Raw genomic sequence first — 138,936 nt, 5'->3', positions numbered from 1 at the left:
TTGGATCCATCGTGTTTCTTCTCAGGCGTTTCTCCTACTGCCGTCAGCCCTGTCACGTTACATGGAGCCGACCTGGCAAAGGAAAATAACACACATCAACAAGCCCTCTGGAATGGAGGTTTGACACAGTGTTAATTTCGTTGACTAAGACTATGTCGAAAAATATTCGTTAACAACCTTTTTCCCATTACTAAGACGAGACGAAGACATAACGAAAACGGATCTTTGAAAATAAAAACTATGACTAAATCTATTTTAACTTTCGTTGACAAGACGACACGAAAATGTTGGTTGTTGACTTGTCACAATCTTTTTTAAAACATCATCGTATCACGCCGTCATGAAGTACCAGGAGCAGGCGAGTCTGTGTGTGTGTGTGTGTGTGTGTGTGTGTGTGTGTGTCTGCTCCCAGATAGCGCACCAATCCCAGGGCTCCCCCCCTGCGCACTCACTCAGGGACACAGTGAGATCACGGTCACTGACTGACCGACTGCTTCTTAACAGTGGAAACACTGTAAACACAGAGTTTCTCTGGTCTCAGCTGCTCAGAGATCAGCGCCGCAGCTTCTTGGTCAGAGCAGAAGCTGAAGCAGACCTCCAGTCTGATCTGCTTTCACTTTTTGTTTTCACATTTCGCCAACTAAAATATATTAGGCTGCAGCTATGTTTTTATTTATTTCAAAATAGGGTACTTCTTATTTCATACATTTCCCACAAATATGGGGAGGACTCAAATAGCCCTACATAGTTCTGTGTTTCATTTATTTAAAGTAGGCCTACACTTGCCTGTGTATTTTCTTCTCTTCATAAGCATTTGGTGTTTCCCTTTGTTGTAACAGGTAAAACTAGCAATAAAATGTCAACAGTTTTCTTTATTGTTGTTCTATAATTTCATAAATGCAACAATCTATAGTTTAGTATAGTATAACTTTATTTAAAACTTTATTAGCTCTGTTATCAAATATGTTTTGTGGCTCCAGACAAATTTTATTTGGGGATGAGGGGGCAAAATGGCTCTTTTGATAGTAAAGGTTGCCGACCCCTGCTATAGACCTATAGGAGGGACATCTAATGAACAACCTAAGTACTGAAAGCTAGACTAGTATGCAGTTGTAGACACAACACAGGGGGTCCCTGGGCCTGAGAAGGGAAGATAAGGAGTTTAATGTGGCTATTGTGACTAAAACTAGACTAAAATGTTCTGAGTTTTCGTCGATGAAAACTAGACTAAAACTAAGAAGGATAAAAATGACTAAATGTGACTAAAACTAATATGCATTTTCATCTAAAGACTAAGACTAAGACTAAATCAAAAATAGCTGCCAAAATTAACACTGGTTTGACATGACGTTGATGAGTGTGTGACGGTACCGTTCAAATGGCTCCGTGTTCACTGCATAGGCTGTGATATTTTGTGAGGCAGCCGGTAACACCGTCTCGTCCACCGCCAAGCTCTGTGACAGCGACGCACTCGGGATTCTGGCTTTCATTTTTGGTGCTGACTCTGAAACATAAACAGAAGATTGAAACTGCAAAAAGTAGAAATGAAACAAAGAAGTCAATACTGAGTGCTTCCCTGTCTGGTCCTTCACCTGAGTCTGGCTGTAGACTGGATGGATTGCAGTACTTGTCACAGGAAGCAAAGATGGCAGCCAATCCGATCTCAGACTCTGTGATGACCCGAAGGCCTTTTCTGTGTCAGCGGAAAAACGAAAAACAACTATTAAAAGAAAGAAACACACACACTTTGAAGTCATTTATTATAGAGGCACATGAACAAACCTTTGAACAATGTTATTTACTGAGGTTGCCCACTCTGTGGCAGAGGAAGACAGCAGGGTTTGGGAGCTGCCTGTTGTTACATCGACAACGCAGCTTTGTGGAGACTCCAGCAGGTCCCGGGGCAGAGCGCCCTCCTCCAGCAAATTAATCTTTCCTTTTCCAAAACCCACGGCTCCACTCAGACGCTTCAGCTGCAAATAACACAGAACAGAAGCAACGCTGTTCTCAGAGCCTAACAACAGTATTAAGATACCACAAAGGAAGAAGTCCACCAACCTGTTTGGCACTGAGGAACACAAAGGTCTTCTCAGTAAAAAGCTGTTTACGAGCTGGAATCACTCCAAGGTTAATATCCTCTTTATTGAGACTGGGCTCATCGATCTCAGGGATGAAGCTAAGCGACAATGAAGAGCACAGATGAGATACTGTTTGTTTCAGGTCTGCAGGTGATGCGATCTCTGATGGACTATGTCGTACCTCTCGGCTTTAGGCGGTGCCAATTTTTGCTGCACAGCTTTGTTGAACTCCAAGAAGAACTCTGGTGTCACGATGGGACAGCAGCACAGCACAGCAGAAATGGTCTAATTGGGGGAAAAACACACAGGTGAGAGGCTATTCAGGGACAAACACATTCACACATTTGTGAACTCGACTGGGTAAAAACTATCCTGTGGTCTTCCTGAACAGAAATGATGTATATTTGCATAGAGAACAGGTAACAGGGCTGAACACACACATAAAAAGCTGTCCACCTGTAATCGATCTCCGAGGACGGACGTTAATACCAGATCGGTACGAGGCCATTAATTCTGGTTCTAACCTTGATGGTGACTTTAACAGTGGGCATAACCAGGTGTGTGCAGTCCTGAGTCCATGTGTTGACCGGCTTTCCACCCAGAGCCAGCAGGGCCTGAGAGAGTGACCTCTTGCCATCACTGTCCAAACATGATGAACACACCACTGGATTCTGATGCTCCACACTGAGAGGGAGACGCAATAGATTCAAACATGAGTTTATTAATAAAACAATCGTGGCTCGGGGATGTAGACAACACAACAGACCAGGTGTCTGTTACATACCTGAACTTGCTGTTAAAAGCCCCAAATGTTACGTAGTCCCCTGACTTCAGGTTCACTGACGTGTTCTCTGTCAATCTCTTGCCGTTGACAGACGTGCCGTACTTGGAGGTGTCTTTCAACGTCAGGGTCTAAAAGTAAAATACACAAGAAAGACGCGTGAAACTGTTCACTCATCAAACAAGCCATCTTAAATCTTTAAGATCAACAATAAATGAGACAGTGAGAAACTCATCCTTTAAAATAAACCTGAGATGGAAAGTTATCCCATCTGCAGACTGTGGTGAAACTCAGGAAAGGTAAATTGATTTCATTATAAACGGAATCAAAATAAATATTAGATACTCTTAATATTTTAATGTATATTGACCTAAATTTGTAATAAAAATGTATCAATAAATAAAAAAAGGCTAGAATGTGTTTTTTAGTGCGTGTTTATTCTTTTTTTTTTTGCTCAGCAATCGTTTTTCTGGTTTTTAAATGACCTATAAATAACAATTGCAATCACATTTAAGACATTTACACCTTTACTGACATAAAAACAGCACAACAGCACCCCCTATTGGCCTCAAACACGTTCATATTTTCCAAACGAAATCCTAACTTTGCTACTTGGAACATTACTAGAGGGGTTGGGGGCTAATTAAAATAAATAAACAAATAAAAATATTGATAACCCTGCAAACTATTCAGTCTAATATCAAACTATTGTCTACTATAAAAAATATGCAATGTCACACTTATATAAGCAAACTAATATATGAGATTAAATCAAATGTCTAACCAGAGCTGCAAATGTTCAGTGGATGTGAAGAATGAGCTATGACTGGTTTCCTGTCTTGCTCTCTCACCTGGTCAGTCAGAGTGAAGTGAGCGTGAGCCCTGCTGATGGACTGGTCGTTGGCAAGAAGGATCTCACAGTTCTTGCGCCCGACCACGTACTCTTTACTGGCCATGAGATAGTGCGTCTCACCTGTGGGGGACAGAGCGTAAGTTATGGACCAGAGCTGTTGGTGACACATGACATTTAAATCAAACTAGGAGTAAGTGCTGTGGTCCTTGATGGGAGAAAACTCAGTGAAGGGAAAACGGTGAGGTGTCTACAATGGACAATGAAAAGTGCAATGCAACTTTCAAAATAGGGGATGCAATGCCATATGATACTACACTTATATTAATAAGTAATTAGTAATACACAGGGCTTCACTTGATGGGATGTTGAAGGAAACGCAATGAAACATGACTGATGTCTACAGATGTTACTGTCCATACAGAGACTGATCTATACAGATGTTACTGTCCATACAGAGACTGATATCTACAGATGTTGTCTGTCCATACAGAGACTGATCTCTACAGATGTTGTCTGTCCATACAGAGACTGATCTCTACAGATGTTATTGTCCATACAGAGTCCTGCTCTATACAGATGTTACTGTCCATACAGAGACTGATCTCTACAGATGTTACTGTCCATACAGAGACCAATCTCTACAGATGTTAATGTCCATACAGAGACCGATCTCTACAGATGTTAATGTCCATACAGAGACTGATCTCTACAGATGTTACTGTCCGTACAGAGACTGATCTCTACAGATGTTACTGTCCATACAGAGTCCTGCTCTCTACAGATGTTACTGTCCATACAGAGTCCTGCTCTATACAGATGTTACTGTCTTTACAGAGACTGATCTCTACAGATGCTGCTGTCCTTACAGAGTCCTGCTCTCTACAGATGTTGCTCTTACTTCTACTCTCACTTCTGCTCTCAACCCATGTTGTGAGCACGTGGAACTTAGGGAACTGGCGGTCAGTGGAGCAGCTGAGGTGAACTTTGAGCAGCTAGCAGCAGTGTTAGCAGTGTTAGCAGAGTTAGCAGTGTAAGCTAACATACGACTGTACCTCCAGGCTGCAGCGGAGTCAGGATCCACATCTTACTGCGGGACGATGCGTTTTCATGCGGTAGAAACCGCGGCAGTTCAGAGGAAAGCTGTTGTTTATGTTTATCACAACCACAACTTTCACGCAGCCATCAACAGGGAGGGCGCGCCAAACGATGACGTAGAAGCCCTGCGCCACCGCCGCCGCCTTTTCACAATAAAAGGTCTCTTCCTTCTCATCCACCTGCTGTCAGTGAACTTTCCCTGTATGAATTTATTTTCTTCTTTATGTGTGTGCGTGTTGGCGTGTGTGTGTGTGAATTGTATAGTCTACATTTATACTCTTCAAGGAGAGACTAATGCAAACCAAAGCAATTCATAAAGTTGAGATTGCAAAAATATATAATAACCCTACATTTTTATTAAAACAAAATAGCACAAGAGAAACAATATTGATAAAAAATAACTACAAGTAATTAAACTATGATAATATAAAGCACTGTGTACTAGCTCCTCTCATATCCTCTGCAAGGTTGTTTCAGCGACTCAACATCAGCACATGCTTCACTAAATATAACAAAATCACTAAAACCAATCCAATGACTGATTTTTTGTCAATGGACCGATGTCAAAATGTGTCACCAGATGGTGCCTGAAGTATAATTCAGCTGTAGTTGTTCTTGTGTGTATGGTCAAAGGTCTCAATGTCTGTTTTGTTTATATGCAAATGATTGTTGATGGGTGTGATCTTATTTGTCCATAGCCAATGGGAAAGTATATGATTAATAAGTTAGTCTGTGTTTAACAGAAGATAACACCCATCAGCCTGCCAGCTTCTTACTACGCTGTGTCCCCCGTCAGTCCAAATCATAAAAGTGTGCTGTCATGAATCATCAAACCATCTCACTTTCCTTTGTTCTGTAGCAAACAGTAAAGTGTGCTCTGTTTTACTCTCTGAACTTGACTGACCTGTGACAACACATCTTAAAAAGAGAAATTACAAAAGCATGACATATGTTACTCCAAAACTGATTCAGCTAAGTACAAATAAATACAAATGCTTTACACGGGGCCACATACTATAAAGCATATAACCATTTAATGTTGGAAATATATTCACTATTATTTATTTCATACACTGTACATACCTGAGATACACTGATAATGCACGATTGGAAACCCCTGTGAGTTTACTGTAGTTCAAACGATTCAAAGTGGATGATCTCCACGTTTGCTCGAAATGTACGAGAGACTCATTCCCCAATGCACAACGTGGAATTCAGCATTGTCAGTTGTGCAGTTTAGATTCTGGAGTATATGAACGTTAGTCAATAGCAGCAACTTTATGACTCTAGATTATGACTCTAGTCTCTGGATTACCTTGATCAATGTTCGTTCCTCAGGTTGGAAGAAGTGATTCTGTGTTGCACTGAATTTCATTGTACATCTTCATTCCATGTAACAACAGCCCAGACATAAGACCCAGACCTACAGCTTTAAACAGCTCAGAAGGACACATACAGACATTGCTCTATAAATTATACCACAAGCCAGCACCTTGTTGCTTGTTTAATAAATGATAATGTTTGTCGTTGTGATTAATAATACGACAAAACCAGAAATTAGGCATATAGTTTTTATTGAAGCTTAAAACATGAACCATAAATAAATCAGACATTTAAATAGACATTTTTTTAAAGTACGAAATGACATAATGATAGTGATATGTAATTGTTGAAGCAATCATTTGCAGATAAAATACAATGACAAATATTTATTGAATTCAAAATAAATATCATGCATTGCATTATTGCTTTTTCTGCATCAATTGCTCAACTCAAAATAAAGGATCATTGTCTGATTTCCACGGTCGACCTGCAGCTGGTCTGAGACGTCCACGTCCCCAGAGACACGGTAGTTTATGATTGGCTCTCATCACTGCAACACTAGTGCAAGAGTCAGGTTTACGGATGATCTCACACCAGTCTGGATAGTCCACAGGTTTAGCCGCCCTGTAGGGAAGATTGGACAGAATTAAGATATGCACATGCTACATTCAATATGTTGAGTGCTGTTTTCAGTGTGTTTAAGTTGTGAAAACCAACTCACTGGTCACAGCATCCGACCCCGAAAGGCTCCATGCAGACACACTGGTAACAGTCACCGGTTTCCCAGGTCTCTCCGATCCCGTACACCACTCCCATGTATTCACAGCTCCCTGGAAATGAAAAACATCGGTTTCTGACTGTGATACTGGTCGAAGTATAAATACTATAATGTTGAGTATACTATCTAAATAAAAGCCATGCATTCAAAATATTAGGCGTCCAAACACAAAGTACAAAGGTGTAATTAGCTAAATGTGTGTTAGACATTAAAAGCAACAATCAAATAGATCAATTAAACAAAAATTGAAATGAAACAAAAATATTACTCATGAAAGCAAAAGGAAAAAATAGAGCTATATAACATTGTTATTTTACAGCAGTTCAAGATGGAGCATTTTGAAAGACTTCCTATACTATGGGTCATATGATGTCATCATATGTTATGTTGCCTGAATCTGGGGAGTACACACACACCTCCACACATGCACACACGCAGTCTCCATTACTTCAGACAATTGACGATTCGATTTCCAGGAGGTTTCCCCCCACCTTAACCATTGTACTTAATTCAAAACCAAACACACAGACACACACAACACACACACACACGCACTGTACCTTTGGTGTTGAAGTAGCACTCCCCGCTGTTATATGCAAGACATGGCACACTAGCACTCAGGAACATGAGTAAAGTCAAGAGTACTCCTGCTGCTGTATTTGCCATTTCTGCAACAACAACAAAAATCATAGGTTTAAAAAAGCAGATGAATTAAGAACAAGAGTCATAAATATCAGATTTGTTTCTTACCTTCTGTGAAGTTTTCCCTATGTTGTATAAATAAACCTCCGTTCTTGTATTTTCTTTCCGTTCTTTTCCTTCTGCTCCTCTTCCTTTCATACACCCTCTTCCTCAGATTGTTTTCCTGTCCCCTCTTCCCCTCCTCTGGCTCTCTGTGTTCCCTCTCTTCCACTGATGCACTTTCTCCCTGTGGTCCCAGATATTTATACCTCACCAGCAAGTCTTAATGGCCATGCTCATATGTACTTTCTATGCTATTTGTCCACCCACCCCCATCCCTCTCATTAGTTCCTATTCCAGGCATTATTATTACTACAATGTTCGTCATGCCCTCTTGTGCAGCTCCACAGAAATTGCCCCAGAGTATACAGTGTGCACCCTTTCAGATAACATTTGTCTCAGCGGGTGCCATTTGACCCTATCACTAGATCCACACTAGCCAAACAACCAGCCGGTGACCTATTGTCCTGCACCGGAGCTGCATGTGTGTGCACAAGTAGACACGTGACCCTTCGACCCCTGCTCACGACACACATTCATGTTACTGTGATATTTAATGGAAAACAATGTTTTAGAGCAAATTTGAAAAACATCAATTTATCTAGTTGATACTGTTAATATTGTTATTTGTTATTTCTATTCTGTTTTCCAATAAAGACGCGAAGTATGTTGAAAAAAATGTCTTGTTAATCATTTAACTCATCGATGCACATCAGATGCTGGATTTAATATCTTGTCATATTGTTAATGAATCATCATGTGTAGGATAAGATTTTGTATATGATGTTACATGATTCAGTGAGTTTAATAACCTATTAAAAGTCCCTTTGACGGGATGTGGTTTTACATCAGTGTGTGTGTGTGTTTGTGTGTGTTTGTGTGTGTGTGTGTGTGTGTGTGTGTGTGTGTGTGTGTGTGTGTGTGTGTGTGTGTGTTTGATTGCTTATTAGTTAATTTTGTGTGTTTTGTGCTTGGGGATGGGTTTCCTTCTCTGAGTAAGGATACGTTTGAATAAACCAACCTGAGCGCTTAGATAACATGCATGTCCACACACACACAGACACACACACACAAACAATCGTGTCTCCGTGACTTCAGAGGACAGCATGTTGACATACATTGATTTCCTGGAGATTTACTCTAATCTTAACCTTGCCTAAAACTAAACCGAACCTTAAATCAGGTCTTTACATTTTTACTCTGTATACTGACTCCTCACAACATGAGTAATACCTGGACCACTGTCACACACGCACACACGCACACACACACACACACAGACACACAAACAGACAGACAGTCACACACGTTTGTCACGTTTGACGAGGTTACACAGCCTGGAGGCCGAGCGAGTGAACACACTGCTTTTTTTTGGTTCACATTGAACGTATTTACTATGAAAAAAAAGTGTGCAAGTGATCTGAAAGTAGGCGATAATCCGTGAAGAACAGATTTGAAATCACATCTTTAACTGCTTTAACGGCCACTACAAAGGGGACGACAGACACACACAGGATCAAACACTCCACACAGTCTCCCTTTTGTGCTGGAGCAACACAGTGTCTCACAGTTGTTCCCATTCAGGCTCCTGTAGTCTATGGTTCAGTATTAACTTAAAGAACTTCGATGCATCCTTTATTGATTTCCCAGTTCCCTTATTGTTGTCAGAACAGTTTTATTAATTGTTATGTACAATTTTTAAACATGATGAATCCCTGCTCAACACTTCAACAATATGGAACCAAATCCCGATCTAGTTCCAACTAGGTAGTGAGAATGTCACTTGGTGATTGTTGGCTGAAAACAGTGGATCCCTTCACATTTTCTATGTTGAATGCAAAGCCTTTTATTTCTCACATCAGTGCCACTCATTTTCCAGCCAGTGCGCTAACTTGTGCAGAACCATTAAATTACAAATGCTCCTTGAAAAGTTAATTGACTGGGATAGAGGAGGTTTCATTAAGAAAGGTCCATACGGATGTACCATATACAAGCTCAGTTAAAGGATGACTATAGCTCCCAGAGTCAGATTTAAAGGATGATTAATCAGGAATATGGAAACAGTAATGAAGCAGTGCAGACAAGGTTAACACAGTTTCAGGCTTTATTTGCGCATTCTAATAAGTTCATCATACAGTGCCACTGGAAAAGGAAACAGAACAGATTTGTTGAGTTTGGCTGGGGAATGAAAAAGGCGTGGTAGTACAAGATTAAAAACACGGTTTGAAACACCTGACTAGTGCCAAGCAGTATAGAGCAGGATGCGCATGCAGGCTTAGGTCCCATTGTCCTGCTGTCTGATTAGAATATTGTTTACTGATAAGGGTGAGTTGCAATTATGCTTTCCTTTATGATGTTTAAGGTAAGGGTGAGGTTCTGGCAAATGAATTATGTCAAGATTGCCCTCATACTTATTGAAAGACAAAAATGTGTGTGTGTGTGTGTGTGTGTGTGTTTGTGTCTGTGTGTGCGTGTGCTTGTGTGTGTGTGTGTGTGTGTGTGTGTGTGTGTGTGTGTGTGTGTCTGTGTGTGCGTGTGTGTGTGTGCGTGTGCGTGTGTGTGTGTGTGTGTGTTTGTGTGTGTGTCAGAGAGAATGAAGAAGCATGCAACTAATCAAGCTAGATATTCAAGTATAGTTTTTAATTATTTTTAATTCATTAAAAATAGACTATTAAGAAAACTGTGAGAGCCGACACATTATTGTTAATTTTTTTACTTTTAAATAGTTTTTCTGACATAAGCACTACCACAACTATTAGTACCACTGCAATGATATTTCATAATAATATATTGTTTGCAAAGTTCACCTTCGAAACCATTTTCCCGAACATCTGACCACCTGTGTCTTGATTCAGTGGTGAAGCGAAAGGATCAGAAGTCAGTGCCAGACTCTGTAGGAATATGTCTGATATTTAGTTGACATGATGAAGCACAAGAACAACCGAATATCAAACATATCACACAGCTTCCAGCTAGTCAGAGCCACAGCCGGTTTGAAGAGCCTGGAGCAGGATGAAAGACACAATACAGTGAGAACAAACATGGGAGGGACAGACACACCGAACACTGACAATATTACACCATTAGTTTGTCTTACACGGAGGGAACGTTGGTTCCAGAGCATGTGTGCAGGAAGTATGACACAACCTGAACAGACCTGAACAACCTGTCCAGCACACAATGGTTATGAGAAAAGGAAAGGCCTTGAGAGGGAGGGAACCAGAGATCCTGTTGGCATCTCAGCTCACCTCTGCATTCACTCCACGGATTCAAGGTAAAAAGTGGATGGGGAAAAGTGGGAAGAGGAGAGGAAAGGCCAGTGCAGCGGAACACTTGACTCTTTCAGCAAATACAACACCACATGCAAATACAAATATGCAGATACTCACCAGTTCTCTGTTGTCAGTCTGCAGTGCAGTTGGTGAGCAAGAGGTTAAAGTAAAGAAATGTGATCAGAGCGATTTACAGCTAACTGTCACACGAGTGCACAAGCCATGATCTGTGTGTGATTCGTTGTGGGACAGCATTTATATTTATACAACCCTATGAGTTTGGGGGGGGACCACTTCCACACACACACACACAGCGCCCCCCATGTAATTAGAGGTATATTGATCAGCTGCTGTGGCCTGCAGCCTTTCCTCCCCACATTAGACTGATCAATAGATGTGATGTTCATCCTGCTGTCAGCTGCCACACACACACACACACACACACACAACCGTAGATTCACAGTCAAATAACTTATTGCCTGTAGGGAGGGCAAACATGAAGGCATGATGGTCACTTCACTTATAGTCACTACTTGCTCCCTGTCACTAATATTCCCGAATACAGCTGCATTTTCCCTCACAACACCCACATGTGATGGTAGCACAATTCTCTATATCTAAGTGTACAGGTCTCACCTCAGTGCATCATTGACATATGAAAGAATATGGCAAAAATACTTTTCACCCACTTACAAGATTAAGCTTGGAAATAGAAAAATATATGATAGGCTTTTTAAATATGATGCACCGCTACAGATTAAACTACCCGTCGTTAAAGGCTCCTGTGCATCATTGATAATAATCTCATATCATTGAAAGTGGTCATCTCTGTCTAATAAGTACTTTTATTTTCAAACGTTAAGTATTTTGCTGCTAAAATGTATTAACTTTTACCTATTTCTTTTCGAACAAAGGGCTTTTAATTGTTGTGGAAATGTGAAGGTGAACTCGAGAGTCAAGGTGACCTCTGGTTGTCAGGAGGACCTCTGCCTGCCAAACTGGCCGGTGACGGTACTGTAACTCTGTGTCTATGCGTTCAGCCGGCGTCGCGTGGGACTCCAACATGTGTTGACTTCACATTGCATATGATGGTTAATGAAGAAGACAACACTTTCACCCGTGGGTGAGTTTGGACTTTTTGTTTCTAATGAGCGAGAAGCAGGTGTAGAAATTATCATTGTGAGAATGAGAGCTTATGTCTCGTTCATGAAGAAATCCAGAAATATCATCATTACGTCAGATTTTCATTTATTAGTCTTCAGTGAGGAACAATGTACTATTTTTAACAAAAAGTTACATTGTTATAAATCTACTCAGATCAGATGCGATGTTGCGTTTAACGAACAACAGTCCTCGTCTGTGACATCAGTCAGACTAACTGATGTCACAGACGAGGACTGTGTGGCGTTAACCTTGTGAGCCTACTGGGGCGGAATGATAGTCCTCTGATTGCCTAATTGTGAGCCTGGGGGAAGTATTTTAATGTCTCCCACATGGAGAGCAGTCAGAATCAAAGCGAGAGATAACAATGTTAATTACAAAGCAATACAAGGAAAATGATTTTAAAAAAGGAAAGATAAATGGTTTTCCGAAAATAACCTGGAACCTTTGCATAACTAAGTTTATTTCTTTCAGGCTAATATTTTACTCCCAAGTTGTCAATCCTCTTCTCCACAAAAGGCAAATAAACTAAGTTTGGTTTGAACTTCAAAGTAATTCTGCATTGCTGCTCAAAATGGAAACAAAACAAAATCTAAAGGTTTAAGTTGAAGATTTTGTAAATGCCCATTTATCTGAAATTACTTAATTTGACTTATGCCTGTAATGGTTCAGCCCTGACAATTTCCATTTACACAAACAATTGAAAGAAAGCAAAACATTTGAATTTCAACTCCCTGTTTATGACCATAGAAAAAGCATGTACCCTCACTCAAAACCCTAGCCCTGACATCACAACAGATAATTATCTGGAAGTGAAGATTACTTCATGCAACAAAATGATCACCTATACAAAAACGCTTTTAGTCACAAAATATAAGAAATTCAACAAAACAAATTAAAAAAAACCACAGTATTTTATATAGCAGATCATGCACACTTATCATTATAGGTAAAGTCATGGACAATATGTATAAGACCATAATGATGTATGTGCAACAGCTTGAATAATCATATTATGATAGGGAGCCGACCATGAACCTGAAATCCCAACTCTCTCTACCAATAAAATCTCTAATAAGGGCAATATATGCAAATTAATAATATAGTACATTTAGAGGGAGTCGAACAAATAAAACAGAAACATATACAGGCAAAACATTTTATTGAAAATTCAGACTGCAGCAGAAATGATAGTTATTTATGATTAGCCGGAACACAGACGAACCGGAGCTCCACCCAGATAACTCACGGAAGTTTATAGTTAGTGACAGAACAAGGCTTTGTGTTGTGATTGGTCAGTCTCTCTCCCTCTCTCTCTCACACACACACCCTGAGGCAGGGTCACTAAGACACAGAGAGGCAGAAAAGGTTAACAACGATTATTCGATACATATACTCTGTTTTCAGCGGCAGAGGTAGAGGAGTTATCTAACAGAGGAAAAAAACAAACAATGGCTGAAAGTGTTACATGCTGCAGAAAACAAAGACCATGTGAAGCAAACGTGCACTTCAGGGTTCTGCAGAAGTGCAACAATGTCTCCCTACACACAGTCACATAGAGGACATCACAGTAGCCCTTAACAAACAAAAGCTGTGGAGTAGAGACAGTTTTTGTTTGTCTGACGTTCTGCATAGATTTTTCATTACCGAAACAACCAGGATAAAGTTTAGTGCGAGTGTTACACAACGTTGTATCTGTCAAACCTCACATCCTGTTTTTTACAGAGAAGTCACAATATATTGTTGAATACAATGAGGTGTGTGTGTGTGTGTGTGTGTGTGTGTTATGTATGGGTAAGCACTTTCCCACCAAGGAGGATGTTGATTTACTATTTTAGTTTTTTTATGTGTGGTTGGGTTTGTTTGCATTGCGCAAGAACTACAGGACGGATTGCCAAGATGCATTATGGGTCAGGGATGAGCTCATTAAATCTGGATCAGGGATGCAGATCCAGGAATTAATTTTTTTAAAGATTGGGAGATTTTGCCGACAGGGATGGGAAACCCTTTAAAGTTGTCAGAAAAACATGCAACCCCAGATTAAAAGCTGCAACAAAACGGACATTGAGGTGACTTTTAAACTGTGTGGTAGAACATGGTAACCTTCATGAAGGTCAGCTCTACTGCTAGACTGCATTAGTTTTAGCTCAGTGCACCAATAACCGGCAGTGCCCACATGTGTATGGAGAGAGAATGTGACCCCTGAGCACAGACACGTTAAACACTGCAATGCTGAGATAATCCAGATATTAGATTTTTTTCGTTTCTTTTAGGTGAAGCTGAATTCCCAAATCTGTTGACAGCGAAAAAAGAAAAAAGGGCTTCTGAACTTTAGTGTTTACTTCACGCAGGAGTAGAAAGGCTGCTGACTTGTCCAACGCTTAATCAATCAAACTAATCGGCTCTTAATGACCATTCGAAGCACTTTAAACAGACTAGTACTTGACTTCAGAGTGTTTGCCAGGGGGTAGAGCAGGCCGCACACGCATCAGGAGGTTGTGGTACGATTCCCGGCTCCTCCGGTCGCCAAGACACTGAACCCCAGATTGTGCTCGAGAGCTTTGCCACTACTGTCTGAATGAAATGTGTGTGTGATAGACAAAGTTTTTATTCAAATAAAAAAATGGGAGTGCATTGTCCACAAGACAACAGAGGTGAAGCAGAAAAGTTTGTCCATCATACAATTTGTTTTTTTTACAGTGATTTTGCAGGTCAAACCACATCACATTACATTTTTTTTACCTTTCACACAGGTAGATGAAGTCTTGATTTTAGCCACCACAAAATCTCATATTTCTCATTCACACACACACCCGCAAAAACCGTCAATAAATTGTGTCATATTCCAAAATGTATATATCTTCATTTCTATTAATTAGTTGGATAAGAATAAATAACAGATTGTAAAGGAATATAGATTCGCATCTGTATCACTGTATGTGTCATCCACTCTATAAAGCTACAGGCTCGAATCTGGTTGGAACGAATCAAAAGGCTTGTGGAGGTGTTATTTCTCATCTCTTCTTGAGGGCCTCCTCCTTTTTGGGGGCCACCTCCTTTGCCTCCTCCTTTTTGGGGGCCTCCTCCTTTGCCTCTTCCTTTTTGGGGGCTTCCTCCTTTGCCTCTTCCTTTTTGGGGGCTTCCTCCTTAGCCTCTTCCTTTTTGGGGGCCTCCACCTTTGCCTCTTCCTGTTTAGGGGCCTCCTTCTTTGCCTCTTCCTGTTTGGGGGCCTCCTTCTTTGCCTCTTCCTGTTTGGGGGCCTCCTTCTTTGCCTCTTCCTGTTTGGGGGCCTCCTTCTTTGCCTCTTCCTGTTTGGGGGCCTCCTTCTTTGCCTCTTCCTTTTTGGGGGCCTCCTTCACTTCTTTGCCACACAATTTTCTTTGAAAGAAAGTTCAGCGATAGAAAATGTAGTGAATGCATTGAAATGATTTTGGAACTTAGAGTGCACTCTGCACTGTGCAGTTGTATACACACTAAACATAGTAACCTTACCTTGCTACATCTGATTCATCTTTTAGGAAGGCACAAACTGCGCTCGGTGCTGCTAGTTGCTGTGTCAGGGTCTCCACTTCTTTTTTCAAGCTGGCCATCTCCTTATCATTTTCCCCTGTATCGTCATACACAACAGATTTTAAGCATTTCACAAATTAAAGGCAAGGTGAGGCCTGTCACTGAACTAGAAGAGAAATCAGTGCAAATTCATTTATCTGCTTAACTGCTTGTCCTTTGATGGGTAGCAGGGAAACTAGAGCCCATCCTAGTTACAAAGAATTTGTATTTTTTTTCTTTCATGTAAAATTAATTTGAAGTCTCAGTTAATGAATGCATGAGTATCACTTACCTCTTAGGTTAGCGACTTCTGTGTCCATGGCTTGCTTTTCGTTTGGACCTTCCTGCAAAATGAAGAGAGACTCTCAGTAACACGTAACAGAATCGCCTTCGGCCAGAGTGAAGCCTGCAGATAGACTTTGTACAGATTGCTCATAAAGGACCGTAACTTTATCAGATTGATCATCATGTTAATTCTCTGTGATTAAATCGAGCAGAGCTACACAGCCAATATATTTCAGCGATATCTGATCCTCCACCGTGCTGCCAGTCGACTGTGTTTTTTAGACCACAGCAAAGGGACATCATGTGAAGCGTTTTAATAGCTGTGTTGCTAACAAAATCAGTGTAGTGTGTAAAATGAGAAAAGATTAGTACAGGGACAAATACATCCAGGTATTATATTTCTTCATTCAAGTTTGTTTGTCATATATCATAAAACATGCATGACCGGGTGGTTAAATGAGCGAATTGGCCTATGATCCATTTACGGCTCAGGCCTATAGTCCGGGACAGTAGATTAAATTAAACAATTTCAACAAAAAAAAATTTGGTAACAAATAATTTACTCATTCATTGGCTATTATGTGCAATCCTATTGGGGGGGCTGTGGGAGGAAGACAGATGCAGGACAACACCCACACAGAAGGAGCCAGCTGGTCTGCAGGTTAGAAACCAGAACAATCCTAGGAATGTTTTCTGTTTCTGTGTTCTGTGTTCTGTTCCAGATGCTGTTTCACTCCATTTACATCCCTACCAGGCCAAACAGGTTAGATGAGACTGTCATGCATCCATTTGATTTGACTGGAGTCACACAGAAAGACATGTTCCAAAAACGTTGCACTGTTGGGACTATCGCCTCATAAAACATATATAATAATAATAATAATAATTTAATTACGCCTCAGGGATTTTGTATCTAACCCTCTAGTTCAGTCCCCTCCTCAATTACTGTTAAATAGTCTTTAGTTTAGTGGTCTGAGGTAAATCAGTTTCACATCATCACCATCCATGACCCCTCTCTCTGCCCACCTTCTCGTCGTTGCAGAGTTTGACTTTCCCCATGGCCTCCTCCTTCTTGCCGTTCAGCGGTTTGATCCCCTCCTCCCGGGTGGTGATCTCCTGTCGGATCTTCTCCAGCTCCTCCTGCCGGTGGCTGATCTCGGTGTAATACTCCGCCAGCACATCGGAGCTCACCCGCAGCTTGATGTCCTGGAACTTGCTGCGCTTCTCCTCCACCTCCTGCGTCCTGCTCCGGACCTTCACCAGGGCGAACAACACCAGAGACACCACTACGGTCACGGGCACCAACACCTGCACTCTCATTTTTTTTCTGTCACGCTCAGGTGGGGGGGGGGTGCGATGTGTAAAGGTGTGGGTACCGCAGGGTGGATGGATCAGACTTCTTCCTTTACGCGCTGTAACCCCGCTTCCATGTGGGATCGAGAGTCGGAAGCTCCTCGGTGTGACGTCCAACTGGGTTTTTCTTTTTTTTTTACCTCCCCCAATTTCAATCGCACAGACAGGTTGACTCACCTGCACCTCCGGGTTGGACAGCTCAGGTGTGTTGGTGCCTGAGCTGCGCAGCGCCCCCTGCAGTCCATGTGCTCGGCGACACGCCTCCTCCGGGTGAATTTAGGTCGGTTCCTCTTCCTGCTCACACCTGCCACGTCCTGATCCGCATGAACACACTTTATCAAGGTGTTAAGGCCTCACGTAGATAAACAGTCCAGCTCTACTTCATTTCCTCATTGTGTGTCTGTCTGTGTTATTATCCCAATTAAACACCTAATGTGACTTCCTCAAAACCAGCCTGACTTCCATTACAATATCTTCGTTAATTTTAAAACAGCCTGCTTCTTAGAAATCCATGTCACACCCTGTTTTGTGGTTTAATACGAAACAGTGCAGTGAGTGAGATAAAATAAGAAAAGATGTATTGATACTCTGTAGAAGAAAGTCATAAATGATACAGCAGCAAAAGTAAGTAGCAGTGCAAAGGGAAAAATATAGTTAGTATACAAATAGTTGTTAAAGATGTGTTAAAAATTGGTTTGAGACTAGTAGGCTAAATTTATTTTATTTAAGGCTTGTGTAAGTCTCCAGGAAGTCAATGTAAGTCCATGTAATGTGTGTGTGTACTTGTACTTATATATGTGAGGACCATTTTGAGCATATACCTTACGGGGTGCGGACATTTTTGGAAAGTGAGGACATTTTTGCAGGTCCTCACTTTTCCAATGGGCTGTTAAGGATTAAGACTTGGTTTTAGTGTTCGAATTAGGTTGAGGTTAGGCATTTAGTGTGGATGGTTCAGGTTAGGGCAAGGTGCTAGGGAATAGATTATTTCAAGGAGAGTCCCAACTAAGGTAGAAGTACCAACACGTGTCTCTGTGTGTTTGCGCATGTCTATATATAGTTACGACGGCCAATCTTAGTTCAATACCATCGTTTGGAGGACATTTTGGCTCGTCCTCAAACATTCAAAGGGCTGTTCGAGGGTTAGGATTTTTTTGTTGTGTTAGGAGGACGTGGACCTGTTGTCACGCCCAGCCCCGGGAGCCTGTGGAGCAGGTGGAGCAGGTTACAGTCCGCGGCTGCAGAGCGCACACCTGTCGTGCTCGTAAAGCTGCACCTCTCTGTGTCTCTTTCTCCCGGACACAACATGAAGCTCGCCGGCACCGTGGTCGTCCTGAGCTTGGCCGTCATGACGGTGCTCATCTACCAGGCCGTGAACCAGGAGCTCCGGCTGCGCAGACTGAAGACCCGCACGTCGGAGAGCCAAGAGACGGTGAAGGCGAAGGAGGAAACGATCATCGAGGTGAAGAAGAAAACCGTGGAGCTGAAGGCGGAGATGGACGCCGCCAACGCCAAGATAGACGAGCTGAGGAACCAGAAGGGAGAGCTCGAAAAGTCCATACAGGGGCTTGACACGAGTCTGGCCACCTGCAACACGGACAAGGCAAGAAGAGACACACACACACACACACACACACACACACACACACACACACACACACACACACACACACACACACACACACACACACACACACACACACACACACACACACACACACACACACACACACACACACACACACACACACACACACACACACACACACACACACACACACACACACACACACACACACACACACACACACACACACACACACACACACACACACACACACACACACACACACACACACACACACACACACACGTACTTGTATTTTGAAGAAGTTGAAGACACTCCTAGTCATTCACCTCGTTAACCTTTAACCTCATCCTTAGACAACTCATACTTAACTGTAACCTTTACCTTTAAAAGCACGTCTTGAACAATGAGGTGTGACCATAATGTCCTCCCTGAAAATGCCCCTCACAGTGATATCCGTACGTGCACTCTCACACCACCTGTTGACAAATGCTTCCACCTGTTCCCTGATCAGGAAGAGGCAGATAAGAAGAAGAAAGAAGTGTCGGAGACCATGGATAAAGTTAAAGGTAAGAGAGACTGAGCCAACAATGAAGTGTCTTTACACTACACGTCTATTTAAAACACATGGGGGGAATTGGATCTGATGAGGTCTGTCACTTGCACAGAGGCCTCTGCTGAACCCAGGTACAATGGATTCCTGGGAAACCTGTCTTGTTGCATTGTTAAGTCTCTTCAGTGTGGATCTGGATATGATGACACTCCTGTAAAACTCGCTGATGTCTCTATTGCTGTGATACTGTTTCCTTTTGAACTTACTCTCAGGAGCTGCTAACATTTTTGGACATTAATAGTAAACAAAAACTGTATTTGTACACGGTCTGGTAGAGGGGGCGATAACGATATTGGCAATGTGAATATATTTGAAAGAATATTGGCATTGGTACGTCAGATGTCTTCACATAAATTAAGAAGATAAACAAATCTTTTTTTTACATAAAATGTAAAATATAATAGTTTGCATGTCTCTAAATTGCCAGTATGTCTGTGAAAGGCTGATATCAGCCAACGGATATTGCTGACTTGAGTGACATTTGTGTCTCTCTGTTACAAACCATTGTCCTCAGCTGATCACGCAGAGGCTAAAAAGAAAGCAGAGGAGGATGTAAAGACCTTGAAACAACAGATCCTGGATAAAGATAAAGCTATTTGTGCCTTTGCCGACATGACAAAAGAAGAAGCAAAGTAAGATATGACACACCTCCTCAATAAGCTTGTCAGACCTGTAAACGATTGAAGAGCAGCACCACTTTTTAAAGCGATGGTTGTAAAAATAGACGTGAATGCAACTTGATTTTGTTTTTCTGGCTTTTGCAGGAATCTGTGTGGAGTCGCCGTGGCTGCAGTGTAAAGTCAACTCAGAACACTCAACATTGACTGAACTTTGCATACAGGGATATTTTGTAATATCACTTTGATTATAGCTCAGATTGTTTGAAACAAGATGTGTACATGCTTTTGTGGGACAAATGGCAGAGACAGGGAGTAGGCAAATGTATATATATTTTTTAAAAATGTGTTTACTTTTTACTTTAAGTCTTCATAAATACATGAATGTGGCTGTTTAGCAGAGTCGTAGCCTCCCCTGATTCGACTGGTAAAACTAGTTGTGTAGCATCTGAATCAGCCTGCCTGAGGCATATACGAGCTGTGAAATGTCCCCTGCCCCCAGTGGCAACCAGAGAAGTACATGATCATCGCTGTGATCTCCTGTGTGTTTGTTAAACTCGCTCAATAGAACAACATGTGTTTGCTTCTTTGAAATACCAAGTCAGGAGGTGGAGGATATGTAATTAAAGTAAAACACTATTAAATGTTTATATAAATGACTACTGACAGGTGTGTTTCCAAACATGTGTATAAAAGCCACAGTACTTTCTATCTATTATCTGATTTATAGACAATAAAGTGTGACCGGGCAGAAGTTTTCTGGTTTTGCATCTATGATTTGACAAACGAAGTTCAATTATGTGTTCCTCTATCTCCCCCTAGTGCCCATCAAGGGATACAGACTGACAGTCTCAGCAAATTTCCATCAGTATAAAAAAAGGCGATGCCTCTGCGCATGTGCAATCAGTGTGTGCTCCTGAACGCATCAGTTAGAGACAGGCACTTGCATTGGATGCATTGCACGGTTACAGACCGGACTGTCACAACCCTGTTCAGCTATCATGAAAACTCCAAAGGTCGTTTATTTTGTCCAGTTGGGCTGCTTAAAAAAAAGAACATGTCGGTTCTGTCAAACGTGTTAGTTTATCCTTAAATATGAGAGAAGCCGATCCAAGGTTTTGGTTCAATCAAGTGTATTATTTAAAGATACAATGAAGAGTTATTCATAGCTATGGACAATTATCACAGCCTATGCTAATTAAGTTAGCAGTAGGAAGTTGACAATGGCCCCGAACAGCAGGGATTTGATATAATTATAACAGTAGATTTGATGTGATTGGTTATAAAATATTGGAGGGGTGTCACCGCAAATCACTTTGGATCTCCCTTATTGGTCCAGCCGCAGTCCCACGCCTCTTGTCCCCGAATCCAGGAAGTGGCACAGCTCTCCGTCATGCTCCTACGCTACTCTGCCGGTTGCTAGGCAACTCTATCTAGCTAGTCTGATGTCTCATAACCTAGCCTTGAGTAGAAAAATGTCATGCTCCTGCCATCTTGGCTGCACCAACCTAACCATAACTCTCTCGTCTCTCCCTTATCAAGACAGCTGTGAGACTGACCATCGTTGTGACGCACACTCATTGCTAGCAAATTCCAAATATTAAATAGATAAAAGAAAGGTTTAAAATAATGATTTGTATAAGGTGTTATACATGACTCAAACTGCTCCTACCCCCACCCTCCTTCCATTGGTTTTGAGTTCAGTTTCCATAATCCCCTTCCCTCACTGACCCCCAGAGAAACCAAGACTTAAGATTATCAACAGTTCTAAGGTAAAAAAAAAAAAAAATTGGTACAATTTAGATTAAACACTAGTGAAAACACCACTAGGAGTATTTTATATTGAATATCTGCCAAGAGATCCCTGTCAACTAAATCTTACACACTGAACCATTTAAAGGAAGTTTCCATCAAACAGTCCTTAAATCCGATCCTCAACAATAGTGTCACTGGTCTTTTTAACTGCAGCTCTGTCTAATGTCATTGCCACTGTTGTTTTGAATTGATCGGTCAACATTTAAATAAAGTTTTAAAAAGAAAAAAACGTGTGCGCTCAACGGGGATCATCCAATCACAACGCGAGGTGTCTAGCACGTGACCCAGATGACGCAGGAAACCAGGAAGTGGACAGCCGCGGGTCCTGATGACAACTGAAAGGTGACACATGTAACATGAACTTAAACTTCAAGTGTTAATGTCGCCACGCAACGATCCTCCACGTCAGCACAAAGCGTAGCCGTGACGTCCTGAGCAGAGGGTGACGTCACACTCATCTGTGTTTATTAATTTTCTCAGTTCATGTGGATGAACTCGATGGGAGTCAAACCGTGTACAGCTCACAAAGTGACACTGCTCCCGGTGTCCGCGGGGTTCCAGTGCGAACACACTGTCAGTCCTGAGCTCTGACAGTCGGTGTCTTCTACCTACTTCTACTTCGACCTCAGCCGCCATCACCCAGAGCAGAGCAGATATGACGAGGAGCCTCGGGGGGTTGTTGTTCAGAGGCGTCCACAGCCTCACCTCCATCCCGGCCGGGAGGACCCAGCTCGGCCACCTGGCTTCTGGCGCCGCGGTCAGGACCGTGATGGTAGGTAGAGTCCGCTGCTCTGATGGAAGAGAACATTTGTGTGTTCATGCGTGTGTGTGCAGTTGTAATGTGCTTAATTCACAGCACACTGGGTCTAATTAACTTGTTATACAAAAACTAGTGATCGTGTGTGTGTGTGTGTGTGTGTGTTGTAATGTGCTACTAAATTCACAGCACACGATCAATAATCAAAATGAGAAAACTATGAAATAAAGACATTTTCTAGAAAAGCAGGGCTGCAAGCAACAAACATGTCTGTGCATAATTAAGCAGCACTTGAAAATGTACAATTTTATGTCATGTATTTTCAGTCTGCTGAATTTCTTTTTACACTGTATATCTTGTAAATGGAACCATGGGTTGGCTCCATACATACATTTGATAGTTTTATACATGTTGAGAGTCTAGATTATCCAAGAAAAGTAGAATCAAGGGGAACTGGACCTGTTTGTAGACGTTTCTCTTCTTATCCAAGAAGCCTCATGGTTCAAAATAGGTGAACATATTTCAGGACTACAGCAAATGTTATCAGGGGGGTTATCAGGTGATAAGACAATACTAAAACATTAAAATACAACATTGATACAAGATGTTATGATCGTCAATCCTCTATTGTCTTTATATATTGTCACGTCACGACCGTATAAGTCCCTGTCCGTCTTTTCGAAGCCACATTTTCATTATTAAGAAACTTCAATAACAGATTATTTGTGTATTTCACTCTTTGGTAGACGCTGCCGTCGTTTCTTTCCCCCAAGCCCCGGGACTTCAGCCTGCCCAACTCCTCTTGGGGCTCAGAAATGTTGAGGTTGCACGAGCATTACAACAGCCAGTGTGAGGGGGAGAATGAGGAAGGAGAGAAAGACGGAGGAGAGAAAGACGGAGGAGAGAAAGACGGAGGGTTTTGGCTGAGACTGCCAAGTTACAATCGCTCCCTCAAGTATGCTACAGGTAGGGCTGCACACTGATGTTTCTCACACCCTCCAATACCTGTTTTTATTACATGTTTTTCCTGATCTGCTCTGTTAGATGTTGACTCACTTGTGCGTCTTGTTCTTCCATTAGGTGGAGTTTACCTCAGTAAGATTGTCCAGGCAAATGCTCGTCTTTTCACCCGTAACATCCGAGAGCAGGGGGCAGGATTTGAATACGTTGTGTTTGTTAACAAAAAGGAGAAGAAGTGCGTGGGCATTTTCCAGGCTGGACACCTTCTAGAGGGGCCACCAGGGTGAGAAAACACAGACAAAACAGATTGCAGTGTTGTTTGTGTATGTGCGCCTGTTGTTGTTATATTTAAAATCCACTTCTACTTAACCGTACTCTTAAAACACCGCAATAATATTATCTTGTATACATTTTCATATGTTGCACCTCCTATACCGTCATCTTTCTAATGAAGGCAAGATCCAAAAAGTGAATCAATACATTTAAGAAAAGACTATTCTTATTTAATGGATCAAGTTTAAATCTTCAAACTTAACAAAACCACACTTTTAAAACTTTGGACTTGATATGTATTGTATATGTGTGTTTCCAGTTGTGTCCACGGGGGGGCGATAGCCACTATGATTGATACCGTGACAGGGACTCATGCCAGTGTAGTGTCCAGACCTGTCATGACCGCCAACCTCAACATCAACTACCGCAGGTACAAGAATGAACAACTTTAACAAGTTTTCTGTGTGTCAGGGTCTGTAAAGTCTCATATGTTAACATGAGTAGGGTTTATAGAAATATGACAATGCTTAGGTGGCGCAGAGTCCCTGCATTAGACTTCATGTGCTCAGGCAGAACAATATCACCAAGAGCTAGCTGGAGTTGGGTCAGTTTACATTCACACTGAATGCACAAAGATTCAGCTTAGTAATGTTTGAAGCTGTAACAACAGCTATCGGTTGTTAGACGTTTGCTTTAAGCCTCTCCTTAACTCAGATGTCAAAATACTGGTATAAATGATAATAGTATATGCATCAGAATGCAAAAAGTACAAACTCTCTTATCCATATTAGTCAATATATGTTCTGACATTTGTCCCTAACAAACCTTTGTCTTGTGTCCAGTCCCATCCCACTTGGAAACACAGTGTTGATTGAATCCTCTCTGGATTCCAGGGAAGGCAGGAAAATGTTTATTTCATGTAAAGTCACCAGCGCTGACGGCTCGAAACTGCACACAGAAGCAACAGGTAAAATGTTTATACATGCACCCTTTTCAGAAATATTCTCAAATATAAAAGATATCTGCTCACTGACCTGCTGTATCATCACTTATTCTATTCTGTTTGTTTTCTGTTGTGACCTTTCGTGCTTCTTGTGCAGCACTGTTCCTGTCAGTCAATTTCAGTCATCTATTGAAGGGAGGATGACACGAAGCAGCAACACCTTCCCAAACCTCAACAGCAGTGTGAGAGAGAGACAGGATGTGTGAGTGTATTACTGATTTGCACTGTTATTGCATTTGCCAGATGATTTAATATATAACTTATTTTTGAAGTTTTACTAATCATTTTTATTGTTATTACCTACTAGTATGTACCTCTACTTGACCTCCACTGCCTCGTGTTGTTATCATATCATATACCTCATATATATCATAAATATTTGAAATGTGTTGATTCAACTAAATGTTATGTATTATTGCATCTTGGTCTGTTGAGAGTGACAATAGATTAAAAAATGTACTGTACCCAAAGCTTTTGTTTATTCTAATAAAGCCTTACCTTAGGGTTTTATACAAATCAGGTTTTTATTTGTTTGTCAAAAAGGGAAATTGCAGGTAATACATATTGAATTGTATCCTGATGAGATTTAGTTTTTAAAAAACTGGGATTGTTCCTCCGTCACATGGATATCTTTACATGAGTATGATAAAAACTTACAAAGAAACATTTGATAACACTCATTTTCCAGTTTTAATCAAATAAAAAAATATTCAGTCAATAACTGAATGGTGTAAAGGGAAGTGGTAAACTGCTCAAGTAAAAAGAGTTAAGGTCACCAAACAGTGAAAAAGTCAAGCCAATTTCATGCATTAGAAAATCTGTGACCTTGTAGCAGCATATTTGTGGAAACAATTTTGGGACAAACTTTTACATCATGTTTCATTTATATTTTTACAAGAACGTTATAAGTTGTTTTTTTTGCTTCAACTTCACACTGAGATTTTAGCTAACTGTAACATAAGTACATTACATGTCCATGAAATGTACTTTTTTTTATCATACTACATAATACAAGGTACTACATCATGTTGTTCATCAGATGGTTTGCTTCACACAGTCTGACACAGAAATGACTGAAGTGTTCCATAATAAGTAACACTGTCCACATCACAGAGATCTGTGCTGCTCTGGCAGCTACTGTAGACCACAGTGTTAAAAAAAGTGCGCCTGTCACAGACACCTGGAAACATACAGAGCTCCAACTTCTTTTTACCACTCCAACTTTATTTTACACACGACTATGACACATCTGAATGTGACTTATGTTGATTTCTCCACCAACATTTTTCTGTTTTTTGTGTAACAAATTCTGTTTGCATTGTGCTTGACATGTTGTCAGAAGGAATAAATAAACCTCACAGATTTGTACAACTGGCTACACAGCCATTCATCAAACAATAAAATGATATAAAATTGAAAATGTGAGTTTAAGTCATTGATTTATCTTAGGCAACAAATTTAACAACGAAATGTGTTATTAATGAATCAGAGCCCCTTTTACACCCTGTCAGAAGACTGAGCTGTTTAAACATTGACATAACATAAATGTTAATTAACAAGGAAATATTTTTTGGATTCACAACATGTAAAAAGGAGTTAAATGTATTAGTTGTCTTATAAACGTGTCCTGTAATGTTTCGATTTTCCGATGAAATCCACTCTGACTAATATAGCTTCTATCACTCTGGCATTTCTCAACACAGGTTTTTGTTTATGCTTTCTGTAAGGTAAAAATAATAAGTAGTAGTTATAGGAATAAGTAAAACAATTTATCTGAGTTTTTGTGTGTAAATATTGGTCCTACGAACCTGGAATGCGTCTAACTGCATTTAACTTCACTTTTCACACAGTCTGGTCTGATATGTGGTTTTTTGAGCGAATGGGCTCATCACAGAAGAGGCCTGGTGGTCTTCTGAGGGCCCCTCACACTTTAACCTCAGAGGACTGCAGATGGAAATGCTCCCTTGATTTTTAACAACATGCGTGAGTTCGCACGTTGGTGTGTCTGTGTGTGTGTGTGTGTGTGCGTGCATGTTTGTGTGTGGGCGACGAATGCAAGTGAACACCAGCAGTTATTTCAGAAGAGTCATGTGGTCAAGTTGGGTTTGAGGAAGCCGGTGGGGGGTGGGTGGGAGGCAGAGTATGGGCAGTTGTTAACTTTCAGTTAAAACCACCTGTAAAACCTCTGCGCTGCTCACTCAGAACAGTTTTTACTGTAGATAATAGATGATAAAGTGCAAATGTGATTTGTTTTCAATAATCTAACAATCGTGATAAAAGTGAAACTGTGAAAAAAATTGTTACCTTGAAAGTCTCAATCTAACATAGGATTGGTGCATTGTGCTGACAGTTATTGATTACTCATATGCCAGGAAATATGTTTTTGTACCTTTTGTAGATAGATAGATGACGTATGAAATTATTGTGTTACAGCAGCATGTCAAAGGCATTGCACATGGAGCAAAGAAAATACTAAAGAGACCTGTGCAAAATTGCAGCAGTTGTTTGAAAAGTAAAGTTAGGAACATGACTAAAATAAATAAATATCTTGTACACAGCGTCAGCGTTGGTTTTCCACTTCAGTCCGTTGTCGATGTGGACGCCCAGGTACTCGTAATCCTCCACTGAGCCAACATCCTCTCCCAGAATACGCAGTGGCTGTGAAACCGTCCTCTTCCTCCTGAAGTCGATCACCATCTCTCTGGTCGTGGCCACATTCAGAAGCAGAGGATTTCTACCTGTACTCACCCTCCCTCCCATCACTTATACACCCATCCACTGTAGAGTCATCAGATAACTTCTGCAAGTGGCATGACTCGGAATCAATAGGCATATTAATAGGAATATTGCCATTTAGATTTTTTTATTTTCTACCAAATAATTAACTAAACAAATCACTGAGTAGTATACATTATATTTTGTGGGTGGGCCCCTATGATGACCCTCACTTATGAATACTATAGATGCTTATCCTGGACATTACAGTCATTTAAATATTACAGTGCTAGAAGTGATGTTTGAGTAAAAGTAGTACAGTGAACATAAACTATGAGAATCCATATTATAAAAGCCAATATTGTGGTTTTTTTTAAAACTTGAGTTTACAGATACATCTGGTGAAGTCAAAAATACTTAATTTTTTCAGTATTTGCATCTACTACTAGCATCTACTGCTCTCTTCCTACCTCAATGAACGCACTTATCGGGTAACTTGGAGAGGATCTGTTTCTGAACCTTGTCCTCTCACTACTGGGGTCCCTCAAGGTTTGGTCCTGGGTCCTCTCCTCTTTTCTTTGTACACCAACACTCTTGGCTCTGTCATTCACTCACATGGCTTTTCCTACCATAGCTATGCTGATGACACCCAACTAATCCTGTCTTTTCCCCGATCAGAAACACAGGTAGCAGCACGAATCTCTGCCTGTCTGACTGACATCTCTCAGTGGATGACCGCTCACCACCTGAAGATTAACCTTGACAAGACTGAACTACTTTTCCTTCCAGGGACAAACTCTCCCACCCATGACCTGACTATTAACTTTGACAACTCCGTGCTGACCCCCACTCTGACTGCTAGGAACCTGGGTGTGACACTCGACTGCCAACTCTCCCTTTCTGCCAACATTACTGCAACAACGCGGACCTGTAGATTCATGCTCTACAACAGGGGTGCCCACACTTTATAGGCTTGTCCCCCTCTGCCCAGCCACAAGCAGTCATATAGATAAAAAGAGAGAGGGGGGGGGGGCTACATATTCTCCACATAGGTTTGAGTGGAGAATACGTAATTTACCCTCCACACCCGACATAGCAAACAGCGGAGAAGTTCTTGAAGATGGATGATATTAAATTAATAATTTAAGTGGAGAAGTACAGTGAGTTGTATGATCCTCAGCACATATGAGACAAAGAAGACACATGTTGGGCTGTGTTGCAGTTAATGTTGGAGCAACAAGTACGTATATGTTTGAAAATAATGATTAAATGCCGTTTTTACTGCAGGCTGATAACAGCAAAAGTATGTGATATTATTAGCGTGGCGCTTCAGCGTCCGGTGTGAACAGCAAAGCGCCGGCGCTCTAGGGATTAGCGCGGCGCGCTTCGGCGTCGCTTCCGCATCCGGTTTGAACCCGGCGTGACGAGCAGTCCGCCGCGTTGACGTTCGCAACATCGTCCAGGGCGGGGGGCGTGGCGGGGGCGGCAGGGACGGCGGCGGCGGCGGCGGCAAAAAAAAAAGTGGGTACGTGCGCCGGAGCGTCCACGTGACTGCCTCTTGTCCAGTCGCGATCGACCCACACTGCCTTCGCGATCGACCGGTCGATCGCGATCGACGTATTGGGCACCCCTGCTCTACAACATCCGGAGAATACGCCCCCTTCTCACTCAGAAGGCGGTGCAGGTTCTGGTCCATGCCCTGGTCATCTCACGCCTCGACTACTGTAACTCCCTCCTGGCAGGTCTACCTGCTACTGCCATCCGACCTTTGCAGCTCATCCAGAATGCAGCAGCTCGACTGGTTTTTAACCAACCTAAATTCACTCGCACTACTCCGCTCCTCCGCTCCTCCGCTCCCTACACTGGCTACCAGTGGCTGCCCGCATCCGGTTCAAAACACTAGTACTCGCATACCATGCTGTAAACAGATCAGGTCCAGTTTACATCCAGGACATGGTCAAACACTACACACCAGCACGTTCACTCCGCTCTGCTTCAGCTAAACGACTCGTTGCTCCTTCACTGCGAGCTAAACACTCATCAAAATCACGACTGTTTGCTGTCCTAGCTCCTAAATGGTGGAATGAGCTCCCACTCGACATCCGGACATCTGAAAGTTTACACATCTTTCGCCGAAAACTAAAAACACACCTCTTCCGACTGTACCTTGAATAAAAAAAAAAATAAAAAAGAACTAACCACTTTTGAAACTAACACTTTGGTAGCACTAAAATGGCACTTACTTATAGCACTTTGTAGTTTTGCTTTATTTCGAAGAAATTTTACTGTCTTGATTCTTGTTGTTCTTGGTTTGTACCAGGGCCGGGTCTAGGCAGGGGCAAGAGGGGGCCTGGCCCCCTCAAATAAATGTTGTGCCCCCTCAAACTAAATCCCAATTTATAATAATAATATAATAAAGCACAATGCCCCCTCAAGTTTTGTGGCTGCCCCCTCATACATGCCTGTCTAGACCCGGCCCTGGTTTGTACCCTCAGGGTTGAATGCACTTATTGTAAGTCGCTTTGGATAAAAGCGTCAGCTAAATGAAATGTAATACTACATATCGGAGTATAGGAATCAGTTACTGTAATAAAGTGCAATACTGTAACTAAATAGCGTACATTTACTCAATTGCTGCACTTACAGATATAGTCTATTCCCATTGTATTTTATTACGAAACATCTACGTTTTTACACATATATTTATACTTGTATACATTGTTTATTTTATACCGATTACTTTACAAAGTATATGAATGCTATGCCTGTCTTTTTAATGCTGCTTCACATAGGCCCATTAGAAGTAAACCAGCCTCTGCATATAGACACGTGCTGAGGGCTGCAGGTCCTGACAAGCTTCTAAATTTACACCAATTTATGAAGAGGGATTTAAACCATGCGCTGGGATCTAATGCGTCCTCTACTCATTGTGTATTCTCTCAATTAGTGTGGCGGACCTTCGTGGCAGCAGCAGCAGCAGCAGCAGCATCATGGGATTATATTTCTCAACTGAGAGCCACAGAGCAAAACCCGATCCGCTGCTGTTACGTAAGAGCCGGTGACATAACTGTCTCCAGCCCGGGATGGTCAGGGCGCGCAGAGGGAGGGAGGGAGCCGGAGAGCACGTCCTGTGTTCGGCCGGACGGTCCAGCTGCCCTCGCTCCTCTCCGCCGCTGCTGCTGCTGCCTCAATTGTCCGGGTTGGAAATTAGATTATTTCACAAAACAAGCGCACACGAGGAGGACGAGAGTGGAGCACAGGGGCCCGGAGAAGTGAGGAAGATGACGGTCGAGTTTTGGAAGCCGCTGTAAAGGACTGGAAGAGGAGGAAGAGGAGGAAGAGGAGGAGATGGCTGTGCATGTATTCAAATGCCTGCGCCGACCTGAGCGCTAGAAACAACCAACAGGTAGTTTCTCTCTCATTCTGCATTCTCTGCAGGTAAAGTGTCAAGTGTGTGGAGTTCACAAACAGCCTGACTTAGCCAGGGTGTGTGTGTGTGTATGTGTGTATGTGTGTGTGTGTCTGTGTGCAGGGCCGTGAAGAGTTTCCACAGGGGAGTTATGGAATATGAGGATCCAGACGTGCCCCCCGCTGACACCCCTTTCAAGAGAGGTAAGAGGCTGCTTCACTGAGGTCTCTCTCTCTCTCTCTCTCTCTCTCTCTCTCTCTCTCTCTCTCTCTCTCTCTCTCTCTCTCTCTCTCTCTCTCTCTCTCTCTCTCTGCTGAGGCATGAGCAGGCCTCACGAAGTGTGGTGACTGCAAAACCAAATCACAATTTAGCACGGAATAATTTATGTCAATAGCAATATAACAAATGTTTATTAGACCTATTGATTATATGATATTACACATTGAGGAGATATGGATGGATGGATGGACTTCATTGATTCCAAATTGGGGAAATCCCCCACAATTACACATTCAACACACAATGGAACTTCCTCACGTATGAATAATGTTTTGCTGTTAATCAACTGTTTTTCAATAATCAGAGTTTAAAAACCAGAACCTTCACTCAGGAGCAAAAATCCGCAAATTTAAAAGAAATAACCATGCCACCGTGTCCACTCCCTCTGCTCACCTTTCCCCTCACGGGCTCCACCACTTTCTCTCGCTCCCAGTTACTGTGTCCACTATTATCTTCTTTCCCTGCACTCTCATCCATCTTTACCTCGTAAACCCTCCTCATCCCTTTCACTGGGGTGTGGTTAAGGTGCTGTGAGTGGGTAAGAATGGCTGTAAATCCGAGTAATCCCTGGGGATTAGGTTTTATTTTTTGCTTCTTTTTTTGGTCAATGCTTTTCTATTCAAAGCCTGGCTGTGGCTAAAATCAAGCTGTTGGCTGTCAGCGGAGATAAGACACTTTGTCCGAGGTGGAACATGTATTTACACCTGTTACTCGAGTCAAAGTTCGAGGATCACAGATGAGTAATGATCCGTTCAGAATCAAAGTCCTGCAATTTAAATTCTATTTAAATGAACAGTTAGTCAACGCCAATGATAAGGAGCCATGGACATATAGTTCTGGGTGTATTTGGGGGAGATCTGACTCTGAGACATCTGTTTCTTCTGTAAAACACAAAAAGAAGATTCGTCTTTAGTAATCTACTTCCATTCTGACTATGTAGGCTATGTTTTATGTCTTTTGTCTTTAATAGAGAGAATTAACTAACACTATATCATAGAAAGAAACAGAATAACAAGTGAAATATTACAGCGGTTTGAATAGTTAACTGGAATATAACCAAGAGAAACAAAAGTACAAACATATATCAGTATTGAAGAATAGTATGTACTGTGGAGGCTTGAATGATATACATCCATTCAAGGATGAAGTCATTCCTCATATTTTTCATATGTGCCTAAAATAATGCCAACTTTTAACTAACTTGCAGCTAAATCAAATGTGAGAACTGGAAGTTACAGGGTTAAAGGATTGTGTAAGAAAAAAACCCCAGCAGGTACTGGAACTGCTGTAATGGTGTTTTAATCTGGTTAACGTGGAGTTTCAGTGTGGTTCCACAGTTTTCATTCTGCTGAGGAGGCTCATCTCACCGTGATGAGTGTGTTGGTTTAGTGGCTGCTGTGGGTGTCTTTTCATTTTTCTTGAGCAACAGGTTTGCGTCTCTGGCACTGCTTCACATTGCTTCACCTCCTGCCTGTGCAGGGTAAATCTCTGCTCCTGTTTATTATTGGATGCAAAGTGTCTGCGTAGTCCCTCAGGGATCTATGGTGGGTCCAATCCTCTCCTTCCCATACTGTAGATTATTCTTATTCTGCAGTATTTTTTTACCCTAATATCAGTGGCTGCTGTTACAGTATCTCTCAACCAAACCAAAGTGATAAAAAAAATCTGGCCTCAATTTACAGTTAATTTTATGCATTTCCAATTAGATAAATTGGCATTAAGTTTTATCAGACAAAAATTGACAACATTTCAAAGTCAACATAAATAATTTGTTCAGTCATTGTAAAAAACAGTTATGCACTGTTTTCTACAATGAGAAGTTCTACCAAGTTTCTTCTTTTAATTTTAATCCCCTTGAAACTATGCTCTTTTTTGGTCACTACTTTATTACTTCAGAGGGAAAAGAGAAAGCAGATGCCTCATTTTTAGCTTCGTCTCACTAACTGCAAGTTTTTTTTAATTTTTATGGCTGATTTAGGAACACAAGATTCTTAAATAGCTTTTATTAGCGCCGGAGTTCGACAGTTCACACTAATCCTGACGAACATCCCAATTTAACATATCGAGCTTGCTGTTAAGCTAATTTACATAAGTATAAGTAATTTTTTTCTACTTTTTTTTTGCTTCCTTTTTTTTTTGCTTTACATAGTTGTTTCACTAATTTTACCAACAACATGAATTCAATAAAACTTATAGTATCCGTATGATGGTTGTAATGTATTTACATTACTATGTATGTGTTTATAGTGGGATACGTCATGTTTTATATTCAGGCAAAGTTGTGGGCCTACCCTCTGGGTTCACTGATCTTCACTGTTGTTATGTAACGCAGCAACTGTCACTTCAATAGTCAGCGGAGATGTCAGAGGGCTGAGACGTGAGCGAGATATTGACTGACGAGTTGTGTGGATGTTTGTCCCGCTGTAGTCACCAGGTTCATACACTCTCACTCTGTGAGACTGATATGTGCGTGTGGTTAAATGTGAAATGCAATCTGTACAGCTGCAGATGTTGGTGATATCATGAGATCCTGTTTTCACCATTAGCCTCTGACCACAACTGTTTATTCTATTCTGCACAGAGATCAACTTTAATTTTATAGTATTATTAAAAAATGAATGAAAGACAGTGACTAGTGTTTTGCTGCAGATGACCTCAACCTGAATCATTTTGATTGATCTTACAATTTTAAAATAATTGATTTAAAATTCCTGGATCTGACCCCTGATCTGGATGGGCACCAATATGTAATGGGTTCTTCCCAGACCCAAATCACATCCTTCCATAAAGTTTCATAGAAAAATCCATCCAATCAAACAAACAAACCAAATCATATTCAAGTATTTTAAGGACAAAGATACCTTTGTGTGACTGACTGATGAAACCTCAAACATATCTCTGCAATGTATTGAAATTGTTAAACATATTAACTGTGGTAAATCCATCAGTAAATACAAATTCACGTTGCTTTCAATTTGAAAATGATGCTTTTATTTATTCCTTCATTGTCCTTTTTATTGCTGATGAATTTTATTTCTCTTCACCTTTACTTAGCAAATCACCACGGGTCGTTTGCTCAGTGTTGAAATTTCTTGACATTTTCCGCGTGTGTGAGCAATGCTCTGCTTTCATTCCTTGCGTTCTGCTTATGTAGCAAAACTGATTTGATGAGAGGAGGAAAACAGTGGAAACCACAGAGGGCCTTTTCAGGCGCCAGACCAAGACTGGCTACAGCGCTGCATCTTCCACTGATGCTTATCTCTCCTGCCTACAACCCTTCTCTGTGTCTCGCACTCACACACAGAAATAAACACCCTGGTTTAGAACCGACCCTCCATACGTTTTCTCACATTCACTTCAATTCAGACTTTCTCACAATTGCGGTCAAACAGGCAGACAAAAAGGAGGACTTATAACTTCTCAGACACCCACCTTCCTTATCTCCTTATCTCCCGTGTGTGTGTGTGTGTGTGTGTGTGTACGTGTGTGCCGAAGAGTCACATGAACATAACATAGACACAGCACTGGAAATAGGAATCCTCTTATTTCACCTCTGCCATCACCATGGCTTCTTATCAGCCCACAGCTCTTTGTACATAAGATACTGCAAACCCTCTTTAAAACTGCCACGATGAGTTCACAATCAAGAGTCTGTCACAGTCAAATCGCTTTTAACTTGGAGACTTTTTAAATTTCTTTCACATTGTTTGATCTCTTGGTTAGAAGCTGGCCCTGTGTATTTAATATGTTCTATTAAAAAGTTAATATTATATTATATATCTAAATGTTTATTTCATATTTAATAGATTTAAGTGTCACATGTGTATTTGTTACATATTTAGTTTCACCGCGAAGCTAACCATGCAACTTTCTGTTACAGAAGCAGTATTCAGATAAATTATGTAGGTGGAACAAGCGTTGTGAAATTATGGAAATACTCCATTACAAGTAAAAAAGTCCTGTTTACAATTTTTACATAAGTCGCAGAATTATGGCAACACACTGTTCTTTAAGTATCAAATTTAGAAGTTCTTGTTGTGAAAATCCACCAAATCATTGTTAAATTATTAATGGATCACTATTGATGCATGAGTTCATGTTGTGTCTGCATAATTTTTTCAATTTTTATATTGCAGCTCAAATGTAGAGGACTTAAATGTACATAGTTTATATTGGTAATCTAGTGGAAGTATGGAGTTGAGTAAAAGGACATAATTAAGTTAAGTAAAGTCAGGCAGCTTTAAAAATATTTAGTTTAAAGCAAAAAAAAGTATTATTGGAAAATGTGGTTTAGTCCTGGGTTTAACCTCATTAAGTTTATTCTAACGAAAGGTTGATGTGAAAACCTCACATGTATATGGCACATTGTGGTTTAGAAAATTAAAACGGACACCTGCGTGCTCATGTAATGGAGCTCGTAGTAAATTAGATTTTAAGTTTAGTGTTGTTCAGATTTGATTCACTACCTGCGTCTTTTTATTGCATCAGGAGGAGCCTTGTCCAAGAAGACTCATTTGAGTAAGTTCTCTATGTAAACCCTGTGTGTGTGTGTGTGAATGTTAGCATGTGTGTATCTGTGTGCGGGAGCATTGCCTGTGTTTGTGCTAGATATTTGTGCATGCATTGTGGTTAACGCTAAAGTTAGTTGAACATATAACATTTGCACCTGTACAGCAACACACACACACACACATATATACACACATATACACACACACACTGTGGTAACATTGGAGTTGGGCCATCAGCAGCGCAGTGTGTGCTGTGTGTTGCACCTGCGCTGTCCGCCACACACACACACACACACACACACACACACACACACACACACACACGCTCACACACACACACACACACACACAAACTGCTGTTGCTTTGGCACTTTGGCATCTGAATGCAGACAGCGATAACATCTCGTCTTTTTTTAACTTCTTTGGTTTAGTGCAACTCTAGCACACCTGGGTGTGTTATCAAGTGTGGAGATGTTGCACGTAACACACTACCAATCCTCATGTAAGCTTGCGTGATAATAAACAAACTGGGCATAAATAATAATGCGTTTATGGCTGGGTGAGTGAGTGTGTGCATGTACAATGTATACACATATCTGAGGAATCATCACCATTGTGGTCTTGGGACTTGGCCCTGGGAAATGCTGTGATTGATGGTCATTGAGTCAATTTATTCAAGTGCTGCTCATAAGACACAGTTCTGAGAGAAACACGTTTACCCGACAGTCACTTTTTTAATAGTGTGGTTTCGGTACTTTTACTCACGTAACAGATCTGAGTTAGTTAAAGAGTCAAGTTTGGAAGGAGCTGAAGCTGTTGCAAGAAGAAATTATTCTTATTCCCTTATTGATGAATTAATACTTCACTGTCAGTGAATCACTCATTTGCATTTGAAGCAAGGGGACAATTGTGAGGTTGAGAATAAATAATATCTTACTATGTAACTTGCGTGTTTTTCTCTGCCTCCCCAATTATGCCTGTTGAAAGTGCTTTGATTAAAGTTCTCAGGCAGTTTTAAAGGTGCCAGACGATTTGAAGTACATTTTTTTATGTCTGGTGCAGAGTGAGGGGGTGAAAGATAACAACAAAGATATAAGGAAAAAGTACCTTGAGAAAAAAAAGTCAAGTAAGGGGACAGTCCCCCCCTTTCAGAGTCTCTCTCTCACGATCTCTCTCTCTCTCTCTCTCTCTCTCTCACACACACACACGTACACACACACACACACATGCATGCATACACGCACACGCTAACAAGGAAGGTGAGGCGGTGACTGACACACAAAAGTCTGAATATGTGCGCTGAAGCTGCAGTCAGCCCTTGACCAGACTCGCTGAAGGACGACAAAAGAAGAAGAAGAGGAAAGGGTGTAAGAGCAGGTGCTGCGAGGGAAGAAAAAAAAAGAGTCTAAAGAAAGAATATTGTCAGACAAAGTGACTTTGTGAAAGTGGGCCAAACGTCTGAGACAAGTGGAGGAGTGATGATGATGCGAGGTAGGAATGAAGTTCTTTGGTGTGTATGTGAGGGTGTGTGTGTGTGTGTGTGTGGGCAGTACGATCAAGGATATTTTATCAATCTGATCAAATACCTTTTATGTTGTCATCGTTTCGCTCTAATACACCCTGATTTGAGAGTTATTGGAGGGTTGCCATGACTGCAACTCGGCTGTTTTAAGATTAAACGTTATGGTCATCACGATGACCTCCACCACCACATTAACGATATAAATAGCTGCATCTTCATTTAAGTTTTTATCAGATTCAGAAACTAACCATGTATTCATGCAGATATTTATGGCGTCAAACTTGTCAACTTTCTTTAATTTTGTCATCTCATGTGATTGAGCTTTTCATTTAAGTTCCAACTTTTCTTTTTTGATTTTTGATTTAAGTGTCTGAATTCACATTTTTCTGTAGGTATATATTTATCATTTTCTGTGCTTTATCAGGTGGTTATGCTTTAATCAGCCAAATATATAGTTTCTCTAATATAGAGTATCTATTACAATACCGACACACACACACACCACACACCACACACACACACATCGTAGTTAAAGCTTTAAAATATACTGTATAAGCACTGATGGCCTTTGTTTTGAAACTCAATCAGATCTCTGCTGAGTTCTTGATTGGCTGACTGTTGGTTACATTCACTTCGATTTGTGTGTTTCAGTTTTTTGGTTTAGTGATATGACTCAAGTCTTTGGTCCCTTTGATGGATTTAAGATTTGAATCATAGCTCAGGTATTTCCTCTCTCTCTCTCTCTCTCTCTCCCACATATACAGTGCACCTCAGGTCAGACACTGAACTGATTTTAAAGGGTGAGAATCAGGGAAATAAGTTGTACAAAGAGTTTGACATTTAAAAAAACGAATGCCATATGTTTGCCTCGCCTTCGTTTAAACTAATCATATTTCCAAAGTGATCCAATAGAGCAGGTTGTAATATGACAAATGTTTTTGCAAATACAAACTCAAGCCAATTTAAAAACGAAAGCGACAGGAAAACAGGATGTTTCACGACCGCGGTGCATCAGTTTGAATGGACTGACTCCACACGCATACAGTAGACAGGAAGCATAGGAAATGATTATATTGTAAAAATTTGATCATGTAAAATGGTAATGAATTTGATTTCTAACACAGATATTCACTATTAAGAGAATTTAAGCATATAGAGGGAGAGAAGTAATACATAATGAGAAATGTCGCATGTTGAATATGCAAGCTGCTTACTCACACACACACATTTCTTGCAACATGCAAACACACACACGTGCACACGCATAGATGTGCAGCTGCTTGTTAGATGGCGCTGAGATGTAACATCTCAGGCCCACAGCTGTGTGTGGATACTGTGTGCATGACGATGAAGGAAGAGGCTGAAAATATAACTCCACATTTCTGTGTCTTCACATCAACCATAAAACTATGAATTTTCTCCCACTACACACTCACAAAGGGCTCTTTACCACACATTTGCTTAATATGCACTGACACACACACTTCGTAAGGCTTTGTTGTTGCGTTCGGGGTATTCCTGTGTCGATTCTTTTAGCGTTTCTCTATCAGAAAGGATTTCCTTGTTCCTCCGGCTGCAGAAACCTGCACAGTGCTTCCAAAGCAGCAGAGGCGTTTGGCTTCACATCAAAGTGAACATCAAAATCGCAGGTGACACATTCCCTCCCAAAATATGGTGAAAGAAATACAACAGTTGAGATGCTTCATATCCTTTGCTACTGTCAAAACATCACGGCTGTCAATCCCCCCCTATAATCGCTCGGCATTTGAAAGTTAAATATCTTATGATAATTGGTTTTCTGATCTGCTAAGATAATGTGTTTGTCTCACATAAGACACTGACGGTAATTTTGATAATTAGATGTTTTATGTTGTCAAATATTGACTGAAACCCAGTAGTGAAGGAGTTCTCACAGTTATGTAGCCGTCTGGTTCAAAAACATAAAGATACTTCACACCCGTGCTAACCCGTAAACATTTTCTCATCAGAAATATTCAGTACAGACGAAGGGGGTGAAATACTTTCTAAAATAATCCAAATTGTTATTATTGGCCGTAAAAAATTTTTTTCCAAAGATCTTAAAATACATGTTAGAGTTATTTGTAGGGATTATATAATATAGAATACAGGCCTCAGTTATAACTTCTTGTAAAGAAAATAATTTCTGATTTGAATTAAAATGTTCAGTATGTCAGAGAAATGTGTTGTACTATAGATTGTATTAACCTTTGTGCGACTGGACCAATGAATATAAATAGTATAGTATGTATTTATATGTAGTATGGTATTTTGTATGTATTATATATATTGTATCGTTTAATGCAAAATACATGAGAAAAGGATTGTATAAATATATATAAAACGCCTATTAATATTACATTATTCATCTTTTAAAAAGCTTTTGAAAAACAGCAACGTATAGAATTTTGATACTATAGCTAAAATGTTGCATATATCTACCTAGAGATACATTATCTTTTAAAATATTATTTGCTTGCTTTTGAATCATGTTACGTGATTTCTGAGAACCTTTGACTGCAACTCGTGGTGTTGAAGATAAATTAAATGATCATAAACAGTTTGTATTTCTCCCAAACTGGTTCTAAATAACTTGTTATACAAAAACTAGTGATTGATTGAGCTGCTTATAAGACCACTGTATGTTAGTGTTTGTGCGTGTGTGTGTGTGTGTTTTTGTGTGTGTGTATACAAACACTGTTTGTACTCTTGCGTGCGTATACACCAAAGGTAAGCTTCCGTCAGAGGAAGGTTGAGGTTTTTTGTCCGTTTACAGTTTACACAACAGACTGCTGACAAGGTGATTTCAGGCAGACTCTGAAGAGTTTAGTGGCAATCTGTGTCCCCCCCCCCTCCATTTGCCACACACACACACACACACAGTGAATTTCAAGTGAAAGTGCTAAATTCAGTCTTTCTGGGTTGAAACCTTTCATTGAAATGTGGCTTATTTTCTCTTAAAGTATAGTACACAGAACCATCATTTCACACATCTTTCGCTGTTTGTACGACAACTCCGAAAACGGTGTGTTTTAAGTAGAAAGTCATTGATGACTTGAAATCCTGATTGAAAGACGTCAATCAGGTTGTCTCTGTGGCGGCATCTTGGTATACTTTGCACGGGGGGGATGTGTGGGAGGTGGCACTCTTTTATTTCCACCAACAAACCAGAATATTCCATCGCAGCACATATACCGTACTCAAACCTCTACTTGGTTTTTCACATCAGCGTAAGATGAAAAATTAAAATAGCTTCATCAGCTCACAACAATATGTTAGTTGTCAGTTGTTGGTTGGTCTCATATTTTATGGTTATGTTGTAAAATGTTTTTTGCCAAGAAGTACTACAGTTCATGATATAAGTCAAAGTAAGCTTGGATAGCAAAATCAATCCTTGTTTTTTCTCTTGCGCACAGAAGCAGATAATATTTACAATATTATATTATTATATTATATTGGGTGTGGAAGCGCCCGGAGAGGATAAATCGGCAGCAAAAGAAAAAAAACGCTCAATTCCAAACAAAACAAGCACTGCATTGTATTTAACAGTCAAAGTAACCCTTATGGATGAAACATACTGTTAGTGGTTTAGTTATTTTTCAATAATTTCATATCTTTATCTCTCTCTCTCTCTCGCACACAAACACACGCACACACACACACACACACACACACACTGGGCGATTCTGGTTTTGATCGGTCTTGGTCTGTGGCTGGAGATAAGAAGAAGAGACCAAAAAAAAGACGAGATTGGTATCAAGTCAAGTTCCTTTAACAGCTCCAGCTCCATTATTACTTTTCATTTTATTTTAGCACCAAAAAAGAAGTCTTGATTTCACCTGATGACGCCTCAGATAACATTCTATACAAACATCATTTTAATCAAGTTGAGGATGATCAGAGCCACACGATTGCGTGGAAAGTTCTGGGAGGAGGAGTGTTTGTGATTGCTGTGTGTGTTTTTGTGTGTGTGTGCGTGAACAGTGAAAGGTCGTGGGTGTTGGTGGATTTCCTGTCGTTTGAGGTTGACAATCAGAACTGAAATAGCAAAGAAAAAGAGAGAGAGAGACCACCGATGATATTTAGTTTGCAGAAAAACATTTCCCCTGTGCGTTAAATCATCGAGTTGTCTTCTAAAATGTGTGACTCTCTTTAACCCTTATCATGGTCGATCTTGAGGTTAATCAATCGCCTCCATTAGTGTCAGCAGCCGCAGATCTCATCAGCCCTGCAGTGGTTATTGCTGCTTCATTATCTTCATGTGAAAGTGTTTAACCTGAGGCCGACTGACTTCCTCAGGAGCCTTGGGGTGATCCCTGTTGCACGAGACAAAAAGGGAGCACACTGACACACTAACACACACTCGAAAGTAAATCTGACACAGTTGTGCACGGAAACGCTGCCGTGCATGAGCATCAGCGCCAGCTTGTGTTGCAGAGGACAATCACAGTGCATAGTAGAAGGCAAGACATCTCGTTGATATCCTTAATGAGGACAAACCCTAAAACCTCTCGCACCTGTCACCCAGACTTTGTTCCTACATGTGTGGCCCTTTAATGACTCTAATGACGTCTGAAAAAAACTGAATTCACCACAAGATAAAAAGGACGAGGGGGGGCGAGAGTTCACAGAGATCAGGGGATCGGGGGGAGGTGAGAGGGGGCCGGCCGTTACTGGCAGTGATGGAGGAGAGAGAGAGAGTGCATTACTGGCATCTGTGTCCTTGATGAGCCAGACAGAGAAGGATTCACAAAGAAAGAGATGACATGAAAGAGGGACAGTCAGAGCGAAAGAGAAGCCAGGCAACCACTTGAAAGGCCTCTGAGGTTGACACCTTCACATTCTCCGCCTTTCTCCCTTTGCAGATATTCCACATCTTCTCAGGACTCTCTCTCCTCGGCGTATTTGAAGTTGTTCTGCTTATTGTTATTAAGGCAAGGGGTGTTAGAGAGGAAAACACCTTTGGTTGACTCTGGTCACACGAGAATTGATGTTGACGCCTCAGGGGAAGTACAGCAGAAGACATAAGTTCTCACAGTGGGAATCATTTTCCAGTTTACTTCTTGGGTAAAAAGAATGTAGCATCAGTTCTCGCTCACAGTGCCAACCTTTACTTTTAGACTTGTTTGATATTAATAATGGACACATTGATGTGAAGGTAACTGCTTTTACCTCCTGTGTTTTCTCAGCCCAGATTGAAGCGATCCCGTGCAAAATCTGCGGCGACAAGTCCTCTGGCGTGCATTATGGAGTCATCACCTGCGAGGGCTGCAAGGTGAAACGCAACATATGTACTAGATACACACACACGAGGCATATACACGTTCAGATTTATAGGGTTGACAGCACTTTCATGATCTGTCTGTTCAATATGAAGCAAGCTCCGTGTTAACTTACCTTAGCATTAAGACTGCAAACAGGGAAACAGTAAGCCTGGCCTTTCACTAAAGATAAACAAATTTAAAAAATCGCAACACACAACATCCAGTTGTCACGATTGACAAGTGAGACTGACTTAGCAAATAGCTTTTCCCATAATTTCCCCAGATATAGAACTTTTTCTTTAAATAACCATCAAATTGTGACCAATATCAACACACTGTAGTTATTTGCATATATTTTGGCTGATATGTTGAAATGGCAAAGAAAGACACAGCGATGTCAAAGCTGATGGATTATATTATACCATCACGTCAGAGTTAAGTTCAACAGTAAAATGTGCTCCTCACTACATGTCTTGGTCACAACTTATAAAACCATTGATGTACCATTATCAGAAATTTGTAACTCAACTATCTGCCTGTTAACCGTTCATTTTCCATCCCTCAGGGTTTCTTCAGGCGCAGCCAGCTGCCCACTGTGTCCTATTCCTGCTCCAGGCAGAGTAACTGTCAGATCGACCGGGCCAGTCGCAACCGCTGCCAACACTGCCGTCTGCAGAAGTGCTTGGCACAGGGCATGAGCAGAGATGGTGAGGCTTAAACACACCCACACTGATCGAGAAAACACTAGATTAATTTCCTTAACTTTGTGTATTTATTTTTTAAATTCCTCAGCCGTGAAGTTTGGAAGGATGTCCAAACGTCAGCGGGACTCTCTGAACGCCGAAGTGGAGAAGCACCGGCAGCACCAGCTGCATCAGCAGCAGCTTCAGGGAGACGTCCAGTCTGTGTTGTCCTTCCCCACCAAAGCCAGGCAAGACCGCTCCCCCCAGCTCCTCCAGCCCATGGTTCAGGCCTACTCTGTCAATGGTGAGGCTGAGCTGCTGTCCTACACCAATAATGTTCACCCCTACCTTGTGTACTCTGCCAACGAGTCACAGGTGCCAGGGATGATCTACAGAAGCTCTGGTGTCTCTCCCGCACCCAGGTCCCAGGGGAGGGGGGGACAAAACGGACACCCTGACATAAGAGGTGGGACACTGGTGGTTGAACACACTTCACTAAATGCAATGTACTTCATCCTCCTTTGTTTATTCCTCATTTGTCTCTTCTTTGTGTCAGGGTTTGAATTGAGACAGCAATCTCATGATCTGACGGCGATCCATCCCTACAACCCTCTGGAGGATTCCTACAGCATTTATCCTCACTCTCTGAGAAACATAGGTACGCAAACAGCATGTTGGGCTAAACATGTCCATTTAGGTGTGTAGCAGACTACGTATTAATGAGTGCTTCTGCTTGTTTTCAGATGAGCTGTGTGCCAGTATCGTGCGTTCCCACCGAGAGACCAGCCAGTTCAGAGTGGAGGAGCTGCAGGCTCTCCGATGGAAGCTGTTCAGTAGAGAGGAGATCCAAGCCTATCAGAGCAAAGTAAAACCGACCCACCTGATTACAGTTTCCTCCCTTTGAGTTCTCAGACATTTTGTTGCATTTGTATATAGACAGCCTCAAAACAAAACAGTCCATCAAATCAGAGACATGTTTCAACATGTCCCCTTCCTCCTCTTAAAGGTCCAGTGTGTAAGATTCAGGTGAAAGGGATCTATTGGCAGAAATTGAACTTAAAATAATCCTAGTGATGTGTTCACTAGTGTGTTTCATCAAAATTGTATGAATTGTTGTTTTCTTTACCCTAAAATTGGCCCTTTAGATTTAAATACTATATATTTAGATCACCTCTCTATAGAGGCTGCCATGTTTTTAACTGTAGCCCAAACTGGAAAAACTAAACACCTTTTGAGTTTTTAAAACATCTGAAGGCTGCCACAGGTTACATTTCATGTTTGGAAAGGGAGGGTGAGGTGAGGGCTATTCAGCTGCAACATGCAACTTCACCACCAGATGCCACTACATTCTACACACTGAACCTTTAAGCTGATGTTCAATATAGAGGTAATGGTATCATAGAATATTACTGTATTGTATGATATAGTGAGCAGCATGGTGGTACAGTGGTTAAAGTTGTCAGCACATTCCAAGAGGGATTGAATCCTGTCTCTGCGTCAGTTTTCTCCTGCTACTCTGGCTTCTTCCCTCCGTCCAAAGACGTGCAGATTGGGGTTAGGTTATTTGGTGACTCTATATTGACCATAAATAGAAATGTGAAGGTTTTTATGTTTGGCCCTGTGATTAGCTGTGATGGGTGACCCGCTTCTCACCCAATGTCAGCTGATATTTGATATTGGCTCCATGTATAAATGGATTTCATACTTTATGACAAACATGATATTTAATTGTGATTTTCCTCTGTCCTACTCTCAGTCAGTGGACGACATGTGGCAGCATTGTGCCATTCGACTGACCGATGCTGTGCAGTATGTAGTGGAGTTCGCAAAACACATCCCAGGTTTCCGTATGCTCAGCCAGAACGACCAGATTGCACTTCTCAAGACAGGTGAGGTTACCTGTCACTTACAGAAACTGACCCTATGCTTTACTCTTTGCTCCCTCGCCTTTTAACTGATTCATTTTCCTCCTGTCTTCCCCTTGTCATGCAGGCTCCATGGAGGTGGTTCTGGTCAGGATGTGTCGGTTCTTCAACACAGAGAACAACACTGTCTTCTTCGATGGGAAATTTGCTGGAGTTGAGGTCTTCAAGTCTCTGGGTGATTACCTTCACACATTGATCCAATCTGAGGCAGAAAGGCAGATCTGTTAGCATTCATGCAGCGAGCACAGTATCCTGTATATTAATGTGGTGGTTTATCAGTGCTCTGTGGTTTCTCTGCCTGCAGCGTGTGGTGATTTGATCACAGCAGTGTTCGACTTCGCTCATGACATGTGTGCTCTGAAGCTCACTGAGCAGCAGATTGCTCTCTTCAGTGCTCTGGTGCTGATCAACGCAGGTAACGTCTCAACCATCTCTCACCCATGTTACATTTCCAAAACATGAAAAGTTGGAAAAACTCCTACAAGTTTCACTCTTATCATTAGGCTGCATCTAAAACTATTTTTTGAATATTGACTAGTCTTGATTTGTATATTTAATGTACTTTTATATGTTTTTCCCATCTTTCACCCGGAGATAAATAATGTTATTGGATAAATTTGGTTCGTAGCCATTATTCAGCTTTTCCTTCATCACCCAATATCATTCCTTTACTATATATATTGTTTCTGTAATATCCACTGTTAAGCTAATGCAACAGATTCGTTTTTTAATTTTAACTAAACATTTACAATTAATGTAATTCAACCTTACATTATTTTAGTCATGTTTTAATTAATTTCCACAGCTTATACGCCACCTAGTGGCTGTTCATAATCATAGTAAAATGTACAAAATCCACATTGGATCATGACTTTTCAAACTAAGAATTGCATCTTTGTTAAAAGGCCTCACATGCTTTGGTTTCTATCTTTCTGTGCAGACCGTCCATGTCTGGAGGACAGAGGCAGGGTCCAGCGGGTGCAGAGAAGCGTGGAGTCAGGACTCAGACACATTCTACGCCGAGACAACCTGGAAGGTCTATTGCACAAGGTACAGTGTCTCAGTACAGATCAAATGCTTTCTGTTCATTCATCTCATGTTGCTAGAGGCTGATTTCATCATTTTATCTCCATGAATATGTGCATGCTCACCTACGGTACATAGTGAACATCTAAATGTGTCTGTGTCCCCTGCAGCTGTACCAGAGGATGGCAGTGTTGCGTTCGCTGTGCAGTCTTCACATGGAGAAGCTGCGCTGGTTCAGTCAGCGTTACCCTCTCACTGCTCACTCTCTGTTCCCTCCGCTCTACAAGGAGCTGTTCGCCTCAGAAGCCGAGCTGCTGCCAGGCACCACACACTGATGCCCCAGTAGCATAAACCAAACTGACACACACACACACACACACATGCATAGACACATTATTTTATCACTTTCTGACAGAGTCTATTTTTCTAATAATGAAAATAAATGAGATGCCCACAGTAATCATAGTGTGTTAAATATTACATGAACTCCAGAGCTTTGTTTTGGTAGCTTTTGTCAAACATACATTTCAATATTTTGACCAGTTTTACTACATGGGGAATTTTGTGTTTTGTTGCAACATTGTCTTTGGGATACCGGATTCATTCTCCCTCAGGATGTGCTGTTGTGATTCTGTTCAGTCAATGTGTGTTGACTGTCCATGCTTTCAGACTGATAGATTCAAAGAGGCAGGACAATGGCAACATGGTCCACTGAGACTTAAAGTCCTAGTCCACTCAACATCTGTCCAACAGCTTTGGATCAGCAGTAGATTTGACTCTGAATGCAAATTACAAAAAGGAAATAGCACAAAACATCAGGTTAAAATACCAAGACACATTTTTTACAGATGCAAGTATCATGGAACTCAAAAGAGCACATACCTCCGCCAAGGCCCAACCATCTGCCCCCTGAACTGGATCCACACCAAAATCTTACTTCGACAGAGTTCATGGATATCTGTTCAGTTGTTTTTGTGTAATTTTGCTCACAAACAAAAAGAACAACAAACAAACTGGTATGAAAATATAACCTCACAAAGGCAGAAAGCCCAGAAGTGCCCAGTAGCGTGGCATTACATTTCAAAAGAGCAAGATAAGAACATCAAGCAATAAATAAGTTGTGTAGTTGATTAGGTCGCACCGTGTCACGACATAACCAACTCAACACAATCCGCTCTGTGCACAGATTACATCCACATGTTCACACTCTGTATGACTCAAAAGATAGATTTTGACCTCAATATAATTTGTATACAAATGTGGGAGCCATGTGGCAGAAACACAGAGCAGTGACAGTATGGGTGAAGCTAAAAAACCTTGTATCTTTTGTGAAATCATACTCTACTTTCAGGAACCTTGAGCACATAGCGATCAAAGATTGGCATCAGCTCAGCATCATTGTGCTATTTCAATCATGTTAGATATCTGAAGGTAAATGTACATGGCAAAACAAGTAGTCCCTACAAAATGTGAAACATGGGAATAAATCAGATTCTGCACACTCACGCAGAGAAAAACCTCTGTATCTGTTATATCTGAATTTGTCAATGACTTGAAACAACATGAGACAAATTGCCTCTTTGTATCCACATGTCTCTAGAGAAGGGTTTCTCCTCAGGTTGATATTGTCAAGTCCTACGAAGCAGCAGTACCTCAAACTTTTTTTTATCCTTTGTGTTTGAATAACTTCTCACTGGCTTTTATATCTTAATAACTTTGGAAACAATGTTGCATTTTATGTAGAAAACATGATGGAGATACAGTAGACGTTGCTTCCTCTGTGCGCAAACTTTTCCCTTTTTCTGATTGAACTTGCATATGTTTTGTTTTCTCTACACACAGTAACTTTTAATAAAGCAATGAGTAAAGAGGATATGACGAGAGGCTCCAGCATTAAATACCGTCTGTCCGGGTGTAGTCCTCTCTGTTCCTGGAACAGCTGAGATCATAATGAAGTTAAGTCCATGTAAATCCTCTAATAAACTGCTCAGGCTGTGACACCAAGCACATGTGGTAACTTTATTTGTCTATTTGTGTAAAAGAGCAAAGTGATTTAAAGTCAGTCGAGCGAGAAACAGCATTCTGATGTCTTTGCATATTTGATGAGAAAAACAAAAACGTGAAGTTATTCAGAGTGGACTGAACCGACGAGGCTGATTTATCATTCTCGGCAACACTGACACACGGACGAACAAACTTCAGTATCAGCACGATACCGCAAATGCACCATTTAACACAGAGGAAATGTTAGTCATTGTGGGTGACCCTTCGTACACTGTCGATCGGCCTGTGGAAAGTTGTCGTCAGGTTGTCAAAAAACAAAAACTGTTGCTAACCAAGTTAAGAGGAAACAAATCACTATGAGTCAATTGGATTTGGTAAATTTGACTTAATCCTGCAAAACACCACAGAGGCTTTTTGTGGTAAATGTTAATTCACTCATGCTACAAAGCTGCTGGTCTGTTTATCTCTTTCTGCGTGTGGGTTCTTTCTAAATGACTTAAATAAACAGGGAGTTTTTCATATTTCAGTTTGGACCGACATTAGATAAACAGTTCTTATAAGGTCATTCTCTGTTGAACATGAACAACTTGCCCTTTTCCCACTGGTGGTAACAGCTGCAACACAAACCTACAACTTCTGCATTGACGCAACTAATGACGTAAATGACTATTAACTGACTATGTGATGTGTGTGCTGGAATTCGTGTTTTAACTTTTTCTTTAAAATGATACTTTTTTCCTCTTGATTGCCTGCACCACAAAAGAAATCCACCAAGCCGAGGGAGGGAGTTATGTTTAATTCTCCTTTCGATTTCTACTGTGATGGTATTTTTGCAACTCTGAGGAATTAAATAGAAATAAACCTTCTTCACCTGATGTTTGCCCCTGAAAGAAAAGGAAAGCGGCCAGAAAAATCTGTACTGCCAAAAAATAATGAGTCAACAGTTTTACAGCAAGAAACAAGTGATGCATTGGATTTACACAATAACTTCATGACAAATTCCAGACCTCAGTTTTTCCAGTATGAGAAAGGGAGGGAGTCATGGCAGCCTTCAGCTTGTTTTTGTTTGCTATTCTTTAATCTCCGACCTCTCAGAGGAATTTCTAGCCAAGAGAAACACTTCAGTACAGTTTCCGGACTCTCGTCTCTCACCCCCACCACCAACAACAACAGAAAAACGTTGATCCTCAGATCTCCTCTATATGATGGGAAAGAGCTCTGGGCAGAGCAGATAATCGTTCCAGTTTAAACTGAGGCCCAAAGAGAGTAAATTGCGGAAACTCATTAAGCTGCAGTCTAGCAGCGCAGCGCACCGGGGACATCTTCTCTGGTAGGATTTTATGAGAACATGGTGGGAGGGGTCGTGTGAAGGTCACAGGCAGTTAGTTCTTCATACTGGAATCCTTGAGACAAAGAAAACCCTGCATGGACTCAAACTCGAAGTGAGATAAACCAGGAATTCAAGGCTTTAAATCTGTCTCTCTGTGAACAAAAGATAAATAAAAAATATGAACACATAGTGAATACTCAACATTAACTTGTTATTACTTAAAATCTAAATTCCATTGAAAATATATGCTCTCAATCATTTATATGAGCCACTGATTCTCCAATTCAAGTTAATTTATCCTTATTGGACTATTCAGTGCTGTTCTGAAGTCTGACAATTAAAACCCAGCTCTTTGTTGGAGACGGCACTACTTTCAGCAGAGTCTGTTTCGAGCCAAAGACAGACATGGACATTTATCAAGCAGGTAAGATGTATAGAAATGTGTTAATGTGTTGCAATATGGGACATTTAGGAACCTATCTTTTATTAATCTGTTCTTGAGACAGGATATCTGATATTTGATTTAATTACAATTTTCCCATCTATCTGCTTAGGTCCACCAACCTCACAGAAGCACAAACTGAAGGTCTATACTATGTGGCAAAGTTTCTAAAAACTACAATCTATTCATCGTGTCAATATTGGTACAGACAGTAAATAATTAGACCAAATAAACATTGGAATCATCGTACAGGGTTGAATGCTATTCTACTCTAATTAAGTTTGACTTTATTCTCGACAATTCTACTTTATTCTCGATCTCCTCTGATCACTCGACAGGTTGGCTATTTTTCGAAATATGAAACACACAACAATACAAAATGGCAGAAAGAATCTTTCTTTATGACACAGAATCACAAAAAAGAGAAAAGAAGAAGAAGAATCCATGGTTCTTGATCACGTGTTTGAGAAGCAAACGCTGATTGGCTTAGCTGAGCGACAGCTAGTAATTTACGGCTAGCGGCGGGACATTGCGTTAATCTGGACCAAAACAAGACTCGTGTCCAGACATGCGTGTCCCAGAGGACTCATGGACTGTGGAGGGATCAGCAGTGAGTCATGGTGAAAAACTTCCCTCCCTCCCTCCTTCCTCTCACTCCTCCCTGAAACCCCACTTCCACCACAGAAGGGATTTACGGGGTCTCTCTCTCTCCCTGACGGACAGCACGGGAGCTTCTGCTGGACCAATTAGCGGGCCCGTCTGTTTAGTGGGCGGGGCCCGGGAGTCAGTCATACAGACAGACCGCTGCAGCACCGACACAGAACCACACACCGACTGGATCGCGATGGGTTCGTCTTGGCCTGTGGTCTGCTCCAGCCTGCTGCTCTGGGTTCTACTGAGCTCAGCATCCACAGGTGGGTAAAGTCCCTTATCTGACTGTTGTTGTTGTTGTTGATGTTGTTGTTGTTGTCCCACTGGTTTTGATGTGTTTGCGTCAGGCTTCAGCTCCATGTTTGTTCGTCTAATCTGCTCCAAGTGCGCACTGACATTAATCTTAGACTTTATTTACTTTAAAATACTTTTAAACACATTAGGTGCAAAGTGTCTAAGTACCCACAGAGCAGTATACTCGCAATCTCCTCCAGTTGAACACTAGTGCTTCAACTTTACTTCACTTTCTTCCAGTGGTGCTTCTGGTGGGATGTATCAGGGTACCTTTACTTATAAGTATATTTTTCACGTATTCGTACTTCACTGAAGTAGATTTAATTTCAAGTACTTTTCACTGTTAGTCCACTACACTTTTTTAAAAATTATTCATTTATTTTAAAAGAGGAACAAATCAAGAAACAGGTATTCATGGGGTTGTATACAATAAAATGCAGGAACATACACACATACAAGCCAGGGGTGTCGTACAATATACTTATAACTAATTTAAAGATATTCATCAGATAAGTTTTAACAGCCTTTTTGTTGGATGATTTGGAAATCAGGTCTACATATTGTGCAACATATGAGGAAAACAAGTGTTGCTATATTTGCATTTATGGATGAAAACTTTTGCCAAAAACAATATCAAATTTATTATCTTCTTTTTGCTGGGTCTTAACAAAACCAAATAGTTTGTTTGTCTGTTCCAGCTTGTCCACTACACACACCAGCAAATATCTGTACATTATAAGCAGGCAACACTAGACACCACCAACACTCATTACCTTGTCATAACGGGATAGGCTACACCCTGCAAGTACTTTTATTACTTAGAATATATTCAAAAGCAAATGCCTACTCAATAAAGTTAAATGGTACTTTTACTTGAGTACATTTTGTTTCTTTATTTGTACTTGTACTAAAGTAACATCATTGAGTACCTCCTCTACCAGCTGCTGTGCATATTAAGATTGAGCATATAAGGTAATATAATATGATGATATTTATAGATTACATTATCTGATCAAAATGAGATGTGAAAATCAGTAATCATTACATTATGTTTAATATTTGAAAATGCAACCTGGACAGGAGCCTTTCTGCCTACATAGTGAGTAGTTTAACTTTATTAGATTTTTTTAATTTTTCTGATAATATTTTCACAATTTTACTTATGTATACTTTTACTTGTAAGTACTTTTACCTTGGAGTAATTAAACTAAACAACATGGGTTGTTCAGGATGCACCATATTCTACTATCGTATATGCAATATCTTAATTTGCAGTAGTTATAGCTGGTAGAGGAAGTACTAAAAAATGTTACTTAAGTAAAAGTACAAATAAGACGACAAAATGTATTCAGGTAAAAGTAAAATGATCATTATACCTTGTCTACTTGGGTTAAAGTAAGTTTTTATAAAAAAATCTAAGTACTTGCAGCTATTTTGCAGAGAAATAATTTGTATATAATTCTAAAGAAAAACAGTGAAGAGTTGCTTAACTTTGTCTGGCTTTTTCTCTCTTCCTTTCTCTCTTTCCTTCTCTCTTTGTCTGTAGAAAACATTCCAGATGAAGACTTCGGTGAGCAGCTTGAAGTCACTTTTGACCTTGACGAAGAAGGTGTGTATTCACATACGAGTGCAGAGTTGATTGCTGCAGTGAAGAGTTCACAGGGGCAGTTTGTTCAGCTCTCAATACTTCAATTACAGGGATTTAAGGACATGTAGTTCACTTTGCATGTCACAAGTAGAAGCACTCATCCTTTGGAAACAGTTGTGTGATGATTTCATTCTGATGAATCAAAACTTTATTGAGAGTACCCCTGTAGTAGTTCAGTGCTTATGGGCTACCCTTGATCATGACTGTATTTACAAATATAGTGTAAACAATTTCTTTATGCCTGTTTGGTTCCTTAGCTACTACATGAAGACATTAACTTATCCATTTTGAAAAGACTTGTTCATCAATATGTGTCTTTCAGGGATGGGAGACGCCATTCTCCAGAAGACGGTGGATTGGGCAGATGTCTTCGATCCCAAAGGTTCTGTAGCTCTTTGTGTTTTCTGTCATGACCTTGTTTTGGCATAAGTACACAGCATTCAAACATTTGTCCCTTTGGCTGCTCAGATTTTACTGCCTATAGCTTGCTTGTATTCCAGTAATAAATCATACATTACAGTATTAGGGTCACCTAAAGTGGAAAAAAGCTAAGATTTCAAGAATTAAGTCATCATTTTAAGAGACTAAAGTCTTATTCCATGGATAAATATGACGTACATTGACAAAGGAAAAAGTCATGACTATAGGCAACTTGTCAGGGGGAAGAATAACAGGTGATCTGTCTGTCGGCTGTCGTTAACATGAGGAATGTGGAGCATCTTGTTAAGTTATTCTTTAGTATAGGTTTCACAAATAACAAAATACTCTTTTAGCTCAGTAGCACAACATCATCATAAGTATCGGGACCTTGAAAAGAGTGAGCATGAGACTTTCTGTAGAAAGAAACACAAACATGGAGGAAATTGGCTTTTTCGTGTAGGAGGAAATGATTGGTAGTGTTCGACTCTGTGCTGGTCATAATGATCGAAATAGTTTAAAAAAGAAACAATGAGATTAATAACCAAGATTCTTAATCCAGAAGGTAGAGAAAATGGAACTTATTTTTTCTCTTTAAATTATCACTTTGTATTCATAATATTATGACTTTGTTTCCAATTAAGACTTATTTATCATAATATTAATTTTCTTTTTATTCTTTTTTGTTTTGTTTTATAGATTTTCCCATGCAGCGGATAATAGACTCTCCACCAGTAAAGCCTGACACCCTGAGTGAGAGAGGTTAGCTGCTACCTACCTACCTATCTGTCATCTTCTCTTATTTATCTCTCCCTTTTCGGATTTACTTTACCAAACCAATGTCCAAATGAGTCAATTGTACAATGAAACCACCTCTAAAGATGTGATAAACAAACAACTACCTTTGTTCTGTCAGGGGGTTCCAGACCAAGACCAAGAGGGCGTATGTATTCTTTTTCTTCTGGTTTGAATTTACTTTGTTCCAACCACAACTGTGAAAGCATCACTTTAAAATCACGCTTCCTGTCCTTCCCTTTAAGGTCAACCAAATGCTCAGCCCCGGTCCTTTGCGGGCCCTTCTATGGACTACCCCGTTCAGTTTCCCCTCAGCCGCCCGACCCTTGAGAATCTCCAAGCCATCTGTGACCACGGAGAGCGTCGTCCTCGCTATCCAGACTCTTACTTTCCTGCCTCTGGCTTTGGTCAGCTGAAGAGAAGGGCCAACGCGGTCAACAACGCAGAGTCCTGGTTGGGCACATGCTGCGAAAGGAACCAGACGTGGGAGAAGGAAGTGACTCTGTGTTGCGCCACACAGGCAGTAAGTTTTCACCACAGCTCTTAAAACTGATTAAGCAATTTAATAACAACAAGACTGTTATTGGCATCACATTATTGTCTAACCTTTAATTGCCATTAACTGATTTCCTGAACCTGAGGCCCTTTGTTATTGACTTTAGTTCGCAAACCAAACCCAGTTTCATTTATGTTCATGTTTTCGTATTGCCCCAGATATATAAAAAAAAAAAGAAAAGGCATGAAACATTCTTCACATTGCAGAGATGATGGTACTTAAAACAAAGTTGAAGGCCTTGGGCGCTTCCAGTCAATAAGTCCATTATATCTGTTATGTCTGTCCAGACAGACATAGATATAACAGATATGCACTGGCATGAGTACAAGTGAGGCTGCCTGGGGGAAAGTAACAAACCTGTCCCAAATCTGTCAGTGAATAAATCATTACATTAATCTTAACTTCTTCCTTTTTCTTTTCTTTTTTTAATTCTCGGTCGTTTCAATCACTCACTCAACACACAGCCTCGAACACATGGACTTTATATAAGCATGAGAGGATTATTACACACACCCTGAATGTCTATGTTCTGCCGCAGTGGGAGCTGTCAGTCAAATCCTTCTGTAAGGAAGACTCATCGGTGAAGGATCGTTTGTATCACTGCTGCAGACTTACAGGCCGCGACAGGCTCAACTGCTTCAACAACGACTCTCCGAACCCGAACTACGAGCCCACAGAGGAGATCCCGTTGCCACCCCTACCCTCTACTATCGACTTCACCTTTAACCCCAACACTTGCCAGAGGTATGTAGGGAAAAGAATAAAACCTGCACAGATATTGACAGGTCTTATTCCAGTAGCATCGCAACCTCTCCGGCCACGATGGATGTGTGAGCGTCGCGTGTGGCATGTCCTGTTTTTCATTTTGGGGCCTGTGTTATCAGCTTAGAGCAGCCACACTGTGACTTGCTTATTGTCTCCATGTACCTTGTAGATAGTTAGTGAAAATTATCTATTACCACAGTTTCAATGTCTGTCTGTCATTTACTTATTAGAACCAAACTTAACAGAAACATAAACACTTGAACAAACCAGTGTGATATGAAAAACAACCTAAATGGACATAAACCAGAGATACATTTATTTGACGTATACTACATATATTTTAATAAATGGGTCCATGTCCCACTTACCAACATGGAGGAGGCTAGACCTATACTGCCTCCAGTCACCAGGTGGGGATCCAGACGCTTTGGCTTGGGGAGCTGTCATGGCGTCCATCTTTAAATACAGTCTATGATCTGAACGCAGCCTAACACATTGTTGGTGATGGGATTTGAGGGTCACCAGTGTTTTTCAATTTATCATAAAGGCTCTTACCTCATGCTTTACAGGACAGTGATAACTCCACACAGTGTCAGAGGAAAGAAGAAGATGACACCATCTACATCGCAGAAAGTCGACATCAAGTTTCCTCCTGGACGACCCACCGCAGATTCTATTGCGTCACTGTGTCGCGACCAGGCCCTTCGTCCCCGCTACAGTGTGAAGTGCCTGCAAGGTACCGGCTACGAGTGGCTGTCTCATCAGGCAAAGACCATTAATCGAATGGAGAAGGGATTCAAACATTGCTGCAAAAAGAAGCAGGACGTGCTCAACTGTGCTGAACAGAAGGTAAAGCATGAGAGTTACAAACATAATTATTTGTACAGGTACAATTTGGTATCGTCTCACGTAGTCTTTCCTGCTTTTGTATTTCAGTGGAGTGAGGAGCTGAACAAATTTTGCTCGGTTAAGAAAGGGGGAGAGTCGGATTTCCACTGTTGTGTAGTTGAAGGAGCAAATGATAAACTCAACTGCTTCCACAACATTTCTCCTGACCCTCATTATAATATGACTTCCGGGGAGCTCTCACTCGACAAAATCTGCGACACGTACAAGATCATCAAGAAGAAGTAAGTTGTTTTTTTCTGTCTCCTTCATTCTTATCTTCCTTCCAGTTCCATTTCTGCTATTTGAAAGCAATGAATCACAAGCTGCCTGGTGTGTTGAAATCTGCTATTTTGGAATGTGCTGACACCTCATTTCCTTTAATTCTTCTTTGTTATTAATGTTGTTGTGGATCGAGACCCGTCTGCACAATGTGTGACCAAAGACAAGTTGGAAACATAGTTAAGTTATTGATTTTGTTTCAGGTTCCCTGTTGGTTTTCCTCTCAAAGGCTTTGTTGAGCAATGCTGCCCCCTGTCTGAACAAGACAAGACCATTTGTTCCATGCAAAAGGTGAGATTAAAAAAAAGTATTTTGAATGCTATATTTTAGATTCAAATTTGAGGAGCTAAGAACTCAAAATCCAAATCATCTGATTTCTTGGACTTGTTCTCTTCATGAAATTAGCTCGAGGAAATGTCAGCGTCCTTGTGTTCATCTGGGAAGGCCTCTTCTCCAGCCGTCCGTCGCTGCTGCCGCATGTCCTCACAAGAACCTCCCGACTGTATATCCAAAATTCTCATGGACGCCATCACCAAAGCAACCAAGGTCTTACATCAGAAGAAGAAGAAAAGTTGCCCGATCTCCTAAATCCTTTTGACCTTTTGCTGCTGAGCCCACTGGCACCTGACCATTAGGGAAATTGTAAAGCTCTTAGCAGAGGTGTCCTTCAGTCACTCAACAGAAACATTATTGCAGCACAAATTACACTTAGTCCCTTCTGTGAGATCAGAAGAATACACACAATGTGGACCAAATTCTAGCTTCTTCTGCTTTTGTCTGTGATCACATCTCATCATTTATGTATAAACAGATTTATTAATAAATGCACAGCTCTTTAAACAGATGTTGTGACAGATGTGTTACCGTTACCACTGTTTTTATTTGTTTCTTATTTCTTTTTACCACATTGCATTTTCTTGATTCTTTGGAGCTGCAAGATCAGTTCCCTTTCATTTTTTTCGTTGTTGAGATCGTATCTGCAACAGTTCTAATAAAACATTTTTTGAATATACATTTGTGGGCTAGCATTTAATTCTCAAGCTGATGTAAATTTGAGTCACAATTGAGTGAAATATGCATCCTGGAAAGTTTGTTTTTTAATATGTATGTTTTTACAGTTTACAGAGTTATGAATCTAGATTTGAATCATCTGAGCTGGGACATAAGCAGACAATTTGCTGTCAAACTAAGTTATTTAGTTTGATTTGATTTAATACTACAATTAATGCAAACACACAACATATTTTCAGTCTATCAATGGCCAAGGACTGGCATGGACTAGAAATAATTAGATATCAGGAAATAAACTCTACATATCCCAACACAGCAATTCTTTATTTTATGTTGAATAAAACAAGAAAAAAATACTTACTGAAGACAATATAAATAAAGATGATAAAGATGACACTAGAAAACAATGAAAGGGAAGAAAACACAAGGGAAAAAGAGTGAATATGGAAAATGAAGTTATAGGGCTAGAGGACCCATATTCAGATAAATGGTGGTGGAGGGCATGTGAATATCATTTCAAAACACCCTCATCTTGCTATACAGAGTGTGAGTCTGTGTGTGTGTATATGTATTTGTATTTGTAAATATATATCTTTAAGGACAAGCCTTAACACGTGTGATCCACTGAAATATTACCGCTGACATCTTTTCCTCTGACAAAACAAACGTAACATATATATACGTAAACAAAATTTGAAGACGGGATGAAATGCAATTGATTTTGGAACAGAATAAAAGGAATGAACAACCTGCATGCATCGTTACAAAGTTTCTCACTCAAGCGGTTTTCTAAATCTTCCCAGAATTCATTGTGTGGACAGTTGATGAGGAGGAGGTTAAATATTTGGTTGACACTGCTGCTCCCTGCTGTTCACATTCAGTAACAGTAGCAAACCATTAAAAGAGCCATAATAGTAACACAGGCTTTCATTGAATATAATAAGAAGTCAATCTATACAAAACAAATATCAGAAATAATCAGAAATTAGATATTAAACTCAGATTGGTTCAATTTGAAATAACGTAGCATCTCTCCTCGTCTACCTACAAATCACTCAAGTCTATACCTAAATAAATCAGGCGATATCAATTTTCAGAAACTGGGGCCACATTTAGATCTGGCCTCATCACTGACTTTATAGTCATCAGCCAGTGCTGGGAATAGCTGGAACCGTCATTAACAAATTCTTCCATGTTGAAGGCTGCCAACTCAAAGCATGATTTCAAGCAACGTATTAACGCTGCCTCCAGGATAAATGTCACAGTGTTATTTTTTATTTGCTTCTGAGCAAAGGTTGTGTATTTAAACTCTTCTTTAACATTTTACAAATAAAAATTACAAATTCTGCGCCTTTGTTATATTGCAATTTATGTAAGTTACATTACAGTAGTTATATATAGTTAATGTGCTGCCAAGCTATCAATCTTAATCCAACCCTTCGGGTAAGGTTATCAATACTATTATTTCAAATTAAATATTGATATCTAATACAAATGACGTATTCAAAGATACTGGGAAAATGTTTATGTTGTATATTTTAAAACTTGATGTAAACCATGAGTTAAACCGAAACTGAAACTGTTCCCCCTCGCTCCGGTGGGGGCGCTGATGCGACGGCAGAGTCAGACAGTCGACGCAGTGTCTGATGTCCGTTGCCACAGCTGTTGGGGGCAGCTGCCACTGCTGCCACTGCTGTTAGGGGCAGCTGCCACTGCTGTTGGGGGCAGCTGCCACTAGCCACTGCTGCCGCCCTGTTTGAGGCCAACTGCCGCTGTTCGTGACTTATTCCCTGAGACTTATACATACTTTATGAATGTGTATCAGCGTGTTACTGTTCTGAGCACCGAGAACAATTGATCTGTATTTCTCCACTTGTAAAGTGAAACATTCTCGTGTATATGGCTGACTTCTATGTCATATTTGTACCGATTCTGCTTAACTGCTGTTATTGCTTTGCCCATGTTCTGTGTCATTGAACTGAAGCTTGAAATCACACTGCTGCCAGGCTGCATCAGGAGGAGACATGTCGCGGCAGCTCCCACCTTTCTTTTGTTGGCATCTGCCTCTGTTGCAACACTGTGTAGACTGTTATAGTCTAAAGTTTAGATCTATAGTTCTTAAAACAGAGGCAGCTTCCTCCAAACAGTGTGACCACAGAGGCAGCTTCCTCCAAACAGTGTGACCACAGAGGCAGCTTCCTCCAAACAGTGTAGGATCACAGGCAGCTGACTCCAGGCAGTGTGGCATCAAAGGCAGCTGCCTTTACACAACAGTGGCAGTTTCTCTGGACACCGGAAGTGCCTTTGCGGGCTACCGCTGCCACGATTTGAGCTTGCCCTTACTGCCGTAATGGCGACTGCTGGGACGGCGGACCCTGGACCCACAGCCCCGACAGGTACCCACCTTCTCCACCTCCTTCCCCCGCTGCCTTCACACCCACATCCCAACACATCGGTTAAACATTCTGTGGCGATTAAAACCAAACAAACGGTGCGATGCGGCGCCGTAGGCTGCGTCGGGTCCCTGGTTAGCATGTTAGCCAGCTAGCTAGCATCGAGGCTTTCACCCTAACAAATGAACAGAGCAGGGGGACTAGCTCGTTTAGCTGCCTCGGGAATACAACCTAAATTGTTGTCTTTATTCACGCAAAGCTTTTCTGAGAAACGTGTCATTATTGATGCTGATAACATGCCACGAATTATGTCCCCGGACCGCGTTGATTCAGCAGTGTTTCGTTGTCAAGCCGGTTACTTGGTTAACGGTGTTGTATTCGGTGAGGGTGAATAAACTGGAGACTGAGGCACGAGGTTGAATTCACATTAGTGACTTCAAATGAAACTATTGTTGGAAAAGTGAACGGGACGTGTGTTGTTGCTGTTTTGAACGGTTGTGTTGGTCCGGGAGAAGTTAACGGTACCAACCCGTTATTCCCTCGGCCGGGACCCCCCCTGCTCTTCCTCCCTCTGTCTGTCCTGATTTGTGGTTACTAGATATTTCCATTTGGTATCGTTAACATTTCACTCCCCACAGTTTCACAGCGGATGTGATGTATTTTCCTAAACACACATCGATCCTATTGGTCGCCTACGTTGTTTTAAGCGATGCCACGGGCTGATCATGCTTCTCTATGGAAGGGACAGTCTTCTGTGGTCCTGTGGTGGTCCCAGTTCAGCCCATGAAGGGTCTGACTGGGATCTCTAATGTCACGTCCATGCTTGGGGAATTGCTCATGAGCTGCACTTAGCTCTGTCTTTCAGTGCCCACACACAGACAGGCGTTGGGATGCTCATGTGTTTAGAGGGGTATTTCCTTTTCGGAGGGCAGGACCTTGACGATAGAGTTTCATCTTAGTGATCCATTTAGTTGTTTGCTTCTCTGTGGAAATGGGAGTCTCTCCTCACCCGCTGGTAGCCACCCAGTCTGAATCAGTGAATAAAAATAGTGGCTTTCCCAGCTCTCCTGTGGCTCCCACATGGCTGAGAGCCTGGAACTGTACAAATACAAGACGCAGCTTTCTGTCAAAACACTCACTTGTGACAGTAACATAATATGGTTTCCTGTCTTAGTTACTGATTGGCCTTGTTTCCTAATCCGGCTGAGAACCAGTGTATTTATGGAGTCTTCATAAAGGATTTGAAGAGAATGCCCGTGTCCCATATTTTTCTACCAGCCTGCAGGGGACATGTGAACAAGGCTGGCAGGGAGTTATTTTGTACACATGGACGAACAGATGGTTTGTCTCTTGTCGTTGGGTCTGCCGCAGACAAGCTGAAGTCATTGTTAAGTAATTAGGTTAGTCTAATTCCTACCTCGAATCTGCTGCACAATGTGTTAGTGTCTGCTTCTGCTTTTCAGCAAAACTGCAATGTGTTGAATCTGTAACCACAATAGAAGATTATTTTAACTAATGATTATCCTGCCAGTTATTTTTGTGAAGTCCAAATCAGTCCAAAACCCACAGACGTGAGAGTTTTTCAAGTGATAGTCTTTTCTCATTTCAGCACTGGCTATAGTATATTTTCTCCCTCTTATATACAGACATGATTTAAATGTGTCCAGTGTTGCTTAATTACTAGATTAAGCCATTTAGGCTGACCCTGTCCTGCTCCACAGATATTAGGACGCAGTTCTGGAGAAGAGCATTACAGCGAGGTACTGGCATGGGTGTGCCTGAGTGTTTCTGTGTGTGTGTCGAATTGCAGACACTGCATGAGTTGTGGTGATATAGTGTGTCATTTTTGTACGTAATGGGAGGGAATGTGGGCAGAATGCTGCTCACAGTTTCCCGCAGGGTTGCAGTGTTTCCCTGCTTACTCAGTAGAGATGCATTGTATTCCGTGATATTAACACTCCCACCTCTCTTGGGTCGAGATGTCCACTTATTGCTCATCGCGTGAATTGGATCTGCTGGGCGAAGATCTCACACGGTATTGGTACTACAGGTGTATACTCTTTCTAACAGCATCTTTTTGTATGTATGTTGACCTGTGGCACTGCAGCATTCAAGTGGATGTTGCCATTGGTTACGAGCTGGAGGTGCTTGCAGAGTGGGCGATAGACGGTTTAAACAGCAGGTTTATGTAAGGACAGAGGAAGTCATCTTGACTATTTCTTTTATCTCAGCTGTTTTTGTTCCGCTCTTCAGGAGCAAAGACCATGTTTCTGGGTGATGTATTTTCAGTTTAACTTCTTACATTGTTTAAACATACACTGTATCAGTAATAACTATAAATAAGAGGAAAAACAAATACAACCAAATATCTCCAACTTCAATTGAGAAAAAAAGATGTCTATGTTAAGTGGAAACATAAATGTAAATATCTATATCTGCAAACATAAGAATATATCAATATCTCTGCAAACAGCTCATAATCAGCCAATTGACATATAGGTCAGGCGCTTGTGTCCGTCTGAATATTAGCATTTTAGATTTAATTTGGGGGATAAAGGCAAAGTAACTCTGACACACAAAGTAGGCTGTGACGGAAAATAAACTAGAACTCATACAATCCAATGAAATAAGGAGGTTATTGTCGACTCATATCCTTCGGGACCAGATGAATCTGGAGCATCCAGCTCATGGGACAAGTAGTTCCAGTTCACTGAGAGCTGCAGGTATCAGCGGCAGCAGTTAGAAACTGGGGCTACATTTAGATCTGGGCTCATCACTGACGTTATAGTCGTCGGCCAGTGCTGGAAATAGCCGGACTAATTATCCAGCACAACGTTTCTCAAACAGTCATTAACAAATTCTTCCATGTTGAAAGCTGCCAACTCATAGCATTTAACATGATTTCAAGCATTATATTTATGCTGCCTCCACCAGCTGATAGGGTTTTGTGAAGTGGAGTCTCAACAAGTGAACTATCAGTTTCATAAGTCTTTTTTGAGTTTTCCTTGTAGGCTCTCAACAGTCATTGTCTCTCAAGTTAACTTGTTTTTCTGTTTTTAGGGACCAGCAGCCTCCGAAAAATGGCCTCTACAGAGGTAAGGACATCACAAACTGCCTCACTGAATTGACAAAACACTTCTGCATTATGCATAGTCCCAAGTTATGGAAATGTTTATCCAGTCAACTCCGTGGAGGTAAGCGGAACAGGTTTACAGAGTTAACGCTTGCGTTCATGCTGTCGTCATCTGTCTGAGATGTCTGGCACTGAAAGCTTTCAATGTTTCCTGCAAGTAAGAGACTGGCCTTTACTGCCGCAGTGACAACAGGTGAAAAATGGAAAAAGCATGTGCGTGGCAGTTTTTTCTTGCAGAGTTTGTATACTGTCAGTAGCAAAATGAGTCAACAATGAAGCAATAAACTCCCAAACGTTGTTACTGTAAGTAGGGTTGGGCCTACACTCATTACAATGTTGAGCCAAACACACACACACACACACACACACACACACACACACACACACACACACACACACACACACACACACACACACACACAAACACAAACACACATACACTATTTACATAAAACATATTTCAATGTTTCCCCCTCCTCAGGTGCCTGGCTCTTCTAGCACAACCCAGAGTATGAAGAAGACCATTGGACACCGGGGCGTCGAGACCTCCACAGGAGAGACCACCTATAAAAAGGTTAGGGGTGGATGGGGGTCAGTGACACGGGTTTGTTGACACCGTCAGCACAGAGAAGCAGAGGTGAAAAGTGGAAAAAAGAACCAGTGTGCACGCCCATATGTTTGGTGTAAATGTTCTAAAATTAGTTCTGAAATTCCTCCCACTAGACGCCCAGAAATAGTGAGTAAAACAGCAGAAATCTCTGAGAGCAAGAAGTTGTTGGTTCCAGTGCTAACTCTCTCTCTCTCTTCCTCTCCAACCTTTCTAGACCACGTCATCTGCCCTGAAAGGTGCAATCCAACTGGGTATTGCTCACACTATTGGAAGTTTAAGTCAAAAAGCAGAGAGGGATGTTCTAATGCAGGACTTTGTGGTGGTCGAAAGCATCTTTTTCCCCAGGTTGGTAGCAGAAGTCCTTGAAATAACATAGTAATCTTTTAGTTTCATGAAATGTGATGGCCCCCCCCCCTGTCTTTTTCTCTGTCTCTCATATTTTTCAGTGAAGGCAGTAACCTGACACCCGCTCATCACTACAGTGACTTTCGCTTTAAGACCTACGCTCCTATTGCCTTTCGTTACTTCAGAGAACTGTTTGGCATTCGGCCAGATGACTATCTGGTCAGTACTTACACCAGACACACACATCCAGGTTTACGAAAAGTGTTTTTGTCACCCCAAATTGAAATGGCAGCATATATATGTAGTCGAACAACTTCGATAAAGTTACTGTGTATTCAGAAATCAGTGGCCTAGAAGCACCATCATTATGCAACTATTATTTGCGCTCATTCCAAAAAAAGCCTTTATTTTGCATATATGTCTTTTTTTTTCTCCACTGTCAACCTCTTTACAACCACTTGGGGTTTTTAGAGTCACTGATGTAGTTAAATTAGAGTTCTGGATATGCCGCCATGTTTTGAATGGATACTAACGCTGACTCCACTTCCTCTCGAAGTATTCTCTGTGTAACGAGCCACTGATCGAGCTGTCTAATCCCGGAGCCAGTGGATCAATCTTCTACGTCTCTAGTGATGATGAGTTCATCATCAAGGCCGTTCAGCACAAAGAGGCTGAGTTCCTCCAGAAACTCCTGCCGGGATACTTCATGGTGAGCCTGGATTGAGTGTTTCCTGTATGAATGATTGTTATTGCAAGTAGGAGCAAGAGTTTCTTTCCAGTTCAAGTGTTTCGAACCTCAAATATCTTTTTCCATTTTCCTGCTCCCTTGTAGAATATAAACCAAAACAAGCGCACCCTGCTGCCCAAGTTCTATGGACTGTACTGCGTTCAGCGCGGGGGCAAGAACATCCGTATGGTAGTGATGAACAATCTTCTCCCTCGGATAATTCCCATGCACCTCAAATACGACATGAAGGGCTCCACCTACAAGAGACGAGCCTCTCCTAAAGAGAGAGAAAAGGCTGTTCCCACTTACAAAGACTTGGACTTCATCGAGGACTTGCCCGACGGTCTGCTGCTGGAATCTGACAACTACAATGCTCTGTGCAAGACTATACAGAGGGACTGCTTGGTGAGTCACAGAGACACTTACTACCCTAACCCCTTATACCTAACCCCAGAGAGTTATTGTTGTTCACTCAAGCTTAGCTCAATATATTATTATTATTATTATATTATTGCAAAATGGATTATAACATAAACCAGAAGTTGATAATTATTTTCTCCGGAGGAAAAGTTTGATACTGTAAACCATGTGTATTGAGGTATGGATCTAGGATCAATATGCTATACAGACACTCAGAACCCGATGACATCTTCTAAGTTTGTAACAATGGAAAACATCACAATTTATATGCCGCAAATTTCCTCAACCCAGGAAATAACGCGCTCAATACAGACCATTAAGTCACACAAATCTACCAATGTTATTAAACCACTGAATGTAACATTAATATTAGTGTGAAAATGTGCTCTCTTTTTTTAACGATTAAATTAGAAAGTATAGTGTACATGCTCCTATTTGAGGGTGTTACTGTCCTTTCCAATTCTGATGTCTGAGTGTGTGTGATTGTGTGATTGTGCCCATGATACAATGTGCGTACTGTACTTTCCCTATTTGATGGCCGTGTCACTCTATGTTTCATTTAGCTATTACAGAGTTTCAAGATCATGGATTACAGTCTGCTGGTGGGCATCCACAACATGGACCAGGCCAGTCGGGAGCGAGAGCGCAGTGGGGGCTATTCGGGGGACAGCGGTGGGTCAGAGGGAGCTGTGACTCCAGACCAGCGCCGGCCGCAAGCCCAGAAGAGTCTGTACTGTACAGCCATGGAGTCCATCCAGGGGGAGGCTCGAGGGAAGGGAGCTTTAGATTCAGAAGACCAGTGAGTCATGTAGCTGAGCTCATCGCAAGCTTTTTATCTGGTGTGTCATCTGTGACTGGCCCTGGACAATTGATTTAAATCTTGTTGCTTCTCTGGCCTTGTTCTTCCAGCATGGGTGGTATTCCAGCTCGTAACAATAAAGGAGAGAGGTTGCTGATCTACATCGGCGTCATCGACATTCTCCAGTCCTACAGGTCAGTGTAGTATCACTTCCTCGCTTAAACGTTTGTTCTTCATTCATGAGCAAGCCTTCCACCTACATTGCCGATTTACATAACTCGCAGTAAATGGTTTTCTTTTCTCTTCTTATTCAGGTTCATTAAGAGGTTGGAACACTCCTGGAAGGCTTTGGTCCATGACGGGGTAAGAGAATACACACCAAATGTTCTATGAAAGAACAGATCAATAAGCAGACGAATTGAGCACAGTGGGTCAGAGTAGAAGTATTAATTGATATAAATAGTGTTGATATAAAAGCTTACTGAAGACTGTTCAAAACCTAATGAAAAGTTGTGCTTGCTGCTGATGTGATAGCACGTAAACTAAAAAATGTTAGTGTATGTGTCAGGTGCTAATGGCTGTGTTGCTTTTTCACTACTTCAGGACACAGTTTCAGTTCACAGACCTGGCTTCTATGCAGAGCGTTTCCAGCAGTTCATGTGCAGCACAGTATTTAAGAAAATTCCACGTAAGTAGGCATTTATGTGCTTAATGTCCATTTAATTGACATTTTATAAATGTCTTGTCCTATCCACCTAAACGCTCTCTGTCTTCTTTAGTAAAACCATCCCCATCTAAGAAGAGTCGTAGTGGAGGTCAGGGAGGTCTTAGGAGGGCCCCCACCCTCGGAGGTCCCACCCCGCTCTCCAGCGCAGCAGGGCAGATATCTCTCGACTCCAGACTGATGTACCACAGCCACTTCAAAAGCACAGAGTCAGAAGCCGACAGTGGTAAGAGCTGAGGCATCCAGAAATTGTCTGCATTCTATCAGTGCGCACACTGGATATACTGGTGTTGAAAGTTATGATAAAAATGTTTTCAGGCGTGCTGTCGGGCAGATCTGATCTCGTTCTGAGGAGCCCTCCACTAGACAACCCTGCTGACAGTGAGGCCAACCTCTCCACCTCATCACTAGGCAGCACAGGAGTCGCCTCCACCTCTCCTCCCCTGCGGTAAAGATGACAATAATAATAATGATAATAATAACTTTAATTGTATAGCACTTATCTTAACACGCTTCTAAAGTGCTTCACAAAATCCATGGCAAAAATAAATACAGTAAAGTTCCCATATGTAATATATTACCTTTGTTCTTCCATCTTATTATTATCATCTCATTATTATTCTTTGCTCCGTTTCTCTGCAGCTCTGTTGGAGTGGACGTGCACAAATCCGCAAACACTGACCACGACCGGGGTGATAACCACAGGTACAGAATGCAGTTAAAGAAAAGGAAGAACAGCATTTTTCTCACTTGTGTTGGAGGTTGTGTCTCACTAACCATTTCTTTTTTCTGTGTCAGTTTTGGCGAAGAAGAGGCTGCAGATAATTCCCGCAACCTCTCTGGAAATGAAGATGTAGTTTCACTATCAGACATCATCCCAGAGACAAACATCTGTTTTGTAAGTATAAACAATGATACATAAATCTGATCTTGAATTTTATTTATGCTTTTATTTTGGCGTCTGTCAGTAGTAGCTGCACATTTCTTATCATAATCCTTGTATTGCTTCTTTCTTTACAGTAAAAAAATCGACACGGTGCAATCCTAGAATGAGGCGTTTCTGGCCTGGTCAGAGGTGGAAGTAAGGATGAAGAGAACAAGCATCCAAAGCAGACCCTCCGTTGCACCTGCGATGTTGTCTCACCCTATACGTACAGTATATGCAGGGGTCATTGGATGATGCTTGGAGGTGCAGCGGAGGTCACAGCGGTGTTTAAAGCAAGGACTGGAACAATAAGGAGCCAGTGTGCGGTAGGGCCTGAGACTTTCCCCGCCACCAACAAAGTCGCTGTGTGTACACTATTTCCACACCTGCCACAAAGCCCCATTGCCTTTATTAACACCTTGGGGACAAAATAAAGGACCCTGAATTGGAAGCTTATGAATAGCTTTGGCAGGGGTTCTCCTTCATCTTTGCAACATGACAGTCTGCTGCAAGGTAAACATAGAATCAAAATAATTACTTGTATATAATGAAAAAGCCCCCTTGTCACCAGTGGATGGTGAAGACAGTCAAATTCTCCAGAAGAGTCTTGTTTGTGCCCATTTTTCACAGCAAGAAGAGACGTGAGTGGGCACAGACAGCCTTTCAGCAGGAATACACACACTTAAAGAGCACATGGAGGGCATAGCCTGCGTTTATAGGAGCGAGTATTTTCCTGTCTAAATGGGTTCACATTTCTGCGGCTCACACTCACATCAGCGCATGTCCATAACCCCTCGGCATGCCTCATGTTCAGGGGGGAAATCTGGGCTATCAGTGGTCATTGTTCGAATCAACACTTGCTGCTGTCAACTCTGCAATCAAGTATGCATTTCAGTTTTTTTCCTGGTTGTGGATGGACAGTATTTGTTTGAAGTCAGACTTTTGAAACGCTGAAGGAATGGGTTGAACCAGATCCCTACGGTAATATAGTTTCACGGTTTGTGATCAGATATTCTGCTGGAAGCCACGGTGGTGCTGCAAAGGTCCAACCAGATCTTGCCGTTGCTGAATGTACATTAACGTTTTTTTTTCTTTTTCTAATTTCATAGAATGTGTCTTAACATGGCAGATCACATAATTACAACCCTGAAAATCTCCCCCTCTGATGTGACCATATGTGCTGGAGTATAAATGAACACGGAAAGATGAGGTGTCGACAGCGCTGCTGAACAGTAGATCCTGTCATATGGTATAAAGTTAATAGAACAGTAATATCCAAGCTTCTATCTGTCATGTGTGTGCCTTTACATGTTTGCTCCGCCCCTAACGTGATGTATAACTGACATTTTCAAAGGTTCGTGTCGTAGTTGTTCAGAGAAACCTGCCTTATCACTACAGCTGACGTCATCAAACTGCCATTTGTATGTCTGGACCAACTCATCAGTTGTCAGGGTTTAAAAGGAATTTCCTATTTTAATGCAAACACTAGTACAATCCCTTTCGGTCACATCCATGTTGAGTGTTCAGTCACTCTTCTGGCATCAGACAGAACAGATCTGGGTCTAATTCATTTCTGCTGGTTACAGAAATGACACACGGCCGCATCCACTCTCGGACCAATATTACCAATCATGTGTAAAACTGTTTTTTTGTAGGTGGTCTTACTCAACCTTTAACTTGGGAGTTCATAATTCAGCGGGATTTTCATAAAGTATCTATCTTATTGTTTAGAGCACTAAACAAGCCCCAGATGTTGCTGAAAACTTTGTACCCCAGAAGTAATTTCCGATTCAAATATTTGAATCGTAGCAGAACTCAAGATCTTAGACATGGTCTAATTTTATGAATTTATCTTCATGTCCGTTAAGCACATGCAGCAGAGAGGGAGGAAATGTGAGTTATGAATATAGAAAGAAGGAAAATGACTCATTGATGCACAGTTGAGGATTCAGAAGACTTTTGTATTAAGAGCCAGCCACGGCACCAAAGAAAAGAGTAGGGAGTTCCTGTGAATGTTCAGGATCCAGTACAGATGACAAAGAAGAAATAAGACACTCCTGAACTGATTTGTTTTATATGGTAATAACACTGGGTTGACCTGTGTTTTGAATCTATTATTAAACTGGATGCGTGTTTTTATTTTTATTTACATTTTTTGGTCAATGATTTTATGTCTGATAGGCTGTTTCTGATATAAACCTGGACCCAGAAGATTTATTTTTTTTTCTCAAAAAACGAATTTAACCTTGGCCTGAAACATTTCAAGAGATATCTCCACATTCCTGTGAAATCCTGTGAGAAGTTCAATTTGCTGCAGTCGTGGTAGCTCTTAGAACCCATTATTTACCACCCTTTGTATAGTTAGGCGAATGTACTTGAAATTTATTAGTTCTGATATTATGCCGAAATGTAAAATGCTGGTTTCCTCAAAACAGATCAGTTTAAAGTTGTATTTAGTCGGTTGAGAGTCAAACCGCGGCCAAAGAAAAACACTCCCCTGAAAAATCTTATTTAAAAAAATAATCAGATTATATTTTGTGGCTGCTTGACTTTTGATGCTTTATGTTGTCATTTTTTTTTAATGGGTGGTAGTGGTACTGTGTAACTGCTGGATGCAGACCACTTGTGGCGTAGTTGTAATGTACTACTCCAGTGGCACAAGACAAACGTCATCCTCCGGTGCTTAAAGGGCACTCAGCATCAACACTACAAAATATTGGAAGTAATGCAATATGAACCACAATCTGCCACCTCTCAGCTCTAAGAAGTGTATTTATTAATATGATTGCTGGTTGTAGGCTGAAATGACAAAGTTGTGTTATGTAGACGATTGTACGTATACTGTAAACTGACAGAAGGATGTCTAAAACTTTATAGCGTGTGTTGCCTGTGAAGGGGGACGATTTGACAATTTGACTTTTTATAATTCATGTTTAGATTGTGATATGATAGATATATTCTCTCCATGATGATTCTGGGTCGTTCAGCTCCCATGCATTTTTCTACATGAATGTTTCACGTGGCTCACGAGCCAACGTCGCTGGTTGTCCTATATGCTTCAATTACTATATTTCTACTGTGTATAAAATGTGTATATGTACATATAGGAGTCACGGAAATGCCTTCTCATGCAACATGTGCTGCCTGTCCCCCCCCCCCCCCGCCCTGCCATGTTTCAGTTATGTGGTGGTGATGTTTTCATGTCGGATTTTAAAAGATTAAACATATTTTCTAAATCTTGGTTTTGATCCCCCTCATTCACAAGTGTTGTCTTATTACATGGTATCAGGAGTTTTGTGTGTACAACAAGGAATACAACCACAATTTGAAGTAACTAGAAAGATTTTAATAATCTCTACAGTTCTAATTATTCACATGATAGTGGATGTTGCAACAAATGTGCTGACTAGCCATTCATTCACTATTTTACACCATGTTACACACTAGATTGGTCATCTTCCACATAAACCTGCCCTGAGATTACATAATCCAGGGACCTCCAGTTGAACACATTGCCTGGGGTGAAGCATCTGTCCTTCATATAGCGTTTTATCTCAGAGTCAGGGATGACGTAGTTCCACATGTGGACTTTAGCCATCATACCAATAAAAGACTGATCTGCGTCAAAGCCCCCACCATAGCTGTCTTGTTCTTGACCCAAGATAATGCTGGGCTTTCCTTTGATGGGCTGTCCAGATTTGATGAATCTCTTGATGGTTGGCATGCCGTCCACCCACAGCTGAGCCAAGCCATTCTCAGAGCGCCAGGTAGCACACATGGAGTGCCACGTGTTTGGAGGAAATGACAGCGACAGGAAGTCTGTGCCGCCGTCCTGGGCGTGCATCCTGATCACGTCTTCTGAATTGATCTTAAAGAGCACAAAGGCATTGTTGTGCGACGCTGTAGACAAAGAGAAGAGGGCGTAGTTCTTTTTGACATCTGTGAGGAACCTGAAGAGAACAACCAGCTGTAAGAAACCGATGGAAACAGCTCTACATACATTCCCCGCAAAAAACATGCTTTAATATTACACCACCTGAGACAGATGGTCACCGAGTTGAACTCAGTATGATTTGTGAGGAGGCTGATACGATCAACTTTGCTCTCCTTGGAGAAGACGAACACTTTACCCTCCAGATCTGCAGTGGTGGAAAATCGAACAGTGAGTCAGAGGAGGAGAGTGAGAAAGAATATTGACCATGTTACCAAACATAAACTGAAGAATTGTGGTTACATTTGACCAATCAAATGCTGCTTTATGCTTACAAAGTTCTTTAACTGAACAAAAAGTGACGACGTACCGATGGGTTCTGCGAAACATGTTGATATCAGGACCGTCAAAAGTAGAAGTTTCTCCATCTAAGAATTCAAAGGGTCTCTTTTAGTATCACTGAAAATAGGAAATCATTTTTGCAGTCATTTTATGATCACAAAAATCCCTTTCATTCATTAATTACTTTATTATCACAGCCTGGGAGCCTGTGTAGGTTCCAAGCACCATGTTTTTTTTGTATGACAGCAAATTCTAAATAAAGTCCACAAAAGATAGGGTACGATTCAAACAGAAAATGCATTTGAAAAACGATGAGATTCAAGGTTTGTAGAGTATCTTTTACCTTGTGGTCTGGCAAGTGTCAGCTATGTGTGGATCGCCTGGATGCTCCCGTTCTGGGTCGTCTGAGCTGCTTAAATTGCTCTGCTGTAATCTTAATGGACTGTGGACTCTTTCCCAATTGTTAGGTACATCAAACAAAAAATGTGTCCTCTTTTAGCATGAGATACCCATTGGCACTGTTGGGGCACAATCTATTCTAATTACACAAATGCATCATCGTCTTTGCCCTAATGTCCCAGGGAGCATGCCCCTGAAGAACAAACATATCCACTGTGTGCGTAATCACTCACTTCTCAAATTGCAGGCCACTAAATAGTGAGTTTGCCATTTTGTAGTGCTGTCCAAATGTTTCATGAGATTTTGCAAACCCTATATAGTGGACTCAAAGCATCTTTTAGTGTACAACTGACGGTCACTAACCTAGCAACACACACCATTATTCATTGCGCTCAGTGGTGAGGGAAGTATTTACAGTTTATTAAGTAAAAGCACTAATGAATAGAATATTTACTCAAGTTAAGGTAGAAATACCACATTAACTTGTAGCTTATTCCCTAACTCGAAGGTCTACTACAGGGGTCTCAAACTCAAATTACATCGGGGCCGCTGGAGGCAGTATCTGGGTGAGGCTGGGCCGCATCAGGTATTCCACAAAAAAAAAAACTTTGCTAAAAAAATCCAAACTTCTCTAATGTCATTACTAACTGTTATTTAACTTCAATGGGTTTTTCTGAACATGAATAGAATATTGAAGAACACGAACGGTTCTTGTAAACATGGCTTCTCTTGCCTACTTCTTGCTGCCAGAGACCTGGCAGCGCTTCCTCTCACATAGCTGAGCCACATTTGGCTTGAGGGAGGAAGCAGTTGAGACCCTCAGTATGGCTTGAAGATGATCATCAGTAAGCCTGGACCTGTACCTGGACTTATTGAAGTTCAAGGTGGAGAAGAGCTTTTCACACAAATATGTGCTCCAAAAAAGGCACATGGTCCGCTTGAACATTCGGGAAAGCTCAAGGAAGCTGAGGTTCAATTCTCACAAAAATTGCCCAAGCTTGTCTTCCTTTCCACTCACCTCCCTGAACTTGGCTTTGAGGTCAGAGTTGCACTGCAGGCCAATGAGCTCCATTTGAAGCACAGAAGGGGCATCTTGCACATCAAAGGAGAAGGGATCCGCAAAATTTTTGTAAAAGTCGCTCTGTGCGTCTTGAAGTCTGCAAATCTATGATCAAATTCCTCCTGTAGCCTCACATTTTTCTATACATGTTTGTGCTTACTTTGTGCCGGCGTGTTGGCTTGCCTGCGTTCTGGGACTTATTTGAGCAGATCCGGTACCTCTCGTATCGAAAAAAATATGAATATTAAAAAAAGTTTTTTAAGAAATGATTAAAATAAAATATAACAATATAATGTAATCACTAGAAAATTACGGAGCCCCTGTTGACATTGGTGGATGAAATACTAATTTGTGGCCACGCAACAACAAGATAATCTAATAAATTATATATAAAGCTTTCTTAACAATAGCATCACAATTTCATAAAATAATAACAAATGCAGACTTCTAAGATGAACCAAAATAACTAGCACATCGTCATGTACAGTCCGTGGCTCGGTGCGTAAATGTCACCACCAGAGGATGAGGGAATTGAATTCATTAAAATTCATCCACACATATCAGGTGTAAACAGGGCTGGACTGGGAGAACAAAACGGCCCGGGCATTTTTTGGCTCAGACCGGCCCACATAATTAGCCGAGCAAATCTGCCATTAAATTGACGTAACTTATGTCTTCTAAATGTCTTAAAGTAGCTCATATTAAAAGTACTTAAGTATCAAAAGTATCTGGTGTTGAAATGTACTTAAGTATCAAAAGTACAAGAACTAAAATAAAAAATGCAAAGCTCTTTTTATAGTAGGTCTATACAGACACAAAACAACCCAAAATGTTTCTCCTCAAGATTTATCTCAACTGACTGAAAAATTACAACAACAATATGCATATAATGTATAATTTTACCAATTTTGAACCCTAGATGCTGAGGTTCAAATAGTAATGGACCAGTGCATCTAGAGACAACAAAGAATTAACTATAAACAAGTGCCTCTTGTGTCTGCCCAAGAACATTAATAAACCGCAGTATAACCACTAAAACATTCTGTAAATATCACTAAACATGGACCTCTCATCAGTAGCAAGAGTGATACACAATGCCCCTTATGATAACTCAGCAAAGGGAAACCAGATCTAGGCACACAAAATAAGACACTATCTCTTATCCTATTCTAGAGGAAGTAAAAGTCGTAACAAGATTTCTGAAGGTGAACCTGCGGAGGGATAGACCAACCCCCCCCCCCGACGGCAAACACGCCACCGGGACCTGCACATCTCAGGAGGGAGGGGGCAGCGAGTGAGAGAGAGAGAGAGAGAGAGAGAGAGTGAGAGAGAGAGAGGGGGGGGTGCGCCGTGGGTAGAGGCGTGCGACGCCAACCTCCGCTGCTCAAGTAACGAGCCAGTTTGGAGAGTGTATTGAAAATTGAAAATGCGCGCTCACATGTCTGCCTCCACTCGCTCATCATTGTCGAGTCCTCCTCGCTCGTCTCCCGGCGCACCTGCTGCTGCTGGGCTGGTGAACCCGGCACCACATAGGTCCGTCTATTTGGCATATTTAGCAGCCTCCACCTCCAGAGACTTCTGCTTTTTTTCCCGATGCTTCTCAGCGCCACCCGGGCGTTTTTTTACTCTTATTATCCATTAAGTTAAGTTTCTGTCTCAGCAGCAGCCAGTCCCGCGACTCCCGCCCCCGGTTTGTATTGTGATTGACAGCACTGTCAGGGCTCTCTGAGCCTGTCAGCCCATGATTGATTGACAATGACAAACAATAGACCAATAATATGTGTCGATGCTGGCAACACACTGCTAGCCCTCTGTAGCCAATTGGCCGGCCCAATTGGAGGGAATTTAGAGAGGAAGAAGAGAAAAAAAACAAAAACAACAACATAGCGGACCAGACCGGCCCACATTGGGTCAACGGCCCACCGGGATTATGCCCGGTATGCCAGATGGCCAGTCCACCCCTGGGTGTAAATAATAATGTAAACAGCCCAGACTGTAAAATGTAGATATTAGCTCAATGACGTGTTATAAACTGCTGCGGTTTAGAATAATCTGTCTGCGTAAAGGAGCTCCAAAACCTCACAGCGTGTGCGTAAAGGAGCCGTGGTGTCCCTTGAATTTGCTTCAATTTAACAAATTGTGTGTGTGTGTGTGTATGTGTGTGTGTTCCGTTCCGCTGGACACAGAAGTCGCCTTTGCTCAAGACGCCACTTTATTAATCACTGACATAAAGACTGATACCGTCACTGCAGTATAGCCTAAATAAGTCCCACTGCATTGTAAGTGGCATGTGTGTGCTGTTTTAAGCGGCGTTTTATGTGCGTTCCGGGACCTGTGCTCGTCGTACCTGCGCTGTGATATGTACTTAGCGTTCCGGCACCTTGTGATTTACAAATGAAGCACTGGATACATCATGACCTGCGCGAAAGAGGGCGGAAAACTATGAATTTCACCCTCCTGCACCGCACATCCAAAGCCACTCTTTTCTCTCCCGGCTCTCTCTCTCACTCACTCTCACACGTACACACACACACACGACCCCGCCCCCCATGTCACTCACTTGCATGCTGCGTTCACTGGTCAGGAACACAGTAGGAAACCAGAATATCATAACATTGTCCCACACAGCAGCTAACAGCGGAGCTGCTACAATGTTTGTGCGGGCCGCACTAACATTAAACTTTCATATTAAGGTGGGGGCCACAAAATATCGTCCCGCGGGCCGCAATTGGCCCGCGGGCCGCGAGTTTGAGACCCCTGCTCTAACCCATAGATTGCTCTAACCGCAGTCTGTCACTGCAGCATGTCTGTTCACACAGGGATCCCATCCAGGAGGATGTTTTAGATGCTGGCATGCCTGTCCACGGAGCCATGGATGCAAAAGTCACATCAGCAAATGTCTCTACTATGCTGCCAAAATGAGTACGTTTTTATACTTCTCTTTGTATGCATAATGCTGCTATGAGGAACTGTTGTGAGGTTGTTGTTGACAAGGTTTGTTTTTCTCAGTCAACTCGCCATGGCCGACCTCCGACACCCAACGGGACAGGTTCTGTTTGCGACTTGGATTGCTGCTCTGGCTGGATTCGCTGCATGGTATCTGATGTGATCCCGCCTCCAGCCTGTCATTTTGCTGCTGAGAGAGGGAGAGAGGGAGCGGGAGGAGAAACATTGAAGGAATAAATGAATAAAAAAAACAAAAACAAAAAAAACCTGCGTGCGCAATTCCTGCGCAATGGGCTTCTGCGCAGGATGTGCGCAGTAGGTTTCTGATGTGCGCAATTTAATTAAAATTTTAATTAAATTAATTACATTTTTTTTATACATTTAATTTGAAATGGTTATACTTAATTTTTGTTTTTAAATTTACATATTATTAGATCTTGTGCAATGAATAGGTGGTGGAAGTCCTGCCAACACAACAGCCTGCCAAACTTACCCATGAGTTCGGACCCAGCTCCTGTGTCCACTGGTGTCCTGGTTCCACCCATGGCAGCGTAGTGGCGTGGGGCTGGTTCCTCCCTGCGTCCTAGGGAGCGCATTTCTCAGCTGGTTCAGGGGTAAATGATGCTGGTCTTCACAGGTGACTGACCTACGCAAGCCTGTAGCCGCCCCCCACAGGAGATTATGTGCTTGTGTGTGTGTGTGGCCGCTGGGCTTCCCGGTTCTTCCCGGCATTACGCTGCTGGTGAACATGGGCGAGGAAATGAGGCGGACCGCTTTTCGCGGCGCTTCTACATCCGGTGTGTCCCGGGGTTAGAGGATGATGGTGTGACATTATATATATATATTGTTTTACATTGCATATGTCACGTCGTGTTAATTCAGTCCAGGGCCCTAAGCGAGAGCCCCCTTTTTCCGTGTTGCCCCTGGTCCTTTGAAGGTCTGTGAACACCCCTGATCCTGTGGAGCCCACAGAGCTAAAAACACGTGCTATTAACTCACACTTAGATTAAGTCAAACTGCTGGAGTTCACATTTATCTCACCGGTATTTATATCTCATCTTTTGCTCTTCACAAGAAAAGACTTCATTACCCAGAAACCACCACGTCGACGTAGTGGACATCGGACGTCAAGATGGGGCTTGAGAGCACTATGGTCTGGTAAGGAGACGGAAACACGTTTAAAGTTACTGAGTTGACTGACGGTGAGACACCAGTGAGATACATGACGTGTGGACGTGTGCAGCTTGTCCTGGTGTCGACACCCAGGTGGCTCAGGTTCACACCATGTATTTAACACTGAAGAAGCTCGGGCTATCCCCTGAGTCACCTAGCTAACAGCAGCTAGCTGTAGCTTCCAGAACAAAGCTAACCAGCCGCCTCACAAACAAGCTCCGGACATTTTATCACGTTACCTCCACATTCGCGCTAACCGGTGTGGTTGTGCTGTTTGTGTTCGTGAATCTCACCGGCAGAGGAATCGTGGTTGAATCTAAATGTCTTTTTGTTTATCCGGTTAGCATTAGCTAGCTAACAAAACCTGTCACCCATGATGGGTCTGTTGTTGCCTTTACTTGATCAACATGATGAACCAGCGATAACATTATTCAGTCATGTTGTTCTAGCTATAAAAAAACAAAACAATGACACAACAGTAATTTGTTTTAATCACAAGCACTGTACAGCTGGTTTATTACATTAATTTACATTGTGGTATTGTTTTCATTGGGGCTGCATCGTTTTTTATGGTTAGATCATTGTTTTTGTTATATTTTCAGTCATTTGACATTAAAGAAATAGTGAAATTACCCATTATATTATCCCTAAATGTGAAAGATAGTTATTAAGAGTATCAAACAACCTAAAGCTGATATTATTTGCTTCTGAGAATTTGATATTAAAAATGTTTGACATTGCTGCTTGATAACCTTATTCAGCCACTAATCCTTTTTTTCGAAACTGTTGTCAATTGACCCAATGATCCAATCGTTTCTCTTTATAATCACAGAGGTAAAATATATGTATTGTAAATGGATATACAACGAATATTTGTCCAATCTAGGGCTGGGCAACAATATTGACTGATCTGAAAACGTTTATCTTCAGATAATTTGTGTCCATATCATCCAGTTCTAGTCCAATCTGTGTGTGTGTGTGTCTTTTCTGAAGTGATCATTAACCTTGTTGTTTATGCTCCTTAGTGTGGACAACAGTGAGTACATGCGAAATGGAGACTTTCTGCCCACCAGGCTGCAGGCTCAGCAGGATGCAGTTATCATTGTGTGTCACTCCAAGACCCGCAGCAACCCTGAAAACAACGTGGGCCTCATCACCATGGCAAAGTAAGAGGCAGTGTGTTTGAATCGGTGTAGTGACATTAAATATATGATAATCTAATAACAGAAGTGTGTTATGGCTCTGTGCAGCAACTGTGAGGTGCTGACCACACTGACTCCAGACACGGGGAGAATACTGTCCAAGCTGCATGCTGTGCAGCCCATAGGAAACATCAGCTTCTGCACGGGCATCCGGGTGGCACATGTGAGTTTGTGATTAACACTACATAGTGGGAAAGTACCACTAGAGGAGCTGGAAAAAAGGAACACAAAGCTGAAATTTAGGAACACGTAGACAGATCAGTTAAAGTTGCTGCTGTAAATCAGTTGAGTCCCAGTATGCCATTCCAGTGATCCAAATACAATATAGTCTGCTTATTGTAATGCCTCACACCTGTTCTTTCCATGCCATGGTATGCAACATGTCTGTGGTGAAAAAGAGTTTAATCTTCTGATTGTCACTCAAGTGCATTTTGTCAAGTCACACGGTTCTTATCTTTTTATTCACCATGTTTCTTTCTGCAGTTGGCATTGAAGCACAGACAGGGCAAAAACCACAAGATGCGCATTATTGCGTTTGTTGGAAGCCCAGTTGAAGACAACGAAAAAGAAGTGAGTTAAATCAATCGGTGTGGGTTTTCCATATTATTTGTTGTCATGTATTTCTCGATAGACTTTCATATCATTCTTTAAAGATTTGGATTTGGAGGTATACAGTAATTGGGATACATTATTAAAAGTGCCTCTTCAGTTATACCTCTTTCTCTTTTCATGTAGCTGGTCAAAATGGCGAAGCGTCTGAAGAAAGAGAAAGTCAACGTGGATATCATTAACTTTGGAGAGGAGGTATTTTTTCATTGAAGCACAACGCACACAGACACAACCTCTTAAATATGTACTATTTCATATATTTTATCAAAAATATTTGGTGCTCCACACGCCCACCCTCTTACTCTTCCTTGCAGGAGATGAACACAGAGAAGCTGACGGCCTTTATCACCACACTGAATGGTAAAGAAGGTGCAGGCTCCCACCTGGTCACAGTACCTCCAGGCCCCAGTCTGGCTGATGCCCTGCTCTCCTCACCCATCCTGGCTGGAGAGGGAGGTGCAGTGCTAGGCCTGGGCGCCAGTGACTTTGAGTTTGGAGTGGATCCCAGTGCAGACCCGGAGCTGGCCTTGGTAAGAGAGCAGGGGAAATGTCAATTTCTTCAGGATGTTGCAATCGCAGTATTCGAATCATCATCTTGAAGATTTTGTGACCTTGCAACTTTCACCCTTCGTAGCAGTCCCCCACACAAAACTGGAAGCCAAACATATTGATGTCAAACTTGCTTTCTTGTTGCTGGAGATGGAGACATCATTCACCAAACAAAAATAATACTAAAGAGCCGGTGATGCAGTTGGCTGATAAATCCAAACGCACAATTGAAAGTCATTGGTTGACTGTGAAATATTGTAAAATCAAGGCCATATAGATTAATGCTTGCCCGTTTCCATGACCAAACTTGTCGCTGTCACATGCTACCTTTAGGCACAAATGTCTTAGTACAAACCAGTCGATAGGGGACTGCCTGTAAAAGTGCTTTGTCACTAATGGTGGGTGGGTGTGCTTACATATCACAAATTGTAATCTTTTAGATTTGCCTGAAGTGAAATCATGCATTTTAGGCTGCAGCAATCCCAAAAGAATCATACATTCCTGGAGGGAAAAAAAACTATAATAATTACTTGTAGTATGTATTTGTGTCAGTCATGCTATACTTCAATTTCATTCATGATATATTTATATTATTATTTATATTATGATTCATTTCTTCCTCTTCTTTTTTGCGCTAGGCTCTGAGGGTGTCTATGGAGGAGCAGAGACAACGGCAGGAGGATGAAGTTCGCAGAGCCGGTGTTACAGCTGCTGATGCTGGCATTTCCTCTCCTGTCGCAGATGGTAGGAAAAAATGATTTTGCCCATTTCCTTTCATTTTTGCCGACATGTGGTTTAAAGCGTGTGTTGACATGGCATATTTTTCTTTTTGTTTCAGAGTCTGAGGATGCCCTCCTGAAGATGTCTGTTCCACAAACAGAGTCCTCCACACCTGCTTTACCAGACTTCAGCCGCATGACAGAGGATGAGCAGATTGCCTACGCTCTGCAGATGTCTATGCAGGGACCAGGAGCAGGTTAATCATGCGTTTAGAATTTTCAGAATTTCCTTCATCAGAGAATGAATGACCTTTAAATACAAGCTGTGTCCATCAAATCTACAGTATGAAATGCCAACGAAATCAATTTACTGCAGGATCTTCATGCATTTTTGGAAACGAATAATGCAACTTCTTTAAAGTCTGGAAAATATCTGTTTCTGCAATTGATGAACAGTTGTCTCTTTATCTCCAGTTATAATTCCACCAACCCGATGTTTCTTTCCTAAACACCATTTCTGTTCCTTTTGGTTTATCTGCAGAGTTTGGAGCTGAGGACATGGACACGGGAGCTGACATGGATTCCACTGAGGCGAAGGTAAGCACAAGCCTTTACCAGTTATAGTTGTCATTTTGATGGTATTGAAAGGCAAAGGTTACATTACATTATTATCTGTATCAAGGATGAGGAGGACTACGATGTTATGCAGGATCCAGAGTTCCTCCAGAGCGTCCTGGAAAACCTTCCTGGAGTCGATCCCAACAATGAGGCCATCCGTAACGCCATGGGTTCTCTGGCTTCCCAGAGTGGCTCTAAACCCGACGCCAAGAAAGATGAGGAGAAAAAGAAATAAACACTTGAAGAAGAAATGAACATATGATGAATAAACAGACCTGAGAATTGCTCTGCGTGTGTTATTTGCGGTATATTATTTCTCCCCTCAACACAGGAAATGTTTTGTTCATCTTTTGTTTATGTAGCTGTGTGAACTGTAAACAATGTTTGCCTTTTTTCAACTTTAGGTTGAATGATTTCTGATTTTCATTAATTTGTGTCAAGCAGATTCTTCCTTTTGAATCTTTTCTAATATAACTACTCAGCAGCATGGGCCAATTACATCTCTTAATAAATTTAGATTGTGAAACCTTATGTGATTCTTGAAATTAATTTACTTTTCTGAAGGCTGCCACAGTTTGATCTTTTCTGAAATAATAATGTAAGTGGTATAGGAATTTGTATGCTTGAATCACTTTATGTTAACAGGGTGTATAATGATTTATATTATTTCACGCAATTGTAAAATTTGAATTAAGGGAGATTCATATGGACACAGTGAGATTAGAGTACAATAGTTGTGTATTAACTTAATGATAGGTGACATCAGTAAACATATTTATGTCTTTACTTTTCTTGCAGAATATTTCAATCCACAAACAGAGTTTGGCAGCAAGAGAAAAGTTTAAAAAGTCTCCTTCAGACTTTTGGTGATACCTAATGCCAAAACAGTAAATTAAAGATAATGGTAAAATGAACAGCTGATACTAAAGTTAATTTTTGTATTTTCAGGTTTATAGTCTGGAGAGTAACATTCACAATTTCTTCTAGCCTGAAGTGATTGTTTTGCAAACCAAGAGTTTAAAATCCTACTGTGACTGAGAAAAGTGTCAAATCAGCACCTTAGAGAAAATGGGTCCAGCAAACATTTGGAATTGTTGCTTTAAAATGAGAATGAAATGTTTCTAGAATATCTAAATAGTTGACGGGTAATTTTCTGTTGGTCAACTAATATATTTAAAGCTCATTTTGCCCTGCTACTTAGTCTATATGGTTTTTATATTGTGTTTTATTTACATTCTATATATTGGTTATTTTTTTTCGTGCACTGATTGCTGGTTGTACATCAAATTGCCCATGAAGGATGATAAAGGTTTTCTCTTGAGGAAAACTTCAGTTCATCACAAGCTGCACAAACCTAGCAAAAGCAGCAGAGGAACCCAGCAACCAGCAGGGGGCAGCCTCAGGACATCACATGGAAAGAAGCAGCAGCAGACTGCTTGGAAATTAAGCAGCAAAGTAGTTTTGCATGAATTTTCAGAATTATATTAAATTGAATGTGTCCCACACTGTGATTCTTGTAAGGTGTCAGAAGCTGAGGTTGGAAACTACTGGAGGAAGTGCGCAGTTCACTTCTGCGCACAATCAATTTAATTTAATTTAATTTTTAAATTTTATTTAATATTTTTCCACTTTAAAAAATGTACTATTTAAATTTACATAGTGTAAGATATTGTGCAATGAATAGGTGGTTGAAGTCCTGCCAACACGACAGCCCACTAAACTTTAGCAGTTATATTAACATTAAGGATTGGATTACCTGCTCATTCCCATAAGAAACTGAGCACAGGAAGAAGTTGGACAAATTGCACATGTAGACTCTTTTGTTTGTCTGGTCATGATACACCTGTGTATCGATTTTTGGTGAATATCGGGGGGCACCGTTGTCTGTCAGTGCCTGTCAGTGCTCGGGCCCTATTCCCGAAAATAAATATAAATGAAGTTAAAAAAAGATGCTCAAGAGTTTAAATATCTGAATAACAAAATAACATATTTTGATTAATATTTAATCTTTGCTTTAAAAAGTCATAAGGGTGAATATAATTTTAAGTGAGTCTCTTTTACTTTTGGAGAAAGAGGGTGGGGGGGGGGTTGGGGTATTTGATCTGTTCTCCAGGATGACATGTTCATATATTGATGAAGTGAAGAGTTATATAACATATAATCTGGTTTATTTGGACTTGTTGGAAACATGAACACGTGCAGGGCTCTCGGGAAGTGACCGTCGCATGATGTGGTGACGGGAAACTTCTGCGTCCGACAGAAAACTCAGGAACCAATTGCAAACTAGCAGGTAACTATAGCTAACTACAAGCTAACGCTAGCTGCAGCGAGCTGCAGCGAGCTTCAGCTAGAGTAAACCTAAAACGCATTCGACACGGTTCATCAACACCGTGCTAGCTACATGTGGCTCTGAGCTATTCACACTTTTAAACTGACTCTTACAGAGCGACCGCTTGACGTTAGCGAGGCCAGCTAGCAGGCGAATGCTAACACGTAGCTAGCTGTTAGCAGACGCTCCCACTTGTTGCCGCTTGACAGTTGACATCTTCAACTCTGTGTAACTCGCTTTGCTTCATCACACCTGTGTGTGTGTGTGGGTTTTTCGTCAGTGAAGCGTGTGTTAGAGCAACAACACACCACCAACTTGTTGCTTCGACCACAACACACCGGAGCTTCCTGTAGAGACAGCTGTTTACAGACGGAGAAGTTCAAACTCAGCTCTGTCAACACTTAGGATTCAGTGAGGTTTTCACGTGTTACTCTGATTTTGTGTAGTAACGTGAGTGTGTTTTTGCTTGATAGGCGTTGAGCCTTGAGCCGGCGATGGGGGACATGAAGACCCCAGACTTTGATGATCTGCTGGCAGCTTTTGATATTCCTGACATCGATGCCAAGGAGGCCATCCAGTCGAGTCCAGAGGAGCAGCGGGATGAAGGGGGGACCCACGCCGATGGGTCTCCGTCATGCTTTCCCTGCTCTCCTGCCTCAGACTCTGACCGGCCCCTGGTCAGCGTCATTGTGAAGAACACAGTGCGGTCAGAGTCTGTTGAAGAGGAGGAGAAGTATGATGCTGATAAAACGGACAATCCTTCAACTGGTGACTCAGCCCCTCAGGTTCGGGTCAACTTCAACTCGCAGCCTGTTCCCAAACTGACAGCCGACGCTGCCGCAGAGCCACAGGTGGCCAACGGCTTTGAGGGATCTGTCCCCCGGGATCAGCGAGCGTGGTCCCTGCGTCCCTCCGCTCTGAATGATGATGATGATGAGGGAGATAAAGATAAAGGAGCGGAGGTCGCACCGACCCATCGTACGACTGGTGTCATGAACAGTTTGAAGCCCGTGCTCTTTCCCCAGTCTCTGACCAGCTCATCGACTCCACACTCCGTCAGCCCACAACGTTCTCCACAGTCCCCTCAGAAAGAAGAAGCTTGTCTCCTCGGTGACTCATCATCCTCCCCTGTACCACAAAACGGGAGTATTAAAGTGGGATTTATGCACTCAGATGATTATGACTCAGAACCAGACTTAGGAAGTCCGCTAGTGATCCAAGAGAGCCCCGAATCTGTCATGTCCTCCCCTCCCAAATTTAAAATGAGGTCTGAGCTACTCGGGTCTCCTGTAAAACCTTCTCGGGACATTTCCAAGCCTCCTAATCTCTCTGCAAAACCGAAACAGCTTAATGAGGAAAAGGGGCATCCTAGAACCCCCAGGTCTCCCACTGCAGCTCCTCAGCTGCAGAGCACCAAGGACTCCCTCCCCTCTGTCATCACGGGCTCCGCATCGGTTCAAGAAGAGAAATACCCAGAGCATGTGATTGATGAGAGGGACTCACCCGAGAGCCCACCGCCCAGCGAGACAGGTCTTGTGGTCCCTAAAAGTAGCAGCAGCCCGGATTTGGCCAAAACACCAGGTCTATTGGTGAACCACGCAGACACTCATCACCTAGAGGAGCTCATGGATATTGAGCCTAGCAGCGAGGAGATGTCAGGTCGCACTGATGAGCAGAGTGAAAAGATTGCTGGAGATGAAGAAAAGTTAAATGAGGAGACCAGTGGTGCTGGGACATCATCTGAGGATACGATGTCTGCTTTTGCTGCAGAGAAGGATTCATCCCCACTGCGTCCCCTCAAAGTTAAAATCAAAATGCGGACAGGAAGCATCACAAGAACTGTGACTGGTGTGGCACCCATGAGAAGTGCGAGAGCCACTTCCAGGGCTGTGGACGGTTCCAAACCTTCACCAGAACGTCTTAACACAAAAGCCAAGAGGGTGCTACCACAGCGAGCTCCGCCGCCTGCAGTAGCAATGCTTCAGGATGCGTCTTCTGCAACAGCACAAGTTGCCAGTACGGTTAAACAGAAATCTGCAGTGGACACCAAACCGAAAGCTTCCCCCACAGCTGTCAGCATCACTAAAACTGCTGCCCTGCCCTCCGTGTCCCCCCAGAGAGTCGGCGCAGGTGGGATCAACCTGCGCAGTCTGGGCCAGAAGACTCTCAACAGTGGAATGATTCTCACCACACCTTCACTTCTGACCGCTCAAGGTGGCAGCAAACCAGCATCCATAGTCAACAACACTGGGGCGATCATATCCAAGAGTCAGACCAACCTGGTGGAAGCATTCAACAAAATCCTCAACAACAAGAACCTGCTGCCGTGTTATAAACCAGACCTGAGCTTGCCTCTGCCTGCAGAGTGGGGCATTCCTCTGCCTGCGCAGGTGAGCTGCTTCTATGTTTAGAGCTGGATTGTTTTTTTTTCAATTAATCAGTTAATCGATCAACATAAACATTTGTCAGCAGCTCTATTGATAAATTATTTCATTTAAAAAATGCCAATCCGTTTACTAAATATGTTTTAGATTGTTTGTGACACAAGACAAGCAATTTAAGTATCTCACATTGGGACCTGAGGAATTGTGATTTTTCAGTTTATACAACAAAAAATGTATAATTCATCCAGTTTAATTGGTAAAACATATTAGTCACAGGCCTTATATCTGCAATAAGGAATCTCTGCATCTGAATAACAAGCATCTCAATTTATATTTGAAGAAAAAATAATCTTTGAAGAGTGCTTGTTGCATACAAGTTACATCTGATATCACATTATGAACAGAAAGTCATATATGACCAAGTCAGATCCATATTTTACAGCTCTCTGTTTTACATGAACTGATCAGCATCTGATAGTATGAAATGTTTGATCCCTTGCAGGGTTATCGTTGTTTGGAGTGCGGCGATGCCTTTGCCCTGGAGCAGAGTTTGGCTCGACACTATGACCGCCGCTCGCTGAGGATTGAGGTGACTTGCAATCACTGTGCCAAGCGCCTGGCCTTTTTCAACAAGTGCAGTTTGCTTTTACACGCCAGAGAGCACAAGGAGAAAGGCCTCATCATGCAGTGTTCACACCTGGTCATGAAAACTGTAACTTTGGAGCAGATGATAGGTCAGCACGAACCCACGGCAATAGGTCAGTGACAATAGTATCTGTCTTTGATTTGACATTGTTGTTGTTTTGGGGGGTGTCTGTGATTTTGATCCTTGTTGTATCTTCCTCCTTGATTCCCCAGGTGGCCTCTCTCCGTCTCTCCTGCCGTCCTCCTCAGCACAGTCATCATCCTCTTCAGGCCTGGTCCTAGCAAACCCAACATTACAGTCACACAAAGTAGTAACTAGCAAGAAAGCAGAGGAGGTGCAGCACATTAACAATAAATGTCCGGAGTGTCTGACTCAGTTCAGCAGCAAAGAAGAGGTGGCTGAGCACTTCCAAGAAATCAAACCAGGACACACTTCTGTAAGAGACTGTGTGTGTGAGTGTATGAGTGTGTGAGTGTGTGTGAGTGAGTGAAGGAGACAAGTATAATTTATTTTCTTATCAGATGCACAATGAACTCTAACTCAATTAATTCCTTTGGTCTCTTCCTTTTCCTCTGTTGCCTCACAGCCCTGCTCTGAGTGTTCTCCTCCCATGTTGCTGCCCAACAGCTGCAGTGCAGCCGCCCATCAACGCATCCACCAAGGCGGCCCACCACACGTGTGCCCAGAGTGCGGCGGCACGGCCAAGCAGCCGCGATTTCAAACACATCTGGATGAGACCTGTTTGCATTTTGCTCGCCGTATTGGATACAGGTGCGACATCTGCTCGCATGGTGGTTTCAATAAATTGAAGATTGCCGTGGTGTTTGTTCAGCCATCTCTCTTCTCTCTCTCTTTTCCCGTTTCTCTCTCTCTCTCTGTGCAGATGTTCCAGTTGCCAGGTGGTGTTTGGCGGGCTGAACTCTGTGAAGTCTCACATCCAACAGGCTCATTGCGACATGTTCCACAAATGCCCCAGTTGTCCCATGGCTTTCAAATCGGCCCCCAGCATCCAGAACCACATCACTGCCCAACATCCAACACTCACGGAAGGACCGGCAATGTACTGCATACACACACTTTCAGGCAGATTTACAACCTTGTCTTTTCACATGTAAATAGTGTCTTTCTCACAATGAATTGACACACTTTTTATTCTTTTACAGATTGATATATAAATGCGTCATGTGTGACACTGTCTTTACACACAAACCCCTGCTCTACGTCCACTTTGACATGCATTTAATCAATCAGAAGGTGCATGTTTTCAAATGCCCTGAGTGCACCAAGCTATTTTCTCAGAGGAATTCCCTACTGGACCATTTCAAGGTATATCTTCATTTATGTACTTGATCTATATCTAATTTATGTGTTTAGGCAAACGAAAAGTAAAAGAAAAGTCAGCCATAATAATCTCCTTATGTTTAATCATTTATTTTACCCTGACCCTGTTCCTCAGACCCACATTAAGACTCCCACGTTAAAACAAAAGCAGCCTCTACCTCCAGCTGCTTCCTCTCGTCCACAACCTGCGGTGAAGTTAGAAAGCTCAGATGCCGATGAATGGAAGGATGAAGATAAAGAAGAGAAGGTGAAGACAAAGAGGATGAAGACCCCTTCAGGGTGGAAGTGTTTTCCTTGCCATGCAAACTACACAGAGCGGGATGACTACATTATCCATATGGCCGAACAGCATGGCAAGGTAAATTGACTGAATTTGTTTTTTCCAGATGCATCTATTGCTTGTTTGATGTCTTCACAGACGATTATCTTATTTTGTCGTGTAGAAACTAAAGAAGTTCCCCTGTAACAAATGCGAGAGTTCCTTCACCACAACTTCCAGTATGAGACGTCACATACGAGACAAACATAAAGTCACGAATCGAGGATTCCGCTGCCAGTGAGTATCCCACATCCAGTATGAAACTGGTATCAAAGCATTTGTTGTTTTAAACATTCACTAAATTGTTTTAATTTAAAACTAACGCTATATAGCTTAGTGAAGTAAAACTCTTGGAATCAGTGATGTCTGTAAAATAAGAGTGATGTGTTATTGCTGATTGCATCACTTTCCTATTATGACTCCGCCTCTTATGATGGGCTCAGAGTTTTTAAAATCCTGACCGATTTGATATCAGGTTGAATCACGCACTGGATTCTTCACAGATATTCATCTCTCTAATATGCACATACTACAATATTTAAAAATTAATGGCACATCACACACTTCTAAATATTTAGTTTCAAAGACACACTTCGATCAGAAAATTGAAGTTTATCTGTGTATGTGTGTGTGTGCATGTAGGTTCTGTACTGAGGGTAAGAAAACCTTCAGTTCTCGAGCTTTGCTGGAGAGGCATGTTAAGCTGAGACACAAGGACAATGTGGGCCAGGACACTCTGGTGGTAAGCCTGTATTTTCTTTCAAGTCAAACATCAAGAGTTTTTACTGAGCTATGTTCAAAATAGTTTACTTTGATTTCTTTTGGTCACAGGGAGGCAGAGATGAGGCCGACAGCTCCTCAGAACAAGACAGTAACTTGGGGGCTCGGCGCAGACGGAGAGCAGCTGTGAAGACGGAGCACAATGAAGAGTCCACAGATGGGATGACTCCTGTGAAGAAGCTGCGGTCCACCTCCTCTGCACCTGCTGCACACTCACTTCCTGACTCTGAATTCCGCTGTGCCCCGTGTGGCTTTGCCACAGACGACCAGACATCATTCTTGGAGCACATCAGCCAGCACAAGAGATCAGGGGCAGAGGGAGGTGGTCTGCAGTGTCTGCAGTGTGGTGCCTGCTTCACATCCACCTCCTCCTTATCACGCCATCGCTTCATCATCCACAAAATGAAAGATTCAAACACTGACAACCAGCAAGCCCTCAGCCTGCACCCAGCACCTTCCCCTGGCAGCAGCAGGAACCATGATGATAAGAGTTCTCTGGACTGCTCTGCACCACCGTCACCCTCTTCTCAGTCCTCTGGAGCGCAGAGGAAAGATGAGGAGGACACGCTGGCCTGTAAGGTGTGTGGTAAACATTTTGAAAAGGCATCTGATCTGAATACACACTTCAGAACTCATGGTATGGCCTTTATCAGTGCAAGGAATGCAGGAAAAACTACCTAAGGTGGTAGATACTAGGGGAAGATCTGTGTCGGCAGGTGATACATTTGCAAAATTCCTTTAAGTGTCTGTGAGTACACCAATGCACTAATGTAACCAAAGATTTTACAGGAGAGTTTATGTGAACAGATTGTAAGCGTCTGGCCTCAACCTGCCGACATTCAGGATCTAATACTGCATCTGTGTTCAGGAATGATACTAATGAGATCAGAGCTACTTGCCAGTCAGCAGACCGGTAGTCTGACTAGTTCTCTGACCACATTCACAGGTTGACAATAGAGAGCTGTGAATCTCCAACCAAATCCTGCTGTGATGATGTTGAGGCTTTAGTGAATGTTGATGGACAGCTATGTACTGTGTCCATTTCCGATTTTTTTTATATGTTTATCCTACTGAGGAGGAGGAATGTCGAATGCCAACCCAGGTGTTTTTCTGTCAAGTTGTTTTTATATATTTTTCTGGAGATAATTCATTTTGGGCTTAATTTCTATCAAGTGTGTATACGTAATTGGCAGTGGACAGTCTCTTTGTGCCACTGTGACGCAATCGGTTTTCAAATGCATTGTCTACACCTGAATTGAGACACAGCCTATTGTTATAATGTGTTGAGATATGTTAGACAAATAACCTATGTATACACAGAGAGGGAACTATTTACTCTAAAGAATGTAATTTAAGATGCAAACTTAATTAGTCCCACTCAGACTTCTGAAACTTTTACGTTGGAAAACAGATTTGCTTTTACCGTCTAATTGCCTCTAGAAGCCATTAGATGTACTGTATGTCTATTGTTAACAAAAGACTCCTACCTACTGCTAATAAATGGTTACTGTGACTAAGTGCTGAGTAGGGGTTAAAATCCCTGCACATCTTAAATGCGTCATGTATTGATGTGACGGTGGACCAATAACTTTTTGGAAGTAAAATAATTTAATCTTTAAATAATTATTCTGATTTGGAAAATGGTGAGCAATAAGTGTACACACTTGGAAGTTATTTTCCTAAAACTTTGATCATAATTGAAATTAATATTCAATACATAAATGTTCGGTATTTACACCAGATTAACTGAATCATTCCGTCTCTGAGAGCAAGAGATGGAAGTAAAAGGATGTGTTTTCTTTGTATTCAGGCATATGTTTGTCTAAAGCTTATTTTATGAGATTACAGTAAACAAGCGTGTAGTCGGTGAGCATGGGATAATGCTCGTTCATTTTGATTGTCTGAGAACATGAGGACATGTTGAACTTTGTATTTGATGAGTTTTTCTTCAGTCTTTGGTATCGCTAAAAAATACTGACTTAAGTTGTGGTAGAGGAATCCGGTCGTGTTATTGGTGGTCAGGTTTCAACTCCGAGTCCACATCAACACACACACACACAGACTGAATTTGACAACTGTTTAACTTAACTGTGTCATGATACAAAAGGTCCCAGAAGATTCAGTAGCGCTGTTATGTTGTGAACGCTTAAATGATTTTTGCCTGCTGTGTTTTGATTTGATTTCTTTTACTAGTAGCACCTTGTTTTGTGTGGTTTATGTCTTGAAAGCTGCTGGTTCACTGAGACTTCTCAGACCACAGAATCTATAAGCCTGAGCTAATATCCATACATCGACATCACTGAGGCCTCAAAATACTGTGCTGTAGTCGTCAGCGACCTGTGAGCACTTTCTCAGGAGATCATCCAGTGCTTTGAAACACACTGTCCTGTTAAACCTTCTCAGTTTTTGCATTGACAAGACAATTTCTAACCAAATGTTCATTAAAAATTTATCAAAACTGGCATGTGGTCGTGTTTTAACTTGTCTGAAAACACAATTGCAACCGTAAGTGTGTTAATAATATTTATTTTAATCATTTATGATTCTCCATTTTGTCAGCACAGTATCAATTATATCCAGATTGTGAGATCTTAAGACATCCAGTATAGACTGACAAACATTAAATATTCAACATCATATTAATATATACTCTATCATGAATAATTAAACAGAATATTTAAGAGTAATTCATAAAACTTTCCTAATAAACATACCTACCAGGTTACTTGATTATGTTGATTTATATTGTGAAATGATCTCTCAATCTGTGATGTCTTCATCACAAATAAGATTAACTTGAAGAATTATACTATGGTCTACAGTAAAATGATTTGATAGAAATATAAAGTAGAAATATCAAACTATGGCTATGTGTTTAATTAAAGCAGTTGCAGGTTTCTCTATTGCATGTGGGGACTCAGGTCTCACAGGAACAGGAGGCCAATGAGGAAAACCAGAAAGGGCTTCATGAAAGCAGAGATCCCCTCGACACTCAGCGATGGAACTCCTGGATGAAAGAGGGATAGGAGATTTGAATTATTTATTTCAAAACATTGAAAAACCAGGAAGACACTTGCATACTTTGAACGGTGGCGCGTTTGATTTTCACAATTTTCTGGTTCAATTCACATGGAATATTTCTGTGTTTGTGCTTTTCTCTTCTCACTTGAAAGGGAAACATGTGTTTTCATACACTGTGCTTGTGTCATGACACTATTTGACTCAAATGACAATTGTGGAGTTTGCGATTGTTTAGTGTCACTGAAATCTGATTCAATTGCACCAGTTCAGTTCAGATCATTTATTCTTGTTCTGTTGTATGTTTGACATAAATGGTGTGCTGGGTGGTTACAGCTCATAGAAGGTCTAAATCAGTTTCCAGTGCCTTTATAATAAAGTTGTTTTTTTTGGGAACATGAAGTTAAAATTTTTAGGTTTAGGAATTTTAGTAGTAGTTTTAGCAAACCAGGTTTCCACAGTAGGTATTAAAAATCTAAAAACCATCTGAAGAATAGGTGAATTCAGAGCATTGTACACGTGTCCTCTTACCTGACTCGCTAGTGTTTTCTGTGTTCTGTGTTTCCTCCTGAGACCCAGTCGCTGCTCTTTGGAGAGCGACTCGCTGCTTGTCCCCAAGAGCTGCTAGTTGCTCAGGGGTCACCATGACAGCGTTGTCAGGACCCAGAGCCTCGAGCTGAGAAGCAGAGAGTCCCTGGAGGGAAAAACAGGAAGGGACACACACATCAGAGACTTAGGAAAAGTAGTTTAGGTAAACAACAACGTGTAATCACTCGCAAGTAATTTAAATGTAGCATTTAAATCTTATTCAAGTAAAACAAGTGTTATCAGCTAAATGTAATCAACAAAAGTAACAGTACTCACCTGTACTCACATGTCAAAAAGCGCCTGAGTAAGTATCATTCATGTACATTTAGCATAGTGTTATATAATAAAAGTAATACATTTATTGGTGTAGTGCTTTTCAAGGACACTCACATTTAGTCAAGGATTAAAGGAGAAACATTAAATGCATAAGTACTGGGTGTATGCAACATTTTTACTGATTTTGTCAATGTGGAGAAAAATATTTAATTATTTCTATTTCAGTTCAAATCCACTTGTGAATATGTCAAACAATGGCAATTGTAAATAAAGCAATAAAGTGCTTTACATTGAGGATGATAAAGAAAATCCCATAAATTAACAGTTTAAAATATTGGTCATACAATATAATAAAACAAGCATTTTAGTGGCAGGTTGCATTCATTCTGAATAGGGTAAAAAATTGTAAAAGAAGTCAACATGAAGTAAAATGGTCCATTAGTCCTTTATGCAAATACACTGTTCCTCCACTGCTGAATTTGTCTTTCAGCTGAATGTCGAGGGACAGACAGAAAAAAGTTCTTAAAAAAGTTACTTACAGCAAAGTTGTCAGCTGGTATGAGCGGGATGGAATTTTTACTGAAAAATGGACAAACAGATTCTTTCAAAGAAGCCAACTCAGTTCTGTCCAGCCCAGCTGAGGGAGAGAGAAGTGGAGGGTCAGTATTTTCACAGGCGGAGAAGTGGAGTACTGACTGAGTTTGGTTTCCTACAGAGAAAACACAGAGACACGGGAAATGACCTCACCCATGATGTTGCCCAAGTCAGACACACGTGCTTCATTCCAGGTGCTCGGCTCCCCGAACGCTGACACAGCAAGACTTTTCAACTGGCGTGCAACCGGATAGGGGCACCGACTCTCCCCCACTGAGCCGACAGCATCCCTGTGATTACACGAGTTTGAGATTATTCTCACTGTTGATTGTAAAATGTTAATTGCCGTAGAACTTTTTATTACTGATTAGCACTGCTTTGAATAAGACATTGAGACCAGAGATGAAAAATATGGGGGAGAGGCAACGACAATCTTGCATTGATAGTTGAGGTTAAAGCAACACTATAAAACTTCTGCTGAGAAATAGCGCCCTCTGCAGCCTAACGTGGTAAATAATTCTGGAGATTTTTATGTAGAGAAATAACAATACCTATGAACGTGTTGACTGCAAAGTTTTACGTTCAGGGTGAGGAGTTGGAATGAAAGCTACACCATTCTCCTGAATCCATTCTACATTAAAACACATTTTTAACATGCTATTTTTTTACTATAATTTTCCTGTTTTTTAAAATACCGTCTGTGCTCTGTAAACTATCAGTAGTGGTGGTACTTTCGTAAATTTTGAAAAGCAGGTGATATGTGTGTGTTCAGAATGTTGCACAAACTTGAAGGCTTCCTTGTCGAGCTGTTTGATCTCGCTCTGGTTGAGGCCACAGATGAACTGGTTCAGCATGACCATCTCTGCAGCTCCCAGCTCCTCGGCCGTCAGGTTGTTGTATTTAGCAACACCCATCCACACTGACTCCATCTATTGAGAGAGGTCCTCATGATTAGGCGACATCACAAGCGTCGTCAGTGTAACAGTCGTGAGAATACAAAGCTGTTTCTAGTTCACCTGCGACTCCATCCAGCCACAGTCAGTAATGTCCTCCATAGCGTCCAGAGAGAAGGAGAGCGTCTCCAGCTCTGTGTTCGAGAAGCCCCGGGTTAAACATCGCATCTGCATCACCACACTCTCATTCATCTGTGACACCGGGCCAAAGAACTGCAGACACACAAGAAAACACAAATTCAAACATTCAGCCTCCCCCTACCTTATATCAACAGACTCTCCGACCCAGTTCAGTCGGACAATGTTAATAACTGTTTATCTTCTAGTTCTTGGTCAAAAAATGAATTGGAGAGAATGTTTGGGATGCACTTTTCTATGTTTGCCAAAATGAATTATTGTTTTATTTACATTTTAGCTTTTGAATAGTACATTCTTTGTGTGTGGTTTTATCCAGGCAATTTAATTGTATAAAGAGATTGATGATGTTTCGCCACTTGCTCCGCTATCCAGTAATTAAAGCAATTAAATTAGTTGGAGTAGCAGTCGGGGGATGCATACATCATTACTAACATGGAGGAGGTGGGACTTATGCTCTACACTGCAGCCAGCCACAAGGGGGAGATCGAGAGACTTTGGCTTCACTTTTCGGCAAGTCATGTTATCCATCTCTATCTTCAGTTTATGGTTTTTGTGATTAAATAAATTGAACCATTCAACAGTTTGGGTCATTTAACATCCTTTACCTCAGTTGCTTTTTTTCTGAGAATGCTCAGTTGCTCTGCACTGTAGTCAGGTACGCGACCGAGTGTTTCTACTTTAGTGACGAAGGTTTCCTCTGTCAACTTGTCCATCTCTGCAGGCGTCCAAAAGACATTGCCCATTTCCAACGCCTCCACCAACAGAATAGTAGGTGTTTCTGTACCGTTCATGGGAGCTGAGAGAAACAGAACAGCAAAGAAACACAGAACATGTGAGAAATAGAATGGAATAGAATCATGCACGGGAAAAATCGACAACACACACAAGATGTCTCTTCCTCACCTGCCCTCTTTCTACGTTCTGAATTTGATGGTGGGGTGATGGTGAGATCAAATAATTTCTTTTTCAGAGCGCCTGAGACGGAGGGGAGACGTGACTTCAGAAAATAGAGAACGTCCTTCATCCAGGGCTAAAAAAGACGGGGGGGGGGGGCCATAAAGTTATCATGAAGAATACATGCATGAATAAAGACACAGAGAAGGAACTCCCATCTTAATTTTGAGTGACTGATGATTTATTGATGCGTCACACCTTATTGGGCAGAGCAGATGTGGCATTGTCGTCCAAAAAAAGGAGAGGGCCCAGTGCTTCCATAGTCTCTGCGGACCAATCAGATGGATCCCTGAAGAAGAAGAAACAAAATGCATCACACTTCCTCTATGTTTCTCTGTGGTAACTCTGGTGCCCATAGGGAGAACGTCCTACTTATAAGTCTGGATGAGCAGCTGTACTAGATCCGTTCTGTGGCGTTGAGGAATATGCAGGCAGGAGGCCATCTCCTGCAGGCTGGAGCGCGTGACATCGGGGTTCATGAGGCGCAGTTGGGAAGCAGACAGCTGACACACCAGCTCGCCCAGCCTGGACACATCGTCAGTGGTCAGTTCGGACAAATCCTCTGCCTGCGAATGTACAGAAAAACGTCTCAACCCACTGGACTCATTGTGTGATACTGGTGGTTGAATGTGTTTATGAAATGGCTTCACAATCAACACCATCAAGAGATTTGGGGCTGAAATGCTAAATTTCAGTCTCCACCACCATTGAAGCACTAAATGTATGCATCCCTGTGCGTACTTTGGACAGGCAGCGCAGCGCCCTCTTCAGGAGAGCAGGGCGAGACGAGGAGAGCCGAGGTAACGAGCTCATGTTGGCCACCTCCATCTTGTCGAGGAAGACAGGACACACCGAGTCAGGCAAGTCCTTCACTTTGGCAGGCCTGGGACAGGGGAAATTAGATCTCAGGCTGTGACACTTTATTGTAGGAAATCAGGAAAATCTAAACAAGACGGGAATTATGAAGAGCGTCTGCTTACGGCAGGTGAAGAAGCAGGAGCGTAGGAATGTCATTTAGCTCCTCCTCTGTGATGGTTGGGAAATAGTCAGCTCTCACTTTCTTCAAAGTCGCGAAAAGCTTTCGGGACGCACACATCGCCTAAAATCACATTTGTTATCATTAGGTTTTAATTCACAGATGACTGTATGTGTATATGTGAATATATGTATATATATGTGTATATATATACCTGCACTTTGGAGAGCCACTGTGGATTCTCAGTTATGGCCTGAGCCATGTCTAGTGAGTCTTTGTCCGCAACTGATCCAATCATCTTACAGGTCACACCCTGGAGGACTGAACGCAGGCTCCTGTTTCAGGCAATGATATGTAGAAAGTACGCATGTGAAGCCATAGCAGACAATTTACATACAGCAACAACAATATGCAGATAATGGAAAACAACTTATAATACACACTGTTTGTATTAAGTCTGTAGTAAACATGACTTTGATTAAGCTCCTTTTCTGTGATGTTAAAGATCCTGAAGAGAAACATTTCTCAATGTCACCTCTAGAGGTTCTTTTTTGGCCACTTTGTTTGTTGGTCGATTTGATTTGATTTTTCGCGGATCCAACCAAAGTAGCAGATGCACAAATTTGCTTCTCACTTTCTTTAACATTGCGAGATAGACATTTTCTTTTTTACATTTTCCCAAATCCTCCTGAGAATATTTTCTGGATTTTGATGGCAAAAAAAAAACCAGGGAGATTTAGGAAACCGATATAAATGAGTGTGTGAAATTTGTTGCAGCTTAATTGAATAACTACTGGCCATTCTAGTTAATTGTAAATAAAATCAAAGATATTTTAGAACCTCATGGATGCTACTGTCTCATTTAATGACCTATGAGATGAATCTCTTATATCTTACCAATAGTTTAACCGATTTTTGTCATGCATCTTGTTTGCCAGGTATGCTGCCTGAGGAGAAAACAATAAAAGAGGGAAACATCAGTTGTTTATGAATCTCATTACAGAATTAACATTGAAACCATATTCAACAAATAAATGATAAATTCATTGTTCATTATTAACACAAAAAGAGCATTCATCTGCAATACCTGTGACTGACTCCAGTTTCTTTTCTCCACTTGGTCCAAAAAAGTGCTGTTTGTTTTCCTCAGGACGTTTAGAGACAGAACGCGAAGCAAAGGGTCGGACAACTTCGACAACAGCTCCGAGGAATTCACATCTTTACGCAGCTACAGAGAAACATTGAACTCTTTCTGAGATTATGTTTACACTGTAAATGATATCACAGACAGCACAAATCATTTTTCACTCAAAATTATCTGTTGCTCTTCTTGGATTTAGTTTTTGAACATAATCTATCATTCTCTCGGGTTTGCTCGGTAGTTAGCCTCTCTTTCCCGCTTCCCTCTCCTCACTCACCCCCATCAGCATGGCCTTCAGCTGCCCCCTACTCATCCTCTTTGTGATGTTCCTCAGAGCATCTGGATCATCCAGCATCTCCCGGCCTCTGATTCGCTTGAGCATGCACCTCGGCAAACCTTCTACAACTGCCTGGAGGGTCATCAGCTCCTCAAGTGTAACCTCTTTACACTAAAGTCAAGCAGATTGAGACAAGTATCAGAGGAAAGGAAGAAGAAGTTGAGACGAGCTGCCAACCCTGCTGCTCACCTTGTTGCCGTCCTGTTTTGCTTTGAGCAGAGCCATCAGCTGGCTTTTTGACCATCGGACATTGGGTCCCATAGTTTTGAGGATGGCTTCGCGATCGCTGTCCGGGAGTTTGGACAGTTGTTTGGGAGACAACAAGGTAACGCTACTGCCCAGCTCATGTACTGACTGAACAGAGTTGGAATCTGACATCACAGTCTGGACAAGGCGCTTCCTCAGCTTCAGTTGGGAGGAAGTAAAACACAAAGCGTCAAACAAGAGAAGATTCAGGAAATGTGTAACTTCAGTCCCGGCAGATGAGGGACATGTGTGAAAGAATGAGCAGGTCATGTGATACCTTTCTGCTTGTAGGGTTGTTGCAGTTGTCCAGCTGAGAGAGGAGTTTCTTGCTGAGGTCAGGAGTCAGGTCTGGAGCATCGTAGTAGCAAGCCAGTGTGCCGAGCCTGTGGACGGTTTAAGGGATGAATGCATTTTTCTTTTATAATGAGTGAATGAATTTGGCGATGCTCTCTTTCTCTAGTTGGTACATCTAAGACTTTCCTTCCCCAAACAGAATCAATTACAGAACAAAGATCTGACATTTGTGTTACACAGTCAATATCAGTGATGCTGCTAGTCTATATAATACCACTATATATTCAATACAGTGATGCAGCAACATTTATAAATTTATATTAATTTGATTGGCCAGCAACATTCTATACAAATTTAAAAACATTTTATATTTGAACCAGCAGAAAAGATATATATAACCTACTATTACCACCAGTGATGTTATCTAAGTCACGTTCTAATTTTGTGCATCAGATACATATTCTGAATACTCTGATATTTGATCAAAATTTGTTATATTAGAAAATGTACGTCCAAATGCTAAACCACTCTGAAAATGCTGCTCAAAAAAATCAAATGAAATGTATCTTTTCATTGATTTGTTAACCTTTTAAGCCTGGCAGTTCAATATCCTTGCCAGTAGTAGGCGCTGCAGACCCCTACTTCCAGCATCAGGTTGCTGAGTATGAACAACTTAGACATTAGAGTATGTTCATCTGCTCTCGTCTGTTTCCTGAGGAAAGTACATGATAAGTGGAAATCTGAAAATCCCTAATTCCGTTTGAGCATGATGACTCATCTTTTGCAAACAAAGTGCTGATAAAAAAAAACATCTGTAATGCAGTAACATTCACACATCTGTGCAAGAATACACATACTTGTCTGTATGGTTCGCCAACTCCATACTTCCACCGTAGCACTCCTGAATCCTTTCCAGAAACTTCCTACTCAGGCTGGGTTTCATCTTGCTCATTCTGGTCAAGGTGGATGTGAATCGGTCCGACTTGAAAAATTCACACAGCTGGAGGAGAAAAAGCGAAAAGGTCACCAACCAACATGAAATCTTGTTATTTGGTACTTCCAGCTGGACAGGCTCTTCATCATCCTTGACACCTCACCATCTCTCTGGGAGAGGAGTCCACATCGTGCAGAGTTAGGCGGGAGAGGTAAGGCCCAAAGGTTTTCATCGCTTTCAAGTTCAGCCACTTCAGTGAACTATTGCAGCGTTCCATAGATTCTACAGAATAAATAATTGTTATTAAATAACAGGATTTTGCATTATAGAAGCTGCTTTTAGCTTTTATGGCTCGTACTCTTCTAGTTTTTCTCTTTTCTCTTATTAACATATGGTCACAGAAATTAGAGTATACATGAGAAAACAAATGTTTAAATAAATGCATAAATAAATGAATAAAAAATAAATGGAAAAATAAATGTAGATAAATTAATAATTAAATGGAGAAAATAATTATTAAAAATAAATAAATAAATGTAGAAATACAGGAGTTGCCTTTTTAATTACCAACTGAATTTATTTTCCATGTATTTATTTATCAAATGTTTTTTTCTAATGTCATTTTTTGTCCTTCATAGAATACTGTATAAATCAGTCCGTGTTACTGTTTTTTTTACTGCAGAGAGTGTTTACTTACCTGATTTTGACTCCCCTCCTGAGACAGATGGTGGCATCATGGTGCAGTTGAAGTAATTCTGAGTGATCTGCTCTTTTACCCATTTTACCACAGAACCTCTTTGATGGTCAGACATGGAATCGTGCATGTCCCGCATCATGTTCATGCTGGAACCAACAGAAGTTTTACAATGTTAAGAAAAGCGACAAGAGAGAGCAAAGAAGATCACTGTATCAAATCATACTCACATCTTCTCCATGTATTGAGCCTTTACTTCACGAGGAAGGTTCAGTCTTGAAGGAGGCATATCTTGCAGTGCAGGTTTGGCCGCCCACACCATTGCGTCGTACTCGCCTGGGTCCATGTTGTTTTCACCTGGCGTGGTCAGAGTCGTCCAGGACATGGGAGCCACAACGGCTTGCATGTAACATGCAGATGCTTCCTGTGGAGAGATGACAGGTATTATGACACTACCAGAGAGAAATGTTGATTTATTAATGGATAGTTTAGCTGTTGTTAAGATGTTGGCATTAGTGCACTGACAGAGGAGTTCCTCATCAGTCTGATCATTTGTTGAAGTCTGGTACAATTCCACATCTTGTTTGGCTAAAAGAAAAAGAGAGAAGAATCAACATGAATATTAACGAATAAAAAAGAATGACATAAAATGTTGAATATTAAGATCATAGTTTCATTCAGTGACTAACTTGTGACCCACATATTAAGAAAATAGGTTGCATGTTTCAACGATTGTTGTTTTGTGAGATTTAAGTGCAAAACCATGTGGGTGTATGTGGATGACTGGTGATGACTGGTGGTGTATTTGTGCGTCTTCACACCGTTTCATCTGAGTCAGCCATGTTGACCCGGCCGTTTTGGGCTTTGCTTGCGTCTTCTGTGGCTAATTTCAGAGCATCAAGAAACGTGAAAACGTTGGAACTGGACGAGTCCTCGCTCTTTTCCTCCACAGGCAAATCGCTGAGAGTAGAGACAGGAAGCAGGTGAGTGAAGCTGGCGCCAAAGATCATGAGCCATGTTTTATTTGTTTATTCATCTTGACATTTGATTATCCAGACAAATTCAAACAAGACTGCGCTGTTTTCCAGGAGCACTTTGCTTCCTTGTCATATAAGCATCCTTCTACCGTCTTCACGTGGAGCCGAGGGCCCTTGCTCTGCCGTGTCTTGACTTCACGTGTTCTCAACTTGAAGCGAATTAATCTCCTGCTAAGCTAAAACAAGTGTATTGGCTCAAATCATATCAGTTTGCTTTAAAAGCACGATTAGAGGAATACAACATATGAGAACAACTCATTGAAAACTCTCTTCAGGAAATCAACCGAACCCACAGTTGCCTGTAATTGAAAACAGGGCTCTGCTGAAACATCTGAGGCATCTGGTATCCTGTAACACAGCAACGTAGAACAGATAACACACGTCAGGAATGGAATGAATAATTCACATAGTTAGTGAGTCATGTGTAAACATGGCCCTCACATGCACAATGACACACACACTCACAAACACAGACACACACACGCACACACTCAACTAATTTCAAGTTTTCTCACCCATGTTCTGGCACTTCATCATCTGATTGAAAAAAGCAGAGCAGATAAGGTCAATTTGAAAATTCCTCATGGGAGTTTCTTTAGACTGCATCTCCTTCAAAAGACTCACCAGTTTTTGGGCCATGTTCTTGAAGTTAAGTTTTCCAGGCATCTTATTGTAAGGCTTTGCTGAGGACGTAATGTTCAAACACAAAACATGTAAATAACATGGATGCTAATTATAAATGGACAATAACTTTGTGTGAGGGCGCTGCTGCTCACCTGAGGCTGCACAGGCTACAGCAAGTAGCAGGAGAAATGTTCCTCCTTTTGAGGCCATGGTGAGAGGTCCTCCCTGCCTGTCTGTTGAATATGTTTGAAACTGTCCATCACATTTATAAGTGAGTTTCTCCCAGGTTTGTTCAATATTTCTTTGTGGGTTTTATTTAAAAGGTGTCATGATTTTGTAATCAAGTCTCCAGATGTTATGGAACCTGTCTCCATGTGAACACGTTTCTGCCATCCACCCTTCCTCTAAGGACCTGTGATCATATCGCCCAAGTTACCATTCGTGTTACCCATGCGATGGGAGACTCTGGGGACCTGCATCCTGTGACAAACAGGTCTGAAGATGTACACGATGTACCAGGGAACAACATTTTGTTAACTTCCCAGAAAAAAACAGCTTTGATTTACATATGCCTTCAATCATTTGCATGTGGGTCATGTCTAACCATCGAGTTAATTTGCTTTCTAATAATTTGACTTCCCATTTAAATGTGCCTGATGATAAAAAATATTAGACCTTTAATGACCTCTTTAAGTTATATATATATATTATCCTAAGACCATTTATCTCTTTTAAAGTGTGACAAGATTTTAATGCATAATTATAAAAATATATATTTTCTGATTGTATAATACATTAAAAAACATCACAGGGATCATCACTAATGAAAAACAATAAATCAACATTAAAAATATATATGAAAACATACAAAATGCACATACATAGCCCAGTGTATGTATCTTCTATGTACGTCATGAAATAGTTTCAAGAAGAATTGCACATCACAAAGACTGAAAAGGAAAACAAATAATTTTCTGAATCATGGGATAGTTGGGTTTTACTCACAGAATCTGCGTCCGGTCCCTGGTAGATGTAAACAACAAACAATTTAACGTATTAATAAAATTGGATACAGATGAGTGGAGGATGCACGTCCTCTTCCTTTGCCTCTCTGTCACGTCTGATGAGAGCTGGGTGGTTATTTGACCTCTACTTACTCAAAGCAGGTGCAAGGTGTATCATGACAATGTGTTTGTGTGCTTGTTAGAGAGAGAGAGAGAGAGAGAGAGAGAGAGAGAGAGAGAGAGAGAGAGAGAGAGATTTAATTGACGCATTCTCATGTGAACCATGAAATGAACATAGCATTGTTAAACAAAGATGAGTTAAAGCTTAAAAAGTTAAAGCTTAAAAACTCTCCTCATATGTATAACTGTGACTTTTACTCTAATGTTTTAATTTAACCGATGCAGACTTGAATCTGAAACAATGATGCACAAACAAAGAGCATAGCTTGTGGATGAGGTTGCAAATCAGGACGCAATGCTCATTCCTCGGTATCATATTCCTATTCAAATGAAGTGCAAACAGGATTACACAACCAAAACAACAAACAAAGGTGACCACAGAGAACATCTTTATTTACATACAGAGGACGCTGGTAACTCACAACAACAGCTTCTGAACAACGAGTGGTAATGAATGTTCAGGTAATGGATGTTACTGAAAAATACACTAAGGCGATCACTTCTCTGTAGGAAAACAAAGTAGATTAAACTCATACAAAAAACAGAAATGAACTAAATTGCCTCTTCTTCTAATGTGAAATAAAAAAAACTATAACAAAAGAAATATCACACCTGACCATTGATATATATAAAAATGAAAGTGTTTTATCGTCAAATACCAAAGAGATGTGACTTTAATACGTAGAGTAATAATACGTTTAATAAGTGTCAACCTACTCCGCCCCTCACACGCGGTGTGGACCCTGTAGTTGAGTGGACACTGCCCATATCAGACGAATGCAGATCACAGTATGTGAACTTCAGTACACAATGAACTCTTTGACATGTCCCTATGTAATCGCGTGTGTCTGATGTGACAAACAGTGTGTAATACCCACAGGACATCCTCCTCCTCATTAGATTTTAATCACACTCATTAGGAAAGGCCATGGAAGCTACTGTATATCTCGCTGGATCCTGCATGTGTGACAGAAATCTAAAAGGCTATCAACCAAACAGTTTTGTAGACAGACACAAACTGATTAACATCTGTTCATTGGAGTTCCTATTTGTGTCGCTCAGGACAGAGAGAGAGCCAAAGGAGAAGGTAGCGGCTCCACGACTGTCGGGTGTTTTAGTCCATGATGCTGTTTCCCTCCATTTTGAAGCTGACATTAGAGCAAAGGTTTGGATTGTTGAAGTGATCTGAAAAAGATCAGACACTGGTTAGTGGCTGAGATTATGCTTGTGCTTGAATGTTGACAGTATTGCTTGCACGAATCCCCATTAGTTATTATCTCAGGGTCCATTTAAAGAAATACTATGAACACTTTTCACCTTAAAATAGCAGCTTCAAAATTAGTTTGATGGTTCAATGAGTTGGACCAGGGAGAATGGTGCCTCCTTCATCACCACTACTTATCCTGAATGCCTGTTCTTGCTCTATGTAACTTTGGTGAGTGGGCACAACATCTTGAGAGAAGTGAATAGCTGATTGATAGTTGCAGGTTAAATTGCTAGAATCAGGCCCAGCAAGTTTCAGGAGTAATGCTGAACCGTAGACCAGGTAAGAAGAGGAAATATCAAGAATTCTATTTTTCTATACTTTCCAAACATTTGTCACGTGCTCTGTGTGAGTGTGGCCACCAAAACTCACCTGCAGCAAACTCCCGGATGTCAGCGGGTCTCTTAAGAAACACATTTCTGTGAGGAGGACATCAAATACACAAACTGAGTCCTTTGAGCAAATCCCAATGTTGACATTAAAAGGTGATGAACTGCACAATCTCCTCATACTGATGCTGAAAGATCTGAACCTACAGAGGCAGTTTTGACTTTGTGGAGGCTTCAACTTCATTTCTGACTGCAAGAGTTAAACTGTTTGTATATGGCAGGTTTCATTAGTGAAGAACAATAGTTGTATTCATATTTTGTGTAAAATCTCCCTTCAAAAGTAGTGAGGTGTCTATGTTGCACATTAAAAAACAGGTCACAACAGGCTTATAAAACTGTTCAATTCTTCTTCCCATTCTTTTGGATGTTCCTGTTGTGTACTAGTCCTTTAAATATTGTTTTTTATTTTCTGCTAGTCTTTTTTCTAGCATTGTTTTTTTTCTTCTTTTATTTTATTGGGGTTGGTCTTGTTGTTTAAACTTCTTTTAATTCTTGTTCATTTTATAGTTTTTATTTATCACGATAGTTTGGAAATTTTATATTTTTCCTCTATACAATGTTTGGGTTGGTATTGTAGTTGTTTCTCTAATTTGGTGTTTGTCATTGATTATTTCTTCTGTGTGACATCTGTAGCTTTTTGAAATTGAAATGATCTTTGCCATGAGCACAGTTCATCACATGGAGCAGAGCCATCTTCTCACCTGAGGAACTCTGCCACCAACACCTCCACCTCCGGGTGCGACCTCAGGTACTTCTCATTCTCGATTCTCGTCTTGATCTGGAAAAGGAAGTAATAACGCATTCCCTGAAGCAGTATTACAAACAAACAACATTTCCAATCCAGCAGCTGCAGTTATTGATTCGGACATGAAACACACGAGCCTCTCTAGTGTTGTGAAGTCACCTTGAACTGTCGCAGTTTCTCCTGCTGCTCAGGACTCAGAAAACCGACTTCCAGTTTCGTCAAACCTCCTTCTTCAGCCATCACTTCTCTCCAGATTGAACTGGTTTAAATGTTTGCATGTCCGCTGGGAGCCATTTTACCAGTTAAGGGCTAGAGCAAATCGTGGCAGCGGCAGCTCGTATAGGCACTTCCGGTGTCTTTGTTGCCACGATACCTAAAGGAAGCTGCCTATGTTGCTACACTGTTTAAAAACAGCTGCCTTTGTTGCCACAAGTGTTAGGAGGGGGGGGGGGGGGGGGGCAGTTGTGATAGTTGCCACACTGTTTTGGGGCAATTGTCACAGTTGTCACAACTTGATACTAATTCATATATCGTATATACGTATAAATCACACGGATTTATATGTATTCACAAACAGTGGCAGCTGCCTCAGATCGCTGCAGCTGCCTCTACACATCAGTGGCAGTTTCTGTTGCCACCGGTAGTGCCTCTACGAGCTGCCGCTGCCACGATGCGAGCTGCTGTCTCTCCGTTTTTCACCACCACCTGCTGATGACAGTGTTTGTGCGCTTATCAACAACCGTTACCATAGAAACGAGTTCAGGCAGTGGACAGCTGCGTCCTCTAAGGGGCAGCACATCCCAACATAAGATAAATTAAGATAAGTTAACATGAGATAATCCTTTATTGGTCCCACAATTGGGGAATTTACAATATTACAGCAGCAAGAGTCAAAAATAGGCATCAGTAAGTAAGTTAGTAACATGCAATATTTAAATGTAAGGGTAATAATAGGTAAGTGTAAGCAAATATACAAAATATAGACAAATATGAATGGAAAGACAGAATGAATATAGCATAGTTAAACCAAAGTTAAAGTTCAGTCCATGATTGGTCCATAATAGTGCCTGAAGTTCTACTGGGAGCACAGCTGGTTGACAGACTTACTGCTGCAGGAAGTAAGACTGTTAAAAAGGAAATCACTAAAACATGTACTACTGCGTATACTGCTGCTGCTGCTGCTGCTGCTGCTGCTGCTGCAACATAGATGGGCAGTAGTGGTGGTTCTGTGAAGAAAGATAAGCTACTAAGCTTCATAATATAAAATTATACAAACAGCTATATTTTTTTATCTTGTTTGCACAAGTTAATAAAATGTAAACAACTTTATTAACCCAACATCGACATAGTAGAGGCATGATTGGCATATGCTCAGAACACCACAGGCGTACGTTGATTTATTGCTTTTAAGAGCAATGACAATTTGATAATGCGACAGTCAGTCAGTAGCATATGTAAGCTAAGAATCCCACAACCTTCTCAAGAGTACAGCTTTTGGACTATTCAATAACATTTTGAGATAATAAAAGAAAAGTGAACCAATGTGGTTTAAAGAAAGAGTAAACCATTGTGGTGTATTTGATACACAAATCACATTTCATATATGGCTACATAATTTTGTATCAATGGTGTAGCCCTTACTGGAAGCTGGTTGACTGGAAAACTGTTTATATTGTGGCTGAAACCCATCAAATCTCAGTCTAAAAGGCAGGAAAGCAACAGGTTTGTAAAGAATTTGTGGAAACTGAGAGGGCAGGGTGTGAGCGAGATAAATGACAAACCTTTAAAAAAATATATTCAGGCATAAATGCAAGGCTTTACAGCTATTAGACTTGCCTCCGACACATTTCAGGAGGCAACAGGAACAGGAGTTAAAATACTGCTCTTATATGACAAATACAAAAAAACATATTTTCAGAGGTATTTTAGGCATGAGAGAGTTTGAGAGAAAGAGCCGCGGACTTTACAAGCCGAGAACCACAACAATTGTAAGTTTACTGTCCTTAAGTCATCTGTGACACTAGTTCTGAGGTTAAAAACACCAATCCAGCATGACAAAATGTTCTAGATTGTTTTGAGTGGCATCATATCCTCTGGGTCAAGAAATACATTGTGTTGTTGAAGTGAACAGCCTCTGCTCTTTCCCTCAGCCTTAGCTCTTCCTCAATTTCTCCTTCCCCTTTGTCTGCTTCACCAGATGAGGGCTGATCGTAACACGGAGGGCTAAAGGTCACCAGGGCCTGTCCTTCTGGGGCGGCTGGTGTGGTGGGTGGAGGTTGAGACGAGTCATCTGACTGGACGGGGACGCTCAAACAGTGGAGTTTAGACATGAGTCTGTCCTTGTGTCTGAAATGAGAAACGAGACAAGTGACGTCTCATTTAAGACGTATATTCGTCATACATATATAGAGCGAATTCTAATTTTGGATTCAAGTTGGATTCACACCAGCCAAGCGCAATAACCGGGTGCACATTAATCAGCAGATGTGTCACTACCTGAACATGAAGGCAGCCAGAATGATTGACATGAGGAGAAATGAACCACAGATCCACAGGACGTGATGCGACACCTCCACTCCACCAACCACTGGTCCGGGATCTGCAGTGAAGACGGTGAGAAATCGTAAGGGATCAGAACAACATCCATGCAAGTGGCTGTGTGTGTGTGTGTGTGTGTGTGTGTGTGTGTGTGTGTGTGTGTGTGTGTGTGTGTGTGTGTGTGTGTGTGTGTGTGTGTGTGTAATAGGTGTGTTGAGCCATGTATCCTGTGGCACGTTTCGTTATTGAGCCTCACTTATCATGATGACATGGCTTCCTGTTAGAGCCGAGAGGGCCGGGGGGGCGTTTTCAGCACTGAAAACATTTAAAGTCTCAATCCAGCAGCTTATATCCCCCCTATAACCCGTCCTTGTTCCTGAAAATTACATATTTAAAAGGTTTTGTCGTGAAGGATTTCCCCTAATGGCCAAAAAATTGCTTGGATGTACCTTCTCGCCTTCCTTCCTCATTTTGTGACTGGGATCTATTAATATGCTAATATGTCCTGTTCCCTGACATATGTTGAAAGTTCAGCAATATTATTTTGAGCACTTTAAAGTGTAAGTGTGTGTGTGTGTTGCGGTGTGTGTGTGTGTGTGTGTGCGCGTGTGTGCGGCTGAGAGAGTTGTGTCTCAATTTGTGTGTGCATAATCAGATTTTTAAATGTGTAAAGGAATATGTGCTGAAATTTGAAAATGCAATCTGGAAATGTGTATTCAATCCATCAATGTCCATCCACACATTCACAGATCCATGCAAACATTTGCAGATTTGTCTACATGTGTACAAATGTCAATACAATTGCAAATCTCATTGCACATTTACAGATTTTGTACGTGTTAATATCCCTCTCTCTCTCACGCACACACGCACACGCACACACACACACACACACACGCACACACACACACAAACACACACACACCATTGGGTGTGACGTCCTCTGCAGCAGATCCTTCCTCTATAGATTCTGGGAACTGTCGATTAAAGAAACAGACAGAAGAGACAATGTGAGTTTCTGCAGGAAAATAAAACAAGATAAAGTACAAATCCTTTCCTCACAGATCAATGACACACTCTTCAGACTCTTACCATCGTGGCCATCAGATCATCACTGAGTTCATAAGCTGAGGAGATAAAACAATTTTGACATAAATCAGAAAAGCTACTATCAAGTTTCAGAGGGCTGTAGATACACATTTTGGCAATTAGGCTCATTTGCCTTTTTGCTGTGAGAAGCAACTTCAATGTCTCAATAATCATGTCTAATCATTTCAATAATTCAAATAATGGAATTCACAATAAATGTGCAGCTAGACAATGAGTAAATGAGTTTAGCTTAGCATGAAGACTGAAAAAACAAGGTCTCCTTTTGTCCCAAAGATAACATATAAAATCCACTAACCAGCACCTCTTTAAAGTTAGTGTAAAGAGTGTTGTTGAATATTTTAGAATTGATCCATCAAACTTGAGAAATAAAAAGATCAAACATTTTTCCTAAAAGAGATTTTGTTTTCATTTTATTTAGGTGTAAACTTCCGAAACAGAGTGAACGGATTCAAATAGGAAAAGAAACACATCTTTAAAACTCTGCATGTGTGAGTGGATGATTTCATGCTCAGTTTTTCCAGGAAGGAAACAGGAGCTCTGCTTCCTCAGGTTGTCATGACTACTTTTGTCTGTGTCCAGGGTGGATTATGAATGGCTTGAGTGCTTGTCGATAAAGTTCCAGGTCAATTTATATCACGTTCATGTCTTAAACCAACTGGGACGTTTCTTGGCTGTTGGCTCTGGGCAATTAGCTATAGTAACTTTAGTTTTCTACTGATAACGGTGACACCGACACATAATACTTTTGAAGTAGCGTTATACTATATATATTTACCTGTCCAGCTGCTGACGTTGACAGGGGAACTCCAGTTGCTCCAGAGGCCTTCATATTCTTCCTTAGTCCTGAGCTGAATCAGGTATTTAACACCAGGCATCACATCAGTGATGGTGTGGGAGCGCAAGTTCGTAATCATTTTTATCTGCATAAACACAGACACAGGAAACCAGGAAAATATACATTACTGTGACGTTAACCGAATTACAGCGGAGTAACTTTTTCAGGTCAGTGAGAATGTCAGCTGTGAACAGTAACACACATCAACTGTGAATGTTTGGTGAAACAGCCAATTTACATGCTGATTGACTGAAGGAGATCCTGTCTCGTAACGTGCTGGTGTGGCCTACGGCTATGTTCTGCTCATCATGTATGAGTAACAGCTTTATTATCGAGCCATGGAGTCCAGGAATTGTACGGTCCATGTTGCTAGCTCTGTACCAACGACACGTTACAATGGTTCACATGTTCAAATAGAATAACCACATTGCCGCAACTAAAAGTTTCAGTCTACCATTTGTTTTTTTCCAGATTCATGAAATCAAATCTGTTAATCTGTTGGTCTTACTGAACACTTGTGCCAAATTTTTGTGAGATCAAAGTGATCTTTGACCTTTGAACAAAATCAAATCAGTTCATCTCTGAGTCTAACTGAATGTCTGCACCAAATTTAAAGAGATTTCATCCTTCACAAGAATGGAAAGGACGCACCAACATACTCACAGACAAGATAAAAGCATAATGCCTTGCCAGTACAGAGGCATAAAACTCTGTCAGTCGCTCCGCCACCACCCACCTGCTCATGATGATTCGAGGACTCCAGCGGTTGATATTTTATCTCATAGATTAGTGTATAATATCTGTCTTGAGTCTTCCAGGATGTGGAAAAATTCCAGTTGACCTTTATCCATGTCTCATGTCCCTCCACCTGTGTGACTGTGATGTCTGATGGGGGGTCCGGCTTCACTGTGAAGGCAGGAGGTAAAACAGTGAGAGTAGCTTCACAGAGCTTTTAGAACTTTAGCACCAAGCTGACATGGACACGCTCGCTTACAAATGTTCAGAGGTGTGAAGTGCAGCGGGGCGCTGGTGGCATTGCCTGCGACGCTTGTAACGCAGAGATAGGCCATGTGAAACGTCCTCAGCTCGTCCTCATTGAAGTCCACAGCGCACCAGTACCGGGAGAAACGAGATGAGTATGAGCACTGGTAATGAAGGAATGCGCCTGTTGGTCTGCTAGAAGGTGGAAGGGAAGACACTTATAATGATGATATAACTTACACTTAATAAAACACTTTTCACAGTAGTTCCACTCTTTCAAATTATTTAATTTTTGATCTAAAATCAGCAAATTCTCAAATTTGTCATTTCTGACAGGAAACCGATAACCCACAACACGGTTTCAGAGAACATTATCAAAAGTCACATTAACTGTACATATTCTATATACTCTCTGTATCGGTTTGGAAACCACAAACATACCTGATGCCTTCACCAACAACTCTTTCAAGTAATAACATCTGCAAAGGAGGTGATGTTTTCATTGCTGTTTGTCTTTCTCTGTCCAGGACTACGCAAAAACTACCAAACTGATTTCCATGAAATTGTGTAAAGGGGTGGGGTGAGACCCAAGGAAGCACATCCTAACTTTTGGAAAATATTTGATAGAGGGAGTGGCACTAGGATTTTGTTTTTCCACGTTTATCACATTTTGGTGAATTTCTATTGTATGCGTGTCCTCACCTTTTATTCAGCATGAGGGAACAGTTCATGTGTCTGCTCACAGGCCTCTGTGGCGTCCACTCACAGCGGATCTTACTGCTTGGGGACTTCTTGTAGCAGGACAGCCTGGGACTCTCAGGAGGATCTGACAGGACATTAATACAATCTGTCATATGTTGCCTTTAGAAGGAGAAGCAAACTTTGGTCCACTATTATCCAAGAGCCGAATGTGAGGATTGTGCCAAAACACAAATCCTCACATTTGAGAGGATGTGACAAGGGTTTATTTGCAGTGTCAGACCTGGGATTTTTCTAAATCAGCCAATTATATGTCCAACAACCATGCATAATTCCTGATTCAGTAAGTCGTTCATTCCTTGTTTACTGTTAGTGCTAGAGCTTTGATTGAGCTTTTTCATGCACACTGTTTCTTCAAAAAAGTAAGAAAACAAAAATGTTCTTAAAGACTAATGACGGGACAGTGGCGCTTCAGGGGCCAATTCGATTTCAGCTGGGGGGCAATGCGTCCCCTTGCCCAAACCCTGGATCCGCCCCTAAAAGTGCCTCGTTTAAGCCTGATAAATAAATAAAAATGTTGATTATTTTTCTGTAAACAGGCCTTTTTCTTTGCAGACATTACATAAGTCAGGGTTTCATTCGAAGTCTCTGTGCCCACTGATCACAATGTTTGGCCCTTTTTACCACCAATGTTAAACCTTGATTTGATTTATCAGTTAAAACATGACAGAACAGTTGTTTCCTTTTTCTCAAATCAAAGTGACACATCACCTCTAACTTTACTCCTCCATTATTCGGACTCACCTTCAACAACTACCCTAAAGGAGAACTTCTCTCTTCCTCTGTGATGACAGCTGTACCTCCCAGAGTCCGTCTCTCTCACTGAGAACAGAGACAGAGTCGATCCTCTCTTCTCAAATGTGATTTCTCTCCCCTCTTGCTTCCCCGTCCCCACTGTCTTCCCATTCAACTTCCACTGGGGCCGTGATTTTGTGCCTCTTGTTACCCTGCTCCCGTTCTCCCCTTCCTCCTCCTCCTCTTCCCAGTAATCTCCCTCTTCATCCGACTCTACCTCCGAGTTGGATTGCCCCCTCAGCAGCCCACCCACGCTGGTCGGTTGGGTCACGTGAGTAGTGGGAGAAGCTGTGTTTGCTGTATCTCTGTCTCTGGGGCCTCTGGTTTCTGTCGTCACAGTACTGACTTCTGCCTCAGGGCTGATGTGCTGTTCTTCCTTTAGGGAACTCTCCTGTTTGCTGTATATAATGTTTCCAGTGGTTGTGGGTGCTACTGAAGAACTCGATCTCCTGTTGGCGTTTGGGCTGTTTCTGGCAATGTTGACCTTTACTCCATCCACCGTTACATGACCTTTGCAGGTGAGAACCAGGTTACTGCCCGAGGATAAAACCGACACACCTGGTGGGGGGTCTGCAGTGAAAAACAAATGAGAAAAACATTTTAAAGAATTAATAAAGAAAAAAGTCTGTGTGAGCAATCTTTAATCGTGCATCCAAGTCTATTTTGAGTTATGCCTTGAGTATTGCTATAGTCACAGTTGACAAGATACAGCACATAAGATGCAACAACAATGTATATCCACCTCCTTTTGAACTTCCCCTTTTAATTTGTGGGTCCTCTTCCCCATTTCTTTTTCTCAAACTCGCACCTCTTTGGGTCAACCCTCACTTCATATTTACGATTTCTGATATTTACAGTGTTCTTATGTGCTCAGAACTTTCACAGCCAATTACGACGTGAGCTGTATTTGTGTATCTTCCTGTTTCCTGGAAGTCCATTGCCCTTAGTCCGAACTGTTTCCCCCCCTCCCCTCCTCGGTGTCCTCCAGTTCTCTGGCTTGTCCCTGGGGAAACTTACATGTTATCTGCAGAGTGTGGAATGCTTTTACGTTCAATGTCCTTTCACAAACTTTTTTCCTAAATAATGTCAGTGATTTAAGTTCAGGATTTGTTTTACATCAAATGAGGAGAAGTTGCCTCAAATCCACACAACCCCCTCCTACAGGTTTGTACAACAAACATGACCAAGGTTAAAAACACATTTAAACTTGAATCTGATTGGTAAGTAAAGAGTAAAGTGAACAAAGAGAGCAGCTATTTCAATTAGAAAAAGTCTGTTCATTCTTGTCATAATAACGTTAATAATATTAATGACTTATCTTTCTTGTAGAGCACTTTGTAACTGCTGCTGTAACAATTAAGTAATATAATAATAATACATTTTCATATTTTTAGAGGACTTTGTAACTGCTGCTATAACAATTAAGAAATGTAATATTTATACTACTACTACTACTACTACTGCTAATACTACTACTAATAATAACAACACTATCTGATTTGTTAGGTTAAACCTAGATCTCTTTAAATGTCAGGTTCAGTTAAAAATCATTGAATCTCTCCCTGTGGACAAGACCAAACTAAGACGCTTTAACATCTGTTCTTTAAAAAATCAAAACAGGAACTGAGTGACTCAAAACGATCCATATCTGTAAAGTGTGTTTCTGACTGGACTTCACAGTCAGAAACAAACAAGGGCAAGAAGAAATGAAGAAAGAAGAAAACAAGTCCACGTCGGATCTCACCTCTCCTGGGACAGCTGCCTTCGAAAATGCCGCGGACCAGCGAGGAGCAAAGAGCGAGCAGAACAGGGAGAAAGATCCGCATTGTCGTGCACGCGTCTCCCTTCGCCGAGTCGTCACACCATCACCCAGGATTCACGCAAACGGCAACAGCTGGAGAAAGTCGTGTCTGTGAACCAGCTTCATCCAAACTCGTGTCAGTCCAACAACAGACAGCCCTCCACCACACACATGATAGTGAAGAACAGTTGGCAGCTTCCTCTATGATCCCTCAGACCCGTTATTGTGAAATCCCACAGAGACGCAGAAGAAATCCCCCCTCAGACAAATTTAACATACTCAGTCCGTGTCTACATTTGTATTTAAATAATCCTGATATTATCCACACGAGGCACAATTCAAATTGACTGCAGCTTTTATTTCATTATTTTATTATTTTATTTTATTCAAAGGTAATTAAACTGCTTTTGGATTTGCACACTGCTCAAATCTATACATATTTCCACCTTTGCATGTAGAAAGTGGTAGTTTCCCAAAGCTTGATTTTTGTTTTTGCCACAATAAATCTTTTTGTGGTAAAATTCTCCTGCTTTCGGTTCTTTTTAACTTTACATAATTTCACGTTTCGCTACACATGTTTCTACTTCTTGCACCATAGTCATTTCTAGCGGAAACTTGTTACATGAAATGAGATTTGCATGGACACGGTGTGTTTCTCTCCTGTGACAGAGAGGTCATATGTTTATTGACCACCTTTCGACAGCTTCACATTTTGCCCTCAGAAATTGCCCGTGCATGAACAAAGCATGGGGTCAGCTACGGTACAGTATATTCATTTCAATATGTTTATCCAGACCATATCCTCTGCCCCTTTGGAGAGATCAGAGAGCAGATTTATACTGTTCCTCTGTTTACCCTATAATGATTATCTCACCCCATGTCTGGATTTGCAATGTGATGCAGTGCCATGCTGGATGGATGCATCAGGAGTCAGAAATGAGAAGTTACATGACTCAAATTTTGGCATTACTAAGGCATAATTATTCCCAAACCTCTTCCCTTCATTCAAATAAAAGGGACTAAAAAAAGTAAGACTAATTTAAAGCACTTATTGAACAGTGTGTATACGGTAGGAATCCGGTTCACACAAAAAGTCACATGTATGATCGAGACTTGGTTTCTTTGCACTGCGCCCGTGTCCGAGTCAGCCAGACTCTATCATTACATCAGAGGTGCATAAAGATGAACTGGGCCTTTGTCAGACCAACAGAAAGGTCCAATTTGCCAACAGAAGAAAATAAGAGTTGGCTGTGTAGGTGCAACTCAAATATGGGCCCTTATATAAAACACATCAATATGATGCAAAAAAGAGAACATGTGGAGTAGAAGTCAAATAAAACGTATCAATGAGAGAAAAGGCTCAGAAATCTCTCGAGAGTCTTCTGCGATGTTCTGTAGCTGAGGGTAGCGTTCTCACTGAGAACTATAGTGAACACAGAGATACAAACACTTCGCTGAAAGTTATTCAGCTCATCTGGAGGAATACTGTTTGCCTTATAGCTGTCAATGAGGCTAATCTTTGTGAAAGTGGAAACAATCTTTGAGATAAGGAATTATAATAAAGTTATCTTCGCATCTATTTCCATCCCTCATTTAGACGTTGCACATCGTCAATCTCATGATATTCTGTCAGCCACTCGTGATTGTACGCTGTGGAAACATGTTCAATATATCACCATTCAATCCCAGCTCGTAGTTGGCAAAGCCCATCTCATCAGGGAGTGTCACTTTCTCCCGTGATTAAGATGAAAATGGTTTATTTCGAGATGTATCAGCTGGGAAACAGAGCCCTGTGTGATTTTATAACAGTTCACATGCTCTCAGTATCTGAGCACATCTCCAGAAAAGCACTCAGCACATCCTGTATGAAGGGGCAAACATCTGATGAACAGCAGCCAACAAGTAACTCTTCCGTTCATTATGAATGCTTCATTCGATGTGGCTGGTTTCCTTAGCGACGGAGGTAAGGCCTTGGCTGTTGGCTGCACCGCTACGAGCCGCGAAACCTTTCCAGCCAAACAGTGCTTCCTGTTGGAGAGAGGAAGAATAAATAAACGATGTAGGCTCTCTCATGTGTTTCAATGGTTTTGTTGAATTGGGAATAGCGGCGACTCACCTGCACACTACCAAGAGAGAGCGTCCAGCCTCCAGGGGAGTCTCCCCCGGTGCATCTCACTGCTGAGGAGCCGAGGACGCTGGAACCCGGAGCCTGACCTGGACCCGGAGGTGCAGCTGACTCTGGGCCCGGGGCTGCAGCTGGATGGGTTTTTGTGGACACAGCGGGAACAGGTTGCAGATCACAGGCCGGGACCGTTTCCTCCTCGATTGGTGTCTCCTGTGAGCCGCCAATGACGGAGGAGGAGTTTGAGAGTGGAGGAAGTGACCCAGAGACACAACTGGGCGCTGGACTGCACTCCCCCGAAGCGCTGGGGGGAGTGTGAGTGTGATTGTGCTTCTTCCTGCGGAGCGTGTCGATCCAGCTGGAGCTGTGTCTGGAGGCGAAGTTGGCCAGGGCCAGAGAGGAGAGCCTCATGTTCTTCCCAGAGGTGATCAGCTCCCCGAAGCCCTCCTGGTGGGCGAAGGCATAGCCTGACCTCCTCGACCCACCACGAGCGCCCAGACGACCCTCTGACACGCTGCCCACGCCACGCCAGGCACTTCCTACACTGCGTCCAGCTGGCTTCCTCTTCTTCTGCCGCACCAACTGCGTGTAGCGCACCTGGTGTATAGACGAAAGGAGAGGAAGGGCAACATCATTTCTAGCTGAATGTCAATAGGATTATTTAAAAAATTTCTAGATAGAACCAAAATAATATACAGTCAATCTCAGAGGTGACAAGTATTAAAGTACAAATACTTTATTGCTGTAATGAAGCTGAATTTTTAGATATCTGTACTTGAGTCTTTTTACTTTGATACCTTCAGTACATTTCATAGCCTTGAGTAAAGACGTTGAATCAGTACTTATACCTTTACTTGAGTCATTTTAACAAAGTATCTGTACTTCTGCATGAGTAAAGAATGTGTTTAAATTCATAGATCTAACATACAAATCCACAACCTCATTTTAAGCCCAATCATCCATTAAATACTGTGAAAGCTGTGAAGGTTTTTGCATTTTGTGTTCCATGTTTTTGTAGCTATTTTAACCCGTGCAAAGAAAGAACACATCAAAAACAGGAACGTCTCTCCAACCCGCCGACAGCGGCTTCTGTCGGATGCTGAGGGAGCTCAACACACAATCACTGCATCACACACTCATCTTAAACACAAGGACTAAAGCTTGTGTCATTAGGCTCCACTGTCCAAGTCAATATTTGCACTGTATTTAAAGTCCACGAAGCCGCTGACGGCCACACACTCACATGAACTGTTTGTGCATGTTCAGTTAATCATTGGCTGAGCCCAGTTTAGGCCGGACGTGTGGACGGAGAAGACACTGACTCGTGCTGCGATGAAGTGGGTGGAGACGACAGTGTCACGGACTTTGTGTGTTTCTGCGCGTTTTCTCACCGTGTCTGAGAGCTGAGGTTTCAGGTCCAGCTTGAGGAAGCGGAAAGCCAAAACTGGAACTATGCATATTGCTGTCGCGAGCGCAATAGTCAACCACACGACTGGCTGCAATAACGTGCTCTGGGCACTACCTGTACTCACACACAGACAAACACACAAACAGACACACACAACTTGAACAACAACAATGTACGCTTACACAAGTATTAGACATCTTTACTGCATGATCGAGTGAAATTACTTCAGGATGTGACTGCAGTGAATTCCTGATTTTGGAGTGTGTGAATAAGAAATATTTACAAATCTCTGCATGTGTCTTAAGTTGTGGGTCAAACCATGTATATCAGTGATCTGATATTATCATCATTCTAGTTTTCATTATGTGTAAAAAAACATTGGATTATTATCTCTAAAACACCTGCCACAAAAGTCCAGTGTAGGTGTGTTTGTGTGTGCGACTAACTAATAAACTGTAAAGGTTAACTGACCGACAAAGTGGAACTGATTGGGAAAGATCCTAAAGAGGCTCTGGCTGTGCAGGGCCAACATGATGGTGAAGTAGCAGCCCACCGAACCCCACACAAACACGTGGTTGATGACCGTCCAGAAGCCTGTGTCCAGAGCGATCTGCACACAGAGGCACATCGGAGAAACAGAACAGTAAGGACACCACGATAGAACAAACAGCTGTGAAGCATGATGGTTCCCGGCAGTAAGGAAAGCAGACACCACCTGTACGCTGACCACGATGACCAGTGCTGTCGCCGTGGTGACAGCGAAGGTCTGGTAGTCGGCGAGGGGCACCCCGTTGCTCTGAGTGGCATCAGACAGGATAGCGTAGGGGACAAAGAACAGCACCACTGATGTGTATATGCCCTGGGTGATGCAGATGAAGAACTCCTTCTTGTTGAAGAGGAGGTTGAGCTGCCCGGGTTCATACAGCTTCGGGTACTCCAGACTCCTGTGGTCAGGAACATCCTGCATTAAGACACAACACGAGGGAATACATTGGTTAGAACAAGACCCTGCTGTACATGATACAACTGTCCTATTTGTGCAAAAGCGTTATTTATGATACTCAATACGCAATACTTGGCAATACTTTGAACCGACCTGGTCAAATATCCCCATGGCCAACACAGGGAGGGAGGTGTAGACAATGTTGTAGAGTGTGATGAAGTACTGATCATAAACAGTCTACGAGAGAGAGAGAGAGGAGACGCACACAAAACACACACAGTTAGAATTATCACGTTCATTTCCTAACCCCGTGTCATGTTATTCCCGGGGACCTCGCCTCTCTAACCTGAGCTGAGAAGCCACAGAAGAAACCGAACCAGAAGTGCACCATGGTGAAGGCAAAATTCTTGTAGAAGAAGTAGCAGAGGAATCGGCACATGCGCAGGTAGGACCAGCGGCCGTGGACCAGCAGGAGGCGCTGCAGAAAACGGAACTGGGAGAAGGAGTAGTCGCTGGACAGGACGGCCTGGATCCCCTCCTGACCTGAGATACCAACTCCGATGTGAGCGCCTGGAGGAGAGGAGAGGAGAGAGTGAAGAGAGAAAGAAAACGAGTCAAACAAAACTGTTGACGCAAATACTTTTTTTGCACAACCTGCAATCCAATGTTGTTCTTTTTGGTGGCTTGTAAATGACTTATTATGCCTTGAAAATGGTTTAATGAGATTAACAAATCAGGTAATGACAATTGTGAGCATGCCATAGTAAAAGTTAGTAAAGATATATTTGACATCTTAAGATCATCACGTAGACATGATGTACATACGCAGACAGCCATGGAGTTATGCAACACTTACACCCCAGAATATTACAAATACACTTCAAGAAGCAGAACATGGGGTTATCGGGCTAACCTCGTAACATCCACTTGCCTCATTTGGTTTTCCCTTAATCAGCATGAGGTTATAAATCAATCTTATTTTACACTGGATGTACAGTCACACACTGTGTCTGAATCACACTGTCACAGCTCTTGATGGAGTTTGATGTCATAATAGACTGCTACGAATTTGTTTTTGTCAGGTTATATTACATCCGATGCCTCTCATCTCTTATTTGAAGAATATCAGGTTTTGAGCCTGACAGGCTCGACTGAACACACTGCAGAACTCATTTGTTCCTCTGTCTTTTACACTTTTATACTGTTTCCCTGTGTGGGAGTACCAAGTGTTAGGGATTGATAATATTGATATTGATTGCTTTTATTCATTATGTGTACATGTGTCTGACAAAACGACAAATTCCAGAGGAGCATAACAGTTTTATCTTATGTTTCGTATCACATCTTATCATATTCTATTGTATCGTATTGTTTTGTTTTGAATCATATTGTATTGTATCGTATCATATTGTATTGTATCATATCTTAGCTAATCGCATTTTATCATATCATATTGTAACGTATTCTGTCGTATAGTTTCTTATCTTATTGTATCATGTCTTTTTGTATCATACTGTATCGTATCATATCGTAACATATAGCTTCCCATCATGTTTATTTTTTCGTTACATTTCCTCAAATGTATCTGCAACTGTCATATTGGAACATTCTGTGGGTTTGGTCAGTGTTTGTCTGTCTTGTATGAGCTTACTGGAACTGAGTAAAATTGCGTGTGTTTCGATGCTGAGAAAACATCCTCAAGACGCCGACTGCAACACACATTTCCACATCATCACTGCTACGAACGTCATCTGCCACCATACTTCTGCTGAGATTGAGTCACGCCATACACACGTGCACTTAGCCCTACTTCTCTCTTTCTCTTTGCTCTCCATCGCAACAATAATCCGGTTACACCATGGATCCCGAGACTCACTTTTGATCATGCTAACGTCGTTGGCGCCATCTCCTATAGCCAGAGTGACGGCCTTCTTGTGGGTCTTGATGAGCTCCACCACCTGAGCCTTCTGCAGCGGCGTGACCCTGCAGCAGATGACCGCTTTGCACGCGCACGCTGTCGACACGAACTCCGTCTCCATGTCGGCTTCGAGAGCGTGGGCCTGTCAGAGAGCAGGAGAGAGAGGGTCGACGAGTTCAAGGTTACAGACAGGTGTCATCGAGTTTCAGAGTCTGAAGAAACTGAAAATAGGGTTTGTTGATGACAACTCGCTGCTTCCTGACAGTTGACTGTTTAATTCTCAGTGGTCCTGTTTGGTGTGTGTATAGCATGAGAGTGACGTGTTTTTCCTACCAGACTGTGACCGTTGACAATGAGGGCAAACTCTCCAGAGACGTTGTCCATGAGGTTGGAGGGAGGTGAAGGGGGAGGAGGAGTAGGAGGAGGAGGAGGAGGAGGGGGGCACTGGGGAGGTTTCCCTCCTCCACCTCCTCTGTCTGTGCCATCTCCCTCTTGTCCTCCTCTGAGTCCATTGGCACTGAAGTAGGCCTCTCCCCATCCCTCCATCCCCGACTCCTTCCCGCCCTCTCTGGTGCGTGACAGCTCAATCATCCTTTCCCTCGCCCTCCTGGAGAGCGAGACAAACAAACGCCACGTCAGCGGGACATGAAACAGCCCCAGACACACAACAGGCTGTGTGAAGGAGTGAACAGAGGAGATGAAAAGAAGGATGGTGGAGAAGGAAAACAAAGACACATGAACAAACATATCGAAAGTGGAGAGAAAGATAGGACGGTATTATTAAATTTGAAAAAAGAGCAGCTCAGTGAGGAGACAGTGGTGAGTTGAGGACAGATTATAATGTTCCATAGTCTATATGTTATTGGAAGCAATAAGATATTTTCATATGTTCAAGATATTTGTCTATAGAAAGTTGACCAATAGTTTTAATCACAATAAGCTGATAACGCTCAGTTTTGAGAGTGTACTCTTCCCTATCAGCTCACCAATGCCAACATTAAGTTAACTAAGCAAATCTTTACTCTACATGTTTTTGCAACTCGCACAAGTTGTGGGAACTGTCACATGCAATCTTAAGGTCATGCAAACTTTTGGGAACCACACATTAGGGCAATACAGTGTGTGCTCATATGTGAGGAAGCACAGTGGCAGTCACATCAACACTGAGAGAGTCATTCCAGTCCAAAATCATGTTTTTATGCAAAGGAAATTATAAAGTTAATTTGAGCTATTCATTCTGCATACACTTCTTAGTTTATTTTCTGACGAACACCTAACACCCACAGTGTGGATACTACAGTGTCAATGGACGCGTGTTGACGCGGACAAAGATGGACATTCATCCATCCATCCACTCCAGACAAGGAGACTTTACCTGAGCTCCTGCCGCACGCTCTGGACCGTGTGACCATTGATGATGAACACCTCAGTCATGTCATCCGTCAGCATCTTGCACGAGTAACCGATGTTGACAGCCGTCTCTGTGTGAGCGAGTGAGAGAGGGTCACTGCAGTAACTGAACGTAGTGCCAGGATGACAGGTAGAATACATGGGGTGACACAGTGTGATACTGAGTGATACTTTCTTTTATATAGTGACTGACAGCCCCTCAGGTTGCCTGCTTGTTCCTTGCAGCCACAGACTTCTATACATTCAATTGTGGCTGCATGGAGAACCGACCCAGTACAAATCTAATAATCCACCTGAAATCTCTGTCTGTCTGTGGCTCAGCGTTCATCTAATTGACTTCACACTTGGCATGTGTATTGTTAAGGGCCCATGAGAGTGTAATATTGGATTTGGTGCGATTTGGAGAATCAATATATTCAATATGAATAAACCTTGCTGATTCCAAACAGGCAGGTTTAGAACAGTCTTTTCATTATTGAATCACCAATTCTGCGCTCATTGCCCCGACCTTTGTGTCCAACAGTTTGAATCAGCTGTCACCAACAATATTCCTTAGTTTTGGGAAACTGGTTTTAACCTTATCTGTTTCTGAATTTGTGTTACTTTTGAGGACATCTATATTCAAACTTCTCCAAATTGCTGGATGGATTTCCTTGTTCTAGCTCTTGCTTTGTCCGGAGGAACTTGCAGGTTTCAAGTTGTATGAGCTCGGTCTCACAGTGAGATGGCAACAGAGGCTAAGTGGCGTGTCCACATGAACGGTTGAATGCACACAGAGGAGATGGCTGCTGTGAAAACTCTCATTTATCTGAACCTTGGCAAATGCTGCTACTTTTTTAACAACAGCAAGCAAACAGCTTGCAAATGTTTCTGCGTCTCACCCTGTTTGTCTCCAGTGAGAACCCAGATTTTAATGTTGGCCAGAGAGAGGACAGCGATGGTCTCTGGGACACCTTCCTGCAGCTTGTCCTCAATGGCTGTGGCCCCCAGGAGCTACACACACACACACACACACACACACACACACACACACACACACACACACACACACACACACACACACATTTCAGTACCATACCAGTAGAAAAATTCAAAATGGATTTAAAAGTGATGAATTCTACTGCAACTTCTGCAACATTATGACCAAACAATTTGGTTCAGCTACACGAAAAGAAAGGAATTTCCCTCCGCAAATAAACTAAGTTCCCCTTTTATTCTGTTTAAGGAAGGACATATTTGGTGAGAAACAAACGATTTGAAGGTTCACACTCAGAAAATGAAAGTCAAACTGCTACTGAGAGAAAACGCCCTAAATTTAAATAACAAGCAGATCAAGTCACTGACCATCATGTCTTGCTCTATCTGCTCGTAGGCGGCAGCCACCCGGTCCTCTCTGCAGTCCGTGGCCTTGTCGGCGCAGCGGTGGCTCTCTGACCACGCCTCCCACTCATCCTCTGACAGGTCCCTGTAGGCCAGCGCCAGGGTCCGCAGACCGTCTGCTGCGTACTCCTGAAGGACATGTAAAATCACAAACATTGTGCATACCTCCACCAAACTAAATTGCACACAATCGTGGATATGAGTTCTGTGAATGTGCCTGCTTTTTTTCATAAAGATCCATGAATTAATCTCTGAGAAATCTTTGAAAATGTTGAACAGCACACAATGTTAAAGAAAGTGAAAACAAAATTCAATGGGTTCAGACAAACGCAGATGGAACAATATGCACACACATGAAGATTCAAATGGGGAGAAAGAAACACATCCTATGAGTTGACCATATTCTATTCCTCTATTTCTTTTAGGCCAAATCAATGTCTCTGTCTGCCTCATGTCATGGTGAGTCACATCATCTGATCCGAGCAGGAAGAAGTTGATGCAATGTCAACGTTACAGCTGCTTTGGAGTGTGCAGACACTAGATGGCAGTACAGATCAGTCGAGGCACTCATGCATTACTCACATTGAGATGGTCTGAGGTGATATTCATCAGTTCCTGGTTGCATGGGTGGAGTCGCTCCAGCAGCACAGTGTCAGCTCCTTTACAGTACAGGCGGATCCTGCCCTCTGGGCTACGCACTGAAAAAGTGAAAACATAAATTAATGGAGACAAAATCCATACGAGCCCTCCTTCATCTTCAATAACCAGACTCCTCTTCCTCAGCTTATTGAACTAATGACATTCCCCCGTACAGAGGTTCACAAAGACTGTCCATGTGAATATCGCGGCCGTGGTCTTGGTGCTCTGTTGCTATAGACCAAACGTTGTTGCTAAGGTACGAGTGATTAATGACCAGAGATTTTCTGGGCAGTTTTCCAGCATTTTACGAGAAGATAAATCACAGGAACACAAAGTGAATTCTCACAGAGGGATCGAATGTAAACATGACTAATAGCTCATCTGCTGTCAGTCTGGAGGAGTGTGTAGCTGAAATACCCGATTTGTGATTTAAACCTGAATAACTCCTTAACTCGGGGGTGTTGTCCCTCCAATGTAAATGGGGCTTTTGTTTATTGAGTGTCAAGAATTCAGCATATAAACCTTTGCTCCTTCTGATCAAATCATAATTACAATACAAGGCTTTCTGAATATCATTTTTACCATAGATACAACCAATTCATCCATCCACCATATATACCGCTTGTCCTTTCTAGGAGCTGGGGTCAAGGGTATATCCAGGTACACATTGGAAAGGGTCACCAGCGCTCGCAAGACTAACAAGCAGAGACACGCCCACATTATTATTGTTTTTAGAGTCTCCAATTAACCTAATAAGCTTCTTGTCTTTGGACTGTGGGAAGAAGCCGGAGTAGCTCACCAGCCCAGCTGACAATTTTAAATAGCAGATTAGAGAAATAAAATTTAAAAATCCAATTTCTCCCTTATCTGCCCTGTGTGTCTGCCACCAGCTGGGTTAAAAGCAGAGGTTGAATTTCCCCTTGCATGAGTGTGCCTGTGCATGTCTGTGCATGTGTGTGGGATAAATAAATCAAAGTATCTTAATCTATTCATTCCTCATACATTCACCAACCTTAAAACTAAAAATCAATAGAGATCCCTTTTCCAGATTTCTTTTCCAAAGCAATAAAATCTCCCCACCTATGACAGACATCCTTTTGCGTATGTTGTTGAAGTCCAGAATGGCGAGCAGCGTGTAGGTGACGGGTCGTCCCATCTCCGTGGTGGTGATCGTCCCCGGCGTTCGGGAGCGAAACACAAATCCAAAGTTTCGAGCCGCAGTCACCAGAGCGCCCTCATCTGGAGACTGAGCCTTATAAACCAGCTCCCCTGGAAACACGGATGAAACAATGACGGATAATAGAAAACATAAATAATGGACAGGTGATGTACGTTGGTGTCGTTGTCAACATCCCAGTTCCCTCTTCTCACCCTCGCTCTTCTCCTCGCTCATGACCGTGTGACAGAGGGAGAGCAGGCGGAAAAACTTGTGAGTGTGCGAGTCTCCCACTTTCACTGATTCCAGCAGCGTGTCGTCATAGAAACAGAAGTCCAGGTCGGCCAGGGGGTTGAAGGGGGTAAAGTCCAGCCTCTGAGGATAAATGGGAGCCGTGATAATCATAACTAGTAGTAAGCGCATAGACAGAGTAAAAACGGCACATATGTTTATGTCACTGTGTGTTTTGAGGTTGCGTACCTTTGGCTGAGGTCCAAGTGGGTCTGTAACTTCACCTGACAACACAACACAAACGCCACATTGAGTATTTTGATCATGCTTCATTCCATATGTCCCCTATTTTTTCATAGTCCATAAAACTGCCCAACCAATAGATTGGAAGGTGTAGTATTTTCTTGCTCTCGTTGTGGTTGTGTTATCTTTACTTCTTTACTTCTGCACTTACCATAAGTCTGTCCATTGATGGAGCACTTGTTGAAGCTCATGATGTTCTGAGTTAGAGTTCCAGTCTTGTCACTGAAGATGTATTCAACCTAAATATAAAAAACATCACAAATAATTATTATAAAGTTACACATAACAAAGTAACTAAAGTAACGTAATGAAAGAGATGTTCTAACTGCTTACACTGAATATAAATATTTTCCAAACCAAACCTCTGGGATTCCTCTTAGTCTGCGGGTGCATTTAATTTGTGTGAAGCCTGAAACACCTTCAGTTACTGCTGAATTTAACCTTTTTTTTTTCAATTAATATAAAGCATCAGAAGGATGAGAAAAGGAACAGAAGCTCAGATCAGAATCACACACACAGACTTGTATTTGCTTGCAGGGTGAAGATGCTCACCTGACCCAGCTCCTCATTCAGAGTGGTGGTCCTGGCCTCGGCCGCTGTGTTACACTGGGAGCAGAACATCTGCTGGTCCCAGTTGATGAAGTAGCTGTGACCGAGCCTGATCACCTCCACACTGACACACAGACAGAAGAAAGAGGGATAGAGTTGAATAAAATGTTTAGCTACAGACCAGGGTAGCTTTAATCTTTCATGCCTTTTTAAACCTGGCAGAACCATTTACATAACATGCAAACTGTGTCTATGATATGAGGCTGCGGAAGAACCGCTTTTGTTTTTTTTTCTCAAGAGGCAAATACGTAGGTTCTCTTTATCATCTGCAGGGTACCCATCTGGTTTCCAACTTGTTCAGAACTGTAATCTGCTTTGACATGAATTCATTATTGGGTGCCTGTGTGAGACCTTGAGTTTCTACTTCTCAAAATAGTCATATCGAAAACTACACATACTCCTGCTTCCCTACAACAAGTTCCTGCATTTGCATTTTATGATAGATGTGGTCACAAATGACCTTCTGACTACCTTAAGTGATTTTTTGGGATCTGGCTTTAGCAATAGTCAGTCACTTTATATCTGCAGTCTGTATTCCTAATGCTCATTGAACATATACAAATTTGATAATTCATCTGGACCTGAACATTATTGAACATTAAACACGTTGAAACCTTGTTGTGTTAAATATATATGAGAAAAAGAAATATATATATATATATCTCAGGATGAAAAGGAGGCTCCCCCACCCACCCTCGCCTGAAAGCTCCAGACATTTTCCTGTTGTTATGAAAGAGTCTGATCCAAACAATCTCCGGCTGTGTTCTTCATGGGGGAGAGGAAAACTCCAGAAAATGTCTGACTTCTCCTCACCTGACATATAGAGAGATAGGCACCACGGTGTTGAGAATGATGACGTAGGACCAGAAGGAGAGGAAGGCATTGAACAGGAAGTTGTTCACGGGAGGGTCCCAGGGCAGGTAGCTCTGAAACAGGGACCCCACCTCTCTCTCCCACACAGCGTCACCCACAGCCAAGATCACACCCATACACGCCAGGAAGCCAAAGATCTGACAGAGACGAACAGATGGAGGAAAGAACACTGAGGAAAGAGACCATCAGATGTTGTACAATTTATTGGATATCAGCTAGGATATATGAAACTAGACTGAAGCCACTGAGATCATATCCTTAAATAGTAGGAAGTGATAGTTTGTGGACGTCCTACCCAGAGGACCAGAGTGTTCATGAGGCGATCGATGCTCGTACGCTTGAACTTAGTGCGGCCGCTGTTCTGCATCAGCTTTGTATCTGGGCCTGGGACAAAACCAGAGAAAGTGTGATCTGTTACATCCATCCCAAACTCACACACACACACAAGCACAGTTCATACACACAAGTAAACACACACACACACACCAACCTGCAAAGATGACCAGGCCGTAGCAGGCCTCAGTGTTGCGGAGGACACATCCTCGAAGCAGCATATTCTGGTTGGTTAGGGTGTATTTCTTGTCTCTCCAGTACAGAGTCCCACAGAAACGATCCAGCTTGTTGTTAGGGGGCTCACACACCACCTCACCTTCACACACACACACACACACACACACACACACACACACACACACACACACACACACACACACACACACACACACACACACACACACACACACACACACACACACACACACACACACACACACACACACACACACACACACACACACACACACACACACACACCAGGTAAATTAGATGCTATATCACAGATGTCCACCAAGCCCTACAACAGTGCCAGGTTTATTTTCTTGGCTGTATGATGTAGTGTTGGATTAATCCTCCACCTGACATCGAGGTGCTGTCACACACATAAAAGCTGCAGCACGCACAATCATGCACGCACACACACAAACACACACACACACACATACGCCTTTTGCAAGGTGATATGGTGGCAAAGCGTGAGTTGATTTTCCGCAGCAATGCATTTTCCTGAGTAGGCGAGCAGTGTGTGTGTGTGTGTGTGTGTGTGTGTGTGTGTGTGTGTGTGTGTGTGTGTGTGTGTGTGTGTGAAAGTGTGTGTGTGTGTGTGTGTGTGTGTGTGTGTGTGTGTATGTGTGAAGGTGGGCGGACGATGACAGGCTGTGATAGGCAGAAAGTTTGTTTATGTGGTGCACAACAACATCTGTGTCAAACCGAAAGCCATTGACCTTTACCATCTCGAAAAAGGAAGATGAACCAAGGCGAGAAACCATAAGAAGATCATGTTGACTTAAAATCTCACCGTCAAATGAAAAGAGGTTATTCGGGTCCCCGAGTTCTGATGTCACCGATACCGACTGACGCACCTTCATGTTGGTCTCCCTGCAAAGGTAACACAACAGCACGCAGCGATTGAGATGTAGCGCGGCAGACTGTGAGGTAGTGTGTGTCCACTGTGAGGTGTGTGCTGTGTTTTCTGACCCGTCCAGCTCGGCTGTCTCGATGTAACACAGCCCGTGAGGTTCAGTGCTGGACAACAGCAGCAGGTCAGCCTGAAAATAGAAATGAGAGGTGAGGCCGGCACCGCAGTGCACGGCACAGACGGCACGGGAACACAATCAGAAAAGCGTAGATGACAGTGATTAGAATCTGTGTCGATTAGCAAAGCAAATAAATCCTCATCTCGACTTCAAGTAGTGTATGCAAATAGGAGAGGCCCATTCTGAAATCTACTGTAATTTGGCATTCAGCATTATAGTATTTTGTCAATGACACAGCATATACAGCCATGCAGAAAATGATAAGAACACTATTCAGTCCACGGCTAAGTTGTAATTAAGATGATGTTTAAATAGCCCCGCAGGACTGCTGATCACTGACTGTGTTTGTGTGTGAGAGTGCGTGTGTGTGTGTGTGTGTGTGTGTGTGTGTGTGTGTGTGTGTGTGTGAGAGTGAGTGTGGTCATCCCTGCGTTGGACACACACTTACTGCCACAAACTGGTTGTTCTCCAGTTTTGTGATGTCACCCACTCGCACATTCATCCACTTCTCATGCTGAAGACTGCAACACAGTAAAGACCAAGAGACGAGGTGAAATTACAAAACCTACAAAGTTGTAAGAAATATTGTCAATAAAAGAATAAAAGAAGAACAAGCAGACTCACGAGCCACGCATGAGGACCTGAGACTGACGGTTGTTCACTTGGTTGTCGCTCTTGTGACGAAACTGCGGGATGGAAAAGTTGCACCTTTAGCTTTTCGCCCACATTTAACCATTTTCCAGTTGTTTGTGCAGTAATTCAGAATAGTGTCAGTGTGTGGTGCGGGCAAATTGAGCTCACATAGTCGTCCGTGGCATCCTTCACTGCAGTGATGATGAGCACCAGAGCTAAAGGCACGATGGTAGTGAACCAGGAGAGGGAGGAGATCTGAGGTATCAACTACACAGAGACAGAGAGGGGGATGTTCAGATTCTTCAGATCTTCAGATAGTTTCTATGATTATGTTACGTGGGAATAGAGTCAACACAGACTAACTCAAAAAATGGTTTAATAATAATGTTTTCATAAATAAGAACTCACTACACACACATAATTGATGTCAGAGCTGTTTTCGGATGTTTATTTTTGCATTTCCATTCTGCTATATGATCAACTTTCCTGGTATAATTAACTTGTATTACCTGCAAATATTTTTGGGTGTACATGTCTAAAACCAACTATCACTTACTGACACACCTTTGTTTAAACAAGTAACTTTTTTACCCTCCAACTACTCGCCCTCCCCCACGCAAACACAGATCTTTCTCTTTTTATTTATTCCTTACAAGCCTCATTTCCATCCCTCCTCCACAACCTGTCCTCACCTGTAGTATAAGCAGGAAAAGGAAGTAGGTGTTTGCTACTTCCTGGAACTGCTCGAACAGGTTGACGGGCAGAAAGGTGATGATGTTGTACTTGGATGTCATGATGCAGTTACTCTGGACCATCGGAGGGGATAGCAGATAACGTTAAGATGAACTCTGATCACATTTAGGATGAATTCTTTCCAAGATTGCACACACACACACACACACACACAGAGGAGGAAACAGGAGACTCGCTCACCGCATACTGAAACTTTTCGTTGTACTCTCTGTCATTGGCCCTGACCTTTCTCTCCTCCTCTGCAGAAACACAAGACGCAAAATGAAACACAAAGAGTGACACAGTACGAAAACAAGAATAAACAGACAGCAGCCAAACTGCCGCATCTGTGTGTATCAAACTGCAAACATCAGTATCGTTAATATCCTCCGGAGACCTGGAGAGAGACAGAGAGAAGGAGACAGACACTTGAAGATGTGTATGCATTCATTTCTAAATCAGTGCAGCTTGAGTGTCTGCTGGAGTTTGTCTGAGCATCATCGATGGATTCGAAGGGCCAGAATCATTCTGTCTCATGCACACACACATAAACACACTAATAAGAAAACGATTTGCCTCCTAATCAACTGCTGCTTCTGTCTACTAAGGACCAGATATCCAATCTGGACTAGATACACAACAAGCACCTATGTAGGAGTGTGTGAGTTCATCCCACAACGTAATAGAAATGATTTCTGTCTGGACACGTTAAAAAAAACTGCTCCAAACTTATTTCAATGATCTTGCTTTCAATTTATTCAACTATTCATTTGATTGTAATGTTAAGATCGGTTTGACCTCTTTTTTTTATACATTTTGCTATTTAATATGTTCTGTTTTTGAGCTTGTGTTGTTCTGTTTTATATATAAACCACCATGAGCACAAAAAGTACACACACTGTATGCATTAGCGCAACATAAATTATCAAAAGATAAAACCAGAAAAAGTCAACAATTTCCAAGAGGAGCCCCAAAGGTTCATCTCCATTTTTTCCCTTTGTGTGTAAATCACCTTGAGCTGCATTTAATCTTCTGAATGTGCTATTTAAATACAGTTTATTATTATATTATAATTATTATCTGCATGAGTTCAAATGAGGACTGGGACTCAGGTATTCACACAAGACCACAGATGGATATCACACATTACATTCAACTACAATCTTGGATCTAAAGAGAGTAAAAGTTAACCAGTGAAATGTCTTTATTTTTGTCTGCAGCTCATGTCCCTCTCTCCTCCTGACCCTGCTCTTTATCATCTTGCTGTTTTTCGGTTTCTGTACATGCTGATGCAGAATAGTTTAGGAGTTCCCCTCCTCCTCCTCCATCAGGCCTTTCTCCTCTAATATTGATGAGACTGCTTTTTAAATGACTGGCCTGTTTTGCACAGGGGCTGTACACAGCTCAGAGCACACACACACACACACACACACACACACACACACACACACACACACACACACACACACACACACACAGACGCAGACAGGAAATTCAGGGTCAAAGCTTTGTTGGTTATGCACAGAGGTAGGGTACAGGTCTGAAACCATACAGTCTGGAGTCGGCCTGAGAGTCAGTGAGGCGCCACAGGAAGGGACATCACAAAACAGACAAAGCTTTTACCCCAGAATCAGATGCACGTACAAAGACACTGTGGTTTCCTGTATTTCTGCAGCAGTTTGAAGGCCTGTCTCACCTCCTACAGCTCACACCTCTCATCTATGACTGTGCTGTAGAGACAGCAAGCTCCTCTCTGTTGTCATGTTGTGAGACACATCGGATGTGGCAGATGAGTTCTGGTCGGTTATAGAGCAGCTGGGCGGTTGTCAGACTTGATTTAGTCAAGATAATAAAATACTAATGATTCTCCATCTCTAGCTTTGTTACGTACTTTAAGGTTGGAGCAGATGCTCACATCTGGTGAGAGCTATAAGGGTATAAGGGGATGAGATTGATCAAATCTCTGTCCTTATAATGTTGATAAATATTGTAAGACACTGAATTTGAAATGAATGAATGGATGACATCATGTAAATATTCAATATTGCCCCAAAGCAGTCCTTATCATCGATCTGTAATACTTATTAACTACAATGGAATAATATTCAAAAGATATTTCTGCAATGCTCCTGTTTGGAAATATATGTATAAAAATCCGGCACTTAAGTTCTTTTTGATACAGTGGTCATACAATTTGATGTAAAAATGGAAACGAATGCTATTTGATATGTCCCCTCTTTAATCTTTAATATAATAGAACAACATCACATTAGTCTGATACAAATATCCTAAATCTATCTTGTTGAACATCTTCCAGTCCTCTATCTGCTCCTCTGCTTTTTCTCTCTGGCACTTTATCTGAAGGTCGCTCTGTCACTTTCTGGGGCAAGTGGTCGCCGACTATACGTCTGTCAGTGCCAAGGCTGCATTGAGGCTCCATGCAGTGAGCCAGGTAAGCACAGAGTCAGGAGCAGACAGTGAGCATCCCTCCTGTCGTCCCTGTGCGAGCTGACCGGCCCCAGCCTGAATACAGGGGGAGCATCTCTAGCAAAATGCCCGTCAAGTGTTTAATGTCTCTGATAGCTTCAAGGGCATTAGAAGCCCTGACGCAGACCAACTGCTGCACAGCACGTCCGTATGGATCTATAAAGCTCCATTACTGAGAAACTCTTAGCTGCACACTGGCTGTGCTGTGAGCATTACGTCTCCACAAACAACTGAGAGGTACAGGAGTAAATAAATATGGATTCAAACTGAAATAATGTTCCACGATCTTACACACAATGACTAAACTGTACCGGCCCCTGTCTCTTTAACACTCTTCCTCCCGTGCCTGGACATAGGGCACGTGCCATAGCTCTGAATCTCGTTGTGTCTCCGTGACACACACACACACACTCTCATCTCCCAGACTGAAGTCCCAGCAGTAATGACCTAAGAGCAGAGTCAGTCTGCAGCTACGGGGAATGTTTCCGTCCCTGGAATGAATAAAACCTACGTCAGGATCCGACTTTGGAGATGCGCTCATCCCTCACTGGGGCTGATTTAATTAGATGAACACAGGATAGGAGAAGCGTCTGCAGCCGGGCCCGTGCACACACACACACACATTATCACACGCATGCGCCTGGTGATCTAATTTTTGGGGAAACGATGCAAGTGACAGAGTGATGAGCTGGAGGTCAAATGAAGGTGCACGTCCAGTGCGATTTGTGATAGTTAAGGAATAGGGAGACAGATGAGGCAGTGACAGGGGAAGCTGGCGCCTGCAGGATTGATCAGTGTCTCTGGCAGCAGAAACAAGAACGTCCTTTACTTAGGTGCACAAAATTCACATTCACATCAAAAAGGCAAAAGCATGAGCAATGACTCAGTCACACAGGTGAGGATATTATTGGGACTGAAAACTAAACAACTAAAGGGAGACTAAGCCAAAACCACATGTAGGCAGTTAAATCCAGATTGACATGAAGTACACTTCAGACATATATGACATAATTTATATGACATATATGACAGTCACTGCAATTTCCCTATTTGATATAGGGATATAAATATAAATGTGTGTGTTTCTTGGAGACATGTAATATGAGGGGATTGACACACACACACACCTCAGTATGAAATGGGCTGAGTGAGATGAGGGAGTGTGGATGAAACTTGGACTTTTATGAGGATGAGGGATGATTTATTTGACCACTGATGATGAACAAACAGAAAACATACTAACGATGAATAATCAAGACATCTGTGAATCCGTCCAACAAACTCCTACCTCCTCTCCCCTTTTTCGATTTGCCTCCATCGAGTCCTTTCTGTTTCTTTCTCTGCAGGGGGAGAACGACTGGAAACCATTTCTCCGAGATTTCCTTCAGCACCGTCATCTCTGCTCTTTAAACTTTGACGGTCACCGTGCGGGTGAGTGTTCGTCAGAAATGCGCAGTGGACGCAACATCTCCCGCATGAAGGATGCGGGGACGAAGCTGCGCAGCTCCGCAACTTCACACAAGTTGGATGCAACTCGCGCTCTGTCCCATCATCAGCCCCCTCTCTCTATCTCTCTCTCTTCTCTCTCTCTCTTCTCCCTCTCTCTCTCGCTGCTCCCCAAAACACACACACACGGACCTCCTTCCGCAGAAACAGTGAGGTCATTCTATATTAAGGTCACTCATCATATGCTCTGATTTTATTTGAAATAAACAGCTTACGAGTGAATTTCAATGTCCTAAATGTTTTGAAATATTTGTGTTATTGTTGCATAAAACCGACATCAGTTGTGTGTTTTTCCATCAGTTCTGCTCGACAACAGCCTCATCGATCCATGCACGCACCCACGTGCACAGTCTGCATCTTCCTCTTCTTCTCATCCACAACATAAACAGCTCCTGCGCATTACGTCATCACACCGGCTCCGCATCTGACGGACGTTGCCGTGGAAACCGCCTCTGCAGGGCGACTGGCTCAATGAGGCAACTGGCCGCCATTTTGGATCTAACCACTGGGAGCCGGTTGGATTCCGTCCGTGGCGTACTTTGGAGTTTCATACGTTCCACTGAAAGCGGAGGACGTGCACCGCAGTGGGAGGGGCCAGGCAGGTGCCCGTGAGGATCGGCCACACGCACATCTCTTATGATGTTGCATCGGGCACGCGCATGAAGATGTTTCCCCACTCCAGGTAAATCACACGTGTGCTTGAAGTGTCCACTGTTATTTCTCCAGAAGACAACCCCCCTCCATCAGCTGCATGTTGGCTCATGGAGCAATTGGGTTTAGTTAAAGTGATGTCATCAACTCACTGGGATGTAAAGACACTTAGGACAAAACACTGAGGCAGTGGAAAGATACTAAAATGTCAAAACAACAACAGCAACACAAATCTGTGTCTTTACTAGGGTTGCAAAATTCCGGGAATTTTCAAAGTTGGAAACTTTCCATGGGAATTAACGGGAATTAACGGGAATATACGGGAATTAACGGGAATTAACGGGTATTAACGGGATTTAACTGGAAATGTTGTGGGTAATTTATACTAACTGTATTTACCTTGTCATATACAGACATAAATATAAACATTTTGTTTTGTCATATGCTGATTTGAGCCCTGAGGAAACTTTGGGCACTTGACTGTATGCTTCTGCGTCGTTGTGTCATTCTTAACATAGGTCTTTGCACAGTATTTGCAAATGTACACAGCCTTTCCTTCTACATTGGATGGGGTGAAATGTCTCCACGCATGAGATAGTGCACATAGCATTGTTCTGTAGAATAAGATGAGAAAAAAGTATGTAAAAAAACACTAATGCAATGCCAGAGATATAAATAGTTAGCCAAACAATTGGAATCGTCTGTAAAAATATTTTACAATTGATGGATAAATGTATGGAAATAGGCTAGATGAACAGATGAACAATCCTCAATCAGCATGCTAATATGTTTTTCCCCAGTAATATCATTGATATTATTTTCAAAGTTCCCAAAATTCCCGAGCTTAACTTCCCATGGAAACTTTCCGTCCCTTTGCAACCCTAGTCTTTACCACATAGAGTGTATAACTACACACTGTTGCTGCAGGCTGAGTATCATCAGTCAAGTTCACAAGTTAATTTACAACTGATGACAATGTACCAATTATCAGAGACACTGGTCTGTTTTAGGTTTGTTCATATTGATCATATTATAATCTATTACCATACCTTCAGCGTTCAGTAATTCCATTGAATCACCAGTAACACTGACATTAGGGTAATTAAAGAGCGTATTTAATGTGTAGGAGAGGATTAGACAACATTTTTTATTTCTGTGCAGTGTCATCATTTTGCAGGCCAACTTCTACAGTATATCCATAAATTTGAGGTGTTAAAAGCTTTGAATACCTTAAACCTGTGCTCCAAATTGAATCTCAACATCAATATAAATTTGATATACAGTATACATATTACATATCAAATATGTAGTTTAAAAATAATATTTACTGTTTGCAATTGATTGTGTGAAGCTTTGTATCTAACCACCTGACAGTGTTTATATGTTATATTCCTTCACGTGTGCTTTACTTTGTATTTCTACTTGGACGATGAATAAAAGGCGAGAAAAAAAAACAGCATGTTCATCGTCTGAGACTGACCTGGAGGAAATCTCTTTCTGAACATCTCCACTCTGCCGGCTTCCTTCGGCTATGGCCCATTAGACTGTCTGCAGAGGGAGAGAAGAGGGGGAGGTGAAGGAGGAGAAGCAGGGAGGAGGACACAGTGGGGTGCTGAGTGCTTAAAGTAGGTGAAGTTTGAACTGCACAAAACAAACTATTTTCTTCTAATCCAAAATGTGTGAGAGAGAAAAGTCTTGTATTGTTTTTTGACCAAACAGTGATTGTATCTGTTTTCAGCTGATGCACTTTATCTACTGACATGTCTCTTTTTTTTTCGCTTCAGGGTTTGAAAAACATGTCGTATCTTTGCTGCAATGAAGTGAAAGTACACAACAATACACACACACACACACACACACACACACACATACACACACACACATGCACGACAGGCCATCTCTGGTGTGTGAGAATAGAACCATAATGAGGAAATGACATTCAGCAGAGAGCAGCTTCTGTCTCTGTGGCACTTTGTGTCTGTGGGGACCGCTGGCTCCGGCCAGATCCACTATCAGTCTCCTCCTATGTGAGGATGAGAAAGAGTAATTGAGCAACATTTCCTCCTCTCCTCTCCTCTCCTCTCCTCTCCTCTCCTCTCCTCTCCTCTCCTCTCCTCTCCTCTCCTCTCCTCTCCTCTCCTCTCCTCTCCTCTCCTCTCCTCTCCTCTCCTCTCCTCTCCTCTCCTCTCCTCTCCTCTCCTCTCCTCTCCTCTCCTCACTTTCCCCTTAACACTCGACTCCCCTCTCTCTCTCTTAATTAATGCTGACCTGTTAACGTTAGACACCTCGCAGCTCCTACTCACCGTGCTCTATCTCAGCTAAGTTAACAGCAAGAAGCTGCGGAAAGATGAGGCCACGGAGGCGAGGTGTTATGCATATTTGCCTCGTGCATAGGAAAGGTACTAAACAGCTCTACAGACGGGGATCGAGGCAGCGAGTGACCAATCAATACTCCACAGAGAGAGAGAGAGAAAGAGAGAGAGCAGCTCTGCCTGTCTCCATGTAATTTAGGCCGATCAGCTTTCAGCTACAGTTTCCAGCGTCGTCTCTTGCCCTGTCACACACTCTTCTCTTTTATTGCATCTCTACTCACTATCTACACAATTACCCATTTCTCAATATAATCAGGCTTAGGGAGTGAGGACGAGAGCTGTTTGCCATGTTCTCTCACCTCTCTCCTCTCCAGTCTTTCAGGTGCCACATCCATCCCTCTCTCCCTCCTTCGCTTTCCATCTGTCTTGTATAACCCCATGGTCCTGCAGGGCCCTCATGAAATAAAGCCCAGGGAGGGAGAGAGACCACTGAATATCTGAACATCTTTCTTGGCATCTGGGAAGAATTCATTTTCATCTCTCACGCTGGAATCTGGCTGATGTTTTAAAGGATTTGAATCAAAAAATACTTTATGAAATGTTTGGCTTGCAGCTGCAACAACAATATCCGTTTTGCATTTCGTCAAAAGGACAAAAACAAGCACAGATGTTCTGTTTTATTTATTGAATAACTAAAATTCCAAAATATAAAGTCACTACACCATTTCTCTGCTCAGGTTGGATACATCCTTAATAAAAAGTAGTACATTAGGTAGGCTATACATATACAGATATGTAGACTTAGCTAATGTTCTGCCTTCACATATTAGTAACGCAAAGGTTTTAATCTCCTCAGATGCACTAAAAGAATATTTGGAACTGTTGATACAAACGACACCAAGCAACAAACCGAAAGAGCAAAAGACAAAAATAACTCCAGCAGTCTAAAACCATATGCACTTGACCTGCTCTGACGTTGGGCTGTGTGTTTCCTGAGGTCTAATTCAATTACAGACGTTTAATCTCCTCTACGCCACCGTAATAAATACTAATTTGTTTTTGTGATATCTGCCTGACATCCTGTTAAAATGAATTACAACATTGCTGTAGGTCACTAACAGGAAGCAGGAGACAACAAATCAAAACAACTGAGGACTAGAATGATTGTAACAACGTTAGCCCATGATGCACTTCACCTCATCTGGTTCTAGAAATTGATTGAACAGATACACTGATGTGATTGTTTTGTTAATGAATGTTGTTTTAATCATTCAGTGTCTGCATGAGCTCCACATACACTCAGCCATTTATCTGTCTTTAGATAATAATTACGACACCAGTGGTTGTTTCCGGTTGATTAATAAATAAGCTTGTAATATCTGCATGAGATGCTTTTAAAGACAATGAGACTGCGGGTGAGTAACTATAAAGCATAGAACAACTTAGAGAAACAGCAGAAGTAGGGTAATTCTGATAGAGTTAAGGTTACATTTTTCTGCATATATATTCTACATTGTATATATCACTTCAATTCTATTTATGTTTGTATATGTCCTTACGCTTATATTGCATGTTAAGTTATTTATTACCTTTACTGATGGCTACATATTTGACTGTCCTCTTTGCTGCGACAGCACATTTTCCCTTTGAGGGACTGATATAGGATTAGTTTATCTTATCTTAATTTATTTCTTAAACCATATATAATATTTATATAATGAGTTAATGTATTTCAAGTACTAGTAGGGTTGCATGTGCAATAAAACAATATCAATCATTATTGCAATATGTTTTCATCAGAGTTTAAAACCCACAACCTTCACTCAGGAGCAAAACTCAGTCTTTAAACGTAAAAATAAATAATAATTTGACATCTATCGTGATAATTATTAATATAATCATCTGAAAAGAACGATATGATTTTGTCCATATGGCCCAGCCCTGTGTACCAGTGATGTCAGAGGTCACTGCATAAAGTGACATGACAAACTTTCACTCTTTGTTAAGGAACATGTAAAGATTCCAGTCAGGCTCCACCACAACTTCTTTGTATGAAATCCCCTGCAGCTCAGACCT

The 138,936-nt window shown here is 41.7% G+C and overlaps 14 protein-coding genes across 18 annotated transcripts in view; 7 read left to right on the top strand and 7 right to left on the bottom strand.

The window, feature by feature from the left end:
• The window catches only part of nbn (nibrin), a 9,019-nt gene extending 4,102 nt beyond the window's left edge, over positions 1-4,917 (bottom strand). Inside the window, exons 1-10 of the mRNA XM_061081499.1 lie at positions 4,765-4,917; positions 3,711-3,832; positions 2,863-2,990; positions 2,603-2,762; positions 2,260-2,363; positions 2,059-2,176; positions 1,783-1,973; positions 1,593-1,693; positions 1,372-1,504; positions 1-72 (exon numbers count right to left, since the gene is read on the bottom strand). The exon at positions 1-72 is cut by the window's left edge and continues 116 nt beyond it. Coding sequence (XP_060937482.1) covers positions 1-72; positions 1,372-1,504; positions 1,593-1,693; positions 1,783-1,973; positions 2,059-2,176; positions 2,260-2,363; positions 2,603-2,762; positions 2,863-2,990; positions 3,711-3,832; positions 4,765-4,795 — 1,160 coding nt within the window. The 5' untranslated portion in view covers positions 4,796-4,917. The remainder of the gene's footprint in view (positions 73-1,371; positions 1,505-1,592; positions 1,694-1,782; positions 1,974-2,058; positions 2,177-2,259; positions 2,364-2,602; positions 2,763-2,862; positions 2,991-3,710; positions 3,833-4,764) is intronic.
• A 1,662-nt stretch (positions 4,918-6,579) lies between these two features.
• On the bottom strand, positions 6,580-7,714 carry msmp2 (microseminoprotein, prostate associated 2). The gene is made up of 4 exons (XM_061080449.1): positions 7,659-7,714; positions 7,469-7,576; positions 6,852-6,960; positions 6,580-6,754 (listed from the first exon to the last, which is right to left on the bottom strand). Exons 2-4 carry the CDS (start codon positions 7,572-7,574, stop codon positions 6,580-6,582), a joined length of 390 nt encoding a protein of 129 aa, XP_060936432.1. The 5' UTR covers positions 7,575-7,576; positions 7,659-7,714.
• Positions 7,715-18,569: 10,855 nt separating this feature from the next.
• si:dkey-87o1.2 (uncharacterized protein LOC796684 homolog) lies at positions 18,570-20,841 on the top strand. Its single transcript, XM_061081998.1, has 4 exons — positions 18,570-18,872; positions 19,372-19,426; positions 19,985-20,102; positions 20,235-20,841. Exons 1-4 carry the CDS (start codon positions 18,576-18,578, stop codon positions 20,266-20,268), a joined length of 504 nt encoding a protein of 167 aa, XP_060937981.1. The 5' UTR covers positions 18,570-18,575; the 3' UTR covers positions 20,269-20,841.
• A 1,385-nt stretch (positions 20,842-22,226) lies between these two features.
• On the top strand, positions 22,227-26,315 carry them4 (thioesterase superfamily member 4). Of its 2 annotated transcripts, XM_061081456.1 has the most exons (7): positions 22,227-22,244; positions 22,383-22,674; positions 23,406-23,625; positions 23,740-23,902; positions 24,212-24,322; positions 24,735-24,859; positions 24,993-26,315. In XM_061081456.1, the coding sequence occupies exons 2-7, from the start codon at positions 22,558-22,560 to the stop codon at positions 25,037-25,039; spliced, it is 783 nt and encodes a 260-aa protein (XP_060937439.1). In that variant the 5' UTR covers positions 22,227-22,244; positions 22,383-22,557; the 3' UTR covers positions 25,040-26,315. The 2 variants fall into 2 exon arrangements, with proteins under 2 accessions (XP_060937439.1, XP_060937438.1); XM_061081455.1 differs by having other exon boundaries at positions 22,233-22,674.
• Positions 26,316-30,923: 4,608 nt separating this feature from the next.
• On the top strand, positions 30,924-47,065 carry rorc (RAR-related orphan receptor C). Its single transcript, XM_061081418.1, has 13 exons — positions 30,924-31,016; positions 31,143-31,222; positions 35,787-35,816; positions 42,539-42,624; positions 43,179-43,320; positions 43,406-43,762; positions 43,853-43,954; positions 44,040-44,161; positions 45,053-45,185; positions 45,289-45,396; positions 45,526-45,636; positions 46,162-46,271; positions 46,418-47,065. The coding sequence occupies exons 2-13, from the start codon at positions 31,171-31,173 to the stop codon at positions 46,580-46,582; spliced, it is 1,518 nt and encodes a 505-aa protein (XP_060937401.1). The 5' UTR covers positions 30,924-31,016; positions 31,143-31,170; the 3' UTR covers positions 46,583-47,065.
• A 3,753-nt stretch (positions 47,066-50,818) lies between these two features.
• Positions 50,819-57,328, top strand: LOC133013560 (extracellular matrix protein 1-like). Its single transcript, XM_061080537.1, has 11 exons — positions 50,819-50,937; positions 52,515-52,577; positions 52,939-52,998; positions 53,733-53,795; positions 53,950-53,976; positions 54,074-54,351; positions 54,923-55,128; positions 55,719-55,998; positions 56,086-56,279; positions 56,520-56,607; positions 56,722-57,328. The coding sequence occupies exons 1-11, from the start codon at positions 50,868-50,870 to the stop codon at positions 56,902-56,904; spliced, it is 1,512 nt and encodes a 503-aa protein (XP_060936520.1). The 5' UTR covers positions 50,819-50,867; the 3' UTR covers positions 56,905-57,328.
• Positions 57,329-59,658: 2,330 nt separating this feature from the next.
• LOC133013490 (phosphatidylinositol 4-phosphate 5-kinase type-1 alpha-like) lies at positions 59,659-69,827 on the top strand. The gene is made up of 16 exons (XM_061080444.1): positions 59,659-59,723; positions 62,781-62,815; positions 63,335-63,427; positions 63,678-63,808; positions 63,910-64,027; positions 64,365-64,517; positions 64,641-64,940; positions 65,519-65,754; positions 65,865-65,948; positions 66,069-66,117; positions 66,358-66,442; positions 66,534-66,704; positions 66,797-66,926; positions 67,121-67,183; positions 67,277-67,376; positions 67,499-69,827. The coding sequence occupies exons 1-16, from the start codon at positions 59,678-59,680 to the stop codon at positions 67,499-67,501; spliced, it is 1,797 nt and encodes a 598-aa protein (XP_060936427.1). The 5' UTR covers positions 59,659-59,677; the 3' UTR covers positions 67,502-69,827.
• Positions 69,828-70,727: 900 nt separating this feature from the next.
• Positions 70,728-72,110, bottom strand: LOC133013491 (C-reactive protein-like). 2 transcript variants are annotated; one of them, XM_061080445.1, is made up of 4 exons: positions 72,020-72,110; positions 71,705-71,793; positions 71,440-71,542; positions 70,728-71,353 (listed from the first exon to the last, which is right to left on the bottom strand). In XM_061080445.1, the coding sequence occupies exons 2-4, from the start codon at positions 71,760-71,762 to the stop codon at positions 70,840-70,842; spliced, it is 675 nt and encodes a 224-aa protein (XP_060936428.1). In that variant the 5' UTR covers positions 71,763-71,793; positions 72,020-72,110; the 3' UTR covers positions 70,728-70,839. The 2 variants fall into 2 exon arrangements, with proteins under 2 accessions (XP_060936428.1, XP_060936429.1); XM_061080446.1 differs by having other exon boundaries at positions 71,705-71,762; positions 72,020-72,108.
• Positions 72,111-75,293: 3,183 nt separating this feature from the next.
• Positions 75,294-81,237, top strand: LOC133014303 (26S proteasome non-ATPase regulatory subunit 4-like). 2 transcript variants are annotated; one of them, XM_061081497.1, is made up of 12 exons: positions 75,294-75,828; positions 75,938-76,057; positions 76,145-76,231; positions 78,280-78,420; positions 78,505-78,619; positions 78,940-79,026; positions 79,192-79,260; positions 79,380-79,595; positions 80,253-80,358; positions 80,453-80,590; positions 80,875-80,930; positions 81,016-81,237. In XM_061081497.1, the coding sequence occupies exons 2-12, from the start codon at positions 75,981-75,983 to the stop codon at positions 81,184-81,186; spliced, it is 1,263 nt and encodes a 420-aa protein (XP_060937480.1). In that variant the 5' UTR covers positions 75,294-75,828; positions 75,938-75,980; the 3' UTR covers positions 81,187-81,237. The 2 variants fall into 2 exon arrangements, with proteins under 2 accessions (XP_060937480.1, XP_060937481.1); XM_061081498.1 differs by lacking the exons at positions 75,294-75,828; positions 75,938-76,057; positions 76,145-76,231 and adding an exon at positions 76,953-77,239.
• A 1,942-nt stretch (positions 81,238-83,179) lies between these two features.
• znf687a (zinc finger protein 687a) lies at positions 83,180-91,211 on the top strand. The gene is made up of 11 exons (XM_061081488.1): positions 83,180-83,241; positions 83,754-85,670; positions 86,167-86,422; positions 86,523-86,746; positions 86,897-87,081; positions 87,194-87,370; positions 87,474-87,636; positions 87,767-88,009; positions 88,095-88,207; positions 88,613-88,712; positions 88,802-91,211. The coding sequence occupies exons 2-11, from the start codon at positions 83,775-83,777 to the stop codon at positions 89,429-89,431; spliced, it is 3,987 nt and encodes a 1,328-aa protein (XP_060937471.1). The 5' UTR covers positions 83,180-83,241; positions 83,754-83,774; the 3' UTR covers positions 89,432-91,211.
• A 463-nt stretch (positions 91,212-91,674) lies between these two features.
• Positions 91,675-102,033, bottom strand: otoa (otoancorin). The gene is made up of 28 exons (XM_061081807.1): positions 101,991-102,033; positions 101,555-101,613; positions 101,446-101,467; positions 101,224-101,278; positions 100,715-100,853; positions 100,419-100,481; positions 100,124-100,317; positions 99,897-100,042; positions 99,363-99,481; positions 99,123-99,265; positions 98,249-98,354; positions 97,915-98,130; positions 97,666-97,836; positions 97,335-97,475; positions 97,145-97,194; positions 96,462-96,582; positions 96,252-96,370; positions 96,013-96,154; positions 95,644-95,831; positions 95,470-95,560; positions 95,203-95,347; positions 94,923-95,113; positions 94,243-94,392; positions 94,013-94,155; positions 93,380-93,516; positions 93,172-93,269; positions 92,300-92,462; positions 91,675-91,757 (listed from the first exon to the last, which is right to left on the bottom strand). Exons 1-28 carry the CDS (start codon positions 102,031-102,033, stop codon positions 91,675-91,677), a joined length of 3,438 nt encoding a protein of 1,145 aa, XP_060937790.1.
• A 1,077-nt stretch (positions 102,034-103,110) lies between these two features.
• LOC133014323 (RIIa domain-containing protein 1) lies at positions 103,111-105,456 on the bottom strand. The gene is made up of 4 exons (XM_061081527.1): positions 105,296-105,456; positions 105,093-105,169; positions 104,375-104,421; positions 103,111-103,923 (listed from the first exon to the last, which is right to left on the bottom strand). Exons 1-4 carry the CDS (start codon positions 105,374-105,376, stop codon positions 103,853-103,855), a joined length of 276 nt encoding a protein of 91 aa, XP_060937510.1. The 5' UTR covers positions 105,377-105,456; the 3' UTR covers positions 103,111-103,852.
• A 505-nt stretch (positions 105,457-105,961) lies between these two features.
• On the bottom strand, positions 105,962-114,162 carry il6r (interleukin 6 receptor). 2 transcript variants are annotated; one of them, XM_061080539.1, is made up of 10 exons: positions 113,899-114,162; positions 112,104-112,724; positions 111,303-111,426; positions 110,614-110,795; positions 110,356-110,525; positions 109,560-109,704; positions 108,767-108,801; positions 108,600-108,651; positions 107,633-107,735; positions 105,962-107,482 (listed from the first exon to the last, which is right to left on the bottom strand). In XM_061080539.1, exons 1-10 carry the CDS (start codon positions 113,978-113,980, stop codon positions 107,221-107,223), a joined length of 1,776 nt encoding a protein of 591 aa, XP_060936522.1. In that variant the 5' UTR covers positions 113,981-114,162; the 3' UTR covers positions 105,962-107,220. The 2 variants fall into 2 exon arrangements, with proteins under 2 accessions (XP_060936522.1, XP_060936523.1); XM_061080540.1 differs by having other exon boundaries at positions 110,614-110,792.
• A 478-nt stretch (positions 114,163-114,640) lies between these two features.
• Positions 114,641-133,788, bottom strand: atp8b2 (ATPase phospholipid transporting 8B2). Its single transcript, XM_061080538.1, has 29 exons — positions 133,680-133,788; positions 130,106-130,164; positions 129,865-129,978; positions 129,341-129,439; positions 129,164-129,225; positions 128,988-129,060; positions 128,481-128,551; positions 128,302-128,381; positions 127,438-127,596; positions 127,243-127,331; positions 126,888-127,084; positions 126,018-126,138; positions 125,617-125,704; positions 125,412-125,446; positions 125,147-125,306; positions 124,856-125,044; positions 123,719-123,834; positions 123,101-123,265; positions 122,638-122,749; positions 121,722-121,827; positions 120,680-120,953; positions 120,305-120,488; positions 118,775-118,998; positions 118,582-118,665; positions 118,201-118,446; positions 117,957-118,095; positions 117,469-117,599; positions 116,072-116,674; positions 114,641-115,983 (listed from the first exon to the last, which is right to left on the bottom strand). The coding sequence occupies exons 1-29, from the start codon at positions 133,786-133,788 to the stop codon at positions 115,885-115,887; spliced, it is 4,188 nt and encodes a 1,395-aa protein (XP_060936521.1). The 3' UTR covers positions 114,641-115,884.
• Between the last annotated feature and the right edge of the window lie 5,148 nt (positions 133,789-138,936).

The sequence above is a fragment of the Limanda limanda genome, chromosome 11 (genome assembly GCF_963576545.1).
Source record: "Limanda limanda chromosome 11, fLimLim1.1, whole genome shotgun sequence".
In the NCBI taxonomy this organism is placed as follows: Eukaryota; Metazoa; Chordata; class Actinopteri; order Pleuronectiformes; family Pleuronectidae; genus Limanda; species Limanda limanda.
This window is presented reverse-complemented; position numbering and strand designations above follow the sequence as displayed.

Coding starts and splice junctions, on each gene's coding strand:
- msmp2 (XM_061080449.1), bottom strand. CDS start 7,574: ATGGCAAATACAGCAGCAGGAGTACTCTTGACTTTACTCATGTTCCTG. Junction 6,961..7,468: donor GTGCTACTTCAACACCAAAG/GTACAGTGCGTG, acceptor TTTCATTTCCAG/GGAGCTGTGAATACATGGGA. Junction 6,755..6,851: donor GGGGTCGGATGCTGTGACCA/GTGAGTTGGTTT, acceptor TCTTCCCTACAG/GGCGGCTAAACCTGTGGACT.
- LOC133013491 (XM_061080445.1), bottom strand. CDS start 71,762: ATGGAGAAACTTCTACTTTTGACGGTCCTGATATCAACATGTTTCGCA. Junction 71,543..71,704: donor ATGTTTCGCAGAACCCATCG/GTACGTCGTCAC, acceptor CCACCACTGCAG/ATCTGGAGGGTAAAGTGTTC. Junction 71,354..71,439: donor TCGGTGACCATCTGTCTCAG/GTGGTGTAATAT, acceptor TGTTCTCTTCAG/GTTCCTCACAGATGTCAAAA.
- rorc (XM_061081418.1), top strand. CDS start 31,171: ATGGAATATGAGGATCCAGACGTGCCCCCCGCTGACACCCCTTTCAAG. Junction 42,625..43,178: donor TCACCTGCGAGGGCTGCAAG/GTGAAACGCAAC, acceptor TCCATCCCTCAG/GGTTTCTTCAGGCGCAGCCA. Junction 43,321..43,405: donor ACAGGGCATGAGCAGAGATG/GTGAGGCTTAAA, acceptor TAAATTCCTCAG/CCGTGAAGTTTGGAAGGATG.
- atp8b2 (XM_061080538.1), bottom strand. CDS start 133,788: ATGACGGTGCTGAAGGAAATCTCGGAGAAATGGTTTCCAGTCGTTCTC. Junction 125,045..125,146: donor GAGCGAGGAGAAGAGCGAGG/GTGAGAAGAGGG, acceptor CCGTGTTTCCAG/GGGAGCTGGTTTATAAGGCT. Junction 120,489..120,679: donor TTGTCAACGGTCACAGTCTG/GTAGGAAAAACA, acceptor GCTCTCTGACAG/GCCCACGCTCTCGAAGCCGA.
- them4 (XM_061081456.1), top strand. CDS start 22,558: ATGACGAGGAGCCTCGGGGGGTTGTTGTTCAGAGGCGTCCACAGCCTC. Junction 22,675..23,405: donor CCGCGGTCAGGACCGTGATG/GTAGGTAGAGTC, acceptor ACTCTTTGGTAG/ACGCTGCCGTCGTTTCTTTC. Junction 23,626..23,739: donor CTCCCTCAAGTATGCTACAG/GTAGGGCTGCAC, acceptor TTCTTCCATTAG/GTGGAGTTTACCTCAGTAAG.
- znf687a (XM_061081488.1), top strand. CDS start 83,775: ATGGGGGACATGAAGACCCCAGACTTTGATGATCTGCTGGCAGCTTTT. Junction 87,082..87,193: donor GCTCGCCGTATTGGATACAG/GTGCGACATCTG, acceptor CTCTCTGTGCAG/ATGTTCCAGTTGCCAGGTGG. Junction 88,010..88,094: donor TGGCCGAACAGCATGGCAAG/GTAAATTGACTG, acceptor TTTGTCGTGTAG/AAACTAAAGAAGTTCCCCTG.
- LOC133014303 (XM_061081497.1), top strand. CDS start 75,981: ATGCTGGCATGCCTGTCCACGGAGCCATGGATGCAAAAGTCACATCAG. Junction 76,232..78,279: donor CTGGCTGGATTCGCTGCATG/GTATCTGATGTG, acceptor TATGCTCCTTAG/TGTGGACAACAGTGAGTACA. Junction 80,931..81,015: donor TGGATTCCACTGAGGCGAAG/GTAAGCACAAGC, acceptor ATCTGTATCAAG/GATGAGGAGGACTACGATGT.
- otoa (XM_061081807.1), bottom strand. CDS start 102,033: ATGCAGGTCCCCAGAGTCTCCCATCGCATGGGTAACACGAATG. Junction 95,832..96,012: donor CGCTGCGCTGCCTGTCCAAA/GTACGCACAGGG, acceptor TCGCAGGCAGAG/GATTTGTCCGAACTGACCAC. Junction 92,463..93,171: donor TACCAGCTGACAACTTTGCT/GTAAGTAACTTT, acceptor TTTTCCCTCCAG/GGACTCTCTGCTTCTCAGCT.
- LOC133013560 (XM_061080537.1), top strand. CDS start 50,868: ATGGGTTCGTCTTGGCCTGTGGTCTGCTCCAGCCTGCTGCTCTGGGTT. Junction 50,938..52,514: donor ACTGAGCTCAGCATCCACAG/GTGGGTAAAGTC, acceptor CTTTGTCTGTAG/AAAACATTCCAGATGAAGAC. Junction 53,977..54,073: donor CAGACCAAGACCAAGAGGGC/GTATGTATTCTT, acceptor CTTCCCTTTAAG/GTCAACCAAATGCTCAGCCC.
- il6r (XM_061080539.1), bottom strand. CDS start 113,980: ATGCGGATCTTTCTCCCTGTTCTGCTCGCTCTTTGCTCCTCGCTGGTC. Junction 110,796..111,302: donor TCCCTCATGCTGAATAAAAG/GTGAGGACACGC, acceptor TCCACCTTCTAG/CAGACCAACAGGCGCATTCC. Junction 107,483..107,632: donor CTGGCTGCCTTCATGTTCAG/GTAGTGACACAT, acceptor TTCTCATTTCAG/ACACAAGGACAGACTCATGT.
- LOC133014323 (XM_061081527.1), bottom strand. CDS start 105,376: ATGGCTGAAGAAGGAGGTTTGACGAAACTGGAAGTCGGTTTTCTGAGT. Junction 105,170..105,295: donor AGAAACTGCGACAGTTCAAG/GTGACTTCACAA, acceptor TTCCTTTTCCAG/ATCAAGACGAGAATCGAGAA. Junction 103,924..104,374: donor CATCCGGGAGTTTGCTGCAG/GTGAGTTTTGGT, acceptor GATCTTTTTCAG/ATCACTTCAACAATCCAAAC.
- LOC133013490 (XM_061080444.1), top strand. CDS start 59,678: ATGGCGACTGCTGGGACGGCGGACCCTGGACCCACAGCCCCGACAG. Junction 63,809..63,909: donor GAAAGCATCTTTTTCCCCAG/GTTGGTAGCAGA, acceptor CATATTTTTCAG/TGAAGGCAGTAACCTGACAC. Junction 64,518..64,640: donor TCCTGCCGGGATACTTCATG/GTGAGCCTGGAT, acceptor GCTCCCTTGTAG/AATATAAACCAAAACAAGCG.
- si:dkey-87o1.2 (XM_061081998.1), top strand. CDS start 18,576: ATGAAGCTCGCCGGCACCGTGGTCGTCCTGAGCTTGGCCGTCATGACG. Junction 19,427..19,984: donor GACCATGGATAAAGTTAAAG/GTAAGAGAGACT, acceptor CATTGTCCTCAG/CTGATCACGCAGAGGCTAAA. Junction 20,103..20,234: donor ATGACAAAAGAAGAAGCAAA/GTAAGATATGAC, acceptor TGGCTTTTGCAG/GAATCTGTGTGGAGTCGCCG.